The sequence below is a fragment of the Glycine soja genome, chromosome 12 (genome assembly GCF_004193775.1).
Source record: "Glycine soja cultivar W05 chromosome 12, ASM419377v2, whole genome shotgun sequence".
NCBI classification, from domain to species: domain Eukaryota; kingdom Viridiplantae; phylum Streptophyta; class Magnoliopsida; order Fabales; family Fabaceae; genus Glycine; species Glycine soja.
Window position 1 is genome coordinate 39,622,873 of NC_041013.1, and position 126,929 is coordinate 39,749,801.

The 126,929-nt window shown below is 32.5% G+C and overlaps 12 protein-coding genes and 2 pseudogenes across 18 annotated transcripts; 5 read left to right on the plus strand and 9 right to left on the minus strand.

Annotated features, from left to right (window-relative positions):
- The first annotated feature begins 9,283 nt into the window (after window positions 1-9,283).
- On the plus strand, window positions 9,284-12,761 carry LOC114378446 (annotated as a pseudogene).
- A 313-nt stretch (window positions 12,762-13,074) lies between these two features.
- Window positions 13,075-16,831, minus strand: LOC114380212 (fasciclin-like arabinogalactan protein 15). The gene is made up of 3 exons (XM_028339195.1): window positions 15,299-16,831; window positions 13,647-13,766; window positions 13,075-13,440 (listed from the first exon to the last, which is right to left on the minus strand). Exons 1-2 carry the CDS (start codon window positions 16,587-16,589, stop codon window positions 13,693-13,695), a joined length of 1,365 nt encoding a protein of 454 aa, XP_028194996.1. The 5' UTR covers window positions 16,590-16,831; the 3' UTR covers window positions 13,075-13,440; window positions 13,647-13,692.
- A 4,852-nt stretch (window positions 16,832-21,683) lies between these two features.
- Window positions 21,684-25,645, minus strand: LOC114379792 (E3 ubiquitin-protein ligase RHF2A-like). The gene is made up of 9 exons (XM_028338510.1): window positions 25,483-25,645; window positions 25,053-25,220; window positions 24,917-24,963; window positions 23,819-23,881; window positions 23,604-23,712; window positions 23,136-23,524; window positions 22,913-23,020; window positions 22,455-22,817; window positions 21,684-21,984 (listed from the first exon to the last, which is right to left on the minus strand). Exons 1-8 carry the CDS (start codon window positions 25,486-25,488, stop codon window positions 22,502-22,504), a joined length of 1,206 nt encoding a protein of 401 aa, XP_028194311.1. The 5' UTR covers window positions 25,489-25,645; the 3' UTR covers window positions 21,684-21,984; window positions 22,455-22,501.
- A 5,787-nt stretch (window positions 25,646-31,432) lies between these two features.
- Window positions 31,433-32,664, minus strand: LOC114379623. Its single transcript, XM_028338309.1, has one exon. It carries the CDS (start codon window positions 32,413-32,415, stop codon window positions 31,978-31,980), a length of 438 nt encoding a protein of 145 aa, XP_028194110.1. The 5' UTR covers window positions 32,416-32,664; the 3' UTR covers window positions 31,433-31,977.
- Window positions 32,665-36,486: 3,822 nt separating this feature from the next.
- Window positions 36,487-46,242, minus strand: LOC114380466 (kinesin-like protein KIN-12E). The gene is made up of 22 exons (XM_028339541.1): window positions 45,765-46,242; window positions 45,347-45,502; window positions 45,146-45,229; window positions 44,807-44,926; window positions 44,553-44,666; window positions 44,207-44,299; window positions 43,862-43,951; window positions 43,684-43,754; window positions 43,484-43,558; window positions 43,298-43,385; window positions 42,521-42,579; window positions 42,212-42,275; window positions 41,871-41,936; window positions 41,214-41,369; window positions 41,029-41,133; window positions 40,519-40,754; window positions 40,076-40,145; window positions 39,935-39,979; window positions 39,763-39,825; window positions 38,965-39,030; window positions 38,772-38,851; window positions 36,487-38,545 (listed from the first exon to the last, which is right to left on the minus strand). The coding sequence occupies exons 1-22, from the start codon at window positions 46,029-46,031 to the stop codon at window positions 36,634-36,636; spliced, it is 4,080 nt and encodes a 1,359-aa protein (XP_028195342.1). The 5' UTR covers window positions 46,032-46,242; the 3' UTR covers window positions 36,487-36,633.
- An 11,424-nt stretch (window positions 46,243-57,666) lies between these two features.
- LOC114378488 (rRNA-processing protein FCF1 homolog) lies at window positions 57,667-61,946 on the plus strand. Its single transcript, XM_028337086.1, has 10 exons — window positions 57,667-57,781; window positions 58,243-58,350; window positions 58,444-58,509; window positions 58,633-58,738; window positions 59,071-59,113; window positions 59,323-59,395; window positions 59,887-59,974; window positions 60,644-60,700; window positions 60,787-60,865; window positions 61,479-61,946. The coding sequence occupies exons 2-10, from the start codon at window positions 58,280-58,282 to the stop codon at window positions 61,490-61,492; spliced, it is 597 nt and encodes a 198-aa protein (XP_028192887.1). The 5' UTR covers window positions 57,667-57,781; window positions 58,243-58,279; the 3' UTR covers window positions 61,493-61,946.
- Window positions 61,947-64,293: 2,347 nt separating this feature from the next.
- Window positions 64,294-69,157, plus strand: LOC114379981 (uncharacterized membrane protein YuiD-like). Of its 2 annotated transcripts, none has more exons than XM_028338844.1 (5): window positions 64,294-64,545; window positions 65,249-65,405; window positions 66,223-66,273; window positions 66,379-66,471; window positions 68,727-69,157. In XM_028338844.1, exons 1-5 carry the CDS (start codon window positions 64,394-64,396, stop codon window positions 68,784-68,786), a joined length of 513 nt encoding a protein of 170 aa, XP_028194645.1. In that variant the 5' UTR covers window positions 64,294-64,393; the 3' UTR covers window positions 68,787-69,157. The 2 variants fall into 2 exon arrangements, with proteins under 2 accessions (XP_028194645.1, XP_028194646.1); XM_028338845.1 differs by lacking the exon at window positions 68,727-69,157 and adding an exon at window positions 67,413-67,952.
- Window positions 69,158-69,757: 600 nt separating this feature from the next.
- LOC114379982 (condensin complex subunit 2-like) lies at window positions 69,758-74,924 on the plus strand. The gene is made up of 13 exons (XM_028338846.1): window positions 69,758-70,254; window positions 70,343-70,444; window positions 71,492-71,609; window positions 71,848-71,912; window positions 71,983-72,043; window positions 72,127-72,327; window positions 72,436-72,719; window positions 72,830-72,977; window positions 73,071-73,333; window positions 73,424-73,454; window positions 73,572-73,717; window positions 73,943-74,053; window positions 74,522-74,924. The coding sequence occupies exons 1-13, from the start codon at window positions 69,982-69,984 to the stop codon at window positions 74,738-74,740; spliced, it is 2,022 nt and encodes a 673-aa protein (XP_028194647.1). The 5' UTR covers window positions 69,758-69,981; the 3' UTR covers window positions 74,741-74,924.
- A 1,441-nt stretch (window positions 74,925-76,365) lies between these two features.
- Window positions 76,366-82,043, plus strand: LOC114379277 (fatty acid hydroperoxide lyase, chloroplastic). Its single transcript, XM_028337909.1, has 3 exons — window positions 76,366-76,940; window positions 79,401-79,782; window positions 81,205-82,043. The coding sequence occupies exons 1-3, from the start codon at window positions 76,542-76,544 to the stop codon at window positions 81,846-81,848; spliced, it is 1,425 nt and encodes a 474-aa protein (XP_028193710.1). The 5' UTR covers window positions 76,366-76,541; the 3' UTR covers window positions 81,849-82,043.
- A 550-nt stretch (window positions 82,044-82,593) lies between these two features.
- LOC114379276 (cellulose synthase-like protein H1) lies at window positions 82,594-87,989 on the minus strand. Its single transcript, XM_028337908.1, has 9 exons — window positions 87,528-87,989; window positions 86,910-87,237; window positions 86,517-86,642; window positions 86,101-86,217; window positions 85,746-85,958; window positions 85,477-85,615; window positions 85,123-85,310; window positions 83,894-84,247; window positions 82,594-83,351 (listed from the first exon to the last, which is right to left on the minus strand). Exons 1-9 carry the CDS (start codon window positions 87,785-87,787, stop codon window positions 82,812-82,814), a joined length of 2,265 nt encoding a protein of 754 aa, XP_028193709.1. The 5' UTR covers window positions 87,788-87,989; the 3' UTR covers window positions 82,594-82,811.
- Window positions 87,990-91,059: 3,070 nt separating this feature from the next.
- Window positions 91,060-97,830, minus strand: LOC114379766. Of its 2 annotated transcripts, XM_028338466.1 has the most exons (3): window positions 97,465-97,830; window positions 96,235-96,258; window positions 91,060-91,650 (listed from the first exon to the last, which is right to left on the minus strand). In XM_028338466.1, exons 1-3 carry the CDS (start codon window positions 97,610-97,612, stop codon window positions 91,304-91,306), a joined length of 519 nt encoding a protein of 172 aa, XP_028194267.1. In that variant the 5' UTR covers window positions 97,613-97,830; the 3' UTR covers window positions 91,060-91,303. The 2 variants fall into 2 exon arrangements, with proteins under 2 accessions (XP_028194267.1, XP_028194269.1); XM_028338468.1 differs by lacking the exons at window positions 96,235-96,258; window positions 97,465-97,830 and adding an exon at window positions 92,161-92,282.
- Window positions 91,514-94,749, minus strand: LOC114379765 (pentatricopeptide repeat-containing protein At1g02060, chloroplastic). 3 transcript variants are annotated; one of them, XM_028338464.1, is made up of 3 exons: window positions 94,622-94,749; window positions 92,448-94,550; window positions 91,514-91,650 (listed from the first exon to the last, which is right to left on the minus strand). In XM_028338464.1, the coding sequence occupies exons 1-3, from the start codon at window positions 94,702-94,704 to the stop codon at window positions 91,611-91,613; spliced, it is 2,226 nt and encodes a 741-aa protein (XP_028194265.1). In that variant the 5' UTR covers window positions 94,705-94,749; the 3' UTR covers window positions 91,514-91,610. The 3 variants fall into 3 exon arrangements, with proteins under 3 accessions (XP_028194265.1, XP_028194264.1, XP_028194266.1); XM_028338463.1 differs by having other exon boundaries at window positions 92,448-94,556; window positions 94,622-94,737; XM_028338465.1 differs by lacking the exon at window positions 91,514-91,650 and adding an exon at window positions 91,869-92,282 and having other exon boundaries at window positions 92,448-94,556; window positions 94,622-94,735.
- A 1,475-nt stretch (window positions 97,831-99,305) lies between the features above and the next one.
- Window positions 99,306-104,577, minus strand: LOC114379019 (annotated as a pseudogene).
- Window positions 104,578-104,707: 130 nt separating this feature from the next.
- LOC114378205 (cellulose synthase-like protein B5) lies at window positions 104,708-112,620 on the minus strand. 3 transcript variants are annotated; one of them, XM_028336753.1, is made up of 9 exons: window positions 111,903-112,620; window positions 111,256-111,589; window positions 110,204-110,323; window positions 107,708-107,824; window positions 107,342-107,554; window positions 107,074-107,212; window positions 106,696-106,871; window positions 106,017-106,367; window positions 104,708-105,368 (listed from the first exon to the last, which is right to left on the minus strand). In XM_028336753.1, exons 1-9 carry the CDS (start codon window positions 112,163-112,165, stop codon window positions 104,829-104,831), a joined length of 2,253 nt encoding a protein of 750 aa, XP_028192554.1. In that variant the 5' UTR covers window positions 112,166-112,620; the 3' UTR covers window positions 104,708-104,828. The 3 variants fall into 3 exon arrangements, with proteins under 3 accessions (XP_028192554.1, XP_028192555.1, XP_028192556.1); XM_028336754.1 differs by lacking the exon at window positions 110,204-110,323; XM_028336755.1 differs by lacking the exon at window positions 107,342-107,554.
- Between the last annotated feature and the right edge of the window lie 14,309 nt (window positions 112,621-126,929).

A 126,929-nucleotide genomic window follows, 5' to 3' on the forward strand; every position in this document is an offset into this window, starting at 1 on the left:
TCCGGAAGACGCGCACTTCCGGAAGAAGTTTCAAAGTTCCGGAAGACCTTTCCGGAAGAACCCCTTCTTCCGGAATGTTTCCGGAAGAACCACTTCTTCCGGAAGTGGTTTTTTTATTTTTTTTTTGTGTTTTTTTTTAAAAAAAAAATTTTAAACAGAAATTGTTTTGTTTTTTTTTAAATGAATTATTTTATTTATTTTGGTTATTTTGTTTTTTAGATTTTATGAAAAATGAAGTTTGGGTTTTTGATGTCATATTTTTTTTATAATTTAAATTGTGCATTTTTACTAAATATTAATTTGTAAATTAATTTTTTTTTATAAAAGTAGTTGTGTTTGTTTTTGTTTATTGTTTTTTTTAAATTAGTGTTTTTTCTTTAAAAATGAAGTTGTCTATTTTTATAATTAAAGTTGTGTGTTTTGGAAGTTTTATAAAAATACTAATTTTTTATAATTAATTAGTTTATTTTATTATAAATGAAGTATTTTATTTACTAAAAAAATTGTGGATGTTTACTAAATAATTTTTTTTTTACATTAGTTGTTTAATTTTTTTTAAAAATTAAGTTGTGGATGTTTAGTAATGAATTATTTTTATATTAGTTGTGTTTTGTTTTTATAAATGAAGTTGTTTATTTTTTTTTTAAAAAAATTAACTTGTTGATGTTTACTAAGTAATTTAGTTGTGTTTTTTTTTAGAAATGAAGTTTCTTATTTTTTTTTTAAAATTAAGAGTTGGATGTTTACTAATTAATTTTTTTTACATTAGTTGTGTTTTTTTTTATAAATGAAGTTGTTTATTTTTTTTAAAAAATTAAGTTGTGGATGTTTAGTAATGAATTATTTTTATATTAGTTGTGTTTTTTTTTTTTTATAAATGAAGTTGTTTAATTTTTTTTTAAAAAAATTAAGTTGTGCATGTTTATTAATAATTTTATTTTACATTAGTTGTTTTTTTTTATATAAATGAAGTTGTTTAATTTTTTTTTTAAAATTAGGTCGTGTATGTGTGAAAATAATTTGATTTAAGTTAGTCTTATTTGTTTATAAATAAAGTTGATTTTTTATAAAGAAAATTGTGTATATTTTGACCGAAAAAAATACGTGTTCGACATGATTTACAGATCATGGCCAGAACACGAGGTTTAGGTCGTGCCATAGGTAGAGTTGTAGGCAGAGATAGAGCTGCTGACGAGGATGCTGGCGATGTTCCCGAGAGGCGTAGGCCTACTGCCTCAGCCCGTAGGCTACGCGTTCATCAGATGACTACGGAGGGACGTGATATGGCTGAGGACGTCGCTGACATGACTGATGATGTCCCTGAGCAGCCTACGGAGGCACCTGAGATGCGTGCGGACGCACAGGGTGCTGATAGTGGTGAGGGGTCAGATGGTGATGATGCTGCAGAGGGATTCCCTGGTGGTCCACGTGACCCGTCAGTGCTCACATCATTTGCCGAGCATGTTGCACATGCCGTGTGGAGTGGACAGGTATTTTAATTTGTTAATTATTTGTCATTGTTTATTTATTTGTTTATGATTAATTTTTTTTAATAATTGTATAATTTGTACTTCAAATCAGGAACGTCCTGATTTGAAGTTAGTGTCACATGGGAGGAAGCTGACACTGATTGGGAGGCCAGTGCCTGAGATTGAAGGCCTGGTGGCTGCCACAGGATTAAGTCCACTGATAGATTGTTCAGTTATTACTGGCGATCCTGGACTTATATCCGCATTTGTGGAGAGGTGGCACAGTGAGACTAGCACCTTCCACCTTCCAGTAGGAGAGCTGACGATCACATTGGATGATGTGTCGTCCATTCTACATTTGCCCATCACTGGCGCCTTGCACAGTTTCCACGCTCTTTCTACGGAGGAGGCCAGATTCTTGCTCACGGAGTTGCTGGAAGTGTCTGCGGAGGAGGCCAGAGCCGAGACAGCACTCACACGTGGAGCATATGTACGATTAGGATGGGTTCGTGACATTTATGAGACCAGATGTCAGGCCCGGCGGTGGATTGTCGCAGCTCGCGCTTATTTGCTGCACCTTGTCGGTTGCACTCTTTTTGCTAATAAGAGTGCAACATACGTGCATGTGGTCCACCTTGACGCTTTCCGGGACCTCGCTCATAGTGGTGGTTACGCTTGGGGGGTTGCCGCGCTGGTTCATATGTACGACCAGTTAGATGAGGCTTGTAGGACCACCACCCGACAGCTTGCGGGGTACTTGACGCTATTTCAGGTAAATTTTGTGTTTATTAATATGTTAGGTTCGATTATGATTTAAACATGTTTTTATGTTATGTTAACCTCAATTATTGTGTAGTGCTGGATCTATGAGCACTTCCCTAGTGTGCATCAGTGCGTGACTGACGACACATACCAGGAGACGTCCCCACGTGCTTCCCGGTGGTTGACGTCGAAGGCGCACATGAAGGGCATCACAGGAGCACCCTACAGGGCACGTTGTGATGGTTTGACCGTCATAGATGTGTCCTGGTTGCCGTACACGGAGCATCGGGGTGTTAGGGCGTTTCAGGAGATTTCATCGTTCTAGGGTCAGCTCAGATGGGGTCCTATGATCGTCGCAGTTCGACCGGAGAGGGTGGTACGCCAATTCGGTTACATCCAGAGCATCCCTCCGCCGCCTGTTAGTGCACGACTGTCACAGGATCAGATAGATGACAGGTGGATGGAGTTTGCGGATCACTTACTACCTGCGGGTCAGCCTTGTTTAGTGCCTGGGCAGGTATCTGCGGATTACATTGAGTGGTTTTTCCGCATATCTCACCCTTTCATGACACCGACCCAGGCAGCTGACCAGCAGAGGGATGCACCAGCTGCAGACCCTGAGGACTACATACAGCCGCCCAGCCCCCAGGTTCCAGTGGCATTTGACCCCCCTCCATATGTGGTAAGATTATTTGCGCGTTTAATGTTTTATGAGTTGTTGTTTATTTTGAATTTCATAATAAATGTTTTTACTGACTTTGACAGGATGATTACGAGGGATATGAGGCGATTGCACAGAGGTTGGAGCGTGTGCTCAACCTTAGGATAGTCACTGCAGGCACAGAGTTATATGACATTATGCAGGACTGCCTGACGATCGCGAGAGGGGGACCCAGTGCTGATGGGACGGTCAGGGCTCGTCAGAGACGCCGCACGGACCATTGATCATTGTATTTATTTTGTTGTGTTGTAGTTGACATGAATATTTGTAATTATTACAGTTTTTGTTTAATATAGTTGACGTGTTTTGCACAGTTTATTATTTTATAATATAGTTTGTTATTCCGATTGTTTGTGGCCCTTAAGCGAAGTTTATGGTTGTTTTAAATTTATTTTTAAAAAAAGGGAACTTAGAATCATGAGTTTTGTTTGTAAGAATTACATAAAAAATAAAAGTTTTTAAAATGATTAATAATTCATAAGTGAACCCTTTTTCCATGTTCAAGTACCCATGTTTGTAAGAATTACATAAATGAACCCTTTTTCCATGTTTGTAAGAATTACATAAAAAACATAAGTTTTTAGAATCATGAGTTTTGTTTGTAAGAATTACATAAATGAATCTTTTTTCCATGTTCAAGTACCCATGTTTGGGATTTTTTTGCGTGGGTGTGCCTGTGCCCTGAGACAACGATACAAGGATTACGTTATACCGTGAAGCAATCACATATCCCATGTCTGTTATATCCATCCACTTGTCCACACTAATCTGAATGAACCAAACATACACATGTAAGTAATTTAAACATTGTTATTAAAAAAAATTAACCTAAAAACATACCTTTGAAAATCCATCAACAAGTAGGGACAACTTTAATTGTTCAAATCTCTCTGTGCCACCGAAGAGGTTGATGTACTCATGCGACCACCTGCCAAGTTCTTTAAGCAATTCATTACGCACTAACGGCCACGAATCTTCCCCCATACCTAATAAAGCGCCAATGGACCGATATCCACAGTTACCGTCCGCTTTCACATCCACAACGTCACGAATGAAACCTTGAAAGAATGACGCAAATTGATCCAACATCGGGATGATCCTTGTTGGCTGACGCGGTTGAGAACATGATGCACTTCGTTTCACTGGAGAGTTGCTGCTTTGAACAGAATGAAAAGCATCAACATACTCCCAGTAAGACGGATCACGCTTTGTGGATGTTTGACTTCTTTTCATCGGTTTCTTCGGTGCACCTTTAGTGTTCACCTTTGATGGAGGAGGGCACATAGAGTTATGATCAGGGTATGCGATTTCTCGAAGTTTACTCTTCAGATTTACTTTGCCAGCCACATCAAGTTCATCAAACCTTTTAGATATGACCTCTATTTCTTCCTTGATGGTGACTTCCGTCTCACATAACCCTTGGTCTGAAAAGCAAAGTCTCCTCCAAAAAAGATGGACTGACTCTAATGGGATGCTGCTAGCAGTATACCTAGAAAGCTCACATGCACAAGGAAGCCCGTGCGTGCTTCTCATCACACAACCACAAGAAGAGAGATTGTTGCCGAGATAACGTAGACGATCAATCTCAGAAGCAATCTGATTTAAAGCATCCCTCGAAACCATCCCAAGAAGCCTCTTGTATAAGGTTTTTTTATATACATGGTCAACCACATGCGTACTGGTTTCAAAGGATGCTTTAATTTCGACGTGTTGCAGCGTGATCATGTTGTTCATGGCATCCCAAACACTACATAGGTCTCCAACGCTATTTTGTAGTACTCTTTTGAGAGCCCAATGAGCTGATTCAACCCTACATTTAAAATACACAACAAACATGAAAATATACAACAATTAAATACCATTTAATATTAATCGTTACTAACAAATAAAATCAGTTGTTAATACCTGTTTGTTGTTGTGTTGCCTAGGTGCATGACCTTATTCGTCCATGCTGTAATAAATTTTTCCTTGTGGGGGATAATCCATGTGTCGTTAACATAGTCAACGAACATCGGCCAAGGCGAACAAGCAACTTGAAACTTCTGATGTGACTCATGGAACTCGTATTCGGACGGACAATCAACCAAAGTACCCCAGTTATCCATTACATAGTCCCACGCATTTTTTTCCCCGATTAAAGATTTGCACTTCGCCTTCACATTCTTATTGATATGAAACCTGCACAACAAATTAGTAGACTCGGGAAACACAGTTTTCACTGCATTCATCAGTGCTAGGTCTCTGTCAGTGACAATAACAAGAGGGAGGCGATCGTGTCTTAAAAATAGGCCTCGAAATCGTTCCAAAGCCCATACAATATTATTAACACGCTCAGCCTCCAGATATGCAAACCCAGCAGAGAATGTCATCGCCGTTGGTGTCACTCCAACAAAGTCAAGTAGTGGGAGTCTGTACCTGTTTGTTTTGTAGGTACTGTCTATAAAAAACACCAGATGACATGCATTGCATAACTTTACTGCATCTGGGTGACACCAAAACAGATCACGCACCACAACTTCATCCTTCAATCTATGCCAATGAATGTATTGATCACGTTCGAGAAGCTTCATCAGATGCTGCATTTCGGTATCAGCTCCTCTTATTGAAGAACGATATGCACTTCTTGCATTGTAAATTTGCTTTATCGTCGTGTAACTGTCGGCATTGTGTTCCTTCAACGTTAGCAAGATGTTTTTCGGTTTCACCATCGACTTTGTCATATCAGCAATAATTTTCTTTTCTTCCTTAGTCAATCGCCCGGCGTATGGATGTCCAACTAAGGACTTCGCCAATTCATGATTATGAATCCCACAGATCAACTTCACCATCCAACCTTCCCCTCCACGCACTGGTTTCCCACGAAGCCTGAAGGGACAACCACATTTCCTACTCCCGGTGTCTTTTCTAACGAATTCTTTATTTCTACACTTGTACGTACCACTCCTTTCACACCCAATTAACACAAATGAACTTCTTCCTCTGCTACCGGTCTCTGTGTCAGATCTCATAATCACTGCAACAAATCCATTTTCATGGGCAACTGTTCGAGCCCATTGCAAAACATCATCTCGAGTAGCGAATACCTACAACGCAACCCTAACACATTAATTTTCGTACAAACCATCAATTCAACCAATGACTCAAATTATCTATGATTACCTGAGATGTATTAAAAGCATTTGAACAATCGACATGTCGTTCATTCACTCCACATTCTTCTTGATTATCATAATCATAATCCATATGAACTTCTTGTGACATCGCAAAGTCATACCTCCATTGATCTTCGTCCATCTTAAGGACATATGCATCATACACAAGTACATTCAAATTATCATATAACCACATCCAAAAATTTACTACACCTTAAATAACAAACATATTAATAGGACATATGCATCATACACGACTATATTAAAATTATCACTATATTCTAAATTTATAACTACATTATTTACTTAAACTAAACTTATCACTATAATAAACAACTAATAAAACATTTTTGTACCATTATACATTTAAGTTACCTAAATCATTTAATATTATACCATTATACCTAATTAAATCAATAATCCACAACATATATAAACCAGAAATAAAAAAAAATTATAAAACAGAAATATATATATATATATACCATTATAAAACAAAAAAATTATAATCCACAATATATATCATTATACCTAATTAAACCAATAATTCATTATTAACTAACAGAAATATATATAAAACAGAAATTAAAAATTTTATAAAACAGAAATTAAAATAAATTACTAATAATTTAACATTCCGGAAGAAGGTCTTCCGGAAGTTACGAAGGCCAATTCCGGAAGAAGTGCTTCCGGAAACTACTTCCGGAAGACCTTCTTCCGGAATTGGGCTTCTTAACTTCCGGAAGAAGGTCATCCGGAAGTTACGAAGCCCAATTCCGGAAGAAGTGCTTCCGGAAGTAGTTTCCGGAAGAACTTCTTCCGCAATTGGCCTTCACCACTTCCGGATGAAGGTCTTCCGGAAGTTACGAAGGACAATTCCGGAAGAAGGTCTTCCGGAAGTAGTTTCCGGAAACACTTCTTCCGGAATTGTCCTTCGTAACTTCCGGAAGACCTTCATCCGGAAGTGGTCATTCCGGACCTTCCTCCTTCTGTGCCTAAAATTTCTTCCGGATACATTTTTTACTGTTTTTCTTCTCTAAAAGCTAACCGGAAAACGAAATAAACGCGTACCTCCGACAAAATAGGAACAACAGCCACTAATAAAACTTCAAATACGGAACACGGGACCACCAAATCTTCAAATACTTCACTTCACGGGACCACCAACAGACTGCTGAAGGGACCACCACCGAAACAACAGCAAACGGAAGAAGAAAGAAAGCAAACGGAAGAAGAAAGAAAGCAAACGGAAGAAGAAACAAAGAAAGCACAGTAAAACACAGCCTGAAGACGTTAATTTAAAGAAATTTACACAAGGGCAAAATGGTCATTACATACGCATTAAAAAAAAATAACTTCCGGAAGAAGCTTCTTCCGGAAGACAATGGAATTCTTCCGGAAGAAGCTTCTTCCGGAAACATTCCGGATGACGTTCTTCCGGAAATTGTCTGTGAGTATTTCCGGAAGACACAAATTATTCTTCCGGAAGAAGGTTCTTCCGGAAACTTTCCGGAAAAATTATTTCCGGAAAGTTTCCGGAAGAACCTTCTTCCGGAAGAATAATTGCTGAAGGGCAGTTTCGCCACTTCACTGTTTGCTGGGTGTCCCAGCAATAATGCTGGGTGCACGTAGCAACTCCCTAGTCTGCTTGGTGACTTGGTCCTTGAAATATAACTGTAGGCTTGAACCAACAATAAACATAAAGAATCACCTCTTTTGTTTGGGTTACTAAATAACACTTTTTTATGTTGTGCCTCGGAATGATGCAACTGCGATAGAAACGTTTACACAAACATGCACATAGTCAAATGACTTTTTGGGCAAGTGTTCCCCCTTTACCTTTTCAATTTAATATCTTTTATTGTACTTTAAATAGATATTATTAGTAGTAACAGTTGCTAACCAAACACCTCAAGATGCTGCTAGACCATACTATTCTATGTACCAGTTTCATTTACTTTCTCACAAATTAAAGGAATAGATCACTGACCAAACAATTAATTTAGAATTGTGGTAATACTAATTTTAGATTTTATTGTTTGTGGGTTTGATTTTATAGCAACTTAAAGCATCTCCAACGTGGATACTTCGTGAGTTACTTAAAATTAAGCATCGTTGCTTAATAAGGTTTTAGTATTATAACAGATGACTTGATAGTGTGTTGTTTAAGTGGATTTTTTAAATAAACAGTTGTTGCTTAGTTTATGTTTACTAACTAAAGAACTATTTTTTAATTTCAAAATGTAATGTGACTCAAGTTATTACTCGCTCTAATAACTTTAGTATTGGAATAATTTTTTGTGTAAAATTTTTAAATTTCTAACATTATAGAACTTACAAATTTAAGATAAATAACTGATTTAAGTTATTATGCACTGTAGATGCTCTTATAAGATTTAAAACATTGGACATTTTATGCTAATCCCTATTTTGTTTATCTCAATCCGATGCATGGTCTCAAACCATTTTATGTAAAGCTGCTTCTTAATTTCAAATAAATTATTACATGGTCTCAAACTATTGTATGACTATGATCATGATCGATTTTCATATGATATATGATTGAATTTTTCAATTTGCGAAAAAGTTAATATGACTCATTTATGTTAACATAAAAATTGACCGAAATCATCATACTCTAAGATCATGTAATAGTTTCTGCTGAACTTCTCTTAGTTTTTGCCAACTAACAGCGTGTTTAGTTGCCGGTCCCCCCCCCCGGAAGTCTCGACATAGCTTTTTTTTTTCTTTTTGGTTGTGAAGGGACTGTCTAGTCTCGAACCTATGAACATTGATGGTATTGCAATAAACAACATTTTTTTTTTCATTTTTTCAAGGTTACGCAATGTATACCACAGTTGAGACAAAGACTAATTCCTTAAAGTACAAATATCCATACGTACGAACCTGGAATCAAACTTCTGATGGCATGTTTAAATAACATGATTACCTCCCCAACTATATTACACCACGTTGGTGTCTCAACATAGCCTTTACATGGTATCCGGGCTTCAAAAGGAGAATCAAACACACAAGTATAATTGTCTCACCTACCACCTTTCAAACATGAAACAATACAATCCACAAAACAGTTCTCGTGCCTTAACATCGTAACCCTTCACACACCCTTTTCCTCGATCTTTGTTTCAAGCGTTTGTAGTCTCCCTGCCATGCCATATATGACGCTGCCTCGAGGATTCTCCATTGTGTTCCTCCTTCTTGCTCTGTACTGTGCATTAGACCCCTTTGAGCCCAGCCCCATTGTGGGTTTCCCTCCCTTTGACGTGCACAAAATTGACATGCCCGCATGGTCTGAGGTTCCTACGGACCGAGACAAAGACAACTCGTTGCTGAAATCGGAGCTCTTGTTTGTGAACCAAGTGCAAGGACCAGAGAGCATTGCCTTTGATCCTCTTGGTCGTGACCCTTACACTGGTGTTGCAGATGGAAGGATTTTGTTTTGGAATGGACAGTCTTGGACTGATTTTGCATACACCTCCCCCAATAGGTCACACTTCTCTTCATTCCTCCTCACTTTGCCAACTCAACTGCTAAATATTACAATTCTCACTTCTCAGACTAAAAAGCTAGGCTTCAACTCTTCTAAACACGTGTAAAAGTAAATAATCTCAATCTTTAATGAGAAAATTAAAAATTAATATTCCAACACATTCATGATTTGTTATACATATGCATGTAATATTAATTGTTGATTTAAAGACTTACTTTACCCTTTAAGGAAAGTTGCTCATTTTAGAGAAGCTGAATCTAAAAAGTTATATGTTATGTTATATATATATTAGCCATCTCAAGTGTTAATAAGTCTCACTTTACTTGAGAAAGAAAATTTTGAAGTCTTTTGAAGTTAACTTGTGCTAGAAGATTGAAAATAAGCTAGTGGGAGAATTAGGCTCATGTTCATGAGATCAAATCAAATCGGTCTTTGCAGTGCAAATTCACTGACTTGTCCCCTTGTGGGCACAATATTCTACTACCTCAGCTCATGAGAGCAATATAGAAATAATATAGACAATGTTTTAATAGTGCTAGCTTACTAACTTCGTGCTAAGTAACTTTTATACTTTTTATCACTGCTCAAGACATCTTGATAATATATTTAGTTTCTGGCTATGACTATTGGAAGATAAAATCTAATTTTGGTGATAGTGATGTTGCTTTTTACCTCATTGTGGCTATATACATTTGCATTATCACATGATAATATTTACTGCATATTATTTGTAAATACAGGTCAGAACAATATAATCCTAAGGCATCTGCATCTCCAATGAGTTATGTCAAAACTGAGCACATCTGTGGAAGGCCTTTGGGACTCAGATTTGACAAGAAAAGTGGTGATTTATACATTGCAGATGCATATTTTGGGTTGATGAAGGTGGGGCCTCAGGGTGGTTTAGCAACATCTCTTGCAACTGAGGCTGAAGGGGTGCCGCTGAGATTTACTATTGATGTAGACATTGATACAGAGGGGAACCTTTATTTTACAGATAGCAGCACAAACTTTCAGAGGAGGTAAGCTTACATCATTGATTACATGTGAATACGACACATTTTGATTATATGACTATATGAGAAGTAATAAAATAAAGCCTAAAGCACCCTCATTTTGCCATGCTTAATATATATACTTTTGGAATGAAAGGAATTGTATTACTATCCATGAAGAATGATATTACTGTCATAATTTTTCACAATACTTTTTCATTGAACCTTTTCTTTATCTCTCTAGTTTTTGTAAAAATTATTGTGACGACATTGCGTGAGAATAGTGCTACACTATTACCCGGGCATTAATATACTTGTGACAATATTGGTTGATTGGAGGCTTCCATGAAGGTAGCTGAAATAAATCCAAAACTACAGTTAGTCTATGTGGATTTTTTCTTTCAAAACCGATGCAGCTAATATGGTACTTTTTTGTTTTTTTCCCAAAACTCTTTACCTTATGCTGCTTGAATTATTGAGTGAAACTGTGAATATATATAATGCTGGAATTGCAATATATGCATCTTCGGAAGATGTTCCAATGCAGAAGGAACCGATAAGTAGGATTAATAATTGAAATAAATGTCACTTTCTTGACACTTATCTGATACTGAAGAAGAATAAGACATAAAAAAACATTCCACAATTTGTGGACAATAGAGGGAAATGTATGCAGGGGAACACCATAACATAACCTTAAGATCGTATCTAAATTGCATATACAGGATTTTCTTAAGATTTTTCCAATTTAATAAACTTTGGTGACAACTTCAAATTTAACTCTTATTTCTTTAATGTTTGTCATTGAGTAATGACTTCTTGCGGTGTAGTTCTAATGTAATGACTACAACAACTGGATTTTACACTTAATTTGTTTGCATGGCAATCTCCATTGACGGGAATTAAGCCTATTGGGAACCCCAATATAATGCAGTCACAAAGGTTTTTGATATATGAAAAAATTGTCTCAAAGATCTTTAGCTTGAATTTGGAATTCTTAAACAGTGATGTTATATTGTTTACACTGGCTTGCTTTGTCGATTCTGACATAATTCTGCATGCAGCAATTTCATTCAGCTGGTACTATCTGGTGAGGCTAGTGGCAGGGTTTTGAAATACAAACTGCCACTAAGAAACCACTGTTCTCATGAGGAACGTTCAATTTCCAAACGGCATCTCCTTAAGCAAGGATGGTTCCTTCTTTGTCTTTTCTAAAGGGATGATTGGAAGGTGAGTCTAATATTTCGCATAATTTCATAACCCCTTTCTATTTTCTCTAAATGTGGTGCAAAAGATACTAATTTGGTTATTTAGTTTATAGTTATTTTTAGCAGATACCAATTAAAAAATTCCAGTAGATCTCTACCTGGGCTATAAATCCTTTTCTGAAGCTCGTTCCAGAATTGAAATGGTAAGAACACGCTATCCTGACACTCCTCTTTTAACACACTTTCTCATTGGTTAAAATTTATTAAAAATGACAATTTTGTGAGTCTTATATCATATTCAATATTTTTCTCCTAATTTTATAATTTTTAATAAATTTTAACATATTAAAAAGAATGTGTTTAAAGGAATATATTAGAGAATATGTTTTTAGCACTCCTCAATTCAAAAAACTTCCATCGTGACAATATATTTCATAGGTTACGTAAGTACTGGCTAAAAGGAGATAAAGCTGGAACTTCAGAGATCTTAGCAATCCTCCCTGTTTTCCTGACAACGTGAGTTAATGGAAATGGTGAGTTTTGGGTGGCTATCCATTGTATAGAAGGTATATGTACAGTTACCTGAATAGTCTATACCCAAAAATGAGAAAAGTCATACTCAAGCTACCTATTCCAACAAGAATTCAATACATGTTTCATATTGGAGGCAGGTTCCATGCAGTAGCTGTCAAGTATAGCCCTGAAGGTAAACTTCTGCGGATATTGGAGGACAGTGAGGGGAAAGTTGTGAGAGCTGTGAGTGCAGTGGAGGAGAAAGACGGTAAACTTTGGGTGGGAAGTGTTCTTATGCCTTTTATGGCAGTTCACAACTTGACATGATCCCAAAAACATTAGATTCTTCCCACATAAGTCACTCAGGATGAGCAATAGTTTACCTTGAATTCCCAGTTGAAGAAATCACATTATTTTATTTCCAACTTTTCTCCTCATTTTATTACAATGTCACTATAAGAAATAGATCTATAAAAATAGAGCAGCATTTAAGCTATGTTTGCTCAGCTTCTCTGGAAGTAAATTTAATTTCTCTTTTGTCTTGGTCTTGGATGGCTGTTTTTTAATACGACGGAATAACTCCAATATATTTGATTATGTATGAGAATTAAAAGGATTAGAACAAGTGCCTTGCAAGTGCTACTTAGTACTTACAGCACTGATATATCGTGGTCTCTCTTACAAATAGAGAAGAAATAAAGGGAGAACAGAGAAATATTAGTTGCCAACCAAGGGATGCCATATTACAGTAAAGAATCATTTTATTATTGTATTTCCATTTCTTCCGTAAAATTATTTATTGAATGGGCACATGTCTAACAGAAAGATTCCCCGTTTGGTTACAGAAAACCTTCCAATCCCAGCAACACAACCACCTATGAAATTGGAGTAGTAGCAGTAGGTAACTGAATCTAAGTACATATATGCACTATATGGTATGACAAGTAGACTAGAAGCTTTGGACCCAAATGCACAAAACAAAATAATGGACAAAAAAAGCGCAAAACAAAAATGTGGGAAAATCACACCCATAGCAGCTGGCTACATCCCATTCAAGCAAAGATGGCCTTCACTTTAGACTTTTTACATCGAAGAGATTTCCATTGGATCTGCATCAAAGCATGTGCAAGCAATGTGTAAATAGACATTTGGAAGTTAACCTAAAAAGTCAGCATAATTGCTATTAGCAAATAATAAGAAAGATATACAGATAAGTTGTCGAAGAAAAATTAATTAATGTTGTCATTATTCCACCTAACGAGATCCGATTAACAGATGGTTGTCTAGTAAATGAAATAACAAGTTGTAATCTCACTTCATTGCTTTGAGAAATCTTGCTAGCAACAAAAACGTGGGCTTCTTCATTGACAAGAGGCGAATCTAGAATGCTGTCCAAAAGTTCCAAGCATCCAGCATGCTGTTTCCAGTAATTTTCCTACAAGTGACATTTCATGTAATCAGTTACAAAGTATGACCTAAAAAAATATAACCAAGCCTTAGACAAACAACTGCTTTATTTAGATTAGCATGTGAAAAGAGATGTATAAATTACCAAAAAAAACAAAAAAACAAAGAATCATTTGACTACAGAATGTACATTTTGGTATTTTATAAGACTGTAGGTTGAACTCTCAAGCATTTTGCTTAAGAGGAAAGATACGAATAAATACATTGTCATAGCACACGGACATTGACTTGACTGGAAAGATTTAAAAGCTAGGCAAGCTAATTTTATCTACACTCCACGTTTACCATTTGGTAGGCCTTAACATTTATCAGCATCAGCTACGTTTTGCTCTACTACTCTAAAAAGGTCACATACAAAGGCAATTCATAAAACTCTAATACCATTCACTAACCCCGCCACTGGGTTTCTCAACCCTTTTTCTTGTTTAAAGTCAAGACAACAGAGAACCCTTAATTTCTTTTCAAAAACTTCTGTTTCACCTTTCAGAAACTTCACCACACATGTAAATTTCTAATGATAGATAAAAGGCAAAACCAAAAAGTTTGGCACAGTATTGATTGTAATAACAAGCAAATAACACAGTTCTTCCATCATAACGTGAAGCAGTCCCAATTCAAAATCCCTGCATTTGTCTAATAGGAATCCTTAATCCCTCATTCATCAAATCAACAACTTAGCGTGATTGGATGAGTATTTGCAAGATTAATTTTGAATGAAGTTTATTTTGCAAAATTGCTATAAAATATAATGTGATTTATGTATAAATGGTTTTATTCTAAAAGCAAGTTAGCAGTAAAAAAAATTATGTAACCTAAAAACGGTAAAGGTTAAAATTGTTTCAACTTAAAATCAATTCCTCCAAATGAAATCAAACATGTACCTAAACTCATAACATGATTCTAAATGATCAAACGTGAAACCAAACTACTCTCAATTGAAGATGCCATAGACGGACCAACTTCATTTTCTTTTCTGACCCAAAAGAAACTAACCTCTTATTGAACAGAATTCAACTCTTCCACTCTCACTTAGAACCCACAAGGCCACCCAAAACTAATCCTAAGTCATAACTTCACAGGCTTGTACAAATTCAATAGCAAAAAAAAAATAATAATAAATAAACATTATAAACCAATCAACAGAGTTAACCAAAACCAGCAACACAATAATAAAAAGCCCTGCTAAAACAAACAAAAAAACGAAATAATAAAATCCAGCCAACCAAACACATCACTATCACCTCTTTCCCCTTTTCCTAATCCAAAGATAACCCAAAACAAAACAACAAACGTAACAGTAAACCATCCAATGGATGTAATTTAATTGGCAATACTGCCTTGGGCGAGGGATCAGTAAGAAATTTTAAGTGTAACTAAGTCTTGATGGAGGATTATTCTCATAGTCGGTCATAAACACAAAAGCTTGTGGGGATATCATAAGCCCCTAATTACGGTGTACCAAATTAAAAAAAAAAAAAAAACGCAACAGCAAAAGCGTACCTCTCCTGTGCTTGACAACAACTTTCGCACCGTTCTGACCGGTCCGGGTAACCGGTCTAACCCGCTCCGCCCCCTCCACCTCCACCGTCGGAAACAAAACCCCATCAATCCCCTGAACCGAGATCCGTCCATCGGTGTAAATATCCGGGTCGAACAAATAAGCCGACCCGTCCCCGTGCCCGAATTTAACGGACCCATCAGCTTCTTGCGCCACCACCTTATGCGGCAACCGTAGGGTATCGTAGCGAACCTTCCCGAACCTTCTAACCGCATTGTACATGCTCTCTTCGGTCTGGTACTCCGGTATTATGTGATAGTACATTATCTGCTCCGGCGCCCCCGGTTCGCTTAATTGCTCCGTTGTCAACTTCGCCATCGCTTCGTCGTTTGGGGCCAAAACGGTGAGCACGTAACCCTCCGAAACTAAACGACCCATTTCAACGGCCAACGACGTTAGGTTTACGAGAATGTCCGCCATCTCGTTGTACCCGCCGTAGTGGAGGAGCGTGTGGATGAAGTCCTCGACTTGTCTTTCTCCGTTGAAGTGGTGGTGCGAGCCGCCTGGCCCCGGCGCCGGCGCCGGGGCCAGGGCGGGTCCCGGAGCCATCGCGTCGTAAATCGGAAGTTCCGGGGAGGAACCGGGTTTCACCGGCGGGGGACGTTTCTTTAGACGGTGGGTTCTCGGGTCGATTTCCGGCGAGGGTTCGGGTTTGACGGCGGTGATGGAGCGGAGGCTGCGGCGGCGGTTGAAGTCGTCCTCGACGGAGCGGGGGAGGAGGAGGCGGTCGATGCCGTGGATGACGCCGTCGGGTCGGGTCACCACATCCGGGTGGGTAACCTTGGCTTGGTCGACGGTGGTGAGATTTTCGGAGAGCTTGAGGTTGTGGTCGGAAAGAGAGGTGACGTGGCGGGTTAGGGTTTTGGATCCTATTTGCGCGGGGGTGATGTGAGAGAGGAGGAGCGTCTGGAGGGAGTGAAGATTGGCGGGTTCGAGAAGAAAGCGCTTGAAATCGGGGTCGAGGTTGCGGTCTAAGGCTTCGTTGGTCGGAGCGAAGATTGTTATGTTGTGAGTGGCGACAGTGTCTTCTAGTTTCTGTAACAACATGGCTTTTTCGACAAGCTCCGCGAGTTCCGTGTAATGCGAGTCCAGAAGAGCGACGAGGATTGAGTTTGAGTTAATCTGAGCCGTCGGTGACGGCGACAGCGTTAACGCTTGTGGGAAAACAGAGACAAGGAAGAGAAGGGAGAGGAAGATGCGGTGGCCGGAGACGCCGTAGATGCGGCGATCCATGGCAAGAATGCGGTGGGAAAGTGAACCAACCAACACAACACTTCACTTTGTCACTGCTATGCTACCTGGTAGTAAGTATCTTACAGCGCAGAAGCAGAAACGGTACCGTGTATTGTTCATGTGGGGTTTGGCTTGGTCGGTAAATAACTAGTATAATTATAAATACAGTACGCAATTTTTGTTTAACGTGTGTGTTGGTTCTGATTTAGTTTTTTAATCTCGTGGTTTTTGTGTGATTGAGAGAGGTTTTCATTTTTGACTCAGTAGTATGGAGCGACAATAATTCTCGTAATACGTGTTAAAAAGATTACACGTGTGTTATTCTCGTATATCTAATTTTAATATTTACACAACACTCTGACACATATACAAGACATGTTCATGTGAGGTGGTGAATGTATTAGCTATTATCTATATCGGTATTTTTAGTTATTGGTTAAAAGATTAAAAAAAGAGAAGTTTTTATTGAGATACATAATATTATTGGTTATATTTTTTTTAATTTCTTAACCAATGTTTAATTTGTATCCGGAATTTAATTAACTAGCCTAGCCACCACCCCAACAACAATGGTAGCATGCTATTAAACCTTTCATCTTTGATCTTTTGAGAGAAGCTGCGAAATATTTGCAGGGACATACCATTCATTCTTGCACCCAAGTTAACGAAGAAGAAAATACTGCACTCTAGTTAATGTTGGTGGTGCCCACTTGGCATTCGGTTCTCTTTCCCTATCATTGTCAAATTCATATATGCTTATTTTCCCCGAATAAATACCACTTTGTTAAACATTTTATTCCTCACATCATCTCACCTTTATGCATAAATGACAATTCTCAATTAAGAGGCTTCATAGTTTCGTTACTACTATTAAGTACACTTATTAGAGTAAGCTAAAAATAATATTTAAATGACAAAAACTTGCTTATGTAATACCTAAGGATTTTGGAATAAATAGAATATTTACTTCTTATTTTTTTGAAAAAATTTAAATTATATTAAACCCAAAATGATACAATGAAGTATCCGCAGAGAAAATCAAAAGTCTCCATAATACAAGAAGGTCTATATTAAGATGCTAAAACAAATGCAACAGGTGCGCTTATCTATACAAAAGAAACTTAATCTTGCTAATAACCTCTACTACAAAAAATTGATAATCTTCAAAAATCAATTTGTTACTAGATACTTTAGTTATGTGATTTATAGTATTTTTCTTAACCTTTGATCGAAATTTTTCCAGTGTTTTAAAATTACTCTCGTGTCCCAACGTGAACTGATATTAATACATCCATTATAACAACCAAAATCTACATCTGTTGGAGAAAACGTGAAAAATAATACATAGGATGGAGAAATCAAATGAATAGTATGAGATTTGAGAAGAAAAGTTGCATAGATTGGGTAGAGAAATGTGAAAGGAAAGTGATGGATCCGAACCTCTTTTTCTTTTTCTTGAAGTGAAATAAACATATGGCCATGGCCTAGTTAGGACTTACTAGGGCCTCTTGTCCAGATGTCCCTCGCCGGCGGGCACTTGCTATTTCTTCATTTTATATTTTCATTTTTTTATTATCTTTTCCTTTAATGAGAAAGCTTCTACTATTTATTAAAAAAATGTTCTACTATCATTTGATTAGAAAATTTAAATAAAGAATGAATTTTTTTAAAAGTATTATACATAAAGTACTTGATATTTGTAAGAGAAATAACTTTGATGTATATATAAATTTAATGATGCCCAATTAAACTATACGAATATAAATGATAAATGTTGAAATGATATATTCAATAACTATGTAAAAAAAATCATTCAAAAATCATTGTGTAAAGACAAAAAATGATTCATCATTCAAGTAAAAGTAAAAATCCTTGAGTAAGCTAAACTACCTAAAAAAATGGCTAGGAAAAAAAATTAATGATAGCCGGTGTGCTAAACACAACTACGAATTATGGTATGGCTTACTGAGTTTAGTCTATAAGCTTAATTCAATAGCGGTGGCTACAATTACGTACCATGAATATGCCCTATTTTCTTTTTTCTTTTTTGAAAAAAAGTTTTATCGAGGGAGCAGTGGATTTTACTAACAAAATCATATTTTTAAATTTCGATTTATCAATTTATTTAAAGATAATAATAATAAAACATTTTTATATGAATAAATAAATAAATAAAACATTTTGAAATACGTCACTCTTGTTTCCACCATCCTTTTGTTGTGTACCCCTGGCGCGTGCGTGCATTAACACTACACTATCTGAATTCTGACATTGCATCCAAAACGTCGGTGGCTCTAAATCTAGATTATTTAAATTTATTTTCAAAAGATTAATTGAAAATTATCCTATACATTAAAATATTTTTATTAATTTTAATTTATTAAATAAAATTGTTAAATTTTTTTATATTTTTAAAATATTGAATATTTATTTTAATTTTGATGCATCACTCTTACATAATGTTTTATATTATCATGTAATGATTATTAACACATCATTAAAAAATGATTTTTTTAGTGTATATAACCATCAAACTTAATTAATTATCCAACAACATATCATTAAACCATCTGCGTGATATAGTTGGTTATCATAATAGAATCAATAAGATTAAACATAATTAATGAATGGTTGTATTTCTTAAATATGTTAATAGAGATTCAATTATTTCTTTATGGGTAAAGAAAAATAAATAAAAGAGATAAAATTTACTTCCATGATCTCTATGTTACCGGAGTTAGTTTCATAACTTCCAGATGGGAATATCTTTCTTGCTTCTAGTAAAAAAATAAAACCTGAAAATTATATTATTAATATTCAAAATTTAAATCTAAACAGTACTTTCAATAACATTTATACAGTATGGTCAAACTTAATTATTTTTTCCCCTTTTTCCTTCCTAAGTTATTCTTTGCATATATCAAATTGGTCTTCATGAATACTAATGACTTTAATTATCAAGAAAATGACTTTATGGACGTATTTCTAACGAAAATATGACTTTAATTACCAAGAAAATGACTTTATGAACGTATTCTTAACAAAAATATGACTTCAATAACATATGTTTATCAGATTTTGGATTGACTTGGTTGTTTAGAAAATATGATAGGAAAACTTATACATAAAACAAGTATCATATTTTTTACCCCTTAAGATTTAGTCAATTATCAACAACTAATTATTTTAGATTGCAGGTCAGTGTAGATAAAATTTTCAATAAATACTTATTAAAGAAGAAAATAAAGAGTTAAATTGAATTGAAATTGTTACATAAATTAAAATTAATTTACCTAAGTCAATTTTGGGAAAGATTATATGCGAAAGCATCTAAAAATTGAGATGTTTAGGTTAATAAAACTCACGGAAAAAAATTATTTCCTAATTTTTTTTTCTCTAAATAGTATTTTGTCAATAGTTAATGTTCCTTTTTTTTTTCTGCCTTCCTAGAATTATTCATTGCATGCCCCAAATTGGTCTTGAATCCTGATGTAATGATGTTGATACTAATGACATTATGAAGAAAATGACTTTATAAACGTATTTGTAACGAAGCATATGTCTACGATATTGCTAGGTAATTTAGAAATTATGATTTGATACAAAACTGATTATGTCGAAAAATTATGCAGATATCAATACCGGCCTCATAAGATTTAGTGATTTATCAACTATGACTTTGTGCTTATTATAACCCAATGTGAATCTTGTTGTATCATAAGTCAGATTATATTATTTTTGTTAGACTTAAATATATATTTTTTTATGTAAGTTAATGTTTTTTATTTTTAATTCTTTGTTAGTTTATTTTTTAAATTTACTTTCTGTAAATTTATATTTTTTAATTTTTGTCCCTGTTGGATACTATGTTATTTTTAATTTTTGTAAGTTTGTATTTTCTTAATTTTACTTCCTATAAACACAAATTTATGGAGATGGTAAATGAAAAAAAATTAAAATCTTATAGGAATTAAAATTGAAAAAATATAAATTTACAAGAACTAAAAATAAAAAAAAACTCACAGAAACTAAAATTAAAAATGTCAATTTAGACTTACAGGGACAAAAATTAGAAAAATAGATAAAAAGAAATGAAAAAGGGCTAACACATAGAAACAAAAACATATTTAAGCTTTTTTAATAAATAATCATAAGAAAAAAATAGTTAATTAATTTTTTTATAAAAGTTAAAATGAACTTCTAATCCATTTTTTAGAAAAGTTAGAAGAGAAAAACTTTTTAAAATATTGAGATATATAATTTAATGTTATCTTATAAGTTAAGAGAAAAATCATGTAATAATTTTGATAAAAAATTTCATTATGTATTATATCAAGTTTTTACATCAAGCATGAAAGAAAATTCAATTATAAGATGACTTAGATATATTTTTTGTTTCTATAAGCTTATATTTTTTTAATTTCGGTCCTTGAAAAATATTTTATTTATTTTTAGTGTTCCTGAAATTGTATTTTTTTTTAATTTTGATTCTATAAATTATTTTATTCATTTTTAATCTATGCAAGTTTACACTTTTTTAATATTAGTCCCTTTAAATTTGCACATATAGGAACTAAAATTGATAAAATACAAACTTAGAATAAAATTGAACAAAATAACTTATAGGAATTAAAATTGAAAAGACCCAAACTTATATATACTAAAAATGAACAAAATAACTTACAAAAATTAATATTAAAAAATAAAAATTATTAAAAACATATTTAAGTCTTATATGAATTAGGGAGGGTTGACCCTCAGAGAGGCGAGGAATGAAGATTACTTCTTCTATAAAAGACCCAGAATAATATGTTAGGATTTAGGAGGCAGTATATTAGAAGCATGAGGACACTAATAATTGACATATGGGCATGGATATTAATTTGCAAATCTCATTAGTAACAATAAATAAAATCTAAAAGAATAAAATAATGAGATAAATCTTTCCATGAGCTAAAATCATAGACTAATTTGTTCAAGCTCTCTCATAACTTATCTAAAATATGAAAACATTTATAATTAGTTAATGAACAACACGTAAGCTCATTTTATTTTTTTATTCTTATTTTCTTTTCTTAAAAATACCCAAACAGATCCAAAAAGAGTGATTTATCTCTAGAAGTAGAAGAAGGAAACACAGCAATTCATGTAAAGATTATCTGAGGAATATCTATAAATAAGTTTACAATGTGAATATACAATCATATATAGGTTCCTAAGTTTCAAACGAAAGAGACCACTGCTGCCTTTTTTAAGTTTTTTTATTTCCAATATCACAATTGTTGGTCTTCTTCTGCAGGCCAATGGATTATCACTTGCCTGGTCTGCGCCAGCCAATAGGCAATGCATCACATCCATGGAATTTCACATCCCCAATGGGCAATTCTATTTCTACCTGATACCATAGAAACATCAATCAGCACAATATTCTTAACAACACTCAATCGGGTAAACAACCAGCACACGCAAGCAATGTTATGGTATATTAAGAACTAATGAGAGAGAAGATTTCAACTTCAAAACACAATGGATTAGCAAAATATCTGCCATGCTTCTTTATTAAGGCAAAAAAATCCATATCAAGCTTCCAGCTGAAACATTAATAAATAGCTATTTCATTCAACAGCAAAATCTTACGAGCACAAGCATACAAATATTTAGTTCCGATGCAAAATCTTACGAGCATACAAACGAAGATTACAATAGAGAAAGACAACAAGAAAATGCAAGTAATATCTACGAAGAATGTGTGAAAAAGTAATTGCATTATAAAAGGAAATAGTTCTGATGAGGTTGTAATCAAAACATGTAGGATCTTTAGTTCTTCACATTAAATAAAAAATTTCAGTATAATAAATTTTTTACCTTTTGGACAAAACAAATTCAGAGTTCAAGCAATTCCTTCTACATGCCTAGTTCGAACTAGAGCCTGCAGCACAAGAAGCTTTTGTGTTATTGTCTCTCAAAAGACCGTCCCCTTCATTGCCTGGTGTTAAAGTTTGACCATTATATTCCTGAACTGAACCATCCTCTATATTACTGGGGGCAGAATTGCTATTGCTTCTATTATTGTCGCTGGTCTCCAGGCGTTCCATCATGCGTGACACAGTTGCAATCCCTGCATTAACTTCTCGCCTAACTTCAGATCCAAGGTCAGACATAGTGTTGTTCCGAGAGAACCATCTCTCCTTCCACCCTCTTGTGCTCTTGGAAATTGACTCCTTGTATCTGAAAGACAAGAAAAATAGAAGTTCAAATTACAATGGGAGAACTCCTCAATTGTACTGCACCACACCCACTTGTGACAAAGGATAGTCCACTACCTTGTTGATACAGCATTCAGTTTAGATTTCAGAGATTCTGAAAATGATTGTAATTCTGATGGCCCTGCTCTGTCTTGGCTACTTGGAGATGACTGATTAGGAGATCTCCTGTATGATGTTTCGGACGTAACAGTTGAGAACTTCTAAAGCTTGAATACTAGGCAATTATGAATTTGAAAACATTAATATGATCCAGAAATTCAAAAACGAAAATGAAGATTACCTATTGTTGTAAGATGATCCCTGATGATCTGTAGCAAGAGCAGTAGATCCAGATCCTGAAGCAGACACCTGTTCTGCTTGAATAGGCGGAACTAAAGTCAGCTGTGATGATTCTTCTCCAGTTGCAGGAGTTGGAGACAGATTGGCAACAGCAATTGTAGGAATTGGTTCATCATCCCCCCTCTGAGATGGAGAGGAAGAAGCAGGAGCCATGGGAGGTGAATTAGGATTAGTTGAAAAAACCAAAAAATGTGGGCGACCTTGAGCTGATGACCTGTTTCTCTGGCCTTCTCTTCTAGCAATGTGGCGTGCTCTTCCCATCGCTGCTGCAGCCGCTAAGTGTTGGATTATACGCTCTTCAAGATCAGCGTCACTAGCTCCAACTGGCAACTGCATGAGAACTTACAAATTACACCATGCATGATAACAGTACAAAATGTTTCCAAACTAGTATAAGTAGACTACATACATGTTGTAACTCAAAATCCCCCAGTGTTGGATGATGAAATATTGTGGCATTTCTAGATGGATTGAACCTAAAGTTTCGCTCTCTTTCCACTGCCTCAAGTAATTCTTGGCTGCAAATACAAAACAAAAACATGTGAGTAAATCTCAAAAACAAATAATGACAGGAACAGAGGAATAAAATAAACAAGAATAAAGAACATAGAAAAAACTACAAACCTTGTTGGATCTTTGAGACTGATAGGCTGCCAACACATGGGGCACTGGGAGCTTCTTTGACACCTACAACATAAAAGTTGGAATTGAATACAAAGTCTATCCTCCAAATATTGTTACGTGATTCAGACAACAATTGGATTGTGGCTGCTGGCACAGATTTAGCCAGTGCTTGTTCCCTTGATACCAACATTGCTTTTTGTCTAGGACAAGAAGTTCATGAAATTAAAGAATAAACCACAAGACAAGGAAGCAATATGAAAATATGTATATAACATATTTGTGAACCCCAACAGGAGCATGTTAGCAAATAAATGTCCATATCTACAGACTTCAAAAATCAGAGTATCAATTTCAACAATTAAAAAATAAGTGCAACTTTAACTCATCAAACACAGACTAGAAGACAGTCTAAGACATTCCCTTTATTTAGAGGAACATTTCACTTGGACATTCCCTTTTTGATTCTGGAATGCTAACAATAAGTTCCTGTTATTACTGGTTTATGGTTTATAAAATTTGTTAGGTATGACTATAGATCAATAGTGTCTCAAACAATGATAATATAATGACTTCAGGGAACATGTCATGGGTTGCTGACCTAAGCCTCGAAAACCATTGGCAATGACATACTCAAGTACTAGGTCTTTCATGGCTGCATACTCATCTTATTTATTTACTAAAAGCAAGGCCAATGAAAGTGGGACTCCAGAACTGTGAATGCTTCCAACTTCAAACAAATAACTTCCATCGCATGAAATAAATTCATGATACATTCCCTTTCAGCTGATAGAGACATCTTATTTTAAATTGGGCACCAGATTTGTGATTTCCTTCAAAATCATTACAAAAACAAACTTTATCAAGGAGCCCTTTCTTCAAGCATATCAGGAAAAACATACAGCCACACAAACTGGTTACTTGAGAAAACCACATCAGTGACCAAGAAACATTGCAGCAGCTATAACAGTAGTAGCAGTACACAGCAATAATAATAAGTAAGCAAAGCACGCATCATTACCGACACAGTACAGTCCCGTCAAAATTAATCCCCATGATTAACCCAAAAGAATCAATTAATGAAAAGCCAAATAGTAATACCATTCGAGAATGCACTGAAGATGAAACTCATGCTTGCAGCTCGTCACCTGCAACAACAGGGATATAAGAGTAGCTAGATCATCAACAGAGTTGACTTCACACAGTCATCACTAAAACAACATCTAAATTAACATACCGTGGAAGGATCACTATCACAGAAAGCTTCAAGGCATATACTGCAAGCATCATCACAAGCGTCCTGAATTCCACCCTCCACAAAAGCAGCGGCAGAAGTCAAATGCGCCTCAGACTTGTTATTATTATCATCATCATTAATAATATTATTCTCTTCCATCCCAGCACCCTACAAAAACAACACCACACTGAAATCGACACAAAACAAAAAAAGCCGCTCCAAAAAAAACAAAACAATCGAATCAACTCACAGAAAAAAAAAGGATCGGAACACAGCAAACATAAAAAATCAAACAATAACTCGCGAGGAATCAGATCAAATTAAGAATCTCGGAAGAAACAAGCAGAATCCCTAAACAAAAACGACAAAGCGCGGAATAAAAGAGGGGGGAAATTGAGAGCAAGCAGCGGAGTAATCGAAACGGTGTTACCTCCATGGAAATCACAAGACGAGGTTGCAAACTCAAGATGCGATGAAAAGGAAACCCTAGCGGGTGAGAAAGAGTTATAGAGAGAGAAAGTGAGTGTGAGAGAGAAGTTTTGTCAAGTTTTCTACGGTGCGGTGTGGGGTGAGTGTATATAGGTGCAGGCAAAGTGAAAGGGGTTACCCATTCCTTTTATTTTTTTTTTTTTTTTTTTTTTTTACTTTTTGGAAGAAACCAACCAACCAAATCACTCACTACATGATGATGAGATGCACGAATTTTAAAGTAAATTTAATGATCTATAAATTTGGTTTTATAAAAAGAATTATATGAATATTTTTGCAAACTTATTTTGCTGTAAAACAAACAGAGAGTCAGCTAACCTTACCACAGCTCAAGTCGGTCTTGGTCCTCCACTTTCTCTTGGACAAGTCTCTCACCTTACGCGTCACTCTCCTATGGGTCAACTCATCAACTTGTGAAATCATCATCTACTACGTGGTTGAATCATGGTTTATTTGGCTCTCAGATTATACTTTTAAGATAATGAAATTATAATTATTTTGAATTAATTAATTTAATCTTAAAATATTAGGTCAATTCAAAATATCCTAATCTGGTCATGACCAATTTCATTTTAGTTAACATCGTTAATGGAAATAAAATCACCTATTCACCTGTTTGTAAGAGAGAAAAGTGTAAATAACTTTTACACCAAAATTTAATCAAAAGTTTAATAATTTTTATGATAATAATATCAACAATTAGTTAAATTATTATTTTTAATTTAATAATATAAAATTATTTTACCGTGATTAACTTCTTTTCTTTAAAACTATAAGCTCTTGAAATGATAAAATTTGATAATATACACATAACGAAAAATATACTTTTTGATAATTTATTGGTTGGACCATAATTATGATGAGGAAAGAGAAATTTAATCTATGAAACACACAGACTTTTCAAAGGTTAAAAAACTTTAATTGAATTAAAGGCCTGAGCCTTTAAGTCGCAAGCCACAAAAGGTACACCTAAAAATCAAACCAATAAGAATTAATCACACGAGTCCTTACCATCCACGCGCATACACCAAGCAAACTTGTGCTTTGGTCTCCAATTTAATACACATACAATAATTTCATAAAAAAAAAAAAAAACACTTTCAATAAATACCAAATAGCAAGGCCATTCTTTCATCTGATCACAGCTTGGAGAAAGGCATAATCCAATCAATAACCCTGTCATAACTTACACTAGACTAGACATTAGATCGATCTCTGGCAGTGACCTTACAAAGAAGTACTGATTTTTTTTTTTACTTTATTAGATGCATGGTAATTAGTACGATTAAACACACAAATGAACTCATAATTATGTTTATCAGTTGTAACTTTGGCCAGTATTAATAATACATGCCTGACTTTATGGGATGGACATCTTTGCCTCTCCCTCTGATTAGTCTAAATCATCTTTTACTTAGTCTAGTTTCTGGAAATTTTGCATGAATACCCAACCACCCAGTATTCCTAACTAACCTAGTTTTGACTTTTGATAACCAAATTAAAGTTATAAAACAAAATCGCCTTCCGTTTGAATCCGACGCTGTAAATTAACAAATTAATTGGTGTGAATAATTCAAACAGGGTAGTACCATCAAAGACCAAGAACCCCTTTATTAATTAAAAAATAAAATTTATCTTCCTGCCAGAAGATTACCAGAAAGCCCAAAAACAGATCTGCTTATTCTTGAAAATTCCAGAATCTTAAAGACGAAAATTAAGATTTATAACCTTTTTCAAATATATTGAAGAGAGGGTGGTATTGGAATTGGAATTATAAACAATTTTTCACTCGTAAAAGCTGTCAACTAAAGTAATTAGCCCCCTAATCAGCAAGCAAACAAGTTCCCGGTGCTAAACCTGGAATTTTAAAAGAAATACTAACTCAGTCAATTTTGTTTATGATGAATTTTTTTTTTGGCACATTCCAAATTTATGGATTAAGGACATGCTGTTCTAGCCTATTATGTCACACAAATTAAATCTAAGTTTGTTGGGATAATTCTACCAAACAAACTATGATAATAGTTGCCTGTATGATGTGTTGAATTTTGATGATAAGTAAATTTATTAGAATTGTTGACATTAGAGAACACACCTTCTAAGGAATCTCAACAAATTCTACTATGTGTGTTTTTGGTGTGATGGTGGTAGTACCAAATTTATATATATATATATGTTGTGTTCTCTAATTATTTTTTACAACCATCATCTCTAATGTGTCAAAAGGTGGAGTGTTTTGCATTGTTGTTATGTGTACTTAGACGGCATTGTGTTGTGCACTATCCTTATACGTACCTACATGGTAGTACTTATATATATTCTATCTACATATTGGAAGTATAGTTTAAAGTCTAGACCAACACAATTGATTCGTCCACGAACTAGTGGTCTAGTTAGATCAAGCTAGACATCGGGTTGATCATGCAATCAATTCGATGCAACCAGTTGACTTGATGAGATTGAAGAATACTCACAACGACATCATTTTAATATTAATGACTAAAAAACAAAAAAGGAAAAGGACAGCTTCGCGTCTGATTGTCTCATTCTTTCATAAATCTTAAAGATCCTCATTCATCACTCTTTGTCGTCAATAGTGTTCTTCCCACCATCATCGATGTTGTCCTTTGCCGACGTTGAACCTTTGTCATTTCCATCTCCTTTTATTTACATGCTTATGAATTATAATGTTTTCTTATTAATTTGTTGCCAATCATGTTTTATTCATTCTAGGTCCCCTCTTCGGTTGTACATTTTTGCTTTATTGTTGTAATGTGATTGTTGATTTGGTTTCAATGATTTTTGTTAAACATCTTGTGTTTAAGGAGTGTTTTATGCTTAATTGCTTTATGTAGTTGACATTGGAATTCTAATAATGAGTAGTGATTTTTTGGACGGCTTTTAAGACAAATATAAAATTTTCATATCTTTTAAATGTAGTTAAGATCATGTGAATTAATTAGTAATCCATTAATTTGATTATTGACCTAATGATCCAAATCCAATGCTTTCATCAGTTTTAAAACTATGGTTGGAAGGCTTTAGAGTCCGGTTAATTGGGCCTAACTCCGATGGACCCATAAGCTTTGGCAGCCCATTTAGGCAATGCATATGGTGTTGGTTTTGTCCTTCAAATCCCTATTGGCCTATGAGGCGTGGTGCCACTTATATTGGCTTATGGTTCAATCGCCTACTAACTCAGCCTTTGCTTTGCTTGGTGCTCCCGATTGGCCTACCTAGCCAAACGATTCATTATCAATATATATGATTTTAGTAAAAGTACTATATAAAAACATCCATCAAAGTATAAATAGTGAAAATATTCAAAATGATTCATGAAACAAAAAGGAAACAATAGTCAAATAGTTTGAAGTCATAAAAAATTACTACTTTTTTAGAAATTCAATATATCATGATAAGATTTTGCTTAAAATAAAGTTGTCTAACTCTTATAAATGAAGTCTAAAATTCCACAGAAAAATATAAGAAAAAAAATGAAAATAAATTTAAAATAATCATGCCAGTTCAAACCCTCCTAGTGAAATAAATTTTTTTCAGCCTAGTAATCATAACCCAATTTAGTTTCGATCGGTTAAAACTCATTAAAAGCTTGAAAAAAAAACTTTCCATTAATTTAGATTTCATTTTATAAGTTTATGTTGAATCTAGGTTTTTTTTTTCTAACCCACTAATCCACAACTTGCATGTAGTTAGGTAGTTCGTGAATTAATGTTCAGAACCTAATCACTTAGTAACAAAGACATATACTGTACTTTTTTTAAAACGAGAATATATATAAAAAGGTATCATAATATATTGTATCTATATTCATCCCTACATGCTCCTTGTTGATCAATAAGCGTTATACAAATATACAATGACGAATTATATTTCTACTCACTAAATATTTTTTTTCCCCTTATGTTTTCATTATATTACTTTCGTCTCACATTTTTTCCGTTCTCTCCCGTCTTGAACAAAATGTCAGTACAACATTTTTCTAACCATTGCAATGGGATAGCCATCAACCTTAAAAATGAATACTTAATTCCTCGCACTCACTTCAAAACCTTAATGGTTCCTTTTGATAGAAGAGAAAGTGGAAGAATAAAAAAAATAATTAACGAAACATTTTTTTCTATTTAGTTGCAGAGAAAATAAAAGAAAATTATTTTTATAGATAAAATTCAAATTTTTTCCTTTCATTTTTTTCTTCCTTCTCTTTTTTCTTCCTTCTCTGTTTTTCTTTCATCCAAACCATAAGTTCCATATGTAATATTTGTGAAATTTGAGTTAATTTGATAATCATTAACTAAGAATGATTGTAATTTTTTTTACTTTATCGTTGTTTTTAATAAAATAATAAAAAAATATCTTTGTAAATTATTAGCAGAAGTTAAGAGAACAAGATTTCAAGTGCTTTGGAAAAAAATTAATACAAAAATTTAAAGAAAAAATCTTGAAGAAAAAGTTAAAGATTGGGATAGCTCGCTTAATGCATTAGACAAGCTCAGCGCGTCTCCTCGCTTAACGGTCAGCTCACGCTTAATATGAAGAAAGCCCACAAAGAAATCCAAAACGCGCTTAGCGCGAGGTCGCGTGAAAATTAAGTTATCTTGCCTATAGAGGGAGTAGGAAGCAAATGAGAAAGATATATCCCTACACATCTACACATAGGGACATAGAGACTCAGAGCTCTCTCATAAATACATCCTAAGTCTGACCATCTTTAATAGGAAAAATCTTTTTTCTATGTCCATTATCCCCTTCTCTTCCCTTATCCATCTCTTTCCTTCTTCTATCCACATCAAAGCCCCTAAAGTATAAAGTGTCTCATGGTGATGAGAGATTAAACCCCCATTGTTGGGAGTATCCTCGCATACCAACTTTTGTAATATAGCTCTTTTTTATTATCTATTTAATGCAATCTTGTTTCTATTACTCTTTTCTATGCATAATTATTTATTATGATATGTTCATCCATGTAGTGTTCAGGGGATAATGCATTGAAAAATGATTATTTTCTAAAGAACTGAGAAAGAGTATCTAAATGAAATCATTGCTAAAAATAAATTAATATTTGTTTAGCCTATTTCATGCATATCTAATCTTACTATGATTTTTTTATATATATATTTGCAAAGAAATTTGAAAGAAAAGAATATTCTTTATCTCTTACTTATAAATTGGGTTTAAATCAATCTAAGTACAAATAAAGTTTATATGAATTCGACACTCGGACTTTCGAGTATATTACACTTGAGATAATTTGGTGCGCATTTGGCAATAAGTTAACAATATGACAATGACTTTCTACATAAGAAGACCACATTACACATAACACAACAATGAAAGCTTCATTCTACATACTCGTTCCGAGTACACCTACTACAAGCAAATAGTAATTCCAATTTCAAATACTTGTCATGTTATCAAAATAATATAGAGACCTGGTAAAATTAAAGATAGGGTCTTTAATTAAGAAATTAGAAAAAGAAAATATTTATTGAAAAAAGTATAAAAAATATAAAGAAAAATCATGAAAAAAATACAATTTTATGCATCAAATACAAATATTTTTTAATATTTTTTTAACCAGTATACTAATAACATTAGTTAACATAGTTTAAAAGATGTACAAGAAAAAAATGTTGGCTAAACCCAATATCATCCATAGTTGGGAAACCCAACCCGATCAGTGACTTGGTCGATGTAATAGGTTAATGGTTCAATTGGTAGATTAATAATTGGTTTGATTTGACCTGATATGTATTAAAAAATCAAAATTATATATGTATCTATTATATATAAGTATATAAATGACATTATTTGAGTAACAAAAGTTCATTCATACTTCAAAATCTAAAATAACAATTAATAATAATGAGACATAAAAACAAAAAGATGGATCATTTTTTTAAACCGACCGAGTCAGGTCGATCCAACCGAGATTCGATACCTAATCGATCAAGTCATCATAAGTCCAACCGGAATCCGATATCTAACCTATTAGATTTGACTAAATAGAATCCATCTAGTTAAGCCACTAAGGTTCAATTGAACCAATCTAATTGACTAACCCGAATCAGGTTTAACAAGTATCATCTATCATGATTGATCCAATAATAGAATCCATTGAGTTAAGCCACCAAGGTTCAATTGAACCAATTCAATTGACCGACCCAAATGGTTTCACAAGTATCATCTATTATGATTGATCCAATAATAAAATCCATCTAAGCCACCAAGATTCAATTGAACCAATACAATTGACGGACCCGAATCAGCTTTCGTATCATCTATCATGGCAGATTAATTATTACTGTCTCATGCATACTACAATCTAGGGAAATGAATGCGCATACATCCACGTCAGACTCCAAAGGCGTTCTTCGTTGAGTTCTCGTCGAATGGAAATGTGACACGTGTACACAAATCATGATTCACCAGTTTGTTGTTGTTGGTAGCGCTGAGAAGCGCTTCTCCAGAACCCGGTCCCGTTGAACTGGGCCCACATCTCCGCTTCCAACCTCGACGCCTCCAGCTTCTCCTCCGCGACCTCCTTCGCAAGATGATCTTCCAGTTTGGGCCCAGGCCCAGCATTGTCTGCGGTGACGGGCCCGTGATCCAAGAGCGCCTCGGTTTTCTTCTTTTTTTTCTGCAGAAGGCGTCGCTTGCGTTTGTGCATTGCCTTCTTGAGGAGGCACGCGGGGAGCTTGTAGGTGGCGAGTACGACCATGTCCATGACGGTGAGGGGCACGCAGCAGCACACCGCCGCGCACTCCGCCGTCGCGCTGCCGGCAACCTCGCCCACGCCGCGCCTCCCCCTGCGGCGGGTGACCGGCGGCGAGCGCAGAAGGACCATCTGCGTCATGTCGAGGAGTGAGAGAGGAGGGTTGAGGATTCAGAGGAAGAGGAACAAATGAAAGGAGGGATTTTGAAATGGAAACGGTTGTATTTGGAGGAAATGGTTGGGGGAGCTTGAATCAAGGGACTGGGAGATTTGTAGGTGAAAACAGAAAAAAAATGGTTTACAATTATGGAATTATGGAGTATGTATGTGCTATTATTACTATTTACTTTTCCTCAATATATATAATTACTCCCTCTCGGACTTAAATATAAATACACGCAAACAAATATATATAAATATTCAAAGACAAAATTGTAAACCCTTCTCATCTTCCAACCATTGCAAATTGTTACTCATCCGGCATAGAATAAATCTGTTTTTCTTTTTTATTTCTACAAATATGATTGTTCAATCTTTAAAAAAATTTAATGAAAAATTATATATATATATATATATATATATATATATAAATTAATATAAGTAATAATAATTTATGTCTGTTAATCAAGCAGTTGATACTTAAACTCTGATATTGGGTATTAAATAGATCCTATTAGAATAAATTTTAATTACTTTGACTAAATTTAATGATACCATTTCAAAAATAATTTCATCAAGTTGTGATTTTAGTTTCAATAATTTTTATTTTATTTTTTATAACAAGTTCTAATGAAAAATACTTTACGAAAAAGTTTTATTTTTTAATTATGATTATAGAATTAAATGACATTAATCAACTTTTTAATTAATATAAAATTTGTTATTTTTGTTTATATTTAAATCTACTATTTTACAATAATTTATTTTAACACACATTCAAAATGTTATGTAACTTATGTTATAACATTAATATTAGTGGTTCAAGTAAGATTAAGTCAAATATCTTTAAATAAGATTTGAGTTTGAGTCTTACTGATTAAATGAATAATTACATATCATTTTTTTTCAATTACAAATTCTTTTTATATGATGAGTTTATTAGTTTTTTTATAATTATTTTAAAATTATACTACCTTTCATATTCTTTTTGAGGTTTAATTTAAAATGTCCAATACATTTAATTATTTTTACAAAAGTACTTTTTATTAAAGTCAGTTCTGGAATGATAACATAATAGCGAGAGAAATATAATCCATTAATATTTAATTTGTTAGTTTTGTTTACAGATAATTTTACAAAAAATATATATTAATTTAGGATATATAGTGCTTTCAACTAAATTAATTAAATTTCTTAATTATAATAAATTAATTAATTTGACCTTATAATAAGATAAAAAATAATAATAATTTATTTTTTCTTTTTTGTACAATGATATTAATATGGTGGAGTATGGTTAGCAAATAGTCATGTCCACTAAACATGTGACTAAGAATCAATATATAACTCTTAACCAAAACATACCTTCGATTTGTTAAAAAAAATCCCAATTAAAAGATACTTTGAATTTACAGAAAATATCAACAATAAGGTTAGAACTATAACTTCATACAAATTATCTAAATTTATCACCAATAAACCAAATCTAAGGCCTTTTAATATTTGATTAGTTGATTATGTAAATTATAAAAAATAAACTCTAATTTATCTTAATACTATAACTATAATTATTATATGCTGTAAAATTATAAATTTTATAATAATTAATTGAATTTTTTTATTAGTTCTACTTTTTTCTTTCAACGAACGGTTTTTTTCTTCTTCTCAAAACTATATATATTCCGTCTGGTATTCATTTACTTATATTAAGCATAAAACATATATTAGATAATTTAGTTATTTATGATGCATTTTTAATTGCTTTTCCAAATGAAGTATAATTGATTAAATAAAAGTGATTTTGATCCTTCTTGTTTTCGTAGGGAGTATCTTGCCATAAGGCCATATATTTTATTTTTCTAAAAGGTTTGAATGTTTCTTTCTAATTCCGCGGCTGCCCCTTTGTACAAGTAAAATGGTTTTTACGCTTTCGTGTGAACGAATCAATTTTTCTAATAGCAAGAAAAAAAAATCAATTTTTCTAAATCACATCTCTTTCTCTACTTCTCTTAAAGAAGAAAATAAAATGTCGTTCAAATTTTCAGAAGAGCAAACATTATTCCCTTCAATACAAATTATAGCTATTATGATTCTTGACATGTGCCATTCGTCAACTCAAAATTTGGTTTACAGATAAGTGATAAATATTTAGCATGTGGGATCAAGTGACCTAACCGAAACACACATAACATTTAAACAACAAATTCAAGTAATTATTTTTTTTTCTTGTAGTTTTCTTTTATCCGTCATAGAAAAATCCTCTCATAATTATTGAAAAAATAATATAAAATTATTTACGTGCCTTTATCTAACAAGTTAAATTCTAAGATAATTGATTTACGGCATAACATTAAAGTTTCTATGAACATGTGATTTAAAATTAAATCTCTACAAATATATCTATAATAAAAAGAAATTAAATTTCAACATAAGGTGTGTAGGTACGTTTTTGCATTATTCATACTTTAAACTTAAAAGATCCTGCTTAAGAGGATGTGTTGAGATATCATATAAAATATATAATGATTTACATTTCTTTTCCCAATAGTTTAAATTTTTTAGGATACAAAGCTTTTAAATCACGATGATAATAAAAAAATGTATTATTTATACATTTGAGTTGAGACTGAGACTGATAGGCCACCCACTATAACCCACAATCTGCACAATCTTTTAGTAACAATTTTTTTAAACTCATATGGATTTATGGATTATGTAATATGTAAGAATTAAAAGATTAATGCTAATTAAATGATCCATTTAATTGTGGGTGACTTATCACTAATGATTCATATAAATTATACAATCTGTATGACTCATAATGAATCACGTATGAGGTATATAAATTATGTAATTTATAAAAATGAAAAATAATTAAAAGCATTTTTGAAATTTTATTTTAATGTGGGGTGCACAAAGTAGTGCATAAACAATATGTCTGATATACCTAGACCATTTAATAGTTGGTCAAACATGTTTTCTCACAAACCCTTGTCATTGTAGACATTTTACGGACTTTTTTTATGCCTTAATTTAAAAATGTCCTTTCAAACATAAGATTAAAAGTTTTAATATAAATTGTTTTAGAAAGTGATATAGAACTAAATATATTATTAAGAGTTAAATATATTTTTAATTCTTTAAATTTAAATATTTGTATTTATAAGTCTTTAAAAAAATATTTTGAATAGTCTCTCGAATTATCAAAGAATTACTTTTAATTCTTTTCATTTTTATATTAATGGTGTCACAATGTGACAATTTATCACTGTAAAAAATATTTGTTTTAATTCTTCTCAAATTTTCAAAAAATATTTTTGCTTTATCAATGTGACAATTCAATTTAATTTAAAAATATTTTTGTTTTAATTTAATTTAAAAATATTTTTGTTTTAATTTAATTTAAAACATATTTTTTTAATTTAATTTAAAATATATATAAATATTTTTGTTTTAATTTAATTTTAAAATAATTTATGGCATTTTAAAACTGTTTTTAAAACAGTTAAAATATTTTTATATAAAACAGTTAACTTAATTTAAAAATAATTTACGACAATTGTACATTTATTTATTTTTTCTCTTTAAAATCATACGAGTCAAACATTTTAGTTAGAAATTGATTTAAAAAAATAAAAAATAAATTTTTTCGGTTAAATGTCGTTAAAATTGTGAAATGGTGAACATATTAAACAAAAATAAACTAAAATTAAGTTTTCAAAAATTTAAGAAACTAATAAAAAATAATTTTTTTAGAAAATAAAATAATTACTCAAATTTAAAAGATTAAAAACATGTTTAAACTTATTTATTAAAACTAAGACAATTGTACGATACTTAACTTTTAATATTAGAACATACTAATTTTAATATTATTTTAATCATGTCATGGATTTAATTTAAAACTAATGTCAGCTTACACTCATTTCTTCTTTTAGTCAATTTTTTAGACCATTCTTTCTTCAAAAGTGGGGTAATCAGTTTCAAGTGAGAGATCAGATTGGAAAGACCATTCTTTCTTCAAAAGTGGGGTAATCAGTTTCAAGTGAGAGATCAGATTGGAAAGACAATATATATTCATTCCCCAAAATAAGTGTTAGAACAAAAATTTCAATCTGGTTCTCAAGCAGAACCAAAATGGAAATTAAACAAAACATGCTACAATACACAAATGGAGAATTAATTACAGAAAGCAACAATTTAGGTAGCATGGGAAATGCCTTCCAGCAACAATTTTGTATCGAAAATTGTTGCCCGCAGGTTTTGCATCTCCTCCTTCAGCTTCTCAAACATGCCCGAATAAGAAATAGAAGAAAGGACATTGTTCTTGTTGTTGGCAGCAATGATCCTGGCTGTCTGTAACTCTTCGGCTCTTATCAAATCTATTTGCAATTCTTCTCCTAGAATCTTTATTTCAGCCTCCTTTAGATCATAGTCAAACACATATTGCTGGAGTTCAATGATCATATGCTCAATTTCAGACATACCATTATCTCTAAACTCCAAGAGCATCCCTTTTTCTTTCATCACACGTTGAAGTGCAAGCTCCTTCTCCTCTGTGTTCCTCAAACATTGCTTTATTTCCAGTTGAACAGCTTGTATCTGGCTCTCTACATTTGCCTCCTTCTTGTTTAGATTCCCCAGTTCCTTTCTTGTAACCCCGAGTTTTTCTAGAGAGATCTTCATCTCTGCTTGCAGTTTTGTTTTCTCTTCCTCTAACTTAAGTAACTCGGTAGCTTTACAATTAAGATGCAAATTTTTCAGTGCGGAACCAATATTCTGTGTGTTTTCAACTGCAAATAGAACCTTTTCACCTTCACGCTTGCGATTCTCTTCCTCCAATTTCGATTTGATGCATGCAATATTTTTCACTATTTCAACTTCACATTCTTGGTTCTTCTTTTGAGCATTCTCCAGTCCCTGTTTGGAAGCTTGAAGAGCAGCCAATTCACCTTTCTTTTGGTCAAGATGAGATGTCAAGTCGTTCACCACTGCTCTTGCCCTTGCTTCCCGTTGCTCAAAGTAAGAATATGTTGAGGAGAAGTTTGATAATGAATATTTGAGTGCAGAGAACTTTTTGTTGACTATTGTTCTTCTTTCCTGTGCTTCAGAAAGCTGAAGTTTCAAGGATTCAAACTGCTGACGCTTGACCTGAATATCTTGTTCTGTGACCTCAATTTCTCTAGAGAGCTCATCAACCTGGGCCATTGCTTTTTCAGCACAACCAAGTGAAGCTATAGTCTTGACCGCATCTGAGATATGTTCATCAACTCTTTCAAGCTTCTTTGTAGCACAATTTAATTCCTCTGTTAACTTTGCTTCGCTGAGATCAGATACCTCATATTTCTTCTCAGAGTTGACCAGTATATCAGCCCCATTGTCATCCTTTAAAAGCTGTTCCTGTTCATGAGCACCACACTCGATGTCCATATCAGATCCAGATGTAGAAGGTTCACATTCACTTTCATCTCTACCCTGCACTTCCTGGGAAACAGTTTGTACTCTTGAGTCTCTTTCCCCACCATCAACTTCAACAAGCTTCTCTGGGAAGTCCATATCTCCTTTGGTTTCAACTCTTTCATGTCCAAAACATGAAAGAGTTTTTTTTATTTCATCCCTCTCCTGCATGGCTCTTTCAAACAAACTCAACAGCTTTTCATTTTCTTCATTCATTTCCATTAACTGATGCTGGAGATTCTCAACCACTCCTTTCAACTCAGTCTCCTCTTTTGTTGTTTCAAGAGAATAGCAACCATTGTCAATCTTGGAACCAATTTCTTGACCATCCTCCCCTTTATTAACATTTCTATTATTGTTCTCAGCAGCAGCTTGTTCATACAATTCAATTAGTTTACTATTATCCTCAATCAAGGCTTTAAGTTTCATCTTGAGTTCATCATTCTCCTTTGCCAGCATAATTGCTGTCTCATGAGCCTCTGCTTCTCTTTGACTAGCTGAAGCTATAGCATCAACCATTGCTTTCAACTCCAGTTGGTCATTGCTGTTAATGACAGGCATATCAGTTGTTGATGGAAGATCCATTTGTTCCTTTCCTTCATTAATTGTTTGGCATTTCTCTTGTTCTAATTTTGCCATCAAATCATCAACATGGCTGCAAGATAAAATTTAGAGGATAAATTTTAAGCATTGTTTGTTCATGATGAACAACAAAAGAGAAATACGCGTCTATGCAGAAACAATATGAACAAAGAAATATGTCGAGAATGACCTTTAGGCAAAAACTATATCCAAATAATGATCAGAAGAAACACACAACCCCCACATAATTATACATTATTTATATGAGAAAAATGAGAGTGCGAGAGAGTAAACAGCACCTTTTTAATTTTTCTTTCTCTTCAAGGCAAACCTCTAGCTTTTTGCAAATTGTATCCATTTCTGCCTGGTTTTGTATAGCCTGTCGTAGATAAAACATATCAAGTCAGAGAGAATGTGACAGACAAATGGACTAGTAAGTTGAATAAAGTTTTTTTTTTTTAAAAAAAGAGTACAAACAAGTGTGATCTAGACCTGAATCTTGAGAAACTCATTTTCCTCCCTAAGCAAAGACTGCCATCGTGATTTTGGACTTGACTCCTAAAGACAAATATTAATAAGAATTAAATAGTTGAATAAGTCATATTCACAGAAAATTTAAAATGCAAGCACAAAAAATTACAAACAACTATAAATGTAAGATAATTAAGCAGAAAGACATTCTATCTTTTTACACATTGAATATCTAAATAATTACTAGGGCTCCTTATTCAATGACTGGCCATATGACAATGATTGACATATGGACTGAGCTTCTAGAAGATCCACAATGTGATAATAGTGGTAAATGAAGAAAAATAGATGATTTAGAGTTTCCACCCTGACCATTTCTAAAAAGTGGTAAATGAAGAACATGAAGAAACAAAATGTATAGTCTAAACTGCATTCCATGTCTACCACTACCTACTACTAGTTGAGCGCCAGTATTATTCATGTTAGATTTAAAACACACTAATTGAGATGGGCCTGTTTTTCCATTTTCATGAGATTCAATATATGTCCACCAATATTTATACTGGAAAGCTTAATTTAGCAAGATTTGATGACAACACCAAACTGGTAAATTATGTTGATTTCAGAAACTTAGATAAAGACTCATGAAATTTATACAGTGGGTCACTGAAAAGTGACTGCTAATCTGAAAACCTGATAAATGGGCACAATCAAAATCAGATTCTAGGTTCTAGCTTACATCTATGTTGAAGTAAGCTATTGTGACATTCACTGCTTCAAACATGAATATGGATGCAGGAAATACTATATCATTCTTACCTGTTTGGAGATGAGATTACCATCATTATGTACATCTTCCATCATCAAATCAGAATTTGTTTTCTAACATTCGCAAAAGACAAAGAGGTCAAGATAGGAGTTTGCAGTGCCTTTTATTCTAGACACAAGAAAAAATTATTACACTAAAAAAAGTGAAAACCTGAACCCTTACCAGATCTGTTTCATGCATAAATTTCCAATCTAGTGCTTCCAACAACTACACATACAAGTGAAAGGAAAAAAGAAAAAAGAAAAATCAACATGAGAGGGATTGACTGAAAATTTTACAAAGTACAAAAGCATCCATTCATACCTTGTTTTCCAATACCATGATTTGTTCACTCATCCGTTCTCGTTCACCTTCCATACAAAATGACTTTAACCTGTTTTGAAGATACATAAGCATTAGCAACATGACATTATGGAAAACATGTATATCACAGAAAAGTCACTGGTAATCTAGCTAGCACTAATTTGTTGGAGAACTTGGACTGGTTGGTTGACTAGTTTCTTTTGAGTTTGACAATACCATAAGGCTGTGTTCTTGCCTCAACTGATTTACATATTTTCATATTTGTGGATATAATAGGCAATGTATATATTGTTCATACTGGAAGATTGATTTTTGGTCATAGAGTAACTATGCCACTTCCCAACCTTTACTTTAATCATGAAATCAAAGTGAGTTACTTTTGCATGCACATGAATAAAAAAAAAGCAACAAAAAAGTATTTTAGCTGTATCAATAAAACATGCCTTCTAATTTCTTCTTTTAGCTGCAAATTTTCCATAGCAAATCTAGTTGCTTCATTATTCCGATCCACCTGGGCCCGCAAGACCTCAATTTCCTTCAAGTGCTCCTCTTTTTCTTTTAGCAAGTGTGTCTCCGCTGAGATCTTCTCAGAAGCAACTGTTTCTAATCTTTTTATTCCAGCTTCTCGAAAACGTAGTCTCATCTTCAAACTTTGTATCTCATCTTCTCTTTGTTTCACCTAAAATCATCCCATATTTTCAATCATTTAATTCATCACAAAAACATCAAGAATTATCATTATTGATAATTCAACAAAAAAGAGTGATTATAAATTAAAACATTGAAAATACTAGAATGGAGCTCTATGACAACAGACTAAATTGATAGGTGTTTCTCATATATAATTATAAATTGCTACTTATAGGTCAAAACTTGTTTATTCTCTCCCTCATTAATCAATCATTCAAAACTGATAACAAAACAATAAGAAATATATGGCTTTTCAAAGATACCAGCTTCATGGACGCTTGAATTTCATCTCTTAGTGCCTGTAATTCCATCTCTTTGTCCTTTTCCCTTCTAAAGGCCCCAACAAGGGCAATGTCATAGTCTTTTTTCTGCAAAAAGAGAAAGATGCTTATCAGTAAACAAGGTTATGGGAGACTGAATGATTTCTTGGACACAAAAAAATATCAACCTGAGATATCCTTTTAACAGAGGTTAATGGACTGAATGATCCTTGCACACCCTCCCACTTAAAGGATCCAGGAGAACCTGGGAAGCTGACAACTGAAATGTCATTATCCTGAATTTCTCCTCCACCAACTAGACCACGCAAACGGGATACTTCTTTCTGAAACCCCAAAAAAAAGTTACAGTACAAACCAGCCAATTTAGTAATTTAGTAGATATCAAGGCAGAAATACAAGTTGTAGGAAGCTTTTCCACTTCCCTATAAACAGTAGGTGAAAAGTAAAAGTAAACTCTTGGTCAATGTACTTTTCTAACAAGAAATTAAGTATTAGGTAATTATGTACAAAGACTCCAATTAAATCAATTAATATTCTTGTAAATTGATGATGGCATGAAATTTAAGATGATTTAGCTATTCCATTGGCTTTCAAAGTACAGACGAAAAGTGAAAGCAAACTCTTGCTCACTGTCATAATTCTCTGATAGGCAATGCAATAAGCATCTATAAAGGCATTAATTGACTCATAAAATGATGAGCCACTAATATAACTAAATTACTTAGCATACCTTCCCTAGAAAATGTACAGAAAAAGTGCCGCCAAACATTTTCTATGTTCAGAACATATATACCAGAAGAAAGAATAAATCAAATTTAGAATACCTTAAGTTGTTGAATTTGAATTCTCATGGCAATGACATCTCCAGATGCATCCTCGTTTACAATTGCCTGGAGAAAAATACATAATTATTTAAATAGAAATTATTAGAAATGTCTACACAGATCACCCACATACCGAAACAGTTTAATAAGCTCTAATGAGTAAGATTGATGTGTTAAGATTACTCTACAAAAGCTTCTATCTTTCTCTTGAGTACTAATCATTATTATGTTTTTTAAATTAATAACAAACATAGAATAAAACACAATGTGCTAGTCACTTGTTTTTGGTAGAAAATAGATGCACACCAATATATAAACACAAAAAGTATGAAAAGACATACATTGTTCTTAATAAATTTGGCGCGTTGTGCAAACTTCAATGTGCTTAATGTCTCAAGTGAACAACTGCAAAAGTTACCAAATGTCACTCAAATATAAATATAAATGCAGTTAACCATATACAGAAAAGGAAAATGATAAATAAAAGAAATTACAGTAAAATTCGTCAAGCAACAGTGAGGTTTAAATTCCATTTATGACAAACAAGCATTGGAACTTGCTCATTGCTGATTTCCCCAAATTCTTTAAAAGAAACCAAGTCCTCATGCAAAGATATTTAATACAAGCCTAGAGGAAGGAGGTTCACTGACCAAATGGAGGGGCTTATATTTGCAATTATGATTGTTTTTGAATTCCCTCCAAGAGAATCCTGTAAACAAAAAACAGAATACTGATCAGACTTAATTGATAATTGGCAGCTCCTTATTTATAAAGAATTCAGACAAAAATAACAACTTTTTCCTAAGATTCATTTATAAATTATTAATTTTCCAGTTAAATACATGCTAGATGTTTCAATTTTCAAAATACTATTAGGCCAGAATATCACAAGGATCATCCAATCGGAATATTTTAAGTAACAGACTAACTAATATACTTGTGACTATTATAAATTGAACATAAAAAATATCCTAAAGATCTGTATTTCAGGTGCTTTCACCCTATAATGTTGCATGCGCAGTTTCCCGTTCCACTTCCACAACAGATAGGAAAAACAACTACCAAGCATTAAGCTTCAGGCAGATAGCTGAATCTAGAGCCTCTTTATTGATAATTAATAGGTTTGATAATGCAAAAAAAGGTCTCTTAAATAGTAATAAGGTGCAATAATTATTTCATAACCAAACTTATTATTTTCTAGTTACTTCAAACTTATAAAATTAGATAACTTTTCTAGTTACTTCAGTACTGCTAAAATTAGGTGTGATAATTATTTCATATCCACAAACGGTTTTGCAAGACAAATATTTCATTCTATAACACTGATATCAGTTGCCACAAATGTCCAGAGTCCAAACACTGAAATCTAATTGGCAACTACAATTTACCACCTAAGCAACATGAATTTAGAAAATATCAGTACCAACCTGAAGTAAAAATGTAAGCTTTGAATCACGGTATGGAACATGGTGCGACTTCCCATTAGATATGCTTACTAGGTTCATAATCACAAGCCTGCAAGTATAATATTATTATCACCTACAATGCTATTTTTTTAACCTAATGCCACAACTAATATAACAATATTAATATTCTCAATGAGGATAACCAACCCTAAGGTTGAAAGAGATTTGTTGATATTAGTGGCTTCCTTGAGGCGTTCCCCTTCAGCACCAGAACTCTTCTGCCTATCATCACAATGGATACATAATATTATCTATATGAATGTTAAATGAGGTAAAATACTTCAGACTTCTTTCTTTGCTCGTTTAAATTATAAAAACAGAAATACACACTCTTAGGAATCAATTACCTCTCAGATCCAGCCAAATCAACAAGATTAAGTCGAGCATACCGAAAGTGAGTCACTCCTTGAGATTCCCACTAAAAAAGTAGTTAAATAGAATTTTATCATGATATACTTGGAAAACATAATAGTTTAGTATTTTTTTTCATGAAATAGGATTAAAAAAACATCAATATTGACTCACCTGACTCTCAATGATGCAAGTAAATACACTATGAGAACGACTGCTAGCACGATTCATGTTAGTGGCAGCAACCTTTCTGTTTGCAGCTCCCTAAATAACATTGTTATTTTCAATAAGTGCCTATTAACTTAAAGTTGTACTGAAAAAGGGTAAGGTTCTGGGGGGAAAAAGTGACAAATAATTTCATATAGGCTATTTTCTTCCTCAATTTGGATGGAATTGCAGATGCCAAAAAATGAAATAAATTGGTAGAGTTACAATCACAAACTGAAAATCTCTATAAAAAAAATCAGTACAATAAGTTAAAAAAACAAAAATCAAGAACGAAAATGAAGTATTACGTACCTGAATAAGTAGTTGAATGACTTCTCGAGCATAAGTAACTTCTGTTTCCTTAAGATTTTCCACATAAACTCCTTTCTTACTGTCTTCTCTTATCTACCACACAGATTTACGATTTAAAATGCCTTTTACAAACACTCAGAGAAATAGTAGCTCATACTATATTCATATATTATTTTTCTCAGCTTTAGAAGATGAACCCCCAAACAAAATCACTTTTGCTATTGATTAATTGTTAGAGCTTTTGGGAACAAGCAAAAGGAGAAAAGAGATCCAACAAAAACCACACACACGATTTTATATTTGAAGGAATTTCTAAAACATTCAATGAATGAATAGTAAGCCTTACCTGCAAATTGTTAGATGATGGGTCCAAAAGATCAAGGATCTGTTCATTGTATATCTCCAAGAAAGAACATTTGCATGTGAATTTTAACTTTTCATCTCTTCGAGCCTCTTTTTCCTGGCATATTACAGCAATACAAGATTACAGACTTAAATTAGAATTTCACAAATATAAATATACAGGAATAATTATGCTGCAGCATAAATTTATCTTAAAGTTATCATTGTCCAAATTTAAGTGGTACTTAACCAGTATACCTTTTGAATTCTAGTAAATAAGTGCTCAAAAATTCTTGGTGTCATCCCACAGTTGACACTGTGTCTTCTAGTTCCCCCCTCAATGTCACCAAGCATGGTGTGTGTCTTCCCACTTCCAGTCTACGAGCAAAACCAATTATTATTAGTGATCACAAAAGTACTTCATTCTCATATTCTAAACAAGAAGAACAAGTCCAGATAAAACATAAAATTTCCTATTCAAAAAACTTTACAATCAGTACTGTTCTAGAATATACTCTAATAATACAAAGCAATGCTAAACAAACTAACTGGAACAACAAGTCAACAAGAGCAGGAGCAAGCAAACCAATGACTCACTTGACCATAAGCAAACATGCAGCTGTTGTAGCCTCCCATGCAATTTTCTACCATTGGCAAACCAGCTACTTTAAAGAGATTCTCCTGTCATATCAGTCATGTAAAGTCTGAGAACCAACAAAGTTTGTACAACAATTCCAACAAAAAAAAAATATATTATAGAAACCACTATATGAACAAAATTATCCAAACAAAGTTTACCTGGCTAACATTCTCGTCAGCAACAAGATCAAAAGTAAACCGCGACTCGGGATGCCCAGTCCAAGTAATCGCCTGACTACTCTCTTGCCTAACGCATTTTCCATACCCTTGCACCGATATTTCAGAGTTGCTAAGAGGACGCATTCTAATTATAACCTAGCTCACAAAAATAAACCATATCAAATTCAATTCCCTTAAATCAAACTATAAAAAAACACAGAAACGTAAACCTAATTAAAAACAATTTTTTAAACAGTTAGTAATTACACTACTCAAAGAAAAAAAAACAATTATAGTCATGAATTTGGGTACTTAACAAACAAAGGAAAAATCATTTAACCAGCATTACTCTGAAAACACTACGAAGCTTCAAATTAGATCTTGTGAACCTGTATGTGAACAATGTACTGAATTATACCTGTACATTGTGATCTTTCCAGAAGGAAGGGTCCTCGCCGAATTCAAAGCTCTGAGATGAGGAAACGGCGGCGCTACTCGGTCCGACCACACTTTCGTCGTCCCAATCGCTTAGGTTTCGGACTATGGAGCTTTGCGAGAGAGTGTCTTTGACGGCGGATTTGAAAAGATCCGGAGTGTTCTGAACCAGCGAAAGCGATTCGGAGGGATGGTCGTGGAACCCGAACCTGCTCTTAATCGCACTCGCAGCCTCAGATAGGAACGCCATTGTGCAGTGAACGCTGAACGGTGACGATGGAGAATTTGCGAAAATGGATGGAGTGGAGTCTGTAATGTGATAACGGAAAGAGAGAGGGAGAGATAATTGGGATTAGAAACGGGAAGATGGAGAAAGAAAATTGAGGAGAGAGAAGAAGATTCTGTGATCGAACGGTGGATATTGATTTAAATTCAAACTATACGACCGTTGTTTGTTTGAGATCCGCGTTTCAAATTTTCGAAGATAGAGCCAAGAGAACCTATTCCTTCAATTATTTTATTTCATGTTTGGTAGGGAGCCATGAAAAAAGATAAAAGTGTGAAAACCGAAAATTAACAAAAGAGAGAATAAATATGAAAGATTTGAATTAAAGTGATTTGATAAGTTAAACAAATAATTTCATATAAAATAAAAATGTATTGTTATTTTTATTTATTTATTATTAATTTAAAATAAATAATAATAATAGGCTCCATTAGGTCTATGGTGTCTTTCGAATTTATTCTTTAGCAAAAACATATGGCCATAATTGGTTATATATAACATAACTAATTATGACATGAGAGAAGTGCATCATTCGGGTAAAAAATGATGTTGTGGGTTTTTTGTTTTACCCATATTTCCATATATTTTTTCCTTCCTTTTACAATGAAAGCCTATGTTATGAGATTCATTGTTTTTTTTTTCCACTCTCTTTCATTCCTTTCAAATACATATTATTAGAAAATATAAATTTAGCATAACTATTTAACATTAATTTTAATGAAAACCGATATTAACAAAACCACAGTAACATTTTTGTAAATAAAGTGTCACTATTAAAATTGGTTATTGTAAAATTGATATTGTGTGTGTTATGTTAACATCAGTTATTTGAAAATCAATGTTGTGTGTGTTATGTTAACATCGATTTTTTATAAAATTAATGTTATTTTTTGCTTTAGCATTAGTTTGTCTAAAAACTGATGTTGTCAATGTGACACCCTCTACCCCTCACATATATATTAATAAAGGAATAAAAATTCAAATATTAATTAAAAGTATTTTTAAAACATTTTTAAATACAAGCTTTTCAAATGGATAAAAGGCTCACGTTCACTTTCTTCTACATCATATTCAAACTTGTCCAAATAAATAATAAAGTCATCTCGACTCAAAGAAAGTCATATAAGTCTCATACAATTAATATAAAACCTATATCCTAATGTCACATCCTATCAGAGCGTGGTGTTCCCGTGTCCTCTAGCATGAGGTTCTTCATAGTCATCCACCTATTCATCTGCTCCCCCGAACACAAGTTCAAGATCATCACAGGATCCAAACACAACAACACACAGGGAGTGAGTTATCACATTCCTAACTAATAGAGAAACAAGACAATTAAATATACATATTATATAAATGAGATACCACTTGCTTAAACATAGCTCACGTAACTTCACCACTTCGTCATTCAAAATTCACTTTTCAATTATCAATCACATTACACAAGAATCCCACACTTCGATCAAGATATAATAACACATCAATTAGCAAGCATATGCAATAGTTATGCTAAGACTCAATTCTATATGTAATGTGGTACCATGTCAGTGAAAAACCACCCTGGGGCGCTTAGGAGTACATAACAAGACACACCACACAATGGGTTTGTCAGGTCACTCTCACTAAGTAAGATCATAGGGAGACCAGTCAGGGTCACGATGTTTTGCGAGAATGCTCCAACCATATGAGATCAGCATAGGCTTAAAGGAGCACTCAAACCCGGTGACCCCCAAGGCCTACACTCCGAAGAGTCCGTCAGGGCCTCTCCCTCCTGATTCAGGTCCAACCCCTAAAATAATTTTTTTTACATGCAGACACTGCTCATGAATTATACAATACTCACGACCTTACACTCGTGTTTTAAACACGTTCAACACAATTGCGCTACGATTTAACACTGGTTCCTAAATAGGAAACCTACATTTTCTCTTTAACACTGCGCATCAATGCTTTTCTCAAGATAACGCTGGTCGGGTATTGTACAATTCATGGCTTACAACACAAGTAATTTCACATCAAGTGTTAACTACACACTTATCCACAACTAGAACTCATTCACAATTTCACATCTCATAGTGTCACAATCCACCATCACATGTTTACACGTATCTCACAAATTAACACATGTTCAACTTTACACTTATACTCAATCTCAATAACAATATTATAATCTCAAAGCAACATGTTATTCTACAATTCATCACATACTCACAATTTGAATTATCATTTCATATCCTCAATATAACAATTTATATAAAAGACTATCACAACATGAGGACTAAAACCCCTCAAATAATATTACACAATTATATCCAAATCATAGGTCCAAATATACAAATATCAAGAGCACAATTTATCAAGCAATTTTCATCAGGACATCAATATTTTATTTATAATCATAAAGGAAAAATTGCAATTTAACAAACATCCCAAAATAAAATCCCAATTTAATCCTCTAAGGATCCCTACACATGTTCTCACTAATCCCCAACTGTGAATAACTCATCCCTTACCTCTAAGCGGGCTCACGTGTCTTCAGCCAGCGATAGCAACATCTCTAGCGGTTCCCGGAAATTCTTTCAATTATTCATCCGACTGCTCCGATAGAATTCCCAAACGTCAGAGAGACGGAGAAGAGATTGAAACCTCCACTTGTACTGTCTTCATACGATTCCTTTTTCTCCCTCCACGAATATTATCTCGCAAATCCCAACGGTGGAAGCGTGCGGAATTGAATTTCGAACAACATATCCAAATTTCACAATAATCCAACGGTTAACGAAACCGGGATCGTAGTTTTACCAAGACAGCTCTGGGTTTCTGCGGGAAAGAAAAAAGCTACAATGCGAAGGGTTTTTCTCTCATTTCAGACATGATATCGAAATTCCCAACGGTGAGAATGCTCGGAATTGTGTTGCGAACATGATACTCAAATTTCACGACGATCCAACGGTGAACGGGTTCGAGATCGTCGTTTTTCTGAGACTGGTTTGGTGGGCTGCGGGAAAAAGAAAGGGTTTTGAGAGAAGGGGAAAAACGAAAATGAGGCCAAAAGAAGGCAGCTGACTTAACATAACTATTTATACCTAGGGTACTCAGCCTATTATTTGCTCTATATTTATTTATTTATTACTAAAAAGCTTTTTAAATTTATTTACGAAAAATTGGGATGTTACAGTCAATGTTATATATTTTTTAATATCAATTTTCACCTTGAAAGTTCCCTCTCTCTATCACTCAGAACCCTCGAAAGTTCCCTCATTGTCATCATCACCATCATATCATTGCAGTGTTTGTCACTCGGTTGTTGGTTGTCGTTGTCGTCACAAGTAGCCTTGAACCCTAACTGTGGCTCCATCGTGGTGTCTACCACTCCATTGCATCATTGTTGTGAACTCTACCGTTCGATCTATTCAATTTGTAGAATGAAGCCTTTGATTTTGTGACCAACAGATCGCATAAGGGCATACCAGAGCATGATCTCGAATGGGCATTGAGGACCATTTCTCACCTTACAGAGGCTGAACTATTTTTGGAGAATCTGAAGTGACTTTCCAAGTGCTATAAAGGCCTCTATTGCGCTCTCATGGAACACCTCAAGACCCTTTACAAACACTTTTCATATTCCCAAGTGTGCTTTCCTAGATACATGATTTTTATGCATGTATTATACACTAGTATAGTATTTAACCTCCTTTTGTGTTTTTTTTATCACTATATACATATTTTTTATGCACATGTATTATATATTAGTATTAGTATTTGAGGTGAGGATGTTGGTAAATATGAACAAATTGATTTAGGAACATGTTTGATAAAAGAGGGGTGTCAGTATAGAAGAAGATTGTAAACTGACATTTTATTGATTACTTTCTAATTCTAATCTTGCACTAGTGGGGTGATAGACTAGAATATATAAAGAATGGCATTCCTAACATTGTTGCATTTATTACTTTTTGGTATTTATCTTAACATATGCATGTCAATTATTTCTAATTAAATTTGCAATTCTATGCTAATCTTTAATCTTTATTTTTATGCTATGTTGGCTTCCTTTAGGTTTTTTTTATTTAAAAAAGAATGTTTGTCCATTTTAATGATATTTTTTTACCATTCATTTTTCTTTGTAGTGAACTTGTCTTGCAATTATTGGATCCACCTTTAGAAATGAAGCAATTCATTGCTTAACTTTGCTCAATTTCTTGTTCATAGCTATTTGTACTTGGAAGCCAAGGACAAGGAGATAGATTACTTAGTATGGTAATGTTGGATATGGACATGTGTATAAAGGCCACCTTGATCACACCTTGGTTGCAATGGAAATTTTAAGGCCTAATGTTGTTCACGACATGAAGTAGTTCCAACAAATGACATTGTTTTTTATATAAATATGTGACTTTTAAATATTTTTCCATAAAGCCTTGGCATAAAATTGTTGCTAAACTTACCATCTAGTGAGTACATTTGCATATTCTAACTAGTATCATTTAATTTGGAATACGAAGTCGCTAGATATTCCAATTTTTAAATATCTTTTGATAGAAGAATAACATATTATTGAATATGCTTGTCTTTTACTGATATTCTACAATTTCTGATTGAGAAATACCTATTTAAATGTATGTCCTATCTTTCATGATACTTGTTTCAATTTCCCTAGCCTAATTTTTCTTGCAACCTCTTCATTCGGGCAAGGAATGAGAAGATAGAGAATGACCTCAGTCTTGGTGAGCAGGTATTCCTTGTCATTTCTTTGGTTGTAATTTCTCTTATTGTGTATGAGAACTTTATTGATAAATTATTTCTTCCCATATATTTTTGTAGCAAGTGGACAACTTTTGTGAGCTCTATTTAACAGAGCACGAACAAAAACTTGAATTAGAAAGAGAGCTTAGGGATTGTAAGGTGCATTGTCTAAGTAACTATAACCTTTTCCTTCAAAAATGTTGTCTCTTAAATTAAATTACTCTTTCAGGTGAATTTGGAAAAAACCAGCAACAACTTGCTTGATCTCCAAGAGAATTACAAGCTATTAGTTTCAACCTTGAAGGAGAACGAACACACCATTTCCAAGCTACTGAAATCAGGTAAACTAATTGATGGTTTATGTGCACAGATTTATGGTGTTATTCAATTCACTGTGATTTGCTTTTATTTTGTGTAAATAACTCGCAGATTTATGCTATTTTCATCTAATTCACTATGTGATTTGCTTTACTTTGTGTGTAAACAGAAAATTCTTTGATTGAGCATGCAAAGGAAATGTATACTGATCTATTTTAATTTTAATTTTATTAAAAAAATTCTATTTAGTAGTTTTAAATTTATAAATACAAGATTTGCAAATAAAAAAATTTTAATTTTATATTTGTTTGAAGTTGGGGATCTCCTAATCAGTCATCTCCAAGTAGTCAAGATAGAGCAGGACCATCAAAATTCCAATCATTTTCATAATCTCTAAAATCTAAGCTAAATGTTGTGCCAACAAGGTAGTGAACTATCATGTGTCACATGTGGACATGGTACAATACAATTGAGGAGTTCTCCCATTGTAATCTGTGTAGAAGCAAGTTTCATGATGATGAACCAAACAATTTTGATGATGCCAAAAGCCTAAGTGATTGATTCAAGACTTCAAGATCAAGTATCAAGAATCCAATCCAAGATTCAAGATTCAAGAGAAGACATCAAGAAGCAACAAGTCAAGACTTCATATAGGATAAGTATTAAAATATTTTTTCAAAAACCAAATAGCACAATTTGTTTTACAAAATAATTTTCTCAAATTTTCTAAGTTACCAGAGTGATTACTCTCTGGTAGTCGATTACCAGTGACCAGTTTGGTTTTCAAAATGTTTTCAAATGATTTGTAACGTTTCAAAATGTTTTTCAAATAGTGTAATCGATTACACTATATTAGTAATCGATTACAAGTGAATTTGAACGTTGGAATTCAAATCCAATTATGAAGAGTCACAACTTTTCATAAAATGCATTATGCAATCGATTACACCTTTGTGGTATTCAATTACCAGTGAACAATTTTGAAGAAAAAGTTAAGAGTTATAACTCTTAACATGGTTTTCTCTAAAGTCACAACTTTTCCAATGGTTTCTTTGACCAGACATGAAGAGTCTATAAAAGCATGACTTTGGCACATATTCAAAAGACATATATGATATTCTTCCAAACAATTCTTTTTCACAATCTTTCTCTAACCATTGCTCATTGCTTTTTCTTTGCCAAAAAGCTTTCTAAACCTTGTTTCAAAACTTTATTTTTTTGCAAGTGGAAATTCTGCAGAAAACAAAAGTGTGCTATCTTTTCATCCCTTCTTCCTCTTGACAAAAGATTCAAATGACTAACCGCCTGAGAATTCTTTTGATTCTCTCTTCCCCCTCTTGACAAAAGATTCAAATGACTAACCGCCTGAGAATTTCTGTTCTTTACTTTCTCATAACTTAGTAGTAAAGCCTAAATTGAATCTAGTAAATTTAAGAAGGATAATTTTTTAATTAGTCAAGACACGTTCATAATTAATTCAACCCCCCTTCTTAATTATTCTGAGGCCACTTGATCCAACAATTTGAACTTCTATTTTTCTTGTCTTTCATATATAAGGAGTCAATTTTCAAGAGCACAAGAGGGTGGAAGGAGAGATGGTTCTCTAACAACACTATGTTCAACGTTGGATAGGAAGTTAGGCAAGAAGTTAATGTAGGGATTGTAGCTGACCTTCTTGAGCAACAAACATTGGATGTCTCAACTATGGATTTAAAGGTCGCTACCATAAATTAAGTAATTACAAACTTTTTTTATAGATATTTTGGTTCAGGGAAATGCTAATAAGTGTTCTTGCAATATTGGTTAAGGAAACAAAAGGATTCCAATATTTAATGAGAATGGAAATATTTATTTCAATGAATACACAAGTTATTTAATGCTTTTCTTTTTAGGTAATTGGAAGCATTTATAAGAGTGTATTAAGCTAGGATTGGACCAAAGAAAGGAGTGATGTTGAAGTTTTGGTTTATTTTTTGTTGGGTTCATCCCTAAGTCTTAAGTGAAAATAATGTCTTTCACTTGTGTCTCTCTTTTAAATTGCCTGATGATCAAGAAAGTTAAAGAGAGTCCTCTGTTTGAGATGATAAGGTGTTAACATTAGCCACACTATTGAAGATAATACTTCTTTGCTTGATTTATCCACCAATCCAAGTTAGTTATTTTGAATAATTTATAATGTTAATTTTATCTACTTTGTTTAAACAAACCACTTTAGTCCTTAGCTTACTTCAAAGGAAGAGTGACTAAGTTAGATTCTGGCTAGCCTTACAAATGTGAAGGTTGGATTCTCACCTTTTTTTTTCTATTTTTAGTCTTGATTTGCATGTTGGTTCATTGTAAAAATAGAAAAAAATATTTTAAAAAATTTGCAAAAAATAACATCGATTGGTTTAAAACCGATGTTATAAAGACACATTCAACATCAATTTTGACCAAAATCAATGATGTTGTATACAAATTTCAACATTAGTTTTTTTAGAATCGATGTAAAAAGTACTTTAGAAACATAATTTTTGTCACATTTATATATCGATTTCAGCCAGAAGTGATGTAGATAATGATTTTCAACATCAATTTTAAAATTGATGTTAAAAAAATGCCTACTTTTAACGATAGTAGTTTCAACATCAATTCTAAATCAATGTTAAAACTACTCAAAAACCGATGTTGAAATCCTTTTACGTAATAGTAACACATGATGTTCCACTTTCACTCCATTTCATTTGTAATCACTTTCAACCCTTCAAACCGAAAATACCTTTCTTTCTTTCCTTACACAGTGGTGATTGCTAATTTTTGCATGCAAAAGTTGTTCTTTTAGAGTAAATCAAATTAAAGTAAATTAATTCCATGAGTTCACATAATGGTTAAGCATAAAGCCAGATCAATTTTTTGCTTAGGACCTTGGTCTCCCTACATTTTTTAATTTAATTTTAATATATATATATATATATATATATATAAGATAATTAATTTTATTTTGGAATTTAAGTATTTAAATAATATCATTTAAGTGTTATATATCTTTTATTCTTTAACAAAATATTATATTCTTATAAAGATAAATGCATTTTTTTTCTAGATAAAATATTTGAGCATTATTTATTTTTTATAATGTATTATTATTTTAAAAGTTATGACCAATTATAGTTTGAGAAATAAGAGTTATTTATTAATCTTTCTCGATGGGTCAAATTTACAAATATTATATACAAAATTGAACTTACATCTTCATCAACACATATTCTATTTCCATATCACCACTTTTTGTATTTTTTTTGTTTTGTTTTTCTCATCTCATCCTTGTACTTCTTGTAACTGTGAGGGTTCAAATGTACTTCCGACCTCAAGTGCACCCCAGACTCATGTATTATGTAAACATTAGAAATGAAAATTAAAAATTGAGTTGAACTAAAGATTCGTTGCTTTCAGAGTTGTTGCCATTGCCTATTTACCATGACACAACATTTTTCTTTTTCTATTTTCCAATTATCTAAAAACAAGTTATTTTTCAAAGGTTATCGGTTACTATCATCCTAAAAAATAGTTTGGCATGGAACATAAACTATCAGTTTTAGTAGACTTTTGAAATATAATTAATAGAAATTTTTGTAAAAATAATATATGATTAATTTATATACCAGTTGTTACTATAAATTTCTTAATGGTTTTGAGTGGCATGTGAAATTGGTGATTAGAGATTTGTAATTTTGGGTGTTTAAAAAAATATTTATAAATTATTGTGAAAAATATATTAATATTTTGCATATATTATTAGATTTTTTATCCCTTAAATATTAATTTCTAGTTTCGTCCTAATTAAACCTATCATGTGCTCACACACATTGTAAGAGTGATTTATTTAGTAGTACATTTCATATTCAATTTGTATCGCATGCAAAAATTCTTTGAAATCTCAATTGAAAGTAAAAAAAAAATATAAAAAATAATGAAATTTAGTATATTTTTTATTATTTTTGTCGGTATATAACCTTATTTGTTGTAGTGATTTATTAAAAATTAGAAAAGTGTAAAAAGTAAGTAAACAAAGTTTGATTATTGTTGAACGAGACAAATTATGGGAAAACTTGACTATTATCTCAATACCATCAAAATTATTTTTTAAATACTCATCTTTGAAACTTTGGAATAAAGAAAAAAGTTTCAAACATCATTTTGACATTTTACATTTTTAAGTTTTGAAGCCGTTAATGTTTAACCGCACATATGTTAAAATAGGTAAAGTTTATTCATCAAAGATAATGTTTTAAATCAATATATATATATATATATATATATATATAACAATGATAAAAAGAGATATTCTTGTTTTATTTAATTTTTTTGTCTTTCAACTAATTCTACAAAACATCTCATTAATTTGTTTTAGATAATATTATCAAAATACCACAGATCATCTACATGGTGAAGGTGTACTACATTAATGAATTATTAAATAAAATCAACGAGTGACTAATCAAAACAATTTTACACGATCTTCTAATAGCGACACAAAATAATATTCTGGTGCCTTATGTGAATTTGAGAATTGCTCTTGCTTTAATTGATAAAGGTGTGGAGGTTACTCATCCTTCTCAATTGTGGAAAAGATTAAGGATCTGGCTAATGACAAAACTTTGTTTCAACATGCTTATCGTGAGGCCAATAATTGTGCAGATTGACTTGCTAAACATGGTGCTTTTAGCCAAGTTCCCTTGCTACTAAGAGACTCTTGTCCAATTGCTCTTCCCCCTGTCTTTGTTTTTTGATGTTGTAGGAATTTCTACTTATCTTAAGTTTCTGTTTTGTTGTTTTTTCTACTTTCTAATGTATATAAAAAAACACATGAATCAATATATACATTAAATATTAAATTATACACTAAAAATATATAATGTATTTAAGTTATGTTTTTCGTATATAAAATAAACATTTGCTTTGGTCTAGTGTCAATTTTCTTTCTAACTTTCTAAATGGACATTGATGTAGGACCAAAACATGAGAAATTTCTCTCCCAAGGTGTGTGAGGTGCAAAAGTCAAGTGCATGAGACAATGACTTCAAGATCCTCAAGAAACCCTAATTTTCCACCACCACCTTTATATAGAAAATTAGGGTTACTGGAAAAATAGATGGGATCTAATGGATGTGTCTTAATACACTGTGACGATGTTGTTGCTCTGTTGGAGGCACATGACAGAGAAGTTGTTGAATGTAAGTTTTATTGGAGTATAAGTATGAGGTGAAGTCTCACATCGAGTAGAAGTGAAAAAGTTGAACATCATATAAATAAAGAGAAGACCCATAAATTTGAGCATTATGATTTTGGATTAATGTGTGATGTCAAATTTTCTTATGTGATTGTTCATGACTCATTAGTGTAAATATCCTCAGTGTTTATTCTCCTCAATTCCCCAACAAGTTCAATGTTGTAGTCCTTGTCAATGAGGTTGATGATTGCGTCGAGAGGAGTGGTTAAGGTTAAATCAATGTAATAATATTGTGAATGAATGGGTAGAGGTTGGGTTACAAGGATTTTGTGTCAAAAGACAACAACAATCCAAATCAGAATTCAAGGAAATCAAAGTTCAACTGAATAACGTAACCTATTGGTTTTGTTCATGATGATTCCAATGTGATTTTCTTTCCATTTGTGTTTTCATTGTTTTTTTTTTTTCGGATTCCTTTCAATTTTAAAGCAAACAAGTACATTATTCTTTTTATGGTGACTTTGTTTAGTTTCTTTACCATTGTTTTGTTGTAGAACTTCATGTCATAACTCTTCCTATCTCCTTCATCGGCAAAGTGGTAGATTTCGCCAAGGAGAATGGAAGAGAATGATGGGTCTGTAGCTCATTTTGAAACCTCAGTCAGTGTTCACTATTTTTTCATGTCAAGTTTGTACATGAAGGGTGTGCAAGTGAGTGTAATAAATTGAAACAATAAGAGTGAAAGGGGACGACGAGAGGTAGTAGGGTGATGGACAAGATATCAAGTGTGTTGTGATCAAAGTTGTTGCAAAATCTAGAAGCGCAAAGGAATTTTGTAAGATTTAGGTGGTTGCCAAAAGAATGTATAGGGGGCCAATTAGTAAATATGTAAAATAATTTTAATTACTAAAAATTAATATAAATGGCTTCAAATAGTACATGTAGACCATTCAATATTAAATAAATATAAAGTAAAACAATTTAAAGTTTAAAAGTGATATTATGAATTTCTTTTTTGTGAATCAAGAGTATTTTAATCAAAAGTCAATGACTAATATTTTGAGTTATCAAAATTTATTTAAGGAATTAAAAATCAAACTCACAACTACATGCTTAAGAAATAAAATTATTTATCAGCTTCTTACATAATGTTGATAAGTGATATTATGGATTGGTTGATCAAGTAACATAGCCATTAATTTGGTGATAAAATATTTTTTATATTATATTTTTATTCATTCAAATAATTGAAAAGTTTTTATTTTATTATTACTTAAATTAAATAACCAGAGAAATATTTAATGAAAAAGTTTTTTCGTAATTCTTTTCTTTTCTCACGTCTCACTCATATTTTCCCCTTGTGCCGCCATTCTACCACACGACGAGCCTGCGCATCGTTCTGTCTCTCACGCGCCGCTTGGCTCTCAGCCCCGGCCTGCAGGTACTCCTCCCTCCGCTCTCAGCCCCAAAGGATTCTTCTGGTTTTCTCTGCTCTCAAGCTTTAGCTTCACCTTGCTTAAATTCTTTAGTTAATAATATTTTCTATTTTTTTTCCTCTGCCCGATTGATTCCCTACCCATGACCAGTTTCAACTTATATTATAATAAAGTTGATCTGATTATCCCGAAGCATTACCTTCTTAGTTCTTACAAACCTGCGAACTACATTCTTACTTCTATTTGGATTCATTAAATTTCAATACTTTATGTGAATTCATCAAAAACCTTATGAATACTGTTTTCTGAAGTGGATTCATTCAATTTCGTTGCAATACTTGGAAACTTACTCTGCTCTATGTACTCCCTGTATTTACCCCCGTTGTAATATTTAAATTCAATTTTTATACAATTTGATGTAATGAGATAAATTAGGGCAGGGTTATTGATTTCTGGTTGTGACCAGGGTTTTGCATAATCTAGCTCTTTTTTCTCCGTCCAAAATGGGTAAAGCTAAAAAGGGACCAAAGTTTGCTGTTATGAAGAAGATTGTTACTTCCAAAGCAATCAAAAGGTGAGTCCTTTTTTTTTTCATTCCTTAAATCTGGTTCCTTCATTATGCTTTGTTTTGCTCTATTTTCATTCCTTGAAATCCTGTCGAATTCAGCTACAAAGAAGAGGTTTTGAACCCAGAAAAGAAGAATCTTATGAAGGAAAAGTTACCCAGAAATGTGTAAGCTTCCATTCTCACTCTCACTCCCCCCCCCCCCCCCCCCTTCTATCAACGATTGGTAGTTTAGTGCTTTTCCCCTTTGCTCTTTTGGTTTAATCTGTGGTTTGGATTTGTATTATTCAGTCCAACTCATTCTTCAGCACTTTTCTTTCAATACAATACTGCACTGGGACCCCCTTATCGTGTTTTGGTGGACACCAACTTCATCAATTTCTCAATCCAGAATAAAGTGAGTTGCTTCATTTTGCTTTTATAGCTTTTTGTTTGGAAATGTTTGTTGTGGTAATATTTGTTTCCTTCTTTTAAGTAAACAAACGATAGTTCTGGTTCTACATATATAACTTGATATGGAATTCTCTGTTAAAAGTTGCAGTATGTGATATGGGACTGATAAGTTTGTGACTGTATGTAGATTGCTTGCATATGATGCTCATGATGTTTTCACAAAAGGATTGGAATGATAAATCTAACTTTAACTCTATTACAGAATAAAAATATTGAAGTATTTTTTTTTAAGTTTCTTTGGTTGTGTCTCACAATTTTTTGGCTTTTTTTATGTAGTTGGATCTGGAGAAAGGGATGATGGACTGCTTATATGCTAAATGTGAGTTAGAAATAGATGATTACTTTTATTAATTTATGTATTTCTTGTTTTAGTTTAGCTGAATGTTGAGGTTCCTATTAATTTTAGATGTTATTTGTGATATCCTTTGTCTAGATTAAGAAGCTTGTCTTTGTAATGTGGCATTGGCATTAATCAAACATCCCATATTCTATTATTACCTCTGTTCTATTGATATTTTGGATTTTCAGGCACCCCTTGTATTACGGACTGTGTGATGGCAGAACTCGAGAAATTAGGGCAAAAATATCGTGTAGCTCTAAGGTAGATGTCATGTTTTCTTGTCTTTTGATTATTATTGGTTTATATTTTCATACATTTGAGATTTACATATAAAAAGGATGACCCAATGCATGATGGGGCTCCCTTAGAGTGAGGTATGGGGAGGGTAGATGTGCGGTGCCTATATAAAATCAAATATCCTGGACTTTATTTTCCTTTGATATACCATGGTTTTTTTGTTGCCATACCATTGATCTTATAATTTCATCCATTATCACATTCTGTTAAAGATAGATATGTGGGGGCTCTATTATAAAAGGGCAAATAATCTCTTTAGAAGACAATATTACAAAGGTCAAACAATATCATGGGACTCCTGGACTTTATTTTCCATTGGAATATTATGTTTTTTTGCCGCCATGTCATTGGTCACATTTCTTGTATGATCTATCTCAATCTAGTAGAGAAAAGGAATTATATTCTTCTTGCTTCAATTTTTGGGTGTATTTATTTATCCCTTTTATACATAACAGGATTGCCAAGGATCCTCGATTTGAGAGAATACTATGTACTCATAAAGGGACCTATGCTGATGACTGCCTTGTTGAGAGAGTTACTCAGGTGTGATATATTTTTATGAGCTAAATGCTTAGGAGCATCTGGGAGCAATTTGTTTATTAAGATTAATTAATGATTTTTCAGGCTGGATGATAAATAGTCTTTTTACTGTTCTTCTTACCTGTATTGCGATCCTGAGGAATGGGAAAAGAAAACAAATTTACATTTTTGTTTTGTTCGATAATAAAGGCAAGAACCATATAAGACGATGGTAAATTTTGTTGATTTGAAAACCCTAGTAAATTGGTTGTTACTTATTTCCTATTATATGGGACCATGATATTTTAAATCTCTTAGCAGTGTATGGTCATCTAGATCAGTAAACAAGATTCTACCACTACTTTTGCAATGCATATTGAATAGAATATTGGGATACAATAGACTATCAAGTTATAATTTGGAACTATGAAAAATTGTAGCAATTTTTTTTCTCAATTTTAAATTCATGGATAAGAGATGGATATTTCTGAGTATTACTTGCTTCATTCTTGATGTTAGCGGAACTCATTCCCGAATTCTTTGCTTTTGCAATTTATATTCAATATTCATTTAGGTTAACAGTTTTATTAGAAATAATTTCAAATAAAAGTAATGATAACACATTGTTGCTGCTTATTTCTTTGTGTTTTTTGTTTTCCCATTTATTCACACAAACCATTTTCTTGGAAACAGCACAAGTGCTACATTGTTGCAACATGTGATCGGGACTTGAAGAGGAGAATTCGGAAGGTAAAGTCATTATTCACTTTTCCATCTTTGGTTTTTAAATATTGGACCCTGATGCATGACCCATTATGTGGTTTTCTGTATTACAGATTCCCGGTGTTCCAATAATGTACATCACCAAACGCAAGTACTCAATTGAGCGATTGCCTGAAGCAACAATTGGTGGAGGTAGATACTCTTATTTAGTGAAATTTATAGTGATTAATATGAATTTGAACTTAGTTTATTGGACAACACAACATTGCATAGATAAACTAGATAAATTAAGCTTCATTGACTTTGTCCCAAGCTGCTCCGTAAATATATAACACACTATATTACACACGAGCATTACTTTGCCACCTGTATAGAGACATACAACTTGAATTCATGTGCAAATGGATAATAACAGTGTTTTTATTTTATTTTTTATGTATATAACCCTGGTCAGTATGATCCACTATAATCATAGAAGAAATTTACAGATCCCATGTTGTCTCACGTTTGTTATAATACTATGTTTCGGGTATGTTTAAAGTCAATTCTGTAGTAAAGCTTAACATTTTGCACCTTAATTTAGTTAATTGCATTGACCCTCCCAAATAAAATGTAATTTTTAGTTGTTGATAATGAAGTGTCATCAATTCATCATTGGGCAGTCATGACTGGACATGAGTTATTTATTCCATTAGCGATTAGCAGTGCCAATACTGTACTGTTATACTCTTGCTCTTTCTTTACCTGAGTCTTTTACTATATATATCTGGCACTCAAACTGATGCACTTGTGATTCTCAATGCAGCACCAAGAATTTGATGCAGTAAAACTAAAACAGGTAGAGCTGGCTATACCAATAATATTGATACTAATTTCTTGGTCGAGAAGTATGAAATCCTGCTACAGTAACTTGCATGTTTGGTTTTTGGCTGGCTGGGCTGAATTCTAACGGAAGCTTGGGACTGAACAAAAGCAAGACTTAAATGGTTTATAACTGAAATTTTCTTAGTGTAAGTTGGTAGATTTAGGTTCTGTCAAATTTTGTTTTCCTCATATTGCCTATCTAATGTATCATGGTAAACCCCGGTGAGTGTCTAAAACTATGACATTTTCATAGTTCTGGCAATGCAAATCTCTTGAAACAATACTTTTTTTGTTGCAAGAGAAAAACCTTATTTTCCTTGAATATAAATTGTATTAACTTCAACCTTCACATGTCAGAAGACCGAGTTGGAAATTGGAAATTTCAAAATCACGGTTTTTCTTTTTTAAAGGCCAGTACTTGTACTAAAAGAACGCTGTACCATCTAATTATCATGGCCCAAAAGAAAATTCAAGCTATTTTGTGTATTACTTTATCTCTAAAAGAATTTTTAATGTAAAGTATAAATGATATTTATATTTTTTTCTTCCAAAAATAACATAAACTAGGTGCACATATAATCTTAATTCAACAATTTATATTTCGCATGTGATGTTTTTTTTTTTGACAAATATTTCGTATGCGATCTGTATGCTGCTCCTTGGTGTGTTTTGAATTGTAGAAAGATGACGTTTCTAGTTTATACTATCTTGTGATGCGAATTAGTGGAGTCTCAACTCAGGTTAACGAATTCCTAGTGTAAAATTTAAAATTTTTTATGTGTTGTAAGTTGCATTTTCAAATTTAAAGTTATTGAACCAATTTTTAAAATAAAATTTGCGCGATTAAAATATGACTTGCATGATAATTATTTTTTTGATAAAAAGGTAAATCATACATGGCATATTAAAAATTAGGAAAAAAACTAGCCAGTTTAAGACATTGGTTAAAGAACTTAAAGTATAAATGTTTTTGTTAAGAGATGAAAAATTATGTTGTCCTTAATCTTTTTTATATTTTCTTATGATTTATATGATATATATTTTTTTCCTTTAGTTCTTTAACGAATGTGTTGAGGACATTAGTGAGTAAGACCCCAAAAATTATCTAACATATGTATTGAGAAGGATATATGCATGTATCTTCATACACCTAGAATTAGGGGTCTAGTTTAGATTAAGTAGTAAACTAAGGATCTGGAAGACTTATAAGAACAAGTATATATGTTTTTTTTTGGTCTTAACTCTCTAACTAGTTTATTAGGTAAAAAATATCTTGATTAATACGGAATTTAATTAAGAAGTAAGTAAAATTTGATTTAAAACTGTTTCCGTCAAGAATCAAATTTGGATATTATCTGAATGATTTAACTTTATCTTAATACATTAATCACTTGTGTGTAATCATTTGATTAAAATAAGTATATATTTAATTCTTCTTTTGATAATATTTTTAATTTAAACCTTGTATATGCCAGAAACTTGAGAGATTGATTTCCATTATATTGTGAATACTCTGAACTATGATTGTCTTAAATGGATGATATATATAGTTCTAAATAATAATAAAAAAAATCAATTCCAAAGCTTCAATGTAGTTATGTATTCTTTTTACTTACCCTGTATTTCCTTTTATTTTTAAATTCCTTTTTTCATGATGTATAAAGACTTTGCATTAGTACTCATTTAATAAGATAATAGCATTGAAAAAACTTTCTCAAAAACACAAAACCACTTCATATTTCTAGAATACAATTTATATGTTTATATGAAATAATATGTAAAATGTATATTACTACTTTTTTTTATTTATAGAAATAAGTAACTCTTCCTGACTATGTTTCTTTAAAAAATAAATAAATCACACATCCTAATTATATATGATTTCCTTCTTTTTTATATATTAAATATTATTTATTCTAGTCAAATCATGAATGCGCAATTTCCATTAAAAAGTCAATTCAATAACGTTTACTGTATTTTGAAAATACAACTTAGCTTTGTATAGATTGGACACCCCAAGCATTCCTTACAAAAAATTGTTAAACTTTAAAAAATTTACACATAATTTTAAGAATTTAATAGTGATGTATTGTTGGTGTGGAAAACTACAATATTAATCAATAAAAATAATCATTTTTAAAATAAGTTTTAATATAATTATTATAAAAATGAACAAACTTATAATAAATATTGATTTATAATTAAATTATAATAAAAATATCTTTATCTAGTCACTACATATATTATTTATTATGATTTTAAAATCAAATGACATTACTTTGGTAATGAAAAAAAAATAGATTTTGATTTTTTTATTGTCACCCCACCACAAATTGGATTTTGATATACTACAATTGCACAAGATTTAAAGTTTTTAGGATAATGTTATAAAAAAAATTAAGATAAAATGAAAATATAGATACATTTGAAAGATTCATAAAATGTCTTTTTTATTTATTTATAGAAAATAGAATATAAAATCTTTTTATCGGTACAAATTAAAAGACAATTTAATAATTCACGCACTTAATTAATTGAGCATATTTCTTGACAAATAATATAGAATCTAAATTATACTTTCATGTTTTTAAGGGCATGTCTTTAAAAGTGGGATGCACAGATAAATTAATTCCTAAAAAAATATATTTGTGAAAATTTATTATTTAAACTTATAAAAATGTGAGAAATTAATAAACTTGGTATAATAATATAAAGTCGTAGTATATAATATAATATTGAATTAAATGCCATGTGTGTAGACTGAGTCATCAGCAGAGAAGCGAGGAGGAGGGAGGTGGAGTGCGGGCGAGGGTAACTAACCAACGCTAAGCAGTTGTTGAGTTTGGTTGGTAGTAGATGAGCGAAGTGTTGACGATGGCGGACGTCACGGCGAACTTGCAAGCAGCAACCACCGCATCCACCCCTTACGCGCTCCCCACCAATCTCCCTCTCCTCTCCGCTTTCCTCTCCTTCGCTCTCGCACAGTTCCTCAAGATCTTCACCTCCTGGTGCGTCCGTCTCTTAACGCGTTTCCTTTCCGTGAATTTCAGCTCAGATTTCTTCCGTACAATCGTTGTTTTCCTCATTCGTTAGATCAAATCACTACGACAAGAAAAACGCGCGTGTTTGTTTGTGTTTTTTTAGGATCCAGCACGATACTTCCTTTTTGGACGCTTCTGTTGCAAATATTTTGTGCTTTCGTCCATAATTCGTGTTTCGTGTTATATATTCGGTTAAGAATTTAGTGAGATTTGATTTTAGGGCTTGAAATTAAAGTACGGTCCGGCCTTTTGTTTTCTGTTCTAAAAATTAGAGAATTGAGAATGAATGATGAATCTACGGAGATGATTCATTCTGTTATGCTTATAGACACGCTTCAGTTTTTTAGCATCTACATTGTCTTTCTTTGAGTTTGAGCAATCAAATGTTTGGTTTGGTATTATAGGAATTTAACTTTTAGTAGAACAGTAGTTATTTAAGCTGTTTGTTTCTCTAACGGGAAAATGGAATGAATATCATATGAATATCATATTTAGATGTGTGCACGTGTTCGCTGACATCTTGTCACGGGTGTAAGCAAATTTTTGGAGGTTTGAATATACGATATTGCGTTTTTTTGTCTCTAAAACTGAATAATTTCTTATCGCAGACCTATATGAGATCGGAAATATGAGCTTAATTTTTTCCAAAACTTTTCTCCTAGATATTCAGGTATAAGGAAAAGAGATGGGATTCTAAAAGGCTGCTTGATTCGGGTGGAATGCCTTCGTCACATTCTGCAACAGTCTCGGCTCTGGCTGTTGCTATAGGTCTCCAAGAAGGGGCAGGATCAACTGCTTTTGCAGTTGCCGTGGTCTTGGCGTGTATTGTATGTATTTTATTGTCTTGTTTGTGTTTAAAATATCTGTTTCCTGATTTGCCTTAACTTGCAATTTCTTTCACTTTTACTTGTGTTGTTTTCGTGCATTTTATTTCATTTTTCTGGTTTTGATATGTCTGGAAATATGTTCACATAGTACTTTGCTTTCTTTTGTTTTCTTTGGTATACGTATAGTGCTTTCTTTTGTGTTTGGTCTGAAAAAGTTTTATTGTATTAATTAACTATGATTTTATGTTTTAAGAAGCCATAATATGTTCCAGTATTAGGATCAAGATTAACAATGATCTACATAAGTTGGGACTTGGAAGAGAAATAAAATACGACTGTGCTGTGATTTTCTTTCAGCTTCATGTACAATATTTATTTAGTGAGGATCTCTGCCTTTTGAATCCTTTGATGCCACAATTCCAAATTATTCCTTATCCTCTGAAAAACAACTCCAATAGCAAATTTAACATTTCCATTATGATTGTCATGATGCTTCCATTGATGGAGTATTAAAGAATACATTGTATGTGAATGAAATTTACTATTACTATTTCTTTTATATATGTTGGTTTTAGTCTCAAAAAGTTATAGTTCTTATGTTAGTAACATCTTTTTGTCTCATGTGAACTACGTCTACTTTGGAAGATTCTACAATATGCTGATTGTTATTTTCTTCATAATTCTCTCTTTAGAAGAAATTGTTAAGGAATCATTTGACAAATGTGTTGAGCTTCCTTATCTTTGGTATTATAATTTGTTTTAAGGAATCTTTACTATAGTCGAGCGGGATGATTAGATTTTCTGTAACTTTTGTAAGGTCATGTATGATGCCTCGGGAGTTAGACTTCATGCAGGTAGACAAGCAGAAGTAAGTTTATTTACATAATGGTAGTGTTATTCTTTTGCTTTACATTGTGCCCTTACTTTATATACACACACACATTTCATATGTTGTTTCTGTTACGTACTGCAGTTGCTTAATCAAATTGTGTGCGAACTACCTCCAGAACATCCTTGTTCCAATGTCAGACCTCTGCGTGATTCACTTGGTCATACTCCACTTCAGGTGCGTTGTGCTTTTTGCTGTGCTTAAGGTTGTTCCCTTGCTTTCTTGTTATGATAGATGCTGTGAAGCACCGACACGGCCCCAAATAGTGGTGTCCCTGTTTCCGACTCGCCGACGACACGGACATGCGCCCGACACGCACCGGATACGTGTTGGACACGCACTCGCTGTGTCCAGGTTATTTTTTTAAAACCTTTGACACGATACTGGACACAGCAAGTCAACACACACGATACAACTTTTGTTATTTTTTTTCTTTTCAAAATCATATTTTTTTTAAATCTTAAAAGATAAAAGATTAGATTTTAAATTATAATAATAGATTAAATTTCTGATTATTTCCTCTTCACGTCGTTTATGCTTCCTATATTTTTTTTAAAATCTTAAAGATAAAACATTATATTTTAAATTATAATAACAGATTAGAATTTAGATTAAATTAAATTAGAATAACAATATTTTCTCTTCACGTCAGTTGTGTCACTTCTTCACTCACGTAAATCTTTACTGGTTCCCTCGTTCATGTCTATTTGTTATTGGTTTGAGTTTGTTGTTGCTGCCGTTTGTTCAGCTTATGACCTTCGTAGTGTTTACGGTTGCTGACTTTGACTTGCTGTTTGTTGCGTTTGTGGTTGCTGACCTCTGATTTACTGTTTTGGTTCTGACTGGGTGCATTGTAACTTTGTAAGGTTTACACCTTTGAAACCTTTTCTTTACTTTCCAATTTTTATAATTTTTTCTTTATCTTTCTTAGGCTTGTAAGAATTTTTAGTTTAATATTTTTTTCTTTACTTTCTTACTGACTAATACATTTAATACTTTCAGATTTTTAATTTTATATCCTATTTTGATAATAGTTTTTAAATATAACAGTTAACCATTCATAGTTTTTTTTTAAATTGGTCATTGTGTTCTTATTTTTTTATATTGATTAATTGTAGATGTGAGTACTTCTATTTTATTATAGTCATGAATGGCTAAGTGAAGATTCAAATAGAATTCCTCCACACCAAGATGGAGAACTTACTCGTGAAAGATTGAAATGCCTCAAAAGGTATTTTGATGATGATAATGAAAGAAGGCAAGTGAACGCAAAGTTTGCAAACTTTTCTGGTGGAAGATAAGACTTTGATGATATTGACTCTTTAAGGGATAAAGGTCTAATGGAGGCAAAGTCTTGGTGGCTAGTTCATGGTGTTCATGCACTAACACTTCAAAAGATTGCTCTTAAGTTACTAGGGAAACCTTTTTCATCATCATGCTGTGAAAGAAATTGGAGCACTTACTCTTTTATTCATTCAATCAAAAGAAACAAGATGACACCTCATCGGACAGAAGATCTAGTATTTGTTTATAGTAATCTTCGTCTTCTTTCTAGAAATTCCCCACAATATCATCAAGAAGAAACTAAAATGTGAAACATTGTTGGAGATGAGTTTGAATCATTTGATGAGAATAAAATTCTTAAAGTTGCTAATTTATCCCTTGATGAACCAGAATTAGAAGTTGTGTTTTTTAATGATGATGATCAAGAAGGAAGAGAATGAACTTAGATAGATTAAGATTAATAGTTTTTTATTTATCTTTTCAATTATGATGATTTATCTTGGTGTTTTTTTAGGTGAGACTCTTTATTAAATATATTAGTAAGTTTGTTTTAGATTATTTTTTAAAGAGACAAAGTTTTTGTCTTGTGAAATTTTCTTTTAAATGATAATGATACTATTTAATATAATTTTTTGATGCTTATATATATATATATATATATAGACAAAGTTCATGTCGTGTCCCCGTTTCTTATGTTTTAGAATTTAGCCATCATGATGTCGTGTCCGTGGTCAGTGTTGGAGTCCGTACTTCATAGGATAGATGTCTACTTTTCTTTTCTCTTTGGTGACCAGTAATTTCCTTCAATTTTCATTGACAAGTAATATCTGTTGTTGGAGTATTTATACGTATGAATAGAGATTCTACAGAAGCTCTTGCAATAGCATATTTCATGTTTGGCTGATCCTCATAATAGCTGCCCCTACTTTTCACAGTCCAATTGCCATCATATTTATGTTACATAGTTGCTAAGCATTATTGGTACATTACTACATTAGTTTCTCACGTGGTATGTGTGGTATAGTAGGATGCAGGAGTTGTGTTATAAGAACCATTACTTGTGGGAAGCTTTGGGGTCCTCTGTTTTTGATTGTTGCATACATATTTTAATACCAGTGAGGCAGTGACTACCGTTTTCTTTTGTACAGGTTGTTGCCGGTGGCATATTGGGATGCATTATAGCATTTTTGATGAGAAGATCAAGTTAAGATGCCATGTGATGTGACTGATACTAATCCTCTACCTTGTCTCAAATGTCGGTGCATGACCGAAATGAGAGCATCATGGAAAGGGCAAAAAAGCCTTCTGTTGCAAGTATGCAAGTAAGTAAAGTGCGTTGAAGGTTCACCTGGAAGATCCTGTGTCCTGACTTTTGGAAATTCAGATTTCTCTTGTACACAGTAATTAATCGGTTTGTTGATTCTGCTTAATTGATTGTTCAAAACAATTTGAGATCACACTGGCTATTCTTTGACTTATTTTTTCACCTATTGTTGCAAATCAAAACTTTGAAAGGCCCTTGAATGGAGGTTGCATTTTGTGTTTCATCCTTGAGTAGATTAAGATTAATGTTTCTCCATGGTTATGACAGTTTTGACTTTCAAGCTTTTTAATTATACTTGTTTGAGTGTGATTTTCATCCGTTGGAGGTGATTTATGGATTAGTAGTGTTAACCCCTGTTTGGTTTTGCGTCCGATTCCTCCATCCTTGCATCAAACTCCTTAGTAGTGTTAAAACCACTATTTTTTTTAATAATAACAAAATCAAATTAAACTAATTAAATTAAATAAATAGAAACATCAAATTAATAATTAACCATTTTCGTATAAGAACGACTCTTGGACTTGGACATCACATCAAATAACAATTAATTCAATTAAAATTATATCCAAATATAGAATAATTATTTTAATAGTTAAATAAATAATATTATAATTATAACAAAATTAAAAATATATATTTAATTTAAAATATAATTTAATTCTTAAATGTATATATATATATATATATATATATATATATATATATATATATATATTGATTTTGATTGAATTAAAATATAATTAATAATTTAATCTATGATTTATTTTAAGTATATAAATAAATATTACTTTTAGAAAATGTGAAATAAATTTTCTGTAAATTTTCTGGAATCCAATAAGAATGTGATTACGTTTCATTTTTTAACTGTTGTCTATTATAAACCCACCCCCGACCCGGCCATTGCCATCCTACTTAGGCCACAATACGGCAACATCAGTTTCCTTTCTCGGCAAGTAACGTTGCTGCCCAGTGCCCTCTCTCTAACAATTCAAATTACAAAAAATGGAGGGAAATATAAATTAGGCCGTTTCTCTTTCTGTTACCAAACAATTGCATGAACCAAAAGAAGTAGGATTTCCATGGCGGAAGCCTTAGGCCCTAATCCAACGACGGACCACAAAAAGACGGTTCCCATGTCCGCTCGTATCCAATCTCCGACGAGCCCTTTCTTCGTGGGCTCCAACAACGACCAGCTTGAACGGGCCCAGACCCGTGAAGCCCGCGCCGCCGCAATCCGCCGCAAGCCCCTCGCCGCCAACTTCCACCCCCAACCATCCCATTCTCATCCCTGTCTCAACAAACACCAGATTCTCGACTTGTTCCATAACTGCATAAAACTTGCCTCCGAAAATGCAATCATCATTATCATATTCTGTTATTTATTATTTATTATTGCTTTTGATATGAGGGAAAGATTATTTTGTTTTTGTTTTTGGGCAGAAAATTAATCAGAAAAACACATGGGAGTTGGATTTGATTGACCACCTCACTGATATTATTAGGTCTGAAGAAGGGAATCACGAGGAGACTAATTTTCAAATAGTAAGTTCTGCTTGCTACTTCATTTCTATGTTCCTTGCTTTCAAAAGTTGTTGGAATTTTCAGTTCGGTTTCTTCCCAAACCTACCTAAATTTTGAGAAGACTAAAATATAATTTTGGTTGACTCGTCTAAATTTTTTGTTTCAGTTTGGTCCTCTAATTTTAAAAAGTTCCTCTTTGGCCCCTAAAATTGTTTGTTAGACACTCAAACTAACTCGGTCTTTTCTTTAGGTTACCACATTAACTTGATCAACTTGGTGAGATGTGACAAACTGTGAGAAATATCATGTTAGATGACCTTTTGCCATGTCAGCTAAAATTAACACTATTAATACAAAAAGCTGATGGAAGGAAATTAAGCCTTTAAGGGATCAAAATGAAACTTTAAAAACTTCGAGTGGCCAAGGCCAAACTAAAACAAAAAATTAAGCTCAGGGATCAAAATTATATTTTATTCTTTTGAGAATGGTAAGAAAATAATATCATCTTTCTGCGGGCACTGCCTGGTTTTGTGGGTTCTGATTTCCTGAATTGTGTCTTTGTTTAGTACATTTATGTGTTTATGAAATGATGTTTCTTTATATGCAGTTTCTTTCAATGAATGTCATCTACAGTAATTCTAAAACCTCGCTTTGGAAAGCCAATTTAAAGGAGAAATGATAATTTTTCATTAAGTTATCTCAACAAGCTGTTAAAAATGTTATTATTTTTCTATAATAAGTTAATATTTTGAATTAAGTTATTGTTTACATTTTATTTTTATCACGCACACATGGACTTGCAAGTGTAAATATCAGTGTTGTTAAATAGCAGCCATGGCATTGCCATGGTGGATTTTTTGCCAACTGCTGTAGACAATTTGCGAAGGAAGGCCTGCCATGGCAGCGCCATAAGGTGCAATGGTGTGTTTATATGGCAGAATTTTGGCCTTCCGCCATGTTCTGCCATTGATAACACTGGTAAATATACTATCAATGAGACACCTGCGACACTAAAAGCAGATTCATGTATGCATTACTGTTATATTCATAGGTTTTTTGTTTGGGCAGGCAAGCTGTACACTGGAAGCTGGAGTCAAAATATACTCCTTAAGGGTGGATTCGGTGCATTCCGAGGCATATAAAGTCCTTGCTAGAATGAATAGAGCAGGCCAAGATACCGAGGAAGGTTACAATAATTATCCTTTTATATTCTGAACTTTTTCTGCCCTTCTATAGCAATATTATCCTTTGGTTTGCAGATGGGGGCCATGGGAATTGTTTTCTTCCTTAATTGTACAAGTTATACAGTTTTACTCAATGTTTGGTATCTTAAGAATTTTTGAACTATGAATGGCTGCAGTACTATTGGTACATTTACTTTTTATTCTTTATTAGTTTCTAATGCACGGTGTCATAGTGTTCAGACACTACTTTAGGGAGTTTTAATGCTGAAAGTGGACAAGCAAGAAGGAAGGAAGTTGACAAAAAGGTTGATTCTCTGGATATTTGGATTGAAATCATACATTTTGCTAAGTTCTAAGAGGTGTTTTTCCATGCAGTTCTCACCTTTATCAACATTGGAATCATCTTTTGAGGTTCTTAATGTAAAGAAGTTTGACGGTGATCTCAAATCTCTTTTTATTTCTGTTACTTGTTTGGCATGAGGGATAGAAATTGTGCTGACCCTGTATTTGTTTTTTCAGTTGCATTTGCTGTGGATCCACTCTATCGTCAGATGTCAGCAGAATTTGATGAAGGTGGAGCCAAAGGCCTTTTGATGAATAATCTTGGCATATATGGTAAATGTAGGTTGCTCTTCGATTCACTAGAAGTGCCAGGGAAGTGCATAACCAGTCAAAATGAAAGTGATATTTCAGATACAATTGATCTTTCTTTCGCCAGAGGTATATTGGTCATTTAAATGGTGTGGTAAAACTGGTATAACATTATAAATGCAAACATTCAATATGAATCAGGGACTTAGTTGTCTTTTACTCTTTACTCCTGTATAGATTGTGTTGAACAAATGATATTGGACATACATACGAAGGGTGAAATCTCTCCAACTCTGAGGGTGATAGTAAATCAATTTGATGAAAATAATAAAAGGCCTTCTGATTTTCAATCTTCTACTGAGAAATCAGGTGAAGAGTTTGATGCAGCTATTGATAGTGAACTTGCCACTGAAAAAGAATATGAGAACTTCCCCTCCTGGAGTAATGATCATGATAGTGAAGCATTTCCTGCTGAATGGGGCTCTGATGATGCAGACCCAACTTTTCCAAGTTACCATCAGGTTTGCTAATGTTTCAGCCATGCAACATCAATGCTTGTCTTGGAAGATATTTTAAAATTGTTTATTTTTTATTATATTAAGTGTTTGATGGGCCTTAAATAACATTGTAGGAAAAAGAACCTTTTCATTCCCAAGACCCTCCTGATATGGATGACATATTTGAAAATGTTGATGGGTATTTGTTTTTGAGTCTGGGTTTTAGGTCAAAGAAAAATGCATGGGCAGGCACTGATCATTGGAAGTTTCAAAAAGCTAAAGGTGGGATATAGGAGGCCAGTTAGAGATTGTAATGCTTATTTGTATATGCATTTGGGAGTTCAGTGTGTTAATCAATTCTGAATCTGTTTCTAGGCTCAGAATCAGAGGTTCATCGTGCTTCTGAGGATGTGTTGGTCCAGAAAACCAGGCAGCCAGGGACAAAGAGACAAGTCGAAGTTGATTTAGATTTCACAAGTTTTGTCGAGAAAAAAATATCCGATATCTTTTCTCCTCCCAGGAATCCCAAATCATTACAGCTACCTGAAAATATACCACCTTGCATTACAAAACTTCCAGAGGACTGCCACTATGAACCAGAGGATCTTGTCAATTTATTTCTTTTGCCTTATGTAAAGGTATTTTATTAAAGTATAGAAATTAGTTTCAAATATCTCTATCCGGAGTATAATTATTTGTTTGTCTGATGCTTGCTATTCTTTCTGCAGTGCATTGGGAGGAAGGCAAGAAAGCTCTCAGGTAAAATGTACTATTGTGATCTCAATAATTTTCTTTATATCCGCTGATTCATTGTCTGTCAATACACAGGACATTTTAGAGTGTTTTCATTTATTACTGATTGCGTTTAAAACTCAGGTGAATTTGCAGATGTATCAGGAGAACAATGCAATAACTATGAATCATTCCCTTCCTGGGACAATGGAAGTGTTTGTGATGATGATGTTACTGATGTACATAGTGAAATGGATGACTCTACCTCACTTATTTCTCAGCCACGTCAGGTGGGTTTACTGTTTTTTTATAGAATAATTTAACACTGTTGCTCTTGATATATGATTATTTATTGTATGATTGTATCATAAATTCATAATTCATACATGCAGATTCAAGGATAATATCTTTCACGAGTTCTTCTATTCCTCTTCATTAATTTTACTTTCCATACACAATTTTGCCAAAAGTTATTGCAGTTAGAGCATAAGTATGATTATTTCCAAATAACACAGATCAATAAAGTTGAAGTCCAGTATGACAAAACATTCAAACAAGTCAATGTTCAGGCTCTGAAAATAACACTTTGGGACCATATTCAAGAATCCGTTCAAGTTCCGATTCAGGTATGCTAAGGTTTCATCATTTCTGGAAAGGCTCTGCCTGGTACTGTATATGCCTTGTCTAGTTATAGGATGAGTTTGTTTAAACTTAAAAAAAGCAACTTTAAAATAAGTATTTTTTTTAAGAAACAGATAAGATTTTCTTTTCAAAATAAGTACTTTTGTTTTAAGCAGAAACAATTTAGACAAATACACTAAAACATTTTATTAAAATAAACGCTTATTTCTACAAATAAGTTTAAACAAACTACCTCATAAACTTTCAATATCATCCTCTTTTGAACCTTCCCTAACTAAAATAAAATGCTTGCTGCAGTATGTTTGTGTTGTGTCAACTTTTTTCTCCATTACTTTTACATTGTTAATGCTGAATGTTTTGCCTTACTGTTCTATGTGCCTAGATGATCAATTTTTTTTCCTGTTCTTTGAAGTTGAGCGGTAAGTTATAATTCTTTCATTGGTTGCTTAAAGGGTAAAAAAGAAGTGGTATCTTTCAAGCACATGTTGACCAACTTTCCTAGTAAATGCAATGCTGCTGCAACTATTAGTGACATATCTCCACATTTGTGTTTCATATGCCTATTGCATTTGGCTAATGAGAAAGGATTGAACATCCAAAGCTGCCCCAACTTGGATGATCTTGGCATATGCCTACCTGATGATGGTGCCACTATTACTGGAACAGTTTAGATCTGCTTCACTCAATTATATCTTCTCTTGAGGAAATAGGAAATATTTTGACTAGTCTTTATGTGCAGTTCGCTTGCTTGCTCTGATGCTTTTATTGTTTGCAGAAAATACTATATTTTCTACCGCATATTATCAGAAGATTGTAAATAGAAGGTTTTGGATGTGAAACACTGATAGGGTGAAAGACTGATAAAATGAGTGAATTCGAATTAACTTCTAAATACATATAAAAGGAAAATAAAATGAACTAAGGTAAAATAAATGAAATTTTCCTTAAGTTAAAAGAAAGTTAGTGACAACTAATTCTTTTTTATAAATATTTTGGGCTGTTTCTCATTTATAATGGTTTTTAAATTATTTTAATGTTAAAATTGATGTCTAAATTATTGTAATTATTTTTCAAATAACAAGTTGGAATTGTGAAGTCAATGGAGTTAAATACTTCTAACAAAAGAAGTTGGCCCATCACAAAGTAACAAACTCCGATTCGAATATTTTTCAAGGGAGACACTTATCTTTGTGTCTTTTATAGAAGATTAAGAATGACATGACAAAATTCTCATAAAAAGGGTAAAATTTGTGCTTGCACGAATTGTATTAGTACATGTTAAGTGTCTGGACAATAGTTAAGCAGGGACATGAGGTGGATGTGGTCCCTGGGAGCTCGTGAAACATGAGTTTGTTGTAAATGTCTTCCTTCTTTCATATATGAGCCTTTTGCAAGAATTGCTCCCTTTACTCTTCACTTCAGATATTTTATACCACTTCAGATATTTTATACCAGCAACTTTAAGCTCAACTCTGCGTTCATATTCACTGTTTTAAATGATGCATCAAAGATCTACAGCTGCATTCAATTGGGCAAGAAGCTCGACAAATAAAAGGATAGAAAAATTTGCAAGTGTCTTTGGAGTGTGCAATCATATACGATTATTTTAAAAAAATGTTTTTTTAATTTTTTTTTAATAAGATTTAATAATCAATATTTTCTTCAGTCATGAAAGATAAAATATACAAAAAGAATTGATACTTTGCATAATACTTTTCTAGATCAATATAATTTTGAATGTAAATTACACTTATGAGTAAGTTTTAATATAAAAAAGTTATGAACAAAATTTTGGAGGTGCCATTAAAAAAACGAGTCAAAGTAGATTTTAAGTACAAGACTGACTTACTAACACACTTTTACAACTTGTTTGGTAAGAGAGAGATTGGAGTGACAGAGATGATAAAACTAAGATGGATTATTTGATAAGAGAGAAAGAGACTGAAAATAACTTCAAAAATAGTGAGACATACTTTCCCATTTTTTACTTATTTCATACCATATTTCTATTTTTCTTTAACTAAATATTTTTAATTTTTATTTTATTCTCATACATTTCTTTTTCCTCTACCAATCAGGACATTTGAGAAATTATATTGATATAACAAGTCAATATGTAAGATACTATGATCATGCTTTTAGTATGCTTGAGAAGAGAAATATCATCGTATTAGGGTGGCATTTAAGACATTGGCGTCTAATCTGTACGGAGACACGACGTGTGGTAACAAAAGAGCTAAATACCAAAACAAGTGTTTCCCCATTGATCCCACCCCTACCACATGGTCCATCAAGGTGAAAGAAAGAGAGTCATTGGGTTTCAATTGTTCACATTGGATTGCATAGCAACACAAATCCAAAAATATTGGACAATATAATAATATCTCATTAACTCCTCCTTTCTCCTCATCACATATTCACATCAAAGAGCAACCACCACACCACACAGCACTTCCCTTCTCCTCCTCCACCATGTCATTGCCACCGCCGTCGCTGGTAACGGCGGCGACTCCGACGGAGCTTCCGATCCGGCAGATTCCGGGAAGCTACGGGTTCCCGTTGCTGGGCCCCATCTCGGATCGGCTTGACTACTTCTGGTTCCAGAAGCCAGAGAGCTTCTTCAGAAAGCGAGTGGAGAAATACAAGAGCACTGTGTTCCGCACCAATGTTCCTCCCTCCTTCCCCTTCTTCGTTAACGTTAATCCCAACGTAATCGCGGTTCTCGACGTGAAATCATTCTCCCACCTCTTCGACATGGACCTCGTCGACAAGAAGGATGTTCTTGTCGGAGACTTTGTCCCCAGCGTCGCCTTCACCGGAAACATGAGAGTCGGCGTTTACCAGGACACTACCGAACCTCAACATTCCAAGGTACACTTCTTCATTTATTAATTTATTCCTTCAATTTCGTTTCTGAATTATGAATTTTTACAATTTAGGTGAACATTGAAGAAATTCAACTTTAATTTTTCGGTCACTGATTTTCACTGTAGAGGAGTAATAATATCAACTAAGAAAATAAAGGTGCACCATAGGTTTTTCTATTATCGTTTTATGTGAGGGGAGATTGGGAATTTAGACGTTGCACGCATAGAAACAAAACAAATTGAGAAGAAAAGAAGCGTGTTAGGAAGGAAACAAAAAGTATGTGCATATGTTCAGCACTGTAGGGACTACGAAGTGTGACGTCGTTTTCAAGTCCTTTCTTCGAGTTACAATGCCTAGCTCGTTAACTGGATTATTATCATGTGGTGTGCAATGAAGCAGGGTCAGTTGCCCTCTTTGTATTGGGTATAGAATGTGAATCTTGTCTTTAGGATATTAATTAAAAAATTAAGAGATAAAATATTTATCATAAAAATCATATGAGAATATAAAAAAAATCATTAATAATATAATTTTATATATTTTAATAAAAAAATTTCTTTTGTTGGTTCTTTAACCAATGCACTGAAGGCTCTAGTTAGCAGTCATAGATTATAATTTAAAGTTGGAGTATAATGAAAGAAAAAAAACATAAATATTTATTTTTGTCTTTAAATTTATTAGGCGGTTTACATTAAGATCCCTAAAAGATAAAAAATTAATGTCTCATCCCCAAATTTGCAAGAAGCGTAACAAATTAGTCCTACCGTTAGTTTTCTTTGTTAGACATATAATGTAAGAGTTGCTAATAATTTCATGCAATATGAGACTTAATTGAAAATTTAAAACTCCTTTCTAGGGATCAAAATGATAATAAATGTTAAGTTTAAGGACTAAAATGTTAGTAAATGGTTAAATTCATGAACTAAAATGACCGATAAGTTACTAAATTTAGAGACCAAATAAAAAAATTAACTTTTTAACATTTGACAACCATGTGAATTATACGTTACAACTGTCAGGTGTCACATCATCACTAGAAGTGTCATATAGACACAATAAATTAATTTGTTCACTTTTTGCAAATTTGAGGATACAATTTTAATTTTCCATCTTTGAGGGACTTAATTGCTACGGCCTAACAGATTTAAGAAAGAAAATGAAATATTTACCCAAGAAAAAAAGAAGGAAAAATTGCACTTGCCTTCTTTCTACCAAGGACAAAACCTAAATAGAGCTTCATAATCAATTAGAACCAAAGTTCTATCTCCATAATTTTTATAATTTATAATGGTTGACAAAGTGGTAACAACTTTTGTTTATTAACTAAGTAGTTAAGTTGATCTCGTATATAAAATAAATTATGTTAAGGAAAAAATATTTATTTTGTGTGCTCCCATGATCTCCAACAAAAATTAATTATTGTTTTAGCATGTACAACTTTGTACTAATACCAAATGATTAGAAAAAAAATTATAATTCTTTGATACAAACTTTTTATTAGATATAGATTATTTAAATATAACTCTAATTGTGATTGTTGAACCACACATATAATACTTAAGCAATCGTATTTAAAATCTGTACTTTCCACAGTCAAAAAAAGATTTGTACTTTCCTAAATGACCTAATGCTCTAGCATTTAGAAAACACTTACCTCCCATAAATAGCACCGGAGAAGGAGTGTATGCGTAATTTTATTAAATAAAGCAAAGTCTGTGTAATTTTATTAAATTGGAGGAGTATAATTTAATAGGACTTTTGACGAAGTGAGTGCAATATTTCCAAAAAAAAAAAAAGAAACTAAGTTTAGGGTAATTGGTGGAGATAAATGTTAGTTGCATGTACATTTTCCTAAAAATATATATCCATCTAAATTGAGTTAGACAAATTTTGCAATTTGAATTTCTGTTTTTCACAAAAAAAGAGGCTAAGTTTAGGGGTAGGTAAGAGATTTTGTTTGTGTGAACTATACGTTCTAAGAAAGTTGAAGTTTGATTTTTTGAATGGTTTAAATTTAGTATAGTATTAGAGTAAAAAACTTATATTGATTTCTAATAATATGTTAACACATCAATAAGAAGGTACGATTTTTAGATAATAAAAAAAATTGCTGACTTTTTTAATATAAATTTAATAATGTAAAAGTAAGTCAATCTTAAACTAAAGAAAGTACATTTTAAATGTATTTTTTCATCTAGATTAATATAACCCACGTTTTATTTTGAGAGCTAATTTAATTATTCACTCTGTTAGCGCAAAGAATTTTGATTGTTGAGTAAACACACTAATTAATATTGAGAATAAAAGATCAGTGAGTCCCCAAAATAATGAATGTCGCATTTTCGTGTTTAATTTTGGAAGGCTTTGCACTATTGATCCATGATTAAGAGCTACGAATCAATCACTCATCAGCAATAACATTCATACAAATTTGATTGTGTAGTTGATTCATGCTGCATGCAGGTGAAGAACTACATCATGGATATTCTGAAAAGAAGCTCAGGCATATGGGTATCAGAACTAGAATCAAACCTAGACACACTGTGGGACAACATCGAAGCATCACTCTCGAAATCCTCATCAGTTTCGTACCTTTTCCCGTTACAACAGTTTCTCTTCACGTTCCTCTGCAAAGTCCTTGCCGGTGCAGACCCTGCACGTGACCCTAAAATCGCAGAGTCAGGCTATTCCATGCTTAATAGTTGGCTCGCTCTTCAGCTGCTCCCCACAGTCAGCGTGGGCATCCTTCAACCCCTGGAAGAAATCTTCCTCCACTCCTTTGCCTACCCTTTCTTCCTCGTCGGTGGAAACTACAACAACCTCTACAACTTCATCAAGCAACAAGGTTTCCTACTTTTATTTCTCCTATTAATTTGCCCACATTTTTTTTAATTAATGTTGCATAGTTAGTAATTAATAATGGTTACCAATTAGGTTTTATGGTTGTTCTTTATCTTCCTATCATGATTAATTTGTGATTTTAGCTGTTTTTTTTTCTAAAATTAATTTTTTAATTATTATAATCATTTTTTTAATCTAAAATCACAAAAGAGATTGCTTGGTTGACATCAAATCAAGAGAAAAGAAGAATTTTTTTAATTTTTTTTTGAGTCTCACATTTTTATTTTTCTATTTTAATTTAAATATTTTTTTCTCTCTTCTCTTCTCTCCAATCAAATAATCCCACAATTTGATTGAGTGTAAGAATGGACTTTGAAAACAAAATGATTTGAATGATTTAGCAGCAAAAAAAAAAGATTTTATTTTAAAGATTCAGGATATAATTAATTAAAGTGTGTGAAACTATTGTATTTACAATTTTACATCATTTAATAAAATTTTATAAAATATAAAATTAAGCAATTATAGAAAGTTCTTTTTTGTAAGATAAAATTTAAGTGTAATATTTTTAACATTTTAATAGTATATTCTAATGCAATTTTTTTAAAATTTAAATTATTAAAAAATAAAAATATTATATTATATAAATATATTTTTAATTGGTTTTAAAATTACTTTTTTTATTAAATTATTTAAATTTTTTAAGAGTTTATTAAATTAATTTTTTTAATAAGAAAATAATATTATTAAATATAATTATTTTGTTATATTATTTAATTTACTTAAGATATTTTTAGGTGAATATTTTTTTAAAAAATCTGAATTTTGTCTAATAATATATTTATTTTAGTTAAAAAATTAAAACTTTTAATATTATTTTTTTACTAAATATAATTTGTTTGTTTATGTTATTAGATTTAATTAAAAACGATAATAATTTTAATTTAACAATTTATTTATAGAAGAACATTATACTACATCAATAAAATATTTAAACAATTACATTTGGCTAAGGAAAACGTGAAGATATGTTAAAACAATTGTTTCTATTGTTATCTTGTCGAAAAATTTCACATTTTTTTTATTTTTTCGTTCATTTTCGTGTCCATCTTAGTAGGAATGCAAGTTAAAACGGGACGATGCTTTGCAATCCTCTCTCCTTGGATGAGGATCTCCCTAATCTCCTTCATATTCTTGCTACTACCTATTTCTTGTAACAAAAAATAATGTATATTGGAATTTTTTTTGAAAGAGGTGTATTATGATAATTTTTAAGAAAGAGAGTATATTTTGGTAAAAAAAACCACAATTTTACATGATTTCCTTGAAGTGATAAATGTAGTAGTAGATTACATCATCATCATCATGCACCCATAAACAAATCAAATCATGAAGATTGGTTAACCAAGAATCCTTGCTTAAACAGGCAAGGACACTATAAACCGGGGCGCAATCGGGTTCGGGTTAACCGAAGAAGAAGCCATCCACAATTTGCTCTTCGTGCTGGGCTTCAACTCCTACGGCGGATTCTCCATTTTTCTCCCCTCTCTGATCGATGCCATAGCCAGCAACTCCGCATTGCAGGAGAAGCTTAAAAAAGAAGCGAGAGAAAAGGGCGGGTCAACGCTGACCTTCGACTCGGTCAAAGAGATGGACCTGATCCAATCCGTGGTCTACGAAACGCTGCGCATGAACCCTCCGGTTCCACTCCAGTACGGTCGAGCCCGAAAGGACTTCCGGTTGAGTTCGCACGACTCGGTCTTCCACGTCAAGAAGGGCGAGTTGCTGTGCGGCTTTCAGAAGCTCGTCATGAGGGACTCCGTTATATTCGACGAACCGGACCGGTTCAAGCCGGACCGGTTCACCCAAGAGAAAGGGGCCCAGTTGTTGAACTACTTGTATTGGTCCAATGGGCCTCAGACCGGGTCGCCCAGTGTGTCCAATAAACAGTGCGCGGGTAAGGACGTTGTCACACTCACCGCGGCTTTGATTGTGGCGTACCTTTTTCGCAGGTATGATTCCATCCAAGGGGATGGCAGTTCCATCACTGCCCTTCAAAAGACCAAGTGAAAGAAGGGTAAATGTGTATTTTCATTGTGGAGCTTGTATTTTATCTAAGGTATATTATTTACTTGAGAATGATGATCTATTTATATAGAAGAGGCAGGTTTATGCAACTCTTTCATAAACTACAATCTTCAATTGTAACTAACAGATGACTGATACATTTTGTAATCGTATGCGCACTTCTTTTTTTTTTTTCAACTTTTCGTACGCACGGGTGATGGTGATTGTTACTATTGATGTAAAAGAAAAAATCAGTCCATTGTAAATTCAACATTATAAGTGGATAATCTGCTGGGTTTGCATATAAGCAAAATATGAATTAAATAAATCAGTTACTGAAAATGATAACAGGTAATCTATTGCCATCAAAAAATGAGTGGTACTAGATCCAGTCTATAGATATTGATGTCAAGGTATAGTATAATAATGATAACTGGATAATGTTTCTTCATAAACTACAGTGATTTAGAGGATTAAAAGCTTAAGGTTTATTGCTTATTTGATTCCCTATATTTGCACAATTTTTACATTTTAATCCATATACCTAAAATTTACTTGTTTTTATTCTTACACGCATACTTTTTTAATCTGTTTTAGTCATTACCGTCCAAAATTATATAGTGACTAAGATAGATTAAAGAAATGTATTGTAGAGATCAAAACGAGCTAAAAATGTATGAGTATGGACTAAAATAATAGTTTCAAAGAACAGGGAGTAAGTGAGGTAACACATACAAGATTATGCAGGTAGGACCAAATGAAGCTTAATTACGTAACCTTTTACTGCATTGACATGAATTGCAAAAATAGAATCAATAGATGACTTTTGTAGGAGATCTTCCCAATAGTATAACTTGTTGCCATTCAATGTTCTGTCAAAATTCAATAGCATACAGTTTTAAAATGTGAACATAATTCAAAGAAACCAGGAATTAGAACACATGAAAGAGGACCAAATGAATCTGATCAATTGGCAACGGAGGCATTGCACAGTTGAACGAATAGGAAAGCTAGCACCATTGCCTTGCATATTGTGGATAAGGGAATTCCATACTTTCCTTTCGCAAACAATCCCTTCAACAAAGGCAAGTAGCATAGAACCAGATATGCACTGCAAAACACCTCACCTAGCCCATATGTACGCTCATTCTTAAGAAGAGATTGTTGCCACCTCCACCAGCTGATAACTAGTGCTGTGAGTTGAATGAGCAAAATGGCTGTGCCTGGTACAAAAATGGGAGACTTGTTGAAAATGAACCTTCCCACATTTTCATCATTGGAAGATGGTTGGTCTTTCTTTGTTATTTCAAAGACAGTGTCAGATATCCTCAATCGCTTAAGGACGATATCCAAAAATCCAAAAAAGCATGAAGTCATGGTTGTTATTCTTCCCATTCTCTGGTTGTTCCACCATGTTCTTGCTGACAAGCCTGATATCAAGTGCTCCAATAAAGTAGCTACGTTGTACATCACACACACACTCGTAGGGATCCACATGCCGGGTTCCTGCACGACAATCGTTTACCAAACTGTTGAAACAACGTGTTCAAAGCTAGAAAGGTAGTAATAATTACAAAAGATAGTTACTTAGTGCGAAATTTCGTACTTTTCATATAAAAAAGAAACAACGTTTCAATTTCTTGTAAGAAAGAAAGAAAGAAACAATGTTTCCATTTGAAATTCCTAAATAATAATCTGGACAGAAGTTAGACAAAGTTTTGCAACATGTATCACGAATCCTTCTACAGCATGTTTTTGGTACTACAACTTAAGTGCAATCTTTATTTGAGGAGAAAAATACTGATATGTACACTTTTAAATGGGAACATTTTACATTTGCATGGCATAATAAAAACTGTGGGTGAGATGGTTGAAAGAGTGAAACCAGTAAATGCAACAATCTAACTGATAAAAGTGTTAAACCAGTGAATGTAACAAAACAAAACTTGTGTTGCTTTATGAAAGAAATCAGAGCTGGAGAAGGTGGTAATGTGCATATGCATTTAAAATGGTCAACAAAAGTTCTGTGTAATGTGTTTTGTGCCCACCTTATTAGGCAAGAAACTGGAATTGGTGATGATGCAGTAGGCAGGGAGAAGGGCATAGCATATTTCAGGCACAGATCTTAAGGCCCAATTAGTGATCCAAACGTACGCCAAGCACTCTCTGAATTGGAGCTTACCAAATAGAGTGCCAAAAATAGGACAGTGGCTGCTAAGGAAAATGTCAAACAAGCCTGAGGACCATCTCTTATGTTGGCCCATTTGACCTAGGTTATCTTGAGGTGAACAGCCCATGAAGGCCATTGGATCTGGTGAACAAACTTCTGATCTCCAACCTTTTGTGTGCATTACCAGACCTGTGAGTACATCCTCTGATGTTGATCCATATAACCATCCCACCTGGCATTCTCAATAGTCAACAAACTAAGCACTTTTAACAAAAAAGTAAAGAAAAGAAAACATAAGCATTTATTTACCAGTTATCAACATTTTTTTAAATTCAATTTCTATGCACTGTCCATGTAATACATTTATCTACCAAATAGAAATCATTGTTGTAATGAAATTTAAAATAATTATAGTAAAAATTAATAAATTTACTATATATACTAATTTGTAATTGGATGAGTCAATAATTAATCCGAGCATAAGTTATACCAAAATTTTAAATCATGTATTTATTAAGATATATTAAAAGCTTCATACAAAAAAAAAACTAATATCTTGAATTTATAGATAAAACATCTTATAAATAACCATTTAAGAAATGCATGTTTGGTTGAGTATTTTTCTGAAGAAAATAAGCGTTTTGTTTGAAGAAAATAATTTTTAAAAAATAAATTAAAGGAAAAAGCATACGTCATGGAGAAATTATAATATGCTAAATTGTCAACTTTTGTAAGGTATACATTCAAGATAGATCCATCCATAGCTACTGGTAAAAAATTTCAAGAGATTGAATTCTCATTTATTTATGATTTCTTAGGTACATATATAAAATATTTAACTATCACCTTCTTAAAAATCAATTTTATATCCTACCCCACATCATCTCAATCTGACTTTTTAACATGCTTCACAGTCATTTATAAGCACCGAAAAGGAAATGCACATGCGACTCCGTGTGCTGACTGTTTAGTTGAGGTGTGAATATCTTGTTTTATATTTTTTTAAAGTAAGATGAGAACAGAATATCTTGTTTTATATTTGGAAAAAAAAAATCATTGATAGCAATTTGTAGCCTTAACAAGTTGAATATTGATTCTATTTCTCACCTGTTTACCCCAGGCGGTGCTGTATTCATAATCACAACTAGCAACTTGGTTCGCTGCTTTAAGCTCAAGAGATTTGAAAAGCTTATCATTGGGAGTAAATGTCATCTCTTCTAAAGCATGTTTAGCTGATTCAACAAACCCTCTTGAAGCTCCAAATATTTGCATTGTTTTCTTTTGAGACTTTGTTCCTGCATAAGATATATAAGACGGTAACACTAGATGTTACATATTTCTTAAGACAAAATAACAGGAATTCATTCTACTACTAAGTTGAACTTGTTCTGCTTCAACAAGTATATTCATTTGGGAATTTCTAAAAGCATGAAAGCATAGTGAGTCTTATGTAACAAGTACCATTAATGAAACCAAAATCCTTCTTCATATTTTGAATGTCATAATCAGGAGAAAGACCGTAAATAACTTTTCTTCTGTGGAAGCAATTTGTTCCTGCGTATATAATCCCCTGAAGTCCTGCAAATCCACCACCTATGTACTGCATTACATGAAGCATGAAAATGAGATTTGTTTATACACCTATTTATTATCATTTATTTCTCATAGCTCATAAACCTATTGCTAGCTTTCTCATAATGCAAATTTGTTTGGTGTATGACTTGACATACCATAGGCAAAGCTACAAGCTGATTTCCATAAGCATCATCCTTTACTGTATCATAGAATCTTTGGGGACATTGAACAAATGCAACTTCTTTTTCTCCCTTTGAATCCAAGAAAATGCAGAGGGCATGTTGTGCAATCTTGGGATTGTTCACATACATATCACAATCCACGTTTAGGATATAGGGAGCATTTGTCATCAACGCGGAGACTCTTGTCTGTACAATGTGCAAATGATGGGAAATTTTAGATCAAAAGAAAGAAGGTACATTAATTTATGATCAAGAGAGATTTGATTTTTTGTGAATGCTGTTAATGAGAGAATAAAATTTATGGAATTCAGAGGAAAATAAACTTTACCAACACATTCATAGCACCGGCTTTGTAATGATGTGGATGTTGTGGCCTTTTTTCTCGAGATATGTAGATTAAGTGAGGTACTCCATCTCTAAGCCCTTCTTTGTTCTCCCATATTACCTACCAACATAACTTAAACCATTTATTTTAATGCAAAGATAACTATATTTTGTACCAGTAGCCTAAACTAAAAGCACTCTTTATTATTGTCCATATTTGTGAAGGCAAATTACATATTTACTCCTGTACTCCTATATATATTTATGATTAATTACAATATCATAATATGATTCAAAGATCATATAAGAAAAATTGGCATTTCAAAAAATGTGATTCGTTAATGCTAGCTAATGAACAGATTACCAACGCCAATAAAATGTGATGTATGAATATTTATAAAAATGCTTGATGTAGTGTACCTTAATGATGGATGGGTGATTTTTCAGCTCTGTTTTTGAGAAGACTGCATACTCTCCAACGAGTGGACACGGATTCGATTTTTGGCTAGCATTCTGAATTTTACGGCAAAGTTGTTCATACTCTTTCTGCCAAATTACAAGAACTACAAACTGTCATTTCAAGCTTTGCAGAAGATAAATACTTCAATTTTTTACCCTCTTGCGCTCTACATTCATTTTATAGAGGATAAAAGAAAGAAAGAATAGGAAACATAATAAATATATATATATTTTTTTTTACAAATACAATAAAAGGGAAGTAGCAGTACTGTATCAATCATTGCAGGGTGTGTGTTTGTATAACTAACCTTCCAATCTTGGTAAACAAAATGGCTAATACCATAAATAAATTACCTTCATCAGTGACCATTCTTGTTCAAATTCTTGCAAATCAGTGTTTTTGTCAACCGTGGCATCCTCAGAGAAGTATCTAAACGGTGCTCTAACTTGTACATTGTACTTCTTACAGAAAGGTACCCAAAGTTTGGCAAATTTGGTGGCTTCAACAAGAGCATAGAAGGTAAGAGGAGAACAGCCATCATCAGAAACATAGCAAGCTAACTTGTTTGCAGGGTAATCAAGAGCCAAAAGAGACAACACAGTGTTGATTGTGATGATGGCTGGTTCAAGCACAGGGTCTGCCGTTGTCACAAACACATCCACTTGTGGAAGCTCACCTACCCTGTTGACAAAAAAAAAAAAAAATGCATCTTCCATAAACTCTCAATATTAGTACTACATTAGAAAACAACCAAGAAAATAATCAAGAAACTAAGCTATTAGTTATAACTTTCACATTTAAACGCCACTCCTCCATTCTCAACGAGTTAATATATGATCATGGTTTTAAATAGCATTCCGCAACCGCAGTTGCATCCACAATGTCAAGGTATTTAGACTCATCGCAACAGCAATTGCGGCCGCATCAGCAACATTTTCCCACAATTTAAAACAATGTATATAATACTTTACCGGAGAAAGAGACGGTCTAGGTGGGTGGTGGTTCGTGCAGGAGTCCATTTGGTGCTAATGGTGGTGAGCCAAGTGAGGGTGAACCATGACTCGCACAGGGTTGCAAGAAACCAAGGGAAAGAATAGTGGCTAATGGAGTAAACACGGTAAGAGAGAAGGATGAGAAGGAGGAGGAAGATGAGGGAATCCATTGCTCTTGAAAAGGTGTGTTTTAGCCATAGTTTTTGGTAGAGAGGGAGGAGGGTGTTTTGATTGGCCATTGAACAGATTAGCAAGAACAAGTGCTCAAACTAGAAATAGGGGCACACTGTAGCCACTGGCCATTCAACAAAGCCTAATGCTCAGGGAATGATCCTTTTAAAGGCAAGCATGCATTCATGGAAATTATGCATGATTTTAATCGGATATAAATTAACTGGGAGCTATACTTGAGAATTTGCTGTTAAAACTTCTTTTAACATAGTAGTATCAATTTGCACGAGAAAAATAACCTTTAACCAATCAAAACATAAGCTTGAGTCCATGACCAATGACGCTTAGGATATGACTTAATGACTAGTAGAGAGAAAACCATAATACCAATCCCATTTTCTTACTACTTTTGTCTTTGTACTATTAAGCATTTTTTATAAACTAAACTAATATGGGTCCTTTGTTTTAGTTTATTTATTACAAAAAGCACATTTTTAAAACAAAATAAGTAATTTTTTTGTTTTTATAAATAAAAATTCTGTTTTTTAATATTTTTTTTATAATGTGTTTACTTAAATAATAGTTTTATGTTTTTTTAAGAAGAAAATTCTATTTATTTCTTATAAAAACGCTTTTATTCATAATATTTTATAAATATTATATACATTTTTAAAAGAATAGTTTTAATATAATTTAATACTTCAAATATGACATTAACTTCTTTTGTTAATTAGTATTTCTTTCGACATCTTTAATTTAAGAAAAAAAGGTCAAGATGTTTGATATCAAATTAATGCTTACTAAAATCTAAACTTCTTTCATGATTAATATAATATTTTTTCAATATTTTTTCTTTTAAAAATTCCAACTTTTGAAATTCAAATAAAAAGGTCAAACTAATTTAGTATTTTAATTTTTTTCAAATAAGTTATCAATAAAAGAAAATAAATTAATTTAATATGTATAAAAAATAATAATAAAATAAAATTAATTATTTTATAAGAACCAAAAGAAGTAAGAATGTGTGATATTCTCACCATTGAGAATTTCATAAAAATATTTATAGCTTAAGATATTCAAATTTCACACTTTGAATAAAATATTAAAATTCAAAAACTTTGTCGATGACGATAATCTAGGGTGGATTTAAATATCAATTAATCCAAATTCTTTTCAATGCATGCGGCAGTAGATGTAAGCTGTTTTTGTAGGTAATAATGTGCCTAACCCATTGATCACAACTCACATTTATAATAATGGAGGTGATGTTTTTCATGGAAAGAATCCAACATATGTTGAGGGTGTGGGAATAGATTATACTTCTTCCGAATTCCGAATTCAAATATAAGTAATAATTTTTTCTCTTAGTAAATCTCAATTATTTATATTTTATTCAATGAATCTATTTTTAAAATATATTTCATTTAATAAGGTTAAATATTTTTTTTTTATCTTTATCAAGTTTCTATAAAAAATAATTTTTAAAAAATATTTATTTTTAATTAAAAATAACATAATTTAATGAAATTAACTAATTTTTTTATAAGTGTGAAAAATGTTAATATTTTGCTTGTAATCGAGAACTAGTTACAATGCTTTAAGAAGATTGGATATAAGGAGAGGGTATAAATATACTATTACAAGCATTATATACGTTTCTTTGAATGGCGTAAAGAAGTAAAAAATTACATTCATGCTTCTGAGGTTGCAAGAGTAACTACAATTGTTATTTCTAGTTCAAGGCATAGATATTCCCAAATTCAATCTCATTCTTTCATTTATATATAAATCAGAAAAATTCTGACTCATGAGTCATGGCCACGTTTTTATCCGAATCCCTACATATCGGATATTCTCCGGCTAAAGTCAGGAAAGGATGAAGTGGGTAAAGTTCTTTTTTTTTATTTTTTTAATATTTGTGCGTGGGTCTATTTGCAGACAAAAGACGAAATATACGTGGACAAAACATTCATGGACAAATAATTTATCAATAAGAGGACAGAATTTACATGCATAATCGTTGCAGACAAAAGCATGGTTCTGATGACTACTAGATGGAGAGTGTGGTATCTCTCTTCTTTCTATGGACCTTTTCTCAGAATGCAGAATCGATTGAGGATCCAACTACTCAAGTCAGAATTTTGGACGAACAACTTTGGAGTGGGGTGGGGTTGGGTATATTTTAATTAACACTACCAACCCACTTGTATTATTATTCCCAATGGTTGTATAAAGTTCGTCCTTATGAAATATTTTTATTTTTTTAAAGTATTAATTTTATATTTTCCTCATGTTGAATATATTGTCTAATACTTTTCACTTTTTTCAATCAATGCTTTGAAATACTTAGGAAAAAAATTGTCTTGTCTTTGACATGAATTACCTTACACTTTGTTATTTTCTTGTCTTGGAAGAGATTCGTCAGTTCATTATATATTTTTCGAGAGGCAAATCAAGTAGAAGGATAAGGCTCTCCCTTCATATTTCCTTTCCGTTATTTGATATGATTCCATATTTCCTTGTTATGTATATCTCCATTGGGTTATGTATCTACTGCATGCAACTTTCCTCTATGGATTTTAATATTGTTGGATTTGGGGTCTGGTCTCATTCCTTTCAGCAAAGAGTAAGTTGTTCACTGATTATTTATTCTCAGTTTTGTTGGATTGCCAAAGTGAATAATTGCTTAAACTAGCCTTCATTCTTAACTATTCTCGTTTAAATTCTGTCGAATCTTCTCCTTTGCTCTTATTTCTCATCAATATGGAGTATCCAAAGGGTGCACTAACTTGAGTGGCATACTTCTTAAAGGAAGGTATTCAAAACATAGCAAATTATTTGACTTCCAAAAAATTATCTGAAAACGTAGAAAGCTAATAGAAGCTCTGAAAAAAAAAAAAAAACAGAAGCCATTTAGCATTTGCCTAAACGTTTGACAATTCAAGTGTGTGAATGTTTGGCAATTTGGCATAAAGCCATGTAACAAGTCTTCCCTTCCCTAAGCAAGTTGTGTTAAAGCCTAATCTAAAACTGACTGAGTACTGCACACAGTTTGGTACAACGCATTTTATGATATAAATACAAGTGTAAAGGGAAGTATGATACACCCATTAACAATTTTTAATTCTTGGCTTAGTACAAATCCATCCCCACTTAAAAAGCAATTAGGTGACCTACTTCCAGTTAGATTCATTGCCCACCTTAGGCAAACAAAAATCTTATCTCTGCTAATGCTATATTTCTAGAATAAGCTACAATCAAAATCGACTTTCAAACCAGATCTTTCAGGAACTAGCACCACAATTTTCTTATGTAGAAATTTGTCACAAACTTGCAGATCTTTAAAAAACTAGTAACACAATTTTTGTAAGAAATTTGTCACAAACTTACAAAAATTTTCTTATGTAATAAGTACCAAAAATGGAGGTTAGAAATACAATGACATCTCTATTGGCTTTTTACAATTTTGACATTTTATGAATACTTTAATTATATGGACTATATATGATGATTTACTACTTCCAGTACTAAATATCACTTCGCTGAAACTAGTATGCAATAACTAGATGGAGGCCACACCAAGTCTAAGCAGTGTGTACTTTCCCTTTAGACTGTTTCTTAGATTTGGCAAGCCCTTCATTCCATCCTTTCTGACGAGCTCTCTGTTCCCACAATGCAGAGTGCTTCTTCTGAGCCACTAACGCCATCTCGGCTTTTTCCCTGGCTTCCTCGCATGTTTCCATTCCTGAATTACACTTGTCCGCTTCTTTTTGATACTGAGATGCAATCTTCTTAGACTCCAGCAGAGCCATGTCAGCACAATGCTGATTTTTCAAAGCTTCAGTTTCCCGAAGATTTAGTTCTTCCGACAGTAACTCCGCAACATTGTTTTCAGTGTCTCCATCCACCTTTGGATTGTGCTTTGCACATTCTAATGACAATTCAATTAATCAAGAAAAGAAATAGCAGTTGGTAAAAGGAGTTGGATTTTAAAAACAGACAGAAATTTTTTGTGATGACACAACTGCAGGCAAAATAAAATTTCTGACCTTATGCTTTTATCGTATCTCCATGCAGTCACTTATCTAGTAAAAGATTCATTTCTTATTAATGTTGAAAATGATACATCACACTCAAACCATGTGAGGCTTTTTTTGGGATGTGATTGGAGCCATGTCTTTGCCTTACTTGTCAAGGAGAATGGGACCTTTAGTTCAATCTAGTGAGGTGAAAGTAATTGTGATGGATTACCATGGAATCTCTCTAATTCTTTCATAGCACTGGTTAAAAAAACATGCATGTATTCAATCACTAAAAGATACATAAATGTTTTAGGAATTGTTCCAAATTGAGTCACCATTTACTAATATTTAATATTTAATTAGCCTTTGATGATAGTCTAGGAAACAGAAGATTTAAAGAATAATCCCAGTTAAGTCACCATTTAGACATAGAGCTCGTCTAATTCTGAACAAGAGCTTCCCCGATCTACATTGACTCAGATCCTGATTGCAGCAGTTGATGGGTCCCTTACCTCTTTTCATGACATTCTAGCTTCCTAATCTGTTGAATGTATCCAATCACTTTAGTTTATATGTCAAACAAAATATTCTACTTAATGAAATAACGATCATCTTCAACCTGTAGAAGCTTATGATTTTTACTTTCAATAATCAAAATGTAAAAGATGAAAACAGAATAATGAAATATGCAAGGAACATGACTCACGCTTTAATAGGCCTGAACTTCTTAGTGCTATGATTCGGCATAGATCCATTCAAGTTATCCAGTCTTGGCAATCTCTTTGATATAAATGCAGCTTCCTCTCTTTTTCCCCCTTCCTCTAAAGCAGCTATCAGATCATCTAGACATGTCAATTTCTGATGTAAACCGTTCTCCACTAATTCATGGCATAAACTAAATGCTTCTGAAACCTTGTTAATTTTACAAAGATTCAAAATAGTTGCATTACACAAATCAATATCAACATTCTGGTGATTTTCCAAACTAAAAAGCAACAATTTGCATGCTTCTGACAGCTTTCCTCTTTTAAGGAGAAATTGAGCCACTTCTTCTATTTTAACATAGTACCCATTCTTATAAAGCAAATTAATAATCTCAAATGCTCTTTCATGTTGTCCACGTCCAAAAAGTAGCTGTAAACTCTCAGTTGATAGGTTTATATTCTGTCTAACGTTTTTCTCCAGCATCATAACAATAACACAGGAAGACTCATGAGCACAACCCTTTTCCAAAAGTTTTGCCAGAACAGAATGCCAGGTAGATGTTTTAGGTTGATAGGAGCTCTTGAGCATTTTCTCTAGTGTCTCCTTTGCAAGCAGAGGCTTATCCTTCTGAAGAAAACCATCAATCAAATAATCATATATCTCAATATCTGGAAGAAAGTCTCTTCTTAGCATCCACATCAAAAGCTCATATCCACTTTCGTATGCACCTTCTTTACAATGCCCCATAATCACTGTCGTGTATGATTGGGGATCTTGTGTACCCCTTTTCATTAGCTGTCTAATCACCCTCTCAGCCTTCTTAGTCTTCCCATGTTCACACAAAGACTCAAATATAGGATTATAAGAGGCTGCAAGCGGCTTAGAGCCAAATTTGCTTAACAAGATTTCCTTTTCAAATAACTCATCAAACAGCTGCTCTGCCATATCATAGTCCCCTTTCTGACACAAACTCCGTATCAGAGTGCTGTACGAGGCTGAATCCGCAGGGATCCGAAATTTTTTCATGCTTTCAAACACCTTCAATGCTTCATCCAGGTTTCCTGCACAACAATGCAAATGAATAATGGTATTAAAAGTAAACGTATCTGGGCTGAACCCTCCATCGCTTTTCATTCGTTCCAAAACATCTTTCATCTTGTCCAACTTGTGTGCCTCACAAAGCCCTTTTACCAAAGTATTATAGGTAATCATGTTCGGCTTAAGGCCCCGGCTAGTCATCTCTTCAAGAACAACCAATGCCTCCTCAACTTCCTGCTTCATACAATACCCACGAATCAAAGTCGTATAAGTAACAACATTAGGATTCAAACCCTCACATTTCTTGCCCATACCATTCACCAAATTCCGAGCAATTCTAACCTTCCCCGCTCTACACAAACCATCAACAAGTGTGTTATACGTAACAACATCCGCATCGCAATTAAAACTCTCCATCTCTCTAAAAAAACGAAACCCTTCATCAACCATGGAGTTCTTGCAAAACCCTCTGATCAAAACATTGTAAGTACAAGTGTCCGGAGAAACACCATACGTGCCAAGCATTTCATCATACACCTCCTTGGCCATATTGGTGCGACCCCTTTTAAGCAAAATTGACAACAGACTGTTGAAGGTAACCACAGAGGGGGACACGGCAATGGATTTCATGGTCTGAAAAAGCTTCATGGACTCTTTGAAGAGGCCGGCTTCAGCATAACTCCGAATGAGGCTATTGAAGAACCTGTCCTCGAGCTTGACCGTTCCCTTGGAGTGTTTCTCAATGGAAAAGAGGAAGTTTCTGGCCACATTGAGGTTCCTCTCGCGACCAAGGATTTCTAGCATGATGAAGTAGGATTCGGGGGTGTGGGAGAAACCCTTTTGCTGGGTCCATTTGAAGAAGCGAAGGGCCTTGGAAGGGTCTTTGATGAGACGAAGTGTTCGGAGAACAGTGGTTTTGGAGATAGTGCTTAGGAGAGAAGAGAGCAACCCATTTGAAAAAGGTTTGGAATTGATGAGATTGGCGATGGTTTTGGCGGTTTTGCTTGCGTTTCTTGATCTGGGTCTTGCGTTTTGGGGTTGTTCTTGGGGGTCGGAGCAAAAGTACCTGAACCTTCAAAACCAGTTATGAGAAAAAATAAATAAGAAAAGGAGAGAAAGGAGTCTAGAGAAATGCACCTAAGGTGGGAATTGAAGATGGAGATGGGAATGAAACGCTGATTTGAAGACAGTTGGTGTGAGGAGAGACTGAGAGAAACCATGCTGAAGCTGTGAACTCAGTACAGTGCCTACTGCCTACTGTTATACGCTAAAAAAGTAGGGGTTCTGGCTTAAGGTGTGGTCGATTTTCAGACAAAAAAAAAAGTTTCGAAATAAACATAAAATAAAAATACAATCTAATTTGATTAAATTTAAATGTAACATCAAATTTAAATCAAATTAATTTATAAAACTTTTTTTTATATATTTTGTTCGGTAGTTTTTTTAAGAGTTGTTATTTTGTTTTGCTCCTTGTAAATATTAAAGTTATTGCATTGAGACTTAAAATTAAAATATTTATTTTATTTTATTTTTAAATGAGTCTTCTTATGATATTTTTCTTATCTCATCATTTTGCAATTTTTTTTTTAAAATATTTCTTGATATGATCACACACGCACACAGGTGCACACACACATCTTAAGGTGTTTTACATAAATCAAGAAAATTAAAATTAATAAAAAGATGAAAAAGAATAATAATTTTATACACAATTGTTATTTTAGTTTTTCAATATAACATTACTTAATATTTTCCATTTATAACCCTTATAATATTAATGATATGGACTACAAAATAAAAATTGAATTAATGATGATAAGATTAATTTTGTAAAATTGTTGTTCTCTTTCATTTATTTATTGATTTTTCTTTATTTGTATAAAACAACCTAAGACAATAAATATAATGAGATGAAGAGATTAATATATTAGTATTTCATTAAGAAACCAAAGTGAAATTTATTAAGAGTATTGGTGGAAAAAGTTATTACTAGTGCATTGAAAAATTAAGATGTCATTTATTTTGGGATAACTTTTTTTTTTCAATTGCAGTACCTATTTTGGGACTAAGGGAATATTTAATATAGGTAGTAAATATATTAAAAAAAAATGATGACAAAGTTAATTAATTAATGATATTAAATATTATAATTAATTAATGACATTAAATATTTATTAAACATATATTAAATGAGTTTTGCTTCACTCCATGCAGACACTTATATAGTAAAAGATTCATTTCTTATTAATGTTGAAAATGATACATCACACTCAAACCATGAAGTAACATCTAACGCAAGCAAGTTCATACCTTTAATTGAACACAACAGATTATATGTTGCCTCAAAGCAAATTTTTTCAACACTAGCTAAGCCCTAAATTGTTTTTAGCACTTTAAAGTACTAGATTGACATAAAAAAAAATTCTATAATATATACTACAGAATCCATCATATATAGATTGACATAAAGAAAATAGGCCAATAATGAATCAATTTTTATAGAAGGAAAAACACAGAGAAGGAAGATAAGATTTCAGATCTTGATAGTTCACCCTACCTAAGGAGAAAAAGCAAGCCAGCCTACTAGTTAGGTGAGGGTAACTACGTTATTTGAGCTCCTATCATCATCATTCAAGTTTGTTTCAAATTCAGCCATATAGAAGTTTATGATAATAAAGAAAGGTTTACTCATGTACAGTACACCAATAGAGATATTTCACTGGAGTTCATTCAGGAAACCAGAAACCAACCTTCAAATGAAGAGTTGCTAAGTCCTGCACAAATACAGATAAAGAAACTGGAATAAGCATATGTTTGATTTGATGTCAGATCAAGAGAAAGCAGCAACAAATCATAATGAAGCAACAATCTTCAATTGGAACTAGAATTGCTTTGACAGTACAGAGATTAAGAATTTAAAAATTTATTAGTGATAAGCAAGCATAGGCTTTGGAAATGTTTCAAGGCTATTGTGCTTAGGTTAGTATTGGTTTTAATTGAAAACATAAATAGGCTAAGCAGGAAGAGCCCGGCTTGTCGGTTTGCAGTCAACATGCTGCTTCATTGTTAGTTTCATCGTCAATGCTATCTGACTATCTCAAAGATGCACATAACCAAGCATTCCCAAGCAAAAGGGTGACACAGGTAATTAATTAACAACTTTTCCCTGCCACGCCTCCTAGAATATGCGAGATTTAACAAGATGAATTATAGGATCAGATATCATTTTGAATTTCATCTTAAAATCAATTAATATTGGGTGAAGTTGTCCAACAGGTACTCCCTTCGTTCCTAATTACAAAACTCATTCACCTAATTTATGTCCCTTAAAAAAGTAATTAATCTAGTTAATCACATAAAATCTGTTAATTATTTTAACTATCATTTCAGAATTATCCTTTTCTTATCTCTATCCATCTAATTGTTTTTCATTAATATTTGGAAAAGGAATAATTAAATAAGAATATATAGGAAAACAATAATTATTATATCTAAAAATTAAAAAAAAATCTCATAAAAAAGAATAAATAAATTTCTGAAAATAATCTTATAATTAAATATATATAAACTGGACCTCGAAAATTTAGGAGTTCCTGATATTAATGTTTAATTAAGTTGCTGAGATGATACTATATCATAATACCATGCCTATTGCATATTGCCTTATTGCTTATGCCAGTTAGTCCCGACGTGGTACAACATTCATGAATTACTGAAGCAACCATCGAAATATGAAAACTTATGCCAGTTTTATGATAGATAATAATGATAGTAACAATAACAAATAAATAAATGCACATACAAAAACAGCATGGAAGCAAATCTAAAGTCGAAGCACATGGTTTGATGAAACCAGTTATTTTGAGGAAAGGGCCAATTGATAAGATTTTGAACAGAAACCCAGAAAAGTAAAAGGGGAAATTGGTGGAAAAAGTTATTAACTTTGAGATGAGATGTGACGGTGGAGAGAGGAAAGTTACCTTGGGGAATCGTAATGATGGGTTGAGAAGAGCAATCGCAGACGCAAGGAGCGCAAGAAGAAGATGAAGAAGAGTGGTTGACGTGTTCAATGAAGTGCCAGTAGAGAGGGGGACCCACTATGTAGCCTGCAATGCACAGTGCCACCATTCACAGACCAAACCGAACCACAACGCCACCGCAATTCATAGCCATCTCTCTCTCTTTCAAACTATGTTAAGGGGTTGTGGTGTGCAGAGAGAAAAAGAGAGAGAAATTGAAGTGTGAAACCAAGTTGAAGTCGTTAATAGCAAACAGCTAAGAAGTTGCTTCTTCACTCCTGTTTGCTTCCTTCTTCTGCATTTACTTCAAAGGAGATTTTTATTGACTTGTTGTCTATCTCATTAAATACTTTAAATTAGTAGCAAAGTATAATAATTAGAAAAATGTTAAACAACTCCCTAATGGCATTCATGAAATAACGAAATATTTTTATTAGAAAGTGAAATGTTATGATTTTTTTTTTACCTTTTTCTATAATTTAGATAATAAGTATTTTTTCTTTTTTAACTAAAGATATTGATTAATAATATTCTAATAATTATTAATAATAAATGGATTAAAATTTAGTTTTTAGTTTTTGGGTTTTCAATTTTTGTTCCTTAAATTATTTTAAAAAATATTTAATCTCTAAAAATTTGTCATTATTAAAAATAATTTCTGTTGTTAATATTCTATGTTAAATAATGAAATGTCCACAAACAAGACAGATTAAATTTTATATGTATGTCATGTATATACTTGATAAGTTTTATTATAATTAGATAAATAATTGAAATGTTAATTAAAATGTAAATGAAAAAAAATTATTGTTAAATTGTACCGTTTCAAGTATCCATGAACAATAGAGATTATTTATAATAACTAAAAATTATTTAAGGATCCCATATTTTGAAAAATAATTTAAGGATAAAAATTCACAATCTAATTAGAGGACTAAAAACTTAATTAACCTATAATAAATTCTTAATTTTTATTTTTTGAAAGTTCCAATATTTCAATCACAAGTTAATCTTAACTTAAAGTAGTACTAGTATGTTTTTTAATATACAATAAAGAGATTTTTTCAAGAGTAAAATTATTTTAATATATTCACATAATATATTTTACAATAAAAAAAGCTTAAAATAAAATGAGTAATATAATAGTAATTAAACAATAAACATATTTTAAAAATATTTTAATGTCCTATTATTATTAAAAAAAGACTAATTAAAAATTATATAAGATGTAATTATTAAAAATAAAATAAAATATTATATGTAATGTTCTATAATTAAATGGTTTTACAATATCTTCAAATTAAATTTGATAAAAAAATTCATAAGAAAATTTATATGGCTCTTTTTTAGTTTTCTCTTGTGTTTTTCACGTTGAATCTCTCTCCCTCTCTTTTTTATTTGAGGGTCAATAAGTTTTTAATCCCTTGATAACTTTAGTCTTTCATTAAATTTTTTTCTATCATTTTTAGTTTCTCTAAAACTTATTATTCATTTTTAATTTCTCATTTATTTTTATTGTTTAAAAGTAATCTCAAATATAAAATAAATAAGGAACTAAAAATTGACAAAACAAAAATTAATTTTGAGTAATAAAAATAAATTAAAGATTAAAAATAAATAATTTTTTTAAAAGAACTTAAATTATTGACCAAAAATCAACTAAAAACTAAAAATTATATAAAAAATGTAAGACACTAAAATTAGATTAAAAAAATTGAGATATAAAAACTTAATTAATACTTTATTTTATTATGTTTTTGACTTTTGATACACATTGCTAGATCTGCCACACTAGGCCTAATTCACTTTCTGTTACATTTGCATTTTGGATATTAAGCTTTTAGAGGGATACGACCTTCTTAGAAGCGCGTTGATGCCTATGCATCTCATGTGAATGTCTATGCTTTTTGACCATATTTATCACATAATTGAATCCTAACTAACTTGTCAAATAGTATATAAAATAAGTTTAGTTTTTAAATGTTCAATACTAATTTGTTCTATTCGCATAATCATTTTTTAAAACTCAATACCTAATCCTAATTTATATTTTAAATTGAAAAATATTATTATATTTAACGTATACCTTTTACTACATAAATGTTCTTCAATAAAACTCATTTATAATTTAGTAAATAATAAAAAGTTAATAATATATTACTAATATATTGTACAGAAATGTTTGTTACACTCTAGCATGTTTATTTTCTGTTTTATTAAATATTCTATAAAAACTAAACGTATCTCTCTTTATTAATTAAGCTAATAATATAGAAAATTATAATATTTAATTAAATAAGAGTATAACAAACACATTAAAATAATAATAGACACTTCTTTTCTCTCTTTATTAATTAATCCTGAGGCCCATCTCATATGAGTATATGACCTATGATATCTTGAGGTGAACCTTTTCTATGTATACTTAGCCCCGTGAGCACATCCTCTGATGTTGATCCATACATCCACCCCACCTAATTTTGCTCAAAATAGTAAGAAATAAATTCCTTTTACAACAAAGTTAATTCTACGTATACAGTTTTATCAAGAAAATACTTTGATTCCCGAAAATCTATAACTATTCGAGCATAAGTGATACTAAAATTTTAAGACCTTATTTTGGTTATGGCATATTAAAAGTTGAAATCTTTATTTTAGATCATATAAGCATCTCTTAAATGAGCTTTCATATATGCAGTTGAAAAAAAAATCAATATGATGAAAAACAAATTTCTAGTTTAATATCTGATAAAAAAGTTACAATTGGCTATAGTTTCTATTACCCACCTTTTGACCCCAGGCAGTGTTGCGTTCGAATGCACAACTAGCAACTTGGTTCGCTGCCTCAAGATCAACATTGCCAAGGTTATCAATGCTAGCAAATGTCTTCCCTTCTAATTAAAGCATGCTCAGCGGATTCTATAAACCCCCTTGAAGTTCCAAAAGTTTGTATTATTTCCTTTTCTGACAGTGTTCCTGCCAAAAGATATATAAAATAATAAATTTCTTGGCTTCAGACCATATAATATAATTTCCCATTCATTTTGGAGTTTGTCAAATGATGAAAATGTAGTTGATCCAAATTACCATTGGTGAAACCAAGACCCTCCTTTCCAATTTGAATATCGTGACCAGGAGAAAGGCCATAAATAACTTTTCTTCTAAGAAAACAATTTGTCCCCGAGTACATAATTCCTTGAAGTCCTGCAAATCCACTTGCTACGTACTGCATATATGCATTGCACAAAACATTGAATATCAATTTTGTTCATGCATAATCCTCTTATTTAATTATATATTATCACTTGTAGTGCATATACTATACTTCTTTTGCTAGCTTTCTCCTAATTGGATTTTTCCCAATAATGTTAGAAATTTGACGCACCACAGACATAGCCATGAGCTGACTTCCGAAAGGATCATCTTTTAATCCATCATAGAACAGCTAGGGTCACTGAACAAACGCAACTTCTTTTTCTCCCTTTGAATCCAACAAAAAGCACAATGCATGCAGCACAATCTCAGGATTGTTGACATGCATGTCACAGTCCACATTTAAGATAATGGGAGCATTTGTAATCAACCCGGAGACTCTTCTCTATACATAGTACAAATAATTGGCATTTTTGGCGGATCAAAAGATCAAAGGTGTTAATTTGTGATCATGATGAGATTTGACAATTGGAATCAATGAAACTAAGAATAAAGTGAAGTTACCAACACATTCATGGCACCAGCTTTTTAATGGTGTGAATATTCTGGCCGTTTCTCTCGAGATGTATAGATTAAGTGGGGGATTCCATCCGAAAGATCTTTTTCGTTCTCCCATATTACCTACCAACACAAGGTTAAGTAATTTATAATTAATTTAACTAACTGATAAATTTATTTTACCGAAATAAAGATATTTAATAAACAATTTTATGTTAGAAACTTGTAGCATTTATCCAAACGTTACTAATTAATGTTTTATATCCAAACGTTACTAATTAATGTTTTAGAACCTATTATATTTTAATTATTGATGATGATATTTTTATGTACCTTAAGTATGGTAGGATGATTTGTTGGCTGTGCTTTGGAGAACTCTGCATGCTCTCCAACAGGCTGAAACAGATTCGGTTTTGTAGCTGTATTTTCAATTTTAAGGGTAAGTTCTCCATACTCGTCCTGCCAAATAAAAACGACAAGAAAATACTTAAATAGAATTTTGACATAGATTTGTTCCAGACTTGACAATAATGACACGCTTTTCCCTTTCACAGCCACATCCACACATCAATTATATATGTGCATGTGTTTGCAGTTATACCTTCACTCTTAACCATTCTTGTCTAAATTCTAGCGAATCTTCATTGGCCTCTTTGGAGAAGTATAAAAAGGGTGCTCTAACTTGTATACTATGCTTCTTACAAAATGGTTACCCAAAGCCTAGCAAATTTAGAGGCTTCCACAAGAGAATAGTGATGGGGAAATAGGTCAATAAAATAACAAACTCTACAAGAGAGTGAAAAGGAACGAAAATAAATTCCTCCAAATTAACTTGCAAGAACATGTGAGAAGCACCGCCAAAATAAAAATTAAAGAAAGAACAAAACATGAAAAACCCCTCAATGCAAGGGTAAAAACCACTAGTTAGACCAAAAAAATAACTTCATTATAATCAATGAAGATACAAGAGAACTTCCAAAAAGTGCACTAAAACGAACATTCAAATCAAAACAAATTCCAATTGGTATAATAGAGACAAAAAGATAAAACAAGCACATAAATCTTTTTCCTGATCCAACTGAACAATTTGAAATATCATGGGCGTATAACTTATTATCCAAAAATCAGTCCGATCTAACGGTGAACGAATTCACAGTTGAAATCTAAAAAACACTCTCCAGTGGGTATGTGAATGATTTTTCCTTCCCTTCTTTATCTTTAGATTTGTAATTGTTTTCCCTCTCAAACGAGTCTTTAGTCTCTTTCATTGTATCCCACTCTTTAATTTGACCCTCTCTGATGCAAGCTCCATTGGAGCTTGTAGGCCTAAGATCTTCTTCATCAATGGATTCCTTTGCTTCTTGGAAGATGAATGGCAGCGAATTGGAGAAAGGAAGAGAGAGAGGAGACGCCACTTCAAGGAAAAAATGAGTCTAGAAGAAGCTCACCACCATAGGAGGCCATGGATAAGAGCTTGAAGGAAGAAAGAGATAAATGAAGGGAGAGGGAGAGAAGAGCACGAAATTTTGTGCTCTAAATGAGCTTTGAGATCTGAAGTTTAATATTCAAATGATCAAAGTTGAAAAAAATGCACACACATGACCTCTATTTATAGTCTAAGTGTCACACAAAATTGGAGGGAAATTCAAATTTCACTTGAATTTGAAATTGAATTTGTGGAGCCAAAATTTCACTAATTATGATTAGTGAATTTTAGTTATGGTTCAACCCACTAATCCAAGATCAATTCCAAGATTCTCCACTAAGTGTGCTTAGGTGTCATGAGGCATGAAAAGCATGAAGGACATGCACAAAGTGTGATTATATGATGCGGCAATGGGGTGTAGTAAGCAAATGCTCACCTCCCCCTCTAAAATTTAATTGGATTGGGCTTCTACCAATTCAATTAAATTTATTTCCAACCACACACATCAAATATCCACTTAGTGCATGTGAAATTACAAAACTACCCCTAATACAAAAACTAGTCTAGGTGCCCTAAAATACAAGGGCTGAAAAATCCTATATTTCTAGGGTACCCTACCTACATTATGGAACCCAAAATACAATACCCAAAATTAATGAAACCTTATTCTAATATGTACAAAGATAAGTGGGCTCGTACTTAGCCCATGGGCCCGAAATCTACCCTAAGGCTCATAAGAACCCTAGGGCCTTCTCTTGCATCTTTGGCCCAATCTACTTGGAGTCTTCTATCCAATGTCCTTGCGGGATGGATTGCATCACTCTCTTCACTTAAACAAATGGGACATACGGACCTTCTCATTTGAACTTTTACTCTACATAAAAAGGGAGTCCAAAAATTTCAATAAATAGAAGGTAAGAGGAGAGCACCCATCATCGGAAACATAACAAGCTAACTTGTTTGCAGGGTAATCTAGGGCCAAAAGAGACAATAAAGTGTTGACTGTGATGATGGGTGGCTCAAGAATCGGATCTGCCGTTGTCACAAATAGATCCATCCATGGAAGTTCAGGTATCCTATTGAAAAAAATTGCATGTACGAACCAATAAGTAAAAGGAAATAACTTTAGAGAGTTAATTTATTTTTTTCTTCATTTTCGAGAGTTTTATATTTTAAAAAATATTCTTTTTAAAATATAACTGTTAAATTTATGGCAGTAAAATTTTTCTTATTTACTATTTACTATTGTAATGATGTTTAGTTGTTCAGCATGTTTACTTGCATCTGTATGTAATGTTGTTGTTAGTGGGTTTATGTTTGTATTTTGGACAAAATTGTACTCTTAAGTTAATGGTTGCATATCTTTTGATGACAATATGTATGAGTATCATGATGGATTGTTATTTCTCCACGTGTTTGCATTTAAATATGAATGAAATCATGCAAACAGTATGATTGTGTGGTAAAAACAAAAATTGCTTTGCTCTCTCATCTTCTACTCTACTCTTTATGTTTTATGGGTTTTATGTTCATTCTGTCTTCATTTAACAATAACAATATCTAAACATGTACTAATACATGAAAAATTTCAGCATATGCAACATCTTTGTATTAGTAAATAATATTACAAGTTTAAGACTTTATGTGGAAGTGAGCATCATGTAGACATGTGCTATTATAAAATTGAGCATTATCAATGTAAGGCAAGTATAGAGAAAGTTTTATAGCAATAGATATCGACTCAGGAGACGATCTAGGCAGGTCTTGATTCGTGCAGGAGTCCATTTGGTGCTGATGGTGGTGACCCAAATGAAGGTGAACCATGACTCGCACAGGAATGCAAGAAACCAAGGGAAATAATAATGGTTATGGGAGAAAATTTGGTAATGAAGAAGGGAAAAGAGGAGGACAATCAAGAAATTTATTATCCTCGATTTATGTGTGGTGTCAAATTTTTTTATGTTGAAATTTTAATAAAAAATTATTTATGCAAGCAAATTCTATTTTAGTTTTAGATGTAAAAAAAAAATTAATATAAAAGGATTTAATTTTAATATAGGATACAAATTTAGGGACTAAACTAAAATTATTCACTTAGAAGTATTCTCCATAATATCTTTACAATACATATAATGGTGCAGCAAAATACATTAATTAAAAACAACCAAGTGAATTATATGATCAATCCTTAATTTGCTTTGCATAAGTACACAAAAAGGAAAGCCAGAGCCATTGACTTGCAAATTGTGGATAAGGGAATTCCATACTTTCCTTTCTCAAATAACCCTTTCAAAAATGGCCAATAGCACACAACCAAATATGTACTACAGAACACTTCCCCAACACCAGATCCATGTCCATTGTTTCTAACAGGTGGTTGCCATCCCAACCACATGGTAACCAGTGCTGTGAGTTGAATAAGCAAAATAGTTGTGCCAGGTATAAAAACTGGAGACTTGTTAAAAATGAATCTACCATCATTTTCATTTGCACCCTCATTGGAAAATGTTTCGTCTTTCCTTGTTATTTCAAAGCCAATGTTAGATATCCTTAATCGCTTAAGTAGGATGGCCAAAAATCCAAAAAACCAAGAATTCATGGTGGTTATCCTTGCCATTCGTTGATTGTTACACCATGTTCGAATTGACAATCCTATTTTCAAGTTCTCTAAAAGAGTAGACACGTTGTAAATCACAAGCAAAGTGGCGGGGATCCATTGTCCGAGTTCCTGCAGGACCATCATTTACGCACCATTGAAACAGTGAAAAATTTGTGCACTAAGTATGTCAATGAATGTGGAATAATGTTTTTGGAGTAACTAAAAAAAGGTGGCTAAAACTCTTGTATTTCAAAGTAAACAATGAGATATATAGGTTGAGAAAAAAAAAAGAAGGAAATATCTACATTCTACTCTTATACTGGAAATTAGAATCCTTAACTTGAACATCCACGAGACTCTTGCTGTTCTGATTCTCTCACATATACTTTCTCAATGTTTTTTACTTTTCTCTCATTTGATTTGATGGTACATTTTATACATTACTTCTGCAATTAATCTACACTTTTATCTTTATTTCTAAATTGAATTTAAAAAGTTTTTTTTTTACAAATTACAGTATTAACTCTTGGTTTCTTAAAATAAACAAATTATATTATTAATTAACCGTTAAAAATAATTTTGTATCGCAATTAAAATTGTTCATTATAAAAGTTGGAGATTAAACTTTCATACCTTGGGCAAGAAACTGGAGTTATTAATGATGCAATAGGCAGGGAGAGCAGCATAACAAATTATATTATTAATTAACCGTTAAAAATAATTTTGTATCGCAATTAAAATTGTTCATTATAAAAGTTGGAGATTAAACTTTCATACCTTGGGCAAGAAACTGGAGTTATTAATGATGCAATAGGCAGGGAGAGCAGCATAACATATTTCAGGAACGGGTCGTAAGCTCCAAGTAGTGATCCAAAGATACCCCAAGCATTGTCTGAATTGGAGCTTACCAAATAGGGTTCCAAAAATTGGACAATGCTTGCTTAGGAGGATATCAAGCAACCCTGAGATCCATCTCTTTTGTTGACCAATTACAACTAAAATATCTTGAGGTGAGCATCCCATAAAAGGCGAAAGTTCTGGTGAGCACACTTCAGATCTCCAACCTTTTGTGTGGATTTTCAGTCCGGTAAGTAAATCTTCAGATGTTGATCCATACATCCAACCCACCTAACATTTTCAAAAGTCTCAACAATCAAAATAGCAGTGACAAAAATAAAATTTCACATTCAGGGTTTAATAAGCAAAAAATTCCCGAGAATCTATAAAAATAATCCGTTAACCAGCCCAAAGGTAAATTCAACAGGAAAGGTTAGTTTATGTTACTTTTATCTTCTTTTTTTGGTAATCATGTGAGTTTAAGGTGACCGGGTTTAGTACCACTTAAATCAATAATTTATTGGTGATATATTGACTTTTATCTAATTACTTGAATTCCAATTGTATTTGAGTAAATTACCTTCGGAAGAAATTACTAATATTATTGAAAGCATATTACCTGTTTTCCCCAAGCAGTGCCGTATTCATATTCACAACTAGAAACTTCACTCGCAGCCTCAAGAGATTTGCAAATATTGTTATTGGGAGTAAATGTCTTCCCTTCCAAAGCATGAGTAGCTGATTCCACAAACCCCTTTGATGTACCAAATATTGTTTTCTTTTCTGAGAATTTCCCTGCATAAATATTATATATTATTGTAAGATATGGAAATTCAGATAAATGAGAATGATATGGAAATAGTATATTTCCAAAATTGAAGGCAGTTGATTACATTGTTAATCTTTACAAAATCTTTAAACAGATCGATGATCTTTTGAAATTGAGAATGAGCATAGCAAGTTTAGAATCATGAGAATAATAGTGAAATCAAATTACCATTGGAGACGCCATGATCCTTCTTTCCATTTTGAATGCCATGATAAGGAGAAAGGCCATAAATTACTTTTCTTCTGTGCATGCAATTTGTTCCTAAGTAAAATATCCCTTGGAGCCCTGCTAATCCACCCCCCAAGTACTGCATTAGACAAAACAAGAAAAGGAATTAGTTTATTTACACACCCGCTTTTTATTTCTAGTCATAGTTCATAATACATTTGCTAGCTTTCTTGAAAGGTTTTTGTTTAATATTTGAAACTTGACGCACCCGAAACGCTGCCACAAGCTGATTTCCGAGAGGATCATCCTTTAATCCATCATAGAATTGCTGGATACATTGGGCAAATGCAACTTCTTTTTCTCCCTTTGAATCTAATAAAATGCACAGGGCGTGTAGAACAATCTTTGGATTATTCACGTGCATGTCACAATCTAAGTTTAGGATAAAGGGTGCATTTGTCATCACTCCAGAGACTCTTGTCTGTTCATGATACAAATTATGGTAAATTTGGGATCATGTGAGACCTTAATTATATTTTTAAAGCTATAGCTAGTTACGATGATACACTCTAACACATAATATTTTCTTCTTAGATACACGACCAGGAAATAAGAAGAGATTAAACAAACTTACCAACACATTCATAGCACCAGCTTTATATTGATGTGGATGTTCCTGCTTCTTTTCTCTAGATACGTAGATTAAGTGAGGCAACTCGTCTGAAAGACCTTCTTTGTTTTCCCATATTACCTACCAACAAGAGGGAAAATATTTGTTTTTAAGTTGTATGTATTCCCTTTCAAGAAAAAAAAAATCCTTTATTAATTAATTTATGTTGGTTCAGATTAAGCATTATATAAAGAGATAATGGTATTCAAGTGTGATTTATTTCTTTTCTTCTTTTAGATTTAAAATATTCAAATATCAACTATTATTCTAATAGTCTTTCTGTGTAAAGTGTCATTCCATTTACAGTTACGAAGATTAATCTAGAATATAATTTTATATTCTGTATAAGCCTTTCTAAAGTATAAAGAATGCTGCAGAAAATTTGTGAGGTGCAAGAAAAAAATACCCGTAAAGGGAACATGCGTAACGATACTGGGGTTTGTTCTCTTCTCATATGTTTTGGAGATAGGAATGTCCATGGGCGGCATGAGAGTATCAAACTCTTAAAGATAAGTCGTAAATTTTTCCGAGAGTTCACAGGCACGTACGTTTCCGATAGGCTTACAGGAGACTCGGTAGATACTAAACTCTCGAGCTTAAGTCTCAGTTTACTGGATTAAGAAATTTAACCTAAAATGTTCTTGTAATGCATTATATTTTATCTATTTAAGTTATTTTATAGATTATTCAAGAGATATTTGTCCTTTTAAGTTATTTAACTCTTATATTTTAAGAATTTATGTTTTGTTTTTGTGCATGTGAACTTATTATTTGTTTTATTTGATGCAGTTTGAAATTATTTAGTAGGGATATATTATTAGACTTAATTATTTTATAATTATGGAATTTGTGATTTAATTTTTTTTATTATAATATTAAAATGATTAATTAGTATGTTATTTATATATATTTAATTATTTTTTATTACGAAGTAATTCTTATAAGTTTATATAAATTTTAAAGTTTGATAACTTGGATATGAATAATTCACAAATCAAATTAATCTAATTAATTTCGTTCACAATTTTTTAGAGTTAGAATTAAATCTAACTAATTTATTGTATGAGTTAGATAAGGAGTTTTTTTTTTTTGTTTTTGTTTTTGAATTCATGATTTGACCTGACATGACGTGTGACATTTAATTAAATTTATTATATATAAATCAAATTATTAAATACAAAATACCATAATTTTTTGCTAATAGTGTATTAAATTATTAAATTAAAACATTCATGACTTTTTCTTTTTGTAGTTATTATTTTATTTTTGTCTTAATTGTATTTATATATTTTTCGTGTTAATAAAATATTATTTTATTTTTATCTAAAATATAAATATTGTATTAACATTGAAATCATTTATTTTATTAATAAAATACTGTTAACATTTGGTCTCTATAGGATATTTAGTCATTATATATTTATAAAATTTTAGATAAAAATAAATTATTATTTAAAAAAAATTAATTTTACAAAATAAAAAATAATTTTAATTTTTTTAACATGATTAATCATACTTAATCTGTTTATTTATGATCGGATTGATTTAATTTTAATCATAAATCCGACTCAACTCAACTTAGTAAAATTTTAAAGCAAATTAAATATTCAATTTAACCATATTTGGCCAAATGTTGGAGATGTTTGGTTCGGTACTTTGCAATGGATCCAACCCAGGGGAATAATTATTGCCACTCGGCATTGGCTATTTATTCATATGAATATTGAAACAAATTCTCAATATTAATGCGCAAAGGATTGGAGCTAATGCTCAACGACACGTTTCATCCTCCGTCTCTGGGTTGTAAGCGCTGCTCTCAGATTACATTAAATAGCTCCTTCCAGAACGCATGTGTAATTGCAAAATTATGTTTGAGATAAAATAATTTTATCATCAGATTACATGATTTTTACTTTTTTTTTTTATCTGTTGGATTTATATTAATATGCACCACATCTTTTTCTGATGCAAATAAAACATGCACTAATTTTTCTTCGTTAGCAAGGAAATTTTTGAAGCCCATCTATAAAAGGAGATATTTTCTTTAATTATTTGTAGTGTGTATATATATATATATATATATATATATATATATATATATATATATATATATATATATTACCAATTCCTTTGCTTTATATTATATGAGGATTAAGATTTTGATACGTATATTAAAAAAAATATATGTTAAATTTCATATAAAACAGTAACTTTTAAATATATTTTTTACTTTTTTAATTAATAACTACTCATTTATTCTTTTTATATATTACTCTTTTAATTTAGTTTTTTTTTAAAAATATTTAATATAATATTGATTTTACAAAATCACATCTATAATGAAACAATTTGTTTTTCTAAAACATCATACAGTTTAGAATGGAAAGAGTATTATTCTTTCGCGAAAATTTCTTAATCTTGCATAAGTATGAATTTAAACTGCAGTAGTATTTGATGTACCTTAATTATGGTTGGATGATTTCTAGGCTGTGTATCTGAGAAGATAGCAAACTCTCCCACAAGTGGAATCGAATTTTTTGTTGCATTCAGAATTTTACGGGTAAGGCGCTCATACTCGTTCTGCTAACAAAGATAGAGATAAGATTTGTCTCCATGCCCCCCACCCCCAATAATAATAATAATAATAAAATTATAATAATTAAATGATAAATAATCAAATTTGCCCTCTAAAAAGTGTGAGAGGTTAATAAATTAATTTTTAAAAGATCAAAATTTAGTTTTTAATTATGTAAAAAGTTCAATAAATTAATCAATAATTTAATGACAATTTGATTTTTAAATTTTATAATTTAATACCAAATTGTTTCTAAAAAATATAATTAATTGTTAAATTGATTTTTAAACCTTACAAATTCAATGAGATGACTAATTTATCATATTTTTTTATATATTTAAAAATTAAATTTATATTTTTCATCTATCATTCCACCTACTTTCATTGAACAATTCAACTGTTTACCCTGAATTTAAATAATACTTTTTTTTTTACCTTTTATGAAAAACTAATTTGAAGTTTAAATATGAAACTAGCTGAAATTTGTCCCATTTTGGCTGAAAGGATCATTAGTGAGAGCTGGCCCACACGTTTGGATATTGTTTGGATACTACAGTTACACGTTTGGACATGCTTTGCAAATTGCAGTGACATTGGGGATGCAAAGTAGAAGGCTAGAAGCCCGAAAATTGCAGAGTGACATTTTATGTGGAGCAGTTTAGGTTTAAGTTAAAAAAAAAAAAAAGCTTGAATTTTGTATTTTATATTTTGTTATTTGTTAAATCAAAATTAACTTAAGCCTAAAAATTAATATACAAAGCGAATTATCCATTTTGTTACAACTTCAAATTTCTAAACATAAATCACCACTTAATTATCAGTTAATTGCTTAACAAGATTTAAGTTTGCAGAATGTAATACAAATGCATTGGCATGTCCAAGCACTTAATTATCTTCAATAGGATAGAAACAAGGCAAATATATAGTACAAAATTACCTTCATTTTTAACCAGTCTTGCATAAACTCCGGCGTGTCTTCATTGTTGTCAGTGCTGGTGTTATTGGAGAAGTATCTGAAGGGTACTCTAAGTTGTATGTTGTACTTCTTACAGAAAGGTACCCAAAGCTTAGCAAATTGAAATGCTTCGATAAGGGCATAGAAGGTAAGAGGGGAGCATCCATCATCAGAAACATAGCAAGCAAGTTTGTTATGAGGATAATCAAGCGCCAAGAGAGACAAGACAGTGTTGATTGTGATGATAGGAGGCTCAAGCACTGGGTCTGCTGTTGTCACAAATAGATCCACTGCTGGAAGCTCACCCTCAGGTACCCTATTGGGAAACAATGCACATTCATTATTAATTAAACATATGTGTGCAAAATTTTATATAGTACAAGAAGAGAATTACTTGGCCTAATTGCAATATCACTATTAATGATTAAAGGCATACTAATCAAAAGGCATGTGAGTAATGATACACAAAAACTTTTTATTTTAAATATTTCTTATTTTTTCTTATCTCTTTTTCTATCATATTATAAATTCTATTATACTTATATTTTCTTTTCTTCTCTCCAAGTGTTTTACAGCATAATGATTTCATCAAACAGTTTTTCAAAGGCAAATATAGCAAAGATATATACCGAAGCAAGAGACGGTGTATGTAGGTTTTGGTATATGCAGGAGACCATTTAGTGCTGATGACGAGAATCCAAGAAAAAGTGAACCATGACTCGCATATGAAAGCAACAAGGCAAGGGAAAGTGTAGTTGCTATGAGAGAAAATATTAATACGGTAACCAAGAAGTAAGAGGAGGAGGAGCAGAGTCAAGGAATCCATTACTCTTGATAACGTATGCTTCACCCAATATTTATCATAAAGAGGGAGAGTGTTTTGATTAGCCATTTTCAGCAAAAGAATGAAAAGCTAGCTCAATACAGCAGATGCGTGAATTAATATGTATGAGCCTTAATTTATATTGTTTTTATGCATGCCACAGGAAGAGAAATGGGGTCGATCAGGGGAGTGTTTTGGAAGAAGATAAAACTTTAGGGAAAATTTTGAAATATTTTTATGTCATTTTTAATTATATCTAAAATTTTAATTTATATCGATAACCAGTAAATGAAAAAGTATAAAATTGGCAAAACCCACGGAGAAAATAATTCTAATGTTCATTACAGGATTTTATTCCCCTAATAAATGAGGGTTCATGCCAGCTTCACGAGGTGGTCTTCACCACCAGGTTGTCACTGCAGATACATTAATTGGGACAACAACCAAAAACTACTTCAAGCACGTGGAAATGATAATTAGATATTTTTGATTCACAAATGATAATTAGATATTTTTGTTGTGAAGACTTGAGAGTGTGAAACAGTTGCTTTGTTCACATCTTAAAAGTAACATCGAAGATGGTGCTCATCAATTCTTCTTAGCCGTTAACAGATTGAGGGGGCACAGGCCACAAATAAACAACAAAGAAAATAAAGAGAAAGGGATGTTTGGTAACAAATTTTAAATTTATCCTTGAATGTTATATGGGTAAAGTGAGATGTTATTCTTCAAATTAATTTAGCACTTAGTTTACTTATTCTCCTCTTAGTCTTAACAGGGAATAGTCATGGAAAATACTTATAATTTTTATAAAATAAAAATGAGTTAAATAATTTTTTGCTTTTTAAAATTAGTTTATATTTATATGTTTACTGTTTTAATCATTAAAATATATATTAAATTTATTGAATGTGAAAGACTAAAGACATTTAAACAAAAACTAAAGTTAAAAATATAATATTTAATAAATACATTTTTTATTCAAATAAATAAATAAATAAATAAATAAAATATGAAAAATTTACATTCATTATTATAAAAGTTTAATAATAAATATACTTGATAAATATTATTTGAAAAATAAAAATATTTTTTGATTAATTAGGACAGAGCATTTGTTTTGAATGCTTACTCAGGAATTCCAGAGAAAATGATAGTACTTGGAATTTAATCCACAAAAAAAAAAAAAAAATCATCATTTGTGAGCTACTGAGATGAAAAAACCTACATATATAATGACTTGCATCTTCTGCAATAAGCTACAATCCAACATAAGAATTTGATCAACACAAGAACTCATGGATCTACCAAATATCCATATTCCATAGTCCTAACTCTTAACAAACCTACAACTCAAACAAAAGGATATAGTCATATAGGCAACAAATAAAAGAAAACGGAGGAAGGCCTTAACAGATATAAAGGTACTTTGTGGCAAAGAAAGGGTGATCTAAAACATATTTTAGATGGATTAATTTCTTTTCTCTACTACTACTTTATGCTATTTCTTAGACAAACTTTCTCTTTAGGCTTAGGACCAACGTTATGGTGTTAGAATCAATTTCCTGTTAAGCTACGGTGTAACATCCCATTTTACGTAAGTTAATTTTAAAAAAAAATTATTTATTTATAAATAAATAGAGTTTTAGAAAAATGATGAGATTCTATAAATAAATAAATAAAGAGATATAATTATTAATTAAAATAATGATTTGAGAGAAAATAAAAAGGGTATTTTATTTATTTGTTTGATAAAAAATAAAATAGAGTTTATTTTTATAAAATAATAAATAAATAAATAAATAGAGTAAACCTAGTTATAGATAGTGTTAGGTCAGTTTTCACACTCACACGGTCTCTTCTTTCCCTCATTTTTTTTTCTTCTCCTCTCAAAACCCTTTCTTTTTCCCGTAGCCCACCAAACCTGTCTCAGAAAAACAACGATCTCAGACTCATTCACCGTTGGATCATCGTGAAATTTGAGCACCACGTTCGCAACCCAATTCCGAGCATTCTCACTGTTGGGACTTTCGATATCATGTCTGAACTGAGAGAAATACCCTTCGCATTGTAGCCTTTTTCTTTCCCGCAAAAACCCAGAGCTGTCTTGGTAAAACTATGATCCCGGTTTCGTTAACCGTTGGATTGTTGTGAAATTTGGAGATGTTGTTCGAAATTCAATTGCGCACGCTTTGACCGTTGGGATTTGCAAAATAATGTTCTTGCAGAGAGAAAAAGGAATCGCATGAAGATAGTTCAAATGGAGGCTTCAATCCCTTATACGTTTCTCTGACGTTCGGGAACTCTATTGGAGCAGTCGAAGGAGAAACTGGAGGAATCTTGGGGAACCGCTAGAGATGCTGCTATCGCCATCGGAAGACACGTGACTCCGCTTAGAGGTAAGGGATGAGTTATTCACAATTGGAGGTTAGTGAGAACATGTGTAGGGATCCTTAGAGAACTAAATTTGGGTTTATTTTAGGATGTTTATTGAATTATAATTTTTCTTTATGATTATGAATGCAATATTATTGTGTTCTATGTACCAATTGATGTTCTGATGAGAATTGATTGATAAACTTGAGTGCTCTTGATGTCTTTGTGTTTAACCCATGATTTTGATTAATTGATTTTGATACAATTGTGAGAAACTATTTTAGAGGCTTTACATCCCATGTTGTGATAAATTGAACATGTGACAGATGATGAAATACATGTGTATTGAGATGAGATGTGTGTATTGAGTTGTGAACTATGAACTGTGCAATCACACAATTGTAAGACCCTTTAAGGGCGACGAGTATTGTGATGGGATCTACTGTGGGAACCCGACGAGTTAAAATGATTTTGAAAACAATTGAGTAAATGTGTGTATTGTATAGTTCATAGATAAAGTGTATATGATTCAAGAGGTGTGATAACATGTTAAATTGAGATTATACCATTGTGATTGAGATTAAGTGTATGTGATAAATTGAGTATGTATATGATTGAGATATATATGTGCATTGAAGTGTTGTGTGCATTGAGTTGTGAACTATGAATTGTACAATCACACGATCATAAGTCCCTTCAAGGGCGACGAGTTAATGCTAAGTCCCTTTTAGGTCGACGAGTTGATGTTAAGTCCCTTTAAGGGCGACGAGTTAATGATAAGACCCTTAAAGGGTGACGAGTTAAGATTATTTTGAGAACAATTGAGGAGTCGTGTGTTTTGTACAGTTCATAGATAGAGTCTGTGTGCTAAAATGTTTTCTGGGTTGGACCTGAATCAGGAGGGAGAGGCCCTGACGGACTCTTCGGAGTGTAGGCCTTGGGGGTCACACGGTTTGAGTGCTCCTTTAAGCCTATGTTGATCCCATATGGTTGGAGCATTCTCGCAAAACACTGTGACCCTGACTGGTCTCTCTATGATATTACCTAGTGAGAGTGACTTGACTTATTGTGTGGTTTGTCTTGTCATGTACTCCTAGGCGCCCGACGAGGTTTTTCACTGACATGGTACCATATTGCATATATGCTTGAGTTTTAGCATAACTGTCGCATACGCTTGCTAATTGTTTATTATGAAATTGATATGTTATTATGTCTTGATCAGAGTGTGTGATTCCTGTGTATAATGATTGATGATTGAAAGGTGTGATTGATGGATGAAAAGTGTGATTGATGAATGACAAAGTGATGAAATAATGTGAGATATGCTAAGTAAATTGTATTTGGCTACTATATGTTGTGTTGTTTCTCTCTAGTAGTTAGAAATGTGATAACTCACTCCCGGTTTGCTGTTTGTGTTTGGATCCTGTGATGATCTTGAACTTTGTGTTCGGGGGAGCAGATGAATTGGTGGATGACTATGAAGAACCTCATACTAGAGGACACGGGAACACCACGCTCTGATAGGATGTGACATTAGGATATAGGTTCTATATTAATTGTATGAAACTTAGATGGCCTTCTTTGAGCTGAGATGATTTTATTATTTATTTGGACAAGTTTGAATATGATGTAGAAGAAAGCGAATGTGAGCCTTTTACCCATTTGAAAGGCTTGTATTTAAAAATGTTTTAAAAATAATTTTAATTAATATTTGAATTTTTATTCCTTTATTAATATACATGTGAGGGGTAGAGGGTGTCACATATGGCACCAATAATGATGTTTGAATTTTGAATCATAATGGAAGATTCACGGCCGCAATCTCAGAGGACCATGGTTTACAGTGAAGGAGAAAGAAAATCAGTGACTTTGGTTTGCAAAAGAAAAAAGAAAAAAACCAAGATAAGAAGGAAAAGACACTTTGGTTCATGTTATGTTGAAATTGTTATAAATTTCTAGAATATTCTTAAATATAATATGTATGAAAATAGTAGAATATCCTAGAACTATAGTGTGTATGAATATGGTAGAATAATCTAAAACTATAATGTAAATGAATATGGTAGAACAATCTAAAATTATAAGTATGTATAAGATAGAAGAATCTAGAACTATCATGATACTAATCTATCATGAAAACTCTAGAAAGACCTAAAGTAATGTAGAAACATTCACCACCATTGAGAGGTTTGAGCCTATAAATAGGCAATTGGTATGTTGTAATTGTTAATCCAAGAAATCAATGACATAACCTTCTTTCTAAAATAATTCTCTAAAACTATCAACTATCATCTAACCAACTACCAATAGTGGTATCAGAGCTACGCTCGGTCATACAGTGGGCGTAGTTATATTACCTACCTACCATTCCAAAATCCTCCCAACTACTTCAAAAATTTCTTTTGTACTATTAACCCACTCCAATAATATTTTTTTTCTAAGCTATGGATAACATTACTCAATCGTCAACTATTTTTGTCCCTATCTTCAATGGTGAAAATTATGGTTTCTAGCGTGTTAAAATGGAAACATATTTTTCATCTCAAGATTTATGGGACATAGTAGAAGAAGGCTTCATCGTTCCCACGGATACTTCAGCTCTTAATGCATCTCAAGAAAAAGAGTTGAAGAAAAATAAACAGAAAAATTCAAAGGCGTTGTTCACCTTGCAACAAGCGGTGACTGATCCAATTTTCCCAAGAATTATGGGCCTAAGACTGCCAAAGAAGCGTTGAACACATTGCAGGAGGAGTTTCAAGGAAGTGTTAAGGTACGTGCCGTTAAACTTCAATCTCTAAGAAGAGATTTTGAACTATTGAAGATGAAGGAGTCTGAGATAGTTAAAGATTACTATTCTAAAGTTAAAGAAATAGTTAATCAAATGAGAGCTTTTGGGAAAGATATTATTAACAAGAAAATTGTTGAGAAAATTCTAATTACTATGCCCCAAAAGTTTGACCCAATCGTGATAACGATTGAGGAAACCAAAGATCTGTCCACTCTATCAGAGACAGATCTTGTGGGCTCTCTTGAAGCATATGAGCAAAGACTGTATAGATATAAAGAAGATATACTTGAAAATGCCTTCTAGTCAAAGTTTAAATTTCATCCCCAAAACAAAGAAAATGGAGGAAAGAAAAATTATGGAGAAACTTCTAGAAGAAGAGAAGGTTCTAGGAATTTCCTTAAGAACAAAACAGATAAAAATCCTCCATACAATATATGCAAAAGGCAAGGCCATGCAGAGAAAAATTGTTGGTTCCGTAATATGCCACAATGCAACCATTGGAAGAAGTTTGGGCACATAGAGAAAAATTGTCGCAACAAAAATAGGCATCAAGCCAATATCGCAGAGGAGCATGATCAAGAACAATGTATGTTCTATGCCACTCAAGACTCAATAAAAGAAAAGGGAGGAAGCTGGTACTTGGATAGTGGATGTAGCAATCACATGGCCAAGGATGAGACTATTTTCAAAAGCATTGATGAGTCTGTCAAAGTCAAAGTTCGACTGGAAAATGGAAGTGTGGTTGAATCAAAAGGCAAAGGCACTGTCATGGTGGAGACAGATAAAGGTACGCGACTCATCCATGATGTCTTACTAGTTCCCAACCTAAAAGAAAATCTTCTAAGCATTGGCCAAATGATGGAAAGAGGATACACACTTCACTTTGAAGGAGGTGTATGCAAAATCTTAGACAACAAAAATAAAAGGTCTGAGATAGCCCAAGTAAAGATGAATAAGAGCAATAAAAGCATTCCTCTAAATTTAAAATATGCAGCAAACATTGTCATGAAGGTACAAGTTAATGATTCATGACTATGGCATCGAAGATCTGGCCACTTCAACACACATGCCTTGAAGTTGTTACATGAGAAGAACATGATGAGAGATCTTCCAAGCATGAAGGAGAACAATGAAGTGTGTGAAGGATGTCTCCTTGGTAAGCAACACCGATTTCCTTTCTCTACAAGCAGAGCATGGAGAGCGAAAGATCTATTGGAGATGATACATACAAACGTCTGTGGACCAATGAGGACGCCATCACATGAGAACAACAGGTACTTCATACTCTTCATTGATGACTTCTCTAGAATGACATGGGTATATTTTCTAAAAGAAAAATCATAAGTCTTTGGAGTATTCAAAAAGTTCAAGGCCCTTGCTGAAAATCAAAGTGGAAGACGGATAAAAGTACTAAGAAGTGATCGCGGCAAAGAGTACACCTCTCGCGAGTTTGAAAGATTTTGTGAGGATGAAGGAATTGATCGACAACTTATAGTCGCATATTCTCCTCAACAAAATGGAGTGTCCAAGAGAAAGAATCGCACAGTTATGGAAATGGCTAGATCGATGCTCAAGGAGAAGGGACTACCTAACACATTTTGAGCTGAAGCAGTCTACACTGTTGTTTACTTACTCAACAGATGTCCAACTAAGTCTGTAAAAGATAAGACTCTAATTGAAGCTTGGAACGGGAAGAAGCCATCAGCAAAACACCTAAGGGTCTTTGGATCTATATGCTACATTCATATTCTAGACGTGAAGAGGCACAAGCTTGAAGAGAAGACTATATGAGGTATCTTCCTTGGGTATAACAATATCTCTAAGGGCTATCGTGTCTACAACTTGTAAACTAAGAAACTCGTCATCAGTCGAGATGTTGAAATTGATGAGTACACTTCTTGGAATAGGGATGAAGAAAAAATGGAGAAGAACGTTCTTATACCCGCTCAACTACCTCAAGAAGAAGCTGAGGAAGAAGACCCAGGTGAACCACCTTCATCTCCACCACAACAACAAGATCAAGAACTATCATCACTAGAGTCTACTCCAAGACGAGTAAGATCTTTGGTAGACATATATGAAACTTGTAACTTGGCCATACTTGAACCTGGAAGCTTTGAAGAAGCGTCAAAGCAGGAAGTATGGGTCAAGGCAATGGAAGAAGAGATATAGATGATCGAGAAAAATAACACATAGGAGTTAGTAAATCGTCCCCATGGAAACGATATCATTGGGGTTAAGTGGGTCTATAAGACAAAGCTCAACCCTGATGACACCATACAAAAACACAAGGCGAGGCTAGTAGCTAAGGCTAGTAGCTAAGGGTTACAAAAACACAAGACTAAGAAAAGCACTCTACAGTTTGAAGCAAGCACCTCGAGCATGGTATAACAGAATCGATCAGTATTTCATGGATCGAGGATTTAGGAGGAGCAAGAGTGAGCCTACACTTTACATCAAGTCTCAAGGTCAGTACACTTTCTTACTCTCTCTATATGTAGATGATCTTATCTACACATGAAACAATACTAAGATAATGATGGAGTTTAAAGAAGACATGATGAAAACCTTTGAGATGATCGACCTTGGTTTGATGAGTTACTTCCTCGGCATAGAGGTAAGTCAGAGAAATGATGGGATATTCATCTCGCAAAAGAAATACACAGAAGGCTTACTTAAGAAATTCAAGATGTATGGCTGCAAACCTATTGCTACTCCACTCATAACAAATGAGAAACTACAGAAGAATGATGGAGCACCAGAAACTGATGCATCCAAATATCGAAGTCTAATTGGAAGCCTCATATATTTGACAGCTACACGGCCTGACATAATGTATGCTACAAGTCTTCTATCAAGATTCATGCAAAGCCCATGTCAAATACACTTTGGAGCAAGAAAAAGAATTTTGAGGTATCTACAAGGACCAAAAGAGTTTGGTATATGATATACTACCGAAACCAACTCAGAATTACTTGGCTACACTGACAGTGATTGGGCAGGTTCGACAAATGACATGAAGAGTACCTCTGGCTATGCTTTCTCACTAGGATCGAGAATGTTCTCTTGGGCGTCGAAGAAGCAAGCTATAGTAGCATAATCAACAACAGAAGTAGAGTACGTGGCAGCTGCTGAAGCAACGAGTCAAGCTATATGGCTTCGTAGGATACTTGAAGACATGGGAGAAAAACAAGATGAGCCTACTAAAATCAATTGTGACAACAAATCAGCAATTGCAATGGCGAAGAATCCAGTTCATTACAGCAGAACAAAACACATAGCAATCAAGTATCACTTTATCAGAGAAGCTGAAACAACTAAAGAGATCAAACTCGACTACTGCAAAACAGAAGATCAAATTGCAGACATATTCACGAATGCGTTGTCGAGACCAAGATTTGAAGAATTACGAGCTATGCTCAGAGTCACAGAAATTTGCATCAAGGAGGAGTGTTGAAATTGCTACAAATTTCTAGAATATTCTTAAATATAATATGTATGAAAATAATAGAATATCCTAGAACTATAGTGTGTATGAATATGGTAGAATAATCTAGAACCATAATGTGAATGAATATGGTAGAACAATCTAGAACTATAAGTGTATGTATAAGATAGAAGAATCTAGAACTATCATGATACTAATCTATCATGAAAACTCTAGAAAGACTTAAAATAATGTAGAAACATTCACCACCATTGAGAGGTTTGATGACTTGAGCCTATAAATAGGTAATTGGTATGTTGTAATTGTTAATCCAAGAAATCAATGACATAGCCTTCTTTCTAAAACAATTCTCTAAAACTATCAACTATCATCTAACCAACTACCAACATATTGTTTAAAATGGAATAAACAAACTCAGTCTCGCAAAGAGAGAAAGAGAGGAAGCAGGTGAAGGAAAGGATTTTTCAATTTTTTAAAATGAATCTCAACCTTTTGAAATTTTTAGTGACACATGTTACATGAAGGTGAGTAGAAATGGAGATGGCCATTTCTTTTGGGTAATGAAGAACATCTGCAACCCTCCAAACATGATATAAATTAATTTTTGCTCCTTTGATAACAAATTTTTTTTGTTGTAACATTAAGAAAGTTCCTCAATCGATATAGTTAAAGACAAATTTCTTTTGAAATATAGAGATTACTGGAGTAGATTTTATCTTTATCATCAAAAGTTTTATCTATTTACATGACCAAGAATTAAAGTCGTAACACATGCTTAAAAGGTCTGATTATCTATAATAGGCGAAGGAATCTTGTGTTCGAGACCAAGGCAGTATGGTTATCAAACTCTCGTGTTAACTTGCTAACTCTTACGAGTTTACGAGTCCACTTGTCCTTTGCGAGTTGACTCTTGAGTAAACTCTTTTTTTAATAGACTCTGAGTAAACTCTATAAACTCTAAGTAAACTCGGTAGACTCTTGAGTGAGTCAACGAGTTAACAAGTTAAAAAAATTACACCAAAATATAAGTCATTTTTTATTATTTTTTATGTGCTTAGCATTCAACATACCTTTATTTAGCGTGTTATTCTCAAATACAAAATTCTCATCTTTATTAATATCAAACACTTATTTTCTAATAACATCAAATTCTTGATGAGAGTGATCTATCACTACTATAACCTCTACAAGTTATTGTCTATTAGTGATATATTATTACTAGACTTGATTATTTAAATATTCTGAACTTTATGATTTACTGTTTTATTTTATTATATTGTTAAAATGTTTAATTAGTATGTTATTTATAAATATTTTATTATTATTTTTATATGAAATAAATTTTAATAAATCTATGAGTGGAGTCTATAAAATTCTCACAATCTACGTAGATTCTCGATTAACTTCCAAGAGAATAATTTCTTTAAGAAGAAAGAGAAAAGAAGGATGTCGGCATAATATTTTTATAGGTTTTTTTACTCAATTGCACCTTCTCTCTCCATTAAATGCTCAATGTACACTAGTTTGACTCAATTGCACCTTCCGTTCTTCCTTTTTTTTTTATAAAAAAGTTTTTATATTATTAAAATTAAATATTATATTATATAAAATTATTTTTAAATAATTTGAAAATCAGTTATTTATTAAATTAATTTATGTAATATTATTTTACAATATAATTTTGTTATTAAGAAAATGATATTATTAAATTTAAGTGTTTTTGTTATATTATTTAAATTTTTTAAGATATTTTTTGGTGAATATATGTTTTAAAATTTGAATTTTGTATAATAATATATTTATTTTAGTAAATATTTATTTTGTATAATAATCTGAATTTTAAAATTTTTAATTTAATTATATTATATAAAATTATTTTTAATTGATTTGAAAATGATTTATTTATTAAATTAATTTATGTAATATTATTTTATAACTTTTTGTAAAGAGAAATATACATGTAAAGAAAAATATAAAAATTGGATAAAATTAGAGTATAATTTTTTATTTATGTTATATGTAATTGTGTAGTTAAATTTATGTTTTGTTAATTTTTGTATGTTGTTGTAATTAAAAAATAATAAAATTAGTTAGTAGTATTAAAATACAGTAAGAAAAACACCGCAAAAAAATATATGAGAAATCAGTCATAGACAAAATACTCAAATTACAGTAATTGAAATGATACTCGACAATAATGAAACATATTAAAAATTACACTTACAATGCAAACATAACAAAACTAATGAGGATATGAAATATGTTGTGCAGAATACATGTCTTCTTCTATTTAGATTGTGCTAACACTTTTAGCACGTCTTCATCATTTTTCAATTCTGTTATGTCATGTTCAATCAAATTTTCGGAATACTTAGAATGACCTGGTTGTCGAAAGAATAATCGTCTAACCAATTGTGATCCGTGAATTCCATTAGGGGGAACCCCTGTAGGTGCAACTTGTTTGATTAGATCCTTGAGTTTCTCCATGCCACATCCCGAAGGAATGCCAAATCTTATTGGATTAGTTCCAGTAAAGGAGTAACCCAAAAACTCACCTTGACGTGGTATGTTCCACTTCCCATAATACATAATTGCATCATGAGTAGGAGCGATGGTTGATTGAAGCAGGTTGAGTATAGCATCCAGTGTTCTAATAATGGTACATAATAATTCTATAGGGCCAACACACGAGTATTGGTCATTGCACATTAACATTGTGTAAACATCATCATCATTTTTCAATTGTAAAGATTGAAAAAAATATTGTTGACCTGCATCTATGAATGGCTTTCGGTAGTAGATTTCATCCAGTAATTGATCGTTAGTTAGTTGAAGGGTGTTGTGCATTCTACGCTTGAGTGTATCAAAAGAACAGTTGTTAGGAACTCGCATTGGTGTTGGAATGAGACTTTGAAAATAAACACCAGTTTGGTTGTAACTGATTGATCCATTTGGAAAAATGAAAGCTAATCTGGAGTTAGTAATGGTCTGACTGCTTGTTTCTCCCAAAAATGACATAGTAATAAGATTGAATTTGGTTTGTGAAATTATGTGGTGTGAGATTGTGTGTTTGTATTGTGTCTGTGTTGTGTTATTTATAGTTGTATGAGTATTCTGCCACGTTGATGTGTATTGGAATCCAATGTTTCTTTTTCCCTAGTAAGTGATGTAGCAGACGTCCATTATAATTTCAGAGTGAACAAAGAGATTATGAGTTGTCCATCTCATGTTAGTTTTGCACACGTCTCTAAAAATTAAATGTATCACCTGTAAAACTGACATGAAATGGACAGCTCATAATGCAGAGTGTTGTTAATTTGGACTGTGATTTTTCCCATGTAATTAAAGCAACAGACGTTCATGATGAATTTCAGAGTGAATAAAGAGATGATGGGCTGTCCATTTCATGACAGTTTTGCAGGTGAGACATTGAATTTTTAGAGACATTTGCAAATTGCAGAGTATTGTCAATTTGGATTGTGATTTTTCCCTTGTAATTAAAGCAGCAAACGTCCATAGTTATTTTCAGAGTGAATAAAGAGATTATGAGTTGTCCATTTCATGACAGTTTTGCAGGTGGGACATTTAATTTTTAGAGACGTATGCAAATTGCAGAGTATTGTCAATTTGGATTGTGATTTTTCCCTTGTAATTAAAGCAGCAAACGTCCATAGTTATTTTCAGAGTGAATAAAGAGATTATGAGTTGTCCATTTCAGGTCAGTTTTGTCGATGAGACATTGAATTTTTAAAAACAGTGTAGTGTAAATGACAAAGTATTGTGAATTTTGACAGTTATGTTACCATGTCAACTACTGCAGTAAAAGTGGGTAAACTGAAAATTGCTAATTTAAATTTAAAGGAAAAATTATTTCAATACGTAAAGTGATAACTGAAGACAGACATAAGACATTACATGAAAATCTCAAAGAAGAAATAACTTAGACATGAATGATCCGTAGATTACCAATCTCGTTTGAATATAGGTTCGTGGGATGGAGACAGGTTACTTCCTTCGGGCCCGGAAGAGGAGTCCGTATCACTATCATGGTTTTTGAGCCAACAAGTCTCGTATTCACCTAAGTCCTCAAGATTAGAGGTTGAGCCATGTTGGTTGCCTGGTGGGTCATTATTGTGACAAATTATGGCAAATAACTCCACAAATGGTAGTGATGGATTGTTGTAAAAAATGTTGAACATTTGTCAAACATCAGCATCATCTCGCAGAATAAAAGATGTGTACATATAACGTTGTCCTGACTCAAATATAGGGCACCGAAAATGAAGATGTTGGATATGTTGTTCTGGGTCAATGTTTAGTTTTTGGTGAACAAGTTCAAGCAATTGTGTAAAGGTTATGACCTTGTCAACCATGAAAGTTTTTGTGTTGTTACTAACAAAGGTGGTGCCCTCATTAGTATTGCAAATTTGGCCGTCGTAGTAAACACAAACATATGCAGTTAGGTGACACATTGTGGTAGGGATTGAGATGAAAATTTGAAATTGTTACGAATGTCTTTAGCTGTAGTAGTATTTATAGAATTTGGTTATAATTGAGTGAGTCACTAGTTAACTGTGCATTTAGATGAACGGGTAAATGAACACTTAAGCATATTTACAAGGGTCCATAATGTGCAAATTGCTGAGTTAAAACAACAACTGAGTGAAAAAAAACTGAGTTGTCCACGTCATGTCAGTTTTACTGGTGCGACATTAATTTTTTTAGAGATGTGTGAAAATTACCGAGTGTTGTCAATTTCAATTGTGATTTATCCCTGGTAATTGATGGAGCAGAAGTCCATTATAATTATCAGAGTGAAAAAAATTGAGTTGTCCATGTCATGTCTGTTTTACTAGTGCGACATTTATTTTTTTAGAGACGTGTGTAAATTGCTGAGTGTTGTCAATTTTAACTGTGATTTATCTTTGGTAATTGATGGAGTATAAGTCCATTATAATTAGCAGAGTGAAAAAAAATTGAGTAGTGCATGTCATGTCAGTTTTACTGGTGAGATATTTATTTTTTTAGAGACCTATATAAATTGCCGAGTGTTGTCAATTTTGACTGTGATTTATCCCTGATAATTGATGCAGCAGAAGTCCATTATAATTTCAAAGTAAAAAAAATTGATTTGTGAAAATTGCAGTGTGTCACGAATATTTTTTTTTTGAAGTTTTTGACGTTATTACCATGGAAAAAGTGTTCAAATCATAGTTTTTTTGATTTTGTACTTGTATTTTGAGGTGTTAGTCGATGGAACTGGTGCACGAAATAATTTTTTTTGGATTCTCTGACGTTCAAACTATAGAAAAAATGAGGCACACACATCATTAATGTGTTGGACATAATTTTAAAGAAATGCATAACATGGGCTCTTAAGCATAGTTGTAAGGGTCCAAATCATAGTTTTTTTTATTTTGTACTTGTATTTGGAGGTGTTAGTCGATGGAACTGGTGCACGAAATAATTTTTTTTTTATTCTTTGACGTTCAAACTATAGAAAAAATGAGTCACAAACATCATTAAGGTGTTGGGCATAATTTTAAAAAAATGCAGAACATGGGCTCTTAAGCATAGTTGCAAGGGTCCAAATCATAGTTTTTTTGATTTTGTACTTGTATTTTGAGGTGTTAGTCGATGGAACTGGTGCACTAAATAATTTTTTTTGGATTCTCTGACATTCAAACTATAGAAAAAATGAGTCACAAACATCATTAATGTGTTGGACATAATTTTAAAAAAATGTAGAACATGGGCTCTTAAGCATAGTTGCAAGGGTCCAAATCATAGTTTTTTTGATTTTGTACTTGTATTTTGAGGTGTTAGTCGATGGAACTGGTGCACTAAATAATTTTTTTTTGGATTCTCTGACGTTCAAACTATAGAAAAAATGAGTCACAAACATCATTAATGTGTTGGACATAATTTTAAAAAAATACAGAACATGGGCTCTTAAGCATAGTTGCAAGGGTCCAAATCATAGTTTTTTTGATTTTGTACTTGTATTTTGAGGTGTTAGTCGATGGAACTGGTGCACTAAATAATTTTTTTTGGATTTTCTGACGTTCAAACTATAGAAAAAATGAGTCACAAACATCATTAATGTGTTGGACATAATTTTAAAAAAATGCAGAACATGGGCTCTTAAGCATAGTTGCAAGGGTCCAAATCATAGTTTTTTTGATGCCGTTACAGGGGTACTTACACATATTTGATCCCAT

Coding starts and splice junctions, on each gene's coding strand:
- LOC114380212 (XM_028339195.1), bottom strand. CDS start 16,589: ATGGATCGCCGCATCTACGGCGTCTCCGGCCACCGCATCTTCCTCTCC. Junction 13,767..15,298: donor TGTTGTCAAGCACAGGAGAG/GTACGCTTTTGC, acceptor TGTCACTTGTAG/GAAAATTACTGGAAACAGCA.
- LOC114379792 (XM_028338510.1), bottom strand. Junction 23,882..24,916: donor CTTCAGTGCATTCTCGAATG/GTATTACTATTT, acceptor TTTATGTTGTAG/GTGTCAAAGAAGCTCCCAGT. Junction 22,818..22,912: donor CTGAATGCTGTATCAACAAG/GTAGTGGACTAT, acceptor CTTGTCTTTCAG/ATACAAGGAGTCAATTTCCA.
- LOC114379623 (XM_028338309.1), bottom strand. CDS start 32,415: ATGACGCAGATGGTCCTTCTGCGCTCGCCGCCGGTCACCCGCCGCAGG.
- LOC114380466 (XM_028339541.1), bottom strand. CDS start 46,031: ATGGCGTTCCTATCTGAGGCTGCGAGTGCGATTAAGAGCAGGTTCGGG. Junction 43,952..44,206: donor TCATTCAACTACTTATTCAG/GTACGTAATACT, acceptor AATGTTATTTAG/GGAGCTGCAAACAGAAAGGT. Junction 42,276..42,520: donor AATATAAGCCCCTCCATTTG/GTCAGTGAACCT, acceptor TAACTTTTGCAG/TTGTTCACTTGAGACATTAA.
- LOC114378488 (XM_028337086.1), top strand. CDS start 58,280: ATGGGTAAAGCTAAAAAGGGACCAAAGTTTGCTGTTATGAAGAAGATT. Junction 58,351..58,443: donor ACTTCCAAAGCAATCAAAAG/GTGAGTCCTTTT, acceptor TGTCGAATTCAG/CTACAAAGAAGAGGTTTTGA. Junction 58,739..59,070: donor ATTTCTCAATCCAGAATAAA/GTGAGTTGCTTC, acceptor TTTTTTATGTAG/TTGGATCTGGAGAAAGGGAT.
- LOC114379981 (XM_028338844.1), top strand. CDS start 64,394: ATGAGCGAAGTGTTGACGATGGCGGACGTCACGGCGAACTTGCAAGCA. Junction 65,406..66,222: donor CCGTGGTCTTGGCGTGTATT/GTATGTATTTTA, acceptor AACTTTTGTAAG/GTCATGTATGATGCCTCGGG. Junction 66,274..66,378: donor ATGCAGGTAGACAAGCAGAA/GTAAGTTTATTT, acceptor TACGTACTGCAG/TTGCTTAATCAAATTGTGTG.
- LOC114379982 (XM_028338846.1), top strand. CDS start 69,982: ATGGCGGAAGCCTTAGGCCCTAATCCAACGACGGACCACAAAAAGACG. Junction 70,445..71,491: donor AGGAGACTAATTTTCAAATA/GTAAGTTCTGCT, acceptor TTGTTTGGGCAG/GCAAGCTGTACACTGGAAGC. Junction 73,718..73,942: donor TTATTTCTCAGCCACGTCAG/GTGGGTTTACTG, acceptor CAAATAACACAG/ATCAATAAAGTTGAAGTCCA.
- LOC114379277 (XM_028337909.1), top strand. CDS start 76,542: ATGTCATTGCCACCGCCGTCGCTGGTAACGGCGGCGACTCCGACGGAG. Junction 76,941..79,400: donor CCGAACCTCAACATTCCAAG/GTACACTTCTTC, acceptor TGCTGCATGCAG/GTGAAGAACTACATCATGGA. Junction 79,783..81,204: donor CAACTTCATCAAGCAACAAG/GTTTCCTACTTT, acceptor TTGCTTAAACAG/GCAAGGACACTATAAACCGG.
- LOC114379276 (XM_028337908.1), bottom strand. CDS start 87,787: ATGGCCAATCAAAACACCCTCCTCCCTCTCTACCAAAAACTATGGCTA. Junction 86,643..86,909: donor AAGAATGGTCACTGATGAAG/GTAATTTATTTA, acceptor GTAATTTGGCAG/AAAGAGTATGAACAACTTTG. Junction 84,248..85,122: donor GCACCGCCTGGGGTAAACAG/GTGAGAAATAGA, acceptor TGAGAATGCCAG/GTGGGATGGTTATATGGATC.
- LOC114379765 (XM_028338463.1), bottom strand. CDS start 94,704: ATGGTTTCTCTCAGTCTCTCCTCACACCAACTGTCTTCAAATCAGCGT. Junction 94,557..94,621: donor ATCTTCAATTCCCACCTTAG/GTGCATTTCTCT, acceptor CTGGTTTTGAAG/GTTCAGGTACTTTTGCTCCG. Junction 91,651..92,447: donor AAGTTCAGGCCTATTAAAGC/GTGAGTCATGTT, acceptor AATTGTCATTAG/AATGTGCAAAGCACAATCCA.
- LOC114379766 (XM_028338466.1), bottom strand. CDS start 97,612: ATGGTGGCACTGTGCATTGCAGGCTACATAGTGGGTCCCCCTCTCTAC. Junction 96,259..97,464: donor CATCATTACGATTCCCCAAG/GTAACTTTCCTC, acceptor GTATTTGTGCAG/GACTTAGCAACTCTTCATTT. Junction 91,651..96,234: donor TAGCAACTCTTCATTTGAAG/GTTGGTTTCTGG, acceptor AATTGTCATTAG/AATGTGCAAAGCACAATCCA.
- LOC114378205 (XM_028336753.1), bottom strand. CDS start 112,165: ATGGCTAATCAAAACACTCTCCCTCTTTATGATAAATATTGGGTGAAG. Junction 110,324..111,255: donor AAGACTGGTTAAAAATGAAG/GTAATTTTGTAC, acceptor CTTTGTTAGCAG/AACGAGTATGAGCGCCTTAC. Junction 105,369..106,016: donor ACTCCAGTTTCTTGCCCAAG/GTATGAAAGTTT, acceptor ATGGTCCTGCAG/GAACTCGGACAATGGATCCC.